This window comes from Macaca fascicularis, chromosome 12 (genome assembly GCF_037993035.2).
Source record: "Macaca fascicularis isolate 582-1 chromosome 12, T2T-MFA8v1.1".
In the NCBI taxonomy this organism is placed as follows: domain Eukaryota; kingdom Metazoa; phylum Chordata; class Mammalia; order Primates; family Cercopithecidae; genus Macaca; species Macaca fascicularis.
In genome coordinates, this window is record NC_088386.1 from 56,313,180 (window position 1) to 56,449,545 (window position 136,366).

General features: G+C 39.2%; 2 long non-coding RNA genes across 3 annotated transcripts; both read left to right on the forward strand.

The window, feature by feature from the left end:
- The first annotated feature begins 8,943 nt into the window (after window positions 1-8,943).
- On the forward strand, window positions 8,944-99,508 carry LOC123568069 (uncharacterized). Of its 2 annotated transcripts, none has more exons than XR_012421159.1 (3): window positions 8,944-9,208; window positions 97,986-98,090; window positions 98,631-99,508. It is a non-coding gene; the product is annotated as an uncharacterized lncRNA (long non-coding RNA). The 2 variants fall into 2 exon arrangements; XR_006691298.3 differs by lacking the exon at window positions 8,944-9,208 and adding an exon at window positions 32,224-32,327.
- Window positions 99,509-106,550: 7,042 nt separating this feature from the next.
- Window positions 106,551-118,685, forward strand: LOC141408178 (uncharacterized). Its single transcript, XR_012421160.1, has 2 exons — window positions 106,551-106,703; window positions 116,933-118,685. It is a non-coding gene; the product is annotated as an uncharacterized lncRNA (long non-coding RNA).
- The last annotated feature ends 17,681 nt before the right edge of the window (window positions 118,686-136,366 follow it).

A 136,366-nucleotide genomic window follows, 5' to 3' on the forward strand; every position in this document is an offset into this window, starting at 1 on the left:
GTAACCAGGGAAGTAGGAGGAAACCTGAAAGTGTGGTTCTGGGAAAACAGTGATTCAAGGAGGAGGAAGTAATTTTGTCAGAAGCTTCTAGTGGATGAGGTACTGAAAATTGGCCAGTGAATTTAGTAGCATGGAGGTTACTGATTAATTGAACAAGAGTCACTTGGGCAGGGTAGCAGGGCAAACCTCTGGCTGGAGTTATTTAAGAAAACAATGTAGTGGCTGAGTAAGGATGCTCATGTCTGTAATCCCAGCAGTTTGGGAATCCGAGGCCAGAGAATGAATAATACTAATTTTTAAAAAAATTTTAGCTGGGTCTGGTGGTGCACACCTGTTTTCCCAGCTCTTCAGCAGGCTGAGGAGGGAGGATTACTTAAGCCCAAGAGTTCAAGGTTGGAGTGAGCCATAATTGCACCACTACACTCCAGCTTGGGTGACAGAGTGAGACCCCATTTCTCAAAAAAAAAAAAAAAAAAATGATCTTCTGACTGAAAAATGTAAGCAAAAAAAGGTTTGAATGTAGGAGCACAATGTAGAAAGCTAAAATAGGTTCTGCTCAGTGAAGAACCAGTTCTGATAAATTTGCAATGAGAGGCAGATTTAGTAGAGAAATGTTGACTCTTAAAAATTGTTACAGCCTGGGTGACAGAGTGAGACCCTGTCTCTTTAAAAAAGAATGCAAGGAAAGAAATTGAGCTAAATGCTATTTCAAGATTTTTTTCTATAAAAAGGAACAAAAAATGGGATGGTGGCCTGTATGGGCAGTATAGTCAGGAGGAGGCTTTGTTTTTTGATGTAGTTCTGTTTTGTCTTTTTAAAGGGAAGAGCTTACACAATGTTAGCCTTCTGATGGGCATGATCTAATAGACAGCTAAATCATTGCTGATGTAGGAGAGAGGGGGAAGAAATGCACACCAATGTCCTCCCGTGAGGGAAATAGATATGGCACAAAACCACACACTAAGGAAGATACTAGTACAGAACTCACAGGCCTACTCTGAGGCCTAAAAGAAATAATGCAGGAAAAAGCATTTGTTTCTAGGCTGCAGAAAGTACTCAGCAAATGCTAGCCATTACAACAACTACTACTACTACTACTATTATTATTTTACCAACTTTTCTTGGCCCCCTTTTTTCTCATCTATAGTAATAAGCTGGCATACATTTCAAATGAGCTGGCATACAGCTCTAATAAGCTTTCAGATGAGATTACTCAAGAAGCTGCACGTGATATCTAAAGAGGACCTAATCTCCAAGTCCAGATCACATGAGGTCACCTTGTAATATTTAAGATGAAGCCAAAACACAATCTAAATACATACAATCATAAGTGAAATTTAATGGTGTGCATCAGGGGGAATTATAATGCCACTGGACCTATTACTACAGGAGGAAAATGGTTAACAGAGAATTCTCGTAACACCTGAGTTTCTAAGACTCTCTAAAAGCAATTGAGTCTGCTCACTCCAATTGTAGACTCGGTTGCTATGTAAACTGTGCTTCATAAGGCATTTAAAGACTTAGCGCAAGTGGCTTGAGGTTTAATCTTTTAATTCCATTGCGCCATACGTTCCTTGTAGGTTCAGTGAACAAGGAATTCAGATATAATATTAGAAACCCATTTTCAGGAAAGGGCTTAGGGATGGAAAAAATGTGCTGAATTTTTAGTGCACAAAAGAGACTCCAGACTAATCTCTAGATTTACTTGGTCTAAGGGTAATTCTCGTGCAGGGATCCTGCTGCAGAGATACATGCTTACCCAGTAAATTGTCTAGGGTGCACCTCCCTATCAGTCACTGTCCTCCCTGAACAGCACCACCAAAGGCTGTCTTTATTAAAGGGCTTGTGTTGATGGAATCTGTTTACAGACATGCCAATTTGGATCATTTCCTCCCTGATAAAAGGCTCAATTCACTGTGAAACAGTATGTGCCACTTATGCACTTTAGAACAGTAGAAATAGTCAGATGGCCACATTATAAAACACAGGGTACATGTTGGAACCACTTGTCACCTAGCCAAGTAGAATGAAGGCCACTGGCTCTCTGGAGTGGCCCTGCCACCTCAGACACACGTACAGGGCCCTGACTGTGATGCTGCTTCATGCCTGGTGAAAAGCACACACACACACACACACACACACACACACACACACAGTTTAAGTAAATCTTTGATGAGATCTTGAAGACGAATGGCATGAGGACTAATTAAAGTCATAGATCCCATGAGAGCAAATAGGCATGTTTGGATGGCATTTAGGAAACATCTCCCATATTGAATATATGTACATTAGTGGCCCTGTAAAAGATAGAGAAATTCAGTGTCGGGAAAAACGAATCACCGTTCATCCAGGCTGAATAAACAGAGCTCGTTTACATATATCAGATTTTATTTTATTTTTTACGAGTCACTTGAAGGCCAGGCACATTTTATATTCATGCTTTGAGGAAATGCTGAACATGCTCTTCTTCCTCTTTCCCTCCTCCCCTCAAGAACTTGATGAGTGGATAAACATTTGGGATACTCCTTGACACTTCTAAAATCGCTTATCAGAATTCTCTTCAGTTTTTAATTGTTGTTTCCTTTAACTGTCTCACGGCCCTTAGGCCAGGATTTCAGAAGCTGGGAGCCATGAGCAAAGTGGTTGGGACAGGGAGGCTGTATTGAGATTTTGGCCTACACACAGTGTTCCAAATTTCTAGTTTGGACAAAGAAGATAATTCTATGTACCTACATTTTTCTATCCGTAAAACCCAGACAATGATCATCCCCTCAAAGGAGTATTGCAAGGATTAATAAAACCTTCAAAATTCTCTTGGCATTTCTAGACAATAAATTTCACTATTATTTTACATTATCATAAATATTGTTTTATTTTGACAATGTCACTGTCAAGGACTTTTCTTCTTTACCATCTACTTCTAGGTATAATAGGGTTTTTGTTTTTTCTTTTTTTTAAAGGAAAACATCTGAAATTTCAGTCAGAGAAAAGCATAAGGAAAACATTTTTGGTGTAGTAAAGCAATTTTACTATGAATGTCATCAGGATATAAAGGAGAAAGACAAATTGTGGCATGTTTCATCACATTAAGATAATTAAGCCAATTTTCACTGATGCTTATGAAAGTGTGACACTGAAGCAAGAAAACTCTTTTAAAGTTTTCTATTGGAACCTTTATTATATGTATTCCATTATGACAAGAAGTTGGATTTTTCTTCTTTTTTCCACACTGATGTTCAGGCCTACAAAATTTTAGTGAGTGAGCATGCTAGGGTTGCCAGGGTTAGCAAATAAAAATACAGGATGCCCAATTAAATTTGAATTTCAGGTAAATAATAAACAATTTTAGTATAAATATGTCCCATGTAATATTTGGGACATAAACTGAAAAATCATTCTCATTTATGTGCATTTCAAACCTAACTAGGCATCTTGTATTTCATCTGCCAACCTAAGCATGCTGGTGTTTTCTAATAGATTCGTGGAAGAGATGGGTTAGATGGGTTTGTCAGACCTACAGGGACTGGGGCTGGATGCCCCCTGAGAAACACAATTCACAGCACCTAAGGGTTGTAGTTACCCCTGGTGAAGCCTGACCTCACATCAATACATAAAATATTAGAGTCAGTCGGGAAGGGGGTGGTGGTGGCTGGAAGGAAGCGCAGGCCCACTGGAGTTTCTGCCCTCGCTCTGCACTCACACTCAATGAGGAACCTCGTACAGCATTCCAGGGGCCTGTGTGGGGTTGATGCTGGGGTCCAGGGAGCAGCAGCCCAGGGACTCACCTGGAAATTCTGGCTCCGGCCAGCAAACCAAACCAGACCTCACCTGCCAGACGGATTCTCACAGACATGGAAAGCTTAGCTCTTGCAGCTAGATGGAGCTAGGGCAGGCCAAGCGGGATGATGTTCAAATGTTCTCATATTTTAACCTTCATTGAGGCATTATGATTATCCCGATATTATGTTTCATATTTCTGCAGTATAAAACCAAGATTAAAAGCACTGGCTTTCAAGTCAAATTGACCTCGGTTTGAATCCTGGTTTCCCCTTCTAGTTATAAAACTGAGCAAGTTGTATGAACTTCGAATACAAGTTTCTCATCTGTAAATAAAGGTAATACTACTATTTCACAGAGATGCTGAGAGGATTAAACAAAATCATTTCTAAAATTCTTCATACAGTTGTCTGCCATAAAATAAGGTCTCAGTAAATAGTGCCTACGTGCTATTCTAAGCTTCTATAAGGGTCAAATTCCTAATCTGAACTGAATATTACACAAGAAGCCCTGTTATTGTTGTGGACTTAATGGTATTCATTGACAACCTTTGATGAAAAGTCCATAGCAAGTGTTAGATTGGCCTTTAATCATTACTGTCCTATTAGGCCAAAGAAGCCATTAGAGTGTGATGATTAAACTTCCTGTTACATAAGCTATAACCTCATCATTATTGACAAGAGAAACTTTTCTCATTAACTGAATGCATAAGCTCTGAATGTAGAAAACCCTTCAGCTCAAAACAGGTATTTTCATTGATCAAACTGAGTTATTTCATTGATTCCTCAATAATATATTTCCATATGTGAATGCTTCCTGCCCATGTTATTACTGTCACTTTCTCCACATTTATTGGGTTTTGAGTGTCAGCACATGTAGAACAATGGTTCTCACCCAGCCTATATATGAACATCATGTGAGGGACTTTGTAAAAAAAATACTTACAAAGGGCTCCACCCCAGACCAATTGAATTAGAATCTTGAGGTAAGGCAAGAACATCAGTATAATTGTAACAAGAGGCCACTTTAAAAATGTTAAGTGGAGGAGAGAAAATGGGCTTTGAGCCACATCAAGGTGGGTTTCAACCCAGATCTCTGTATTCACTAGATGTGTTACATTATACAATTTACTAATTTATCACAGTATCGGTTCCCTTTATTAGAAAAATTGACATACCTATTCTCTTAAGGATCCATAGAAGTACTACATAAATGGAAGTTACTCTTCTACAGAATGTGTAAAAGAAGATGGTCTTAGACATTCCTAGCCAACCAGAGCATTTCTTTTTTTTCATGCAAAAAGATTACCAAATCATAGCATGATGGTTTCCATCTTTTTCAGTATTTGTATTGACTGTTCATTTATTTTATTTTATTTTTATTATTTACTCATTTATTTTTGAGGCAGGATCTTGCTCTGTTGCCCAGGCTGGAGTATAGTGGCATGATTATGGCTCACTGCAGCCTCGACCTCCTGGACTCAAGCAATCCTCCCGCCTTAGCCTCCTGAGTAGCTGGGACTACAGGGGCACATCACTACACCTCGTTAATTTTCAATTTTTTTGTAGAGACAAGGTTCTCTCTATGTTAACCAAACTGGTCTTGAACTCCTGGCCTGAAGTGATCCTCCTGCAATGGCCTCCCAAAGTACTGGGACTGTAAGCGTGAGCCACTATGCCTGACCATTTTGTTGCATGCTTGGAATGTGGTTCTTACTGTAAAAAATATATATATAATTATATTTATATATTTTTATATATTTCATATAAAAATATATAGTATGTATATATTATATATATTTATATATAACATTTATATATTATATATGTATTTATATATGTATTTTATATTATATATTATATGTATTTATATATAATATATATCAATTGTTGGTTTTTTAAGAAAAGTTTTTGACTTTGTCTCTATCTTAATCACTTTTGTTGCTCTTGTTGCTATGTTTGTTATCTTGGCACCTTCCAGAACCATTTCCGAAACTTGGACCTAAAGAGCTGGAAATTTCGGTAACAAAATTTTAATAAAAGAAACTTAAATTGGTTTTACCACATTACCGTTATTGTTTCCTTACGCTTACTGCCTTTGATTTTTATAAGCAGAAGAATTTCTCCTGCTATGCCATGCTTACTGAAGAGCTTTCACTTTCTTTTCTTAATCCCAAATTTCCAAAATGAGGAGATTGAGTCTCATATTTACGCTTTTATCTGGTGGTAATCTCCCACACCTGCATAACGGTCACTATTATTACCAGTTCAGCTTGTGCATTTTATACACACATAAATGGTCCTATGGCAATATGGAGTTTTGTTTTGTGGTGTATGCTTGATTTTTTTTTAACAGAAATGTTAGATTGTATGAGTTTTCTTCACTCAAAAACATGTTGTGATTTTCCCTGGTAATATCCCTTGCTTTGATGTCTACATTATCTGATATTAATACAGGTAAGCTAGCTCTTTCTTCTGATTAGGATTACAATGATATAAGTTGCTCCATCATTTTTATTTTAGTCTATGCCTTTGTTTTCAAAGTATATTTATTGTAGACAGCATAGAGTTGGATCTTCCTTTAATATATAATCTGACAATCTCTGCATTTAATTGGAATATTTAGACCATTTATAGTTAATGTCACTATGGATGTGACTGGATTTAAATCTATAAACTTGTCAGTTATTTGTCTTATCTGTTCTTTGTTCATTTTTCTCTTTTTCTGCCTTCTTTTGGATAAAGATTTTTATGATTCCATTTTATTTACATTACTGACTTACAAACTATACCTCTCTTAATTTTTCTGGTAGGTATTGTGCCATTTACAATATACATTTTTATTAATAATTTATCACAGTTTACCTTTAAATAATTTTAGACAATTTCTAGTATAGTATTAGAAACTTACAACAGTGTACATTCTTTTCCTCCTTTCCATCTTTCGTACTATTTTGGTTATATATTTTATACAGGTTATAACCACATAATACATTGTTACAAATTTTGCTTTAGAAAAGATGTTAGCAAATTATGTGAGCCAGTCACCTGTGTTCTATAAATACATTCTATTGGTTTACAGCTCATCCACTTGTTTACAAACTGTCTTTGTTTTCACACTACAGCAGCAAAGAAGAGTAGCTACAACAGAGACTACATAGCCCTCAAGTATAAAATATTTATTATTTTGTCCTTTAAGAAAAATGCTGTTATGCTTTAGACAGTTATCTTCTAAGTTGATAAAAATTAAGCAATGTCTTATTTTCACTGTTATTTTTACCCTGTCTTTTTTTTAACCCCATATTTCTTTATGTAGATCCAAATCCAAAACTTTTTTTGAGACTGGGTCTTGCTTTTTCGCCTAGCCTGGAGTGCAGTGGCGTAATCATAGCTCACTGCAGCCTTGATCTTCTAGACTCAAGTGATCCTCTCATCTGAGCCTCCTGAGTAGCTGGAACCTCAGGCATGTGCCACCACACCCAGCTCATTTTTAAACTTTTTTGTAGAAATGGGATCTCCCTATGTTGCTCAGGCTGGTCTTGAACTCCTGGGCTCAAGCGATCCTCCTACTTTGGCCTCCCAAAGTGCTGGGATTATAGGCATGAGCCACCATGCCCAGCTCCCCGAGTTTTTTTACTCTTCACTTCTTTATGCATATCCAGCTTTCCAACTAGTAAAATTTTCATTCTACCTAAATAAACTCCTATGATATTTCTTGCTTCTGGCAGTGGCTTTCCTTCACTTTTGTCTATCTGAAAAAAAAATTCTTATCTTACCTTCATTTTTGAAAGATATTTTTGCTAGCTATAGAACTTTGGGTTTGCAATTTTTCTTCAACACTTTATAGATGTTCCTCAGTGTCTTCTGGCTTGCAGTTACTGACAAAATGTCTGACGTAATTCTTTGTTCCTCTGTATGTAATTTCTCCTTTTCTCTCTGGTTGCCCTAAAGATCTTTTTATTTATCTTCGGTTTTCAGCAGTTTGACTATGATGTGTCTAGAGGGGTGTGGGTGGGTGTGTATCTGTGTGTGTGTGTGTGTGTGCGTGTGTGTGTTTAATTTATCCTGCCATGGGTTCCTGGATCTGTGATTTGTTGTCTTATTATTATTTCGGAAAGTTCTTAATTATTATCTCTTCAAATGCATCTGTTGGTCTATTCTATCTTTCTTCTTCTAGAATTCAAATTACATATATGTTAGACTATTTGGTATTATCCTTAAGCTCTGAAATGCTCTCATCTGTATTTTTTCGCTCTTTTATCTCTTCATATTTCATTTTTGATAATTTCTATTGACCTACCTTTAAGTTCAATAATACTTTCCTCAGCTGTGTTCAATCTATTTTTAAGCTAATTAAAGGAATTCTGCATCTCTGATATGCTTTTTATTTCTAGCATTTTCATTTAACATTTTATATAGTCTAATCTCTCTGCTGAAATTCTTCATCTGTATATGTATATTGTCTGCCTTTTTCAATAGATCTCTTAATGTTAATTATAGTTATTTTAAGGTTCCTGTCTAATAAATAGGACAACATCCGGGCTCTCTCTGAATATGGTTCTGTTATTCACTTTACCTGTTGACAATGAGTCTTTTTTTTGTTATTGTTGTTGTTGTTTTATGGGTCTTGTAATTGTTGATTGAATGCTGGATGTTGTTTGTAAAGGACAATAGAGATGAAACTAAATAGTATTTATTTCTAAAAGTGTCCACTTTTCATCCTGTCAGACTTTTAATGTGAGAATTGAATCAATCAAGTGACTACTTGAGTTCGTTTGGGTCTTACTGTGACAATTGTTATTCTCAGTTTACCATAGGCTTCAAATAACTTCTGCAATGGGCCACCCATATCTTGTGCTTAGTGTGGGGCCTTGGGTGCTAGAAGGTTTTTCTTAGTGTTTTTGCTCCACCCTTAGCTTTCAACAGTCTTTGCATGCCTGCACCACAGAATAGGATCCCTTTCCACGTTCTTGCCTCTCCCCCATAGACTGTTGCTGCTCATTACTCAGTAGGAGGCTTACCGCGTGGTCAATAGGGTAAATTTTAGCTTCTGTTCGTCAGTCTCTGAATTAAGGCCAGGCAGCCAGGGATTGAGGGGTTAAGCCTTCTCCATGTTTCTACCACTCCCCCACCACACCCTTTGGCTGCCAAATCCTGCCTTGTATCTGTAGTGTATCTTGGGAAGCTGAGAGTTTCCTGCCCCTTCCCAAGCAGTAGAAGATTTCTGCTTTGTTTTATTCAGAATTTTGGATTTTTAAAGGGGTTTGTTGGTTTGTTTCTTCACTCTGTCAGAAGCAAGAAACTCTTTCTTCTACCTTTTCTCCACAGCAATGGTTCTTTGCCTGGCTACTGAAGTCGAAAAGAAGAGTATCCTACCCTACCCCTAGAAGCAGATGGGTTTTATTTCTGTCTGTCCTGCAGAGGCCTTGGAGGTGAGAGATTTGGCTGCCTAGCCCCAGTGACTTAAGGCTTTTGCTTCACATGAAAGGATAAAGAGAAATGTGCAGTCCTTGATGAGTCTTTCCCAGTGGCAGTCACGCATATCCTGTAAACCTGTGTCCCTGAAGAGGCTGTCTCCAGGCTCCTTCCTTACTCCTAGGCTTTCTCACAAGCTCCTGGAGAAGACAAACTACGAGCTCTTCTTGTATCTGGGCTTTCAGGTACTTTAAATTGATATGCTGGCCCACATTCAGCTTTAGGAATTCCTAAAGTTTTTAGCCAATTTCTTACTCACCTCTGTGTCAGTTATCGCTTCCTCCTATGCTTTACCAAAGATGAAATGATGCTTGTGCCCTACCTCCAAGATCTCAGCCCTTTGACAGCTTTCAGAAAAGTTATGATTTTGTAAATTATTTTACTTTTTTAGGCTTTTTAAATATTTGGATGGAAGTAAAATTCTCTTGTGACTACTTTTTACATTGTAAGTAGAAACAACACCTTTGTGTTTGTGATTTTACTTTGATGGGATATTCATATATACCTTATTCTTTTCAACTGTGGCATTGAATTCCAGAGTGAAATGTATCATGGCCCAGAAGAATTTACCCCAGTGGTTTAAATAAAGGGACTAAGGAAAGGCTATTCACAGAGGTGTGGGCAGGCTTAAGAGAACTAGCAACTTCCTGGAAAATTCTCAGATTTATGTATACTCAATCTCTAGATGTAGACAAAAGTTGGGACATCATCAGCTTAAAGCAAGTGGGTCTGCCATTGATTATATTTCTTTATTTCAAGGCAGGTATATTAGGGTTCTCCAGAGAAACAGAACCAAGAGGACATGTGTGATGTGTGTTCTCTATAATCTCTTTTTTTTGTTTGTTTGAGTTTGTTTACTTAGGATAATGGCCTCCAGCTTCATCCATGTTGCTACAAGTGACATGATTTTGCAGTTTTTTTGTGGCTGCATAGTGGTCCATAGTGTACACATACCACATTTTCTTTTTTGTTCTCGTTGGAAATATTTTCTTTTTTTAAATTATTATACTTTAAGTTCTGGGATACATGTGCAGAACATGCAGGCTTGTTACATAGGTTTACACGTGCCGTGGTGGTTTACTGCACCCATCAACCTGCATCTACATTAGGTATTTCTCCTAATGTTATCCCTCCCCTACTCCCACCCCCTGACAGGCCCCGGTGTGTGATGTTCCCTCCCTGTGTCCATGTGTTCTCATTGTTCAACTCCCACCTATGAGTGAGAACATGTGGTGGTTGCTTTTCTGCTGTTGTGTTAGTTTCTATAATCTCTTTCTATATGTACATTGAAATAGAAAGGAATTGGCTTACGAAAGTATGGAGACTGGCAAGTCTCAAGGTCTGCAGGGTGAGCTGGCAAGGTAGAGACCCAGAAGAGCCGATGGTTTCGTTCCAGTCTAAAGGCCAGCAGGCTTGAGATCCAGGAAAAGCTGATGTTGCAGTTTAAGTCCAAAGGCAAGATAAAAGCCAGTGTCTCAGTTTGAAGGCAGTCAAGCAGGAAGAACTCTCTTCTACTTAAAGGAGGGTCAGCAGTTTTGTTCAGTTCAGAGATTCAACTAATTGGAGGAGGCCCGCCCACGTTAGAGAGGGCAATCTGCTTTACTCTGTCTACCAATTCAAATAAATGTTAATTTCACCCCCAAACACCCTCACAAACAGAACCAGAAGGGTGCTGATCAAGTACAGAGATAAAATTAACCATCATAGCAGGGAATAAGCAATATGTTTATTTCAATTATTGAGACACTTTATCTTTGAGGGTTGTTATTCTTTTAAATCTAAGAGCTATTGGTGATGTCCTACTTGGGTAATGTGTATGTGCACACATGTGTACGTGCATATATATATATTTTTGACAGGAAACACAAGATCTCTGGATCAGGGCAAAGACCATTTATTATTCACTGAGCATCTTAACCTTGAGCCTCAGTCCCCACAGGGCAACTCAATAAAGGCCTAATGTTTCCTTGCACATGCACCATATGCACACATATACCACAGGATAGGAACCCTCAAATTATGAAGCTTGGAGCTTCTATAGACTGCTGACATATCTGCTCATTCTCCCCTCCAGAGAGGGAGAAAAACCTTTACTCTGGAATGTAAACAAATCTTCTCTGGGGAGGAGAGAGAATCATTTCCACTTTTCCTTCACCATCCTAGAATATAATCAGATGGTGCCACAGGAGATAAATCCATAAATCTCTCCAGAGCGATATATTGTCTCTAACTTCTCTAACTTAATGTTTGCTTTTCAAACATTAAATGAATTTTTAAAATTATTTCCTCAGAGTGATTATTAATTACTAAAATTTCAGTTCATTATTAATTATTAAAATTCAAGTTTATTAACAACTGTAAGGTACCAGAAAATCTTTATAAAATCATAAATAAAGATGATTTTTGTCTTTAGTAGTTTTTCTAATTCCTAATTCCTCTCCCCACTCATGAACAATGAAAATAGATGGCTTTGTAGGTTCATCTTCTTTCTTTCAATAATTTAGCTGAAAGCTGGGTTAGCTGGACTGAGCCAGTCTGCAGAGGGATAACAAAGCTTTTAGTTGATGTCAACATTCTTGATCAGCAAGGCTGTTCCCAGGGTCTAGTATGCATACTCCCTAGGGCTTTTCAAATGCCTCGAGGTTTCTCGATATGTTTATTCCAACTTAGAAAAACTGTATGTTCCCAATCCCTTCTAAGCTGACCTATAAATAGGTACTATGGTATGGGGGCAGGGCTCACTTTTGTTCTTGGAGTGTTCTCTGACTGCTGGCCAATGCAAGGCTTTCTTTGCTGGAAACATCTCTGTGATGGATACTGAGTGTTTATGCTAGGAATGTGCTGTCAAATAATTGAAGGGTCGGCAAATTGCACGCACTTTGCTACTTCCCTATTCTTATGTCTTTCCCTTAATAATACAATTTTATAACTATATTGCATATTGCTAATAGTATACAGTCATGACCACTCTGCTTGACAGTAAACAGTGCATATTTGTATATTTTGAAAGCCAAAGATAATTTTTTTCTTTAATCATTTTTCCCAGTTCCTTTTCCCAAGAGACATGCAGTTTTCCTATGATCAGACAGCCCATATTCATTATCTTCAAGCTGAAACTGCCTCATTCCACTTATCCTAAATGGACATAATGAAATTACTGTTCTCAATATTCTCATTGAAATACTTTGTCATTTAGCTTTCATCAGTTTCTAGAAGGTTCTATGAGTGAGATTTCATCCTTCTGATTGTCTAACTTTATGAGATCTGACTTTTTAAGTATAGTTTTCTTCTTCATGATTACAATCATTGAAATAATTTATAATTATAAATATTTTAGAATACAATCAAATGCATTTTGATCTGATTCATAAGTAGAAACTATTAATTGGTTAGATACAGTAGCTTATGCCTGTAATCTCAACATTTTGAGAGGCTGAAGCAGGAGGATCACTTGAGCCCAGGAGTTCAAGACCAGCCTCGGCAACATAGCAAGACCCCATCTCTAACAACAACAACGATAAAATTAGCCAGGCTTGGTATGTGCCTGTAGTTCCAACTACTTGGGAGGCTGAGGGAGGAGGATTACTTGAGCCTGGGAGGTCAAGGTTGCAGTGAGTCATGATTGTGCCACTGCACTCCAGCATGGGTGACAGAGCAAGAGCCTGTCTGAAAAAAAATAATAAACTATTAGTAAGCAGAATGAATTGCCCTTATAATCAATATCACAGCTATTTTTAAGGAATAAATATTGTTCCCAATTTTAACTTCTTTTGGTCAGAAGGATGTCCATTATCAGAAAATCAGAATAGTGGTTTCTAACCTCAAGTTTCATATGACTGGCATCTCTTTCCCCACATATGGACTATACACCGGGGTGGGAGAGGGTGCAGGGTAGAGTAGGGGCGAGGGAATGCTGTATTCTGGCACTGTTTTAGACACAAACTGTGGCTTCTGCTCTTTAAGATTAAGAACTTTCTTACCCTGCCCTGCCATCTGCCTTCTTCATGCTTATTCTCTTTTGCGCCTCTCTCTATCTTCTTTTTTTTCTAATACTCCTTTCTCTCGACCCGACCAAAGTTGTGGTGATAAATAGGTATGTCTAGTATTGAAAGATGGGGCACATTTCAATACTTATTTTTTCCCCAACCTTCAGAACCACCAGAAACATTCACTTCTGTTTTCTCAGCTCACAGTAGTAGTAATCTGAAGATTTTGCTTGTTATCTTTTTTGCCAGTTCATAACTTACACAGTAGGTACATTGAGTCCTGTTGCATTAAGCTTACGTGGGAGCTCTTTTGGCTACCACATAATTGTCTTGGGAAATAATCTGTAGTTCTTAAAATGGGCTGTAAAAATCTAGTAAAGCTGGTTGTCCTTGAATTTGAGTTAAGGTTTCAGCATTATCAAAGAGTAATGTTTGGCCCTTGAAGATGCCACCAAGCATTTCATGGACTGATTCTCACTCGCCATTGTCAACTGCTTATTGAACACCCAGAGTTCATAATATTGTACAAGACAGCCTAGCACAGGGTCTTGAGCAAAAGATACAATAAATTCTGACAGCTTTTAAAGAGTGACTCACAAGCTGCAATCTATTAGGAAATGGCAGAAATCTAAAATATTTTTCTCTCCAAATAAGTCCACAGTGACTGTCCCAAGTGGTAATATAATTATACCATTAATTTGTGATGATGCCACTTTTAAGTCAAGTAGAATCTCATAAATTTCATCTTAATTTGTAGGTGTAGGGGCAGGGTAAGGGTGGTGATGTATGTGAGAAAAGCGTGAGAAAATCTTCTGAAAAAAGAAAAACTCAGCATAGTTGAGAATAGAATTAAGACTCACGTTTACTTTTTAAAAGGTTATTAAACCCTCTTTTGAGACTGGTTGGAAACCAGTTAATTCTTCTAGCAGTTAAAGGTTTAAAGCCCTAAAGCCATTTGTTTAATACATCTATTTAAAGTTGGGGGTGGAACTACGACCAGGTTTTATATACCTCCCAGTAGCTTGTGCTCTGTGTGCCTAGGGGATGTGGGAGGGAGATGGAGAGGTGAGGGTAGGTAGACACCCAGGATGTTTATTTTATAATTAACAAGGCTATAGGAAGTTTTTTGAATCACTAATTGGGGATCCAGGCATTAAACTTAGGCCTTTGCAGGGTAGGGCTTTGCAGGATAGGAGATTTAGTTCATTAATGGACCGGTAATCAGAGTGTGAGTGGTGGACATCATATTGGAGGGTCACATGGCCTAGATGGTGCTGAGCTGCTTCGAGCCCTGGATGATGTTGAAATCTGAAAATTCTGTATTCTTTATACTATACATTATATAGTTGTCCCTCGGTATCTGTGGGAGATTGGTTCCAGGACCCCCATGGCTACCCAAATCCACAGATGCTCAAGTCCCTTATATGAAATGGTGTGTGTGTGTATATGTATATTATTTGCACATAACCAACACACATCCTCCTCTATACTTTAAATCATCTCTAGATTACTTATAATACCGAATACAAGATAAATGCTATATAAATGGTTGTTATATATTTTTTAAATTCGTATTATTTTATTGTGTTATTTTTTCAAACATTTTTCATCTCAGGTTGGTCGAATCTGAGAATGCAGAACCTAGGGATAGAGTTCAGGCCTAGACACTAAAGTTGGTGATTCACAGGCCAATGTTCTTTCCAATAACCCACTAAATAGGTACAGAGGTACATGCAATTCTCGATTCCATGTTCACAGGACTCTCTCAATATCCAGTTTCAGCTTCATCCACTTCTTAGCACCTGTACTCTTTCCTAACTGTAAAATTTATACGCATACAAGAAAAATACCTATAACGGAAAAAAACAGAATTTCTCTTTAAAATCTGGCTTGAGGCATCTACCAGGGTAGACTTTTAATCTCATTATGAAGCTATAACTTGTTGTGATCGAAGTGTATCTTAATGTGGTTATAACAGAGTAATATTCCTGTGTGATGAGATAATCTTAATTCACTGTAAAACATCTGTCTGTGTGCAGTACATTGTCTGCTGCTCTTGAGTATGAATATTGCTTCTCTAGGTAGAAATTTCAGCATCTCAATTTTCTGTCTGGCTTTTAAATTGTGTCTAATTAAAGGATTTCACATTCCTTCATAATATTGCCTTCTCAAGCAGAAATAAAAAGACAGAACCACATTTTGTGTTTTTCTTATGAAAGACGTTTTGTTAATATTTGGGTGGGTTATTTTGTCTGAAATGTGTTAATTACTTTAATTAGCCTTTCTTCAAGAACAGCAGCTAGGAGGTAGTGGAATGAATCTGAGCTAGATTATTGTCATTCCAACCCCCCCCCCTTCCCTTTCGACTTTCCCCATCCTGCCCCATCTTTCCCATTACAAAAAGACCAAAGCTCAGGATCTTGGAAAGCCCTACTTACACAGAATTGCTATCACATGGGTTCTTTTTGAGATGGAAGCATAGATGCAACAAAAATAATATTCAGTCATTTTATCAATTTCATAAAGAATGATGAGGCTCACAGAACAAGAGCACCCAGGAAGCGTGAACACATAATACAGAATTCTAATCTTAATGAGCAAGGCCAAGTTGTTCTCTCATTTTTTTCCCCCATATATATTCTTTCAGTCACCTACTTGGAATAGAAGAGAAAAAATAACATTCTCTGTGGGGGTAGCACTGAGAAGCCAGGGGACAGTCAGCTTTTCAACTACCTTTATTGAAGCAGAAAATACCATGGGCTAAACTCCCTCCCCAGACATCAGTCACTATTTTATGGAAATTAAAAAGGACCAACAATTTGTTTTGCACCCTGGTGTTCATGGAAACCATTACATACTCCCCCCCAAAAATAAAGAGCTTCCTGATATGAATTCAGTCATCATTTCCACAGCAGCCTGTGCCCTATCGACTCTGGCCCTGCCTCCCATAAAAGCAGGCAAGGAAAAATGCCCACAATGCCAGGTCTCTATTCGAACTTTCCAGAGGCGGCAGGTCATTGCCCTCATTCCCAGCTTTCAATTAAATACAGAGTTTGTATCTTACCCTCTTACAGACGCAATAAGCTGTTCACTAGGACAGTGCTTTTCAGACTTGACTATAATGCAAATCATCTGGGGATCCTGTTTCAAAATGCAGATTCTAATTTAATACTTCAAGGGTAGGACTTGAAGTTGCAGCTTCTCAATGAGGCTGATGCTATTGGTTCATACGCTGTACTTTCAGTAGCAGGAGTCTAGGACAGTGACTTTCAAAATGTGTTGATCATGACCCACAGTAAGAAATGCATTTTATATTTTATAATATATTCATATACATGCATGTAATACATGTGTGAATATGAATGAAAATTAATGTAAAACTGTGCATTTTCATGAAACAATTCTTACCTTAACCTGTACTATTTTCTAGGGTAATTTTATTTCAATAGTCACCTTGATTGTGCTGGTAGTTATACGAACACATAGGATAAAATTGCACAGATCCATACATATACCCACTCATGAGTGAATGCATTGTGGGTGAAATCTGAATAAGCTCTCAGGAGTGTACCAAAGTCAAGTTTCTGGTTTTGATATTGTACTATAGTTATGTAAGATAGTGGCATTGGGGGAGGTGGGATAAAATGTATGTAAGGTCTGTGTATTTCTTTGCAACTTTCTGTGAATAATAATTTCAAAATAAAAGAATAATTCAAAATAAATTTCAATTTAATAATTTCAAAATAGAAAGTAAAAAAAAAGATTATAAATGCATTGGGACTTACAAAATTGGTTTCAAGACCACTCATGTACCGGGACTCAGTGTGAAAAACACTTATTCAGGACATCATGAAACTTGATGGATTGGTTTCACCAGAGCACCTGCTATAGGTGGTTCAGGCTGAGATGAGTTTTTAACTGGGATTAAAAGGCAGTGTGGTATGAGTGGAATGTGGAGACAAAGGGAGGAACACGGAAAGGGACTTTTCAAGGGCTCCTGGGTAGAGGGCAATGTTGCCCACAAATAGTACATCGTAGTGTTCACCTGTAGCCCACACCAGAGGGGGGAAGAAGAAACGTGCACGGGTGTCCACTGGCTGTCATCTGCCTCCTGACATTTCCACTTTTCAGAGAGGAGCCCATCCAAAGTTTCTGGGTTTTGTTGCATGTATTATTATTTTTTTAATTTTGTTTGTTTGTTTGTTTTGAGATGGAGTCTCGCTCTGTTGCCCTGGCTGGAGTGTAGTGGTGCAATCTTAGCTCACTGCAACTTCTGCATCCTGGGTTCAGGTGATTCTCCTGCCTCAGCCTCCCAAGTAGCTGGGATTACAGGCGTGCGCCACCATGTCCAGCTAATTTTTATACTCTCAGTAGAGACGGGGTTTCACCATGTTGGCCAGGCTGGTCTCAAACTCCTGACCTCAAGTGATCCGCCCACCTTGCCCTCCCAAAGTGCTGGGATTACAAGCGTTAGCCACTGCGCCCGGCCATGTGTATTTTTTAAAGTCTGTGGTAATGCAGTCTAACCACAAGTCTCTCCGGTACTTGAATGAGATGTCTGGGGAGCAGGGAATCCAGAGAAACCTTAAAGCATGAGGAGTGGGAAACATTTGGATAAAAGTGAGCCTAGAAAATGGTTCAGGGTGGGAAAGGGCCATGAGTTTTAGCCCTAAATTCAGACCAAGGAATCTGGGAGGCAATTATATGCATTTAACTCATCAGGCAACAGCACAATGCAAATAACACAACTGTACAGTCTTGTTTTCCTCAGAGTAATACAAATCACAAGAAAAATATGGAGGAAGGAAAAGCATATTCCTTGGCCAGAGGCTCATGAATGTAGGATGAATAAGAGGTATATCTTAGTTTAATAAACCACTAGTGTAATGTCATAATGCTGAAAATATGAATCATACAATTGTTCCAAATTAACACCTAATTGATTTGTCTATACATAAAAATGAACTCATACCATTTTCTTAAGGCGTCCTTTTTGTTATTCACTTCATTTTTGCTAAGATGCATATTCCTTTTCTAACTAGATAATTCCGAAGCATTATTTTTGCTCTTGTAATCCAATTGCAGGTAAATCAGAGATATCTGCAAAGTCTAATTTAGAAGAGAAGGCTTTCTCTGCACGGTACAATAATTCATTTCAATTAGCATGATGAAACAAACTGCAGAGCTATTTTTCACTGAAAATGTTGTGGTGGAGTTCAGGGAAATATTAAAGATGTTTCTAGAAGCACAAACAAGCTTACACATGCATTTAGTTGCCCTAAGGAAAAAGAGAAGATTACAAATTATCTCATCACACAGATAAGAATGCTCTGTCCTCTTCAGCACTTTAGGTGAAACGGGATCATATCTGGCTTATTTATAGTCACTCAATGTACAATCCCAGGACATGTCCCATAAAAATATCCCTTTTATTTGCATTATTCTTCTTTAATGCACTTATCTAAGAAAAAGATAAAATACAGACTATTGTGGGTTTTAATAAAAATATGATAGACAGAAAAATATCCATAGGAGCAAATACTGCTTCCAGGAACTGAAGGATGTTGAATAAAACTGATATAATTAAGGGTTACCAAGAAGTTATGATACAAGCTTAAGGGATTTCAAATTTTGTAAATAAGAATTGTAGGGGAGAAAAATCAATCTAAGATAGGGTTTGTTTTGTATGTGAATGTAGGCGTTTGTGGAGATTGAATGTGTACGGCCAACTGACTTGTGACAAACTAAAGAATGCAGTAGTGAGGGAGGAAAAAAGAGCTATAAAACTAACTGGGGTCCAACATGTTTTGGGCTGCATTTAATTTTCTTGAGGGGAAAAGAGGTCAAGAATGGAATGAAGTCAATGAGAACTGGAATAAGACTCATTGGAAAAAGTAAAAAAGCAAAATGGCCAACGTTGAAAGGTCAGTGAATATCCTAGAGACAGGAAATGAATTTCAAACAAAATAGAAGGCAGTATTTCTATCTGTGTTTGAGAGTTGCTAAAATTGCTATTTAAAAGGGCGACTTAAATCACCAGGTGTTGTTTGCATAGAATCTAATTTTGGTGTATTTAATTCATTAGAAATATTAAGAACATAGATGTTTTGCACTGGGCAATAAAATAAATATTTAAACCCACAGCAAAACTGTTATTATTTACCAAGACTTAGTTCCTGTTTTATTATCTTTTCTTGGGAGGAAAAAAAAAAAAAATCTCCTCTCCCAAGAAGTCTTCATCATGAGAGTGCTGTTAATATAAAACTTTACCCAAAAGTGTGAAATCAAATAAATTTCTTCTTTTGTTAAAAAGGTGCTGCTGTCAGTCAATTTCATTGGGACTGATCATTTACATGTGGCATTTTAAACAAGCAAAATTTGATTGCAAGGTCTGTAGATGCCCTTATGTATCCACTGTCTCAAGCTGTAGCTCTGACTGAATACAGCAAATTCTGGATTAGCATCCAAATGCTTTCCAAAGTAAAACCAAAGCAAATAATTGCTACTTGGAACTGCCACACCTAAGCACATCGTTTGAGTCTACAAAGCTTGATTTGTAGAAATAAATGTTCATGGTTTTACTGAAGGTTAATAATAATTAGAATGAACAACAATTGTTAAGGAGGTTTCTCTTCTCAAGGAGGCATTCGTAACTGTGATGTATTGATGTCTTTGTCTCCTGGCTTCCTGTCTGATGCTGTGAGATTCTGGGAAAGACCATATGATGTGGCAGGATGATGCTGGGGCAACAGACAGAGTAGGCAGGCTTGTAAAACTCAAACAGGTCGCCAACAAACCCGCTGTTGTGCCTAGAGCTTCCAGTAACACGCACATTCTCTTTTTTCTCCAAGCATTCTGTTAAGCCTTTCCTCATATATCACCATTGCATGTAAATATTTAGACTGGCCCTTTTTGGCACTATACACCTATGTTATGCTTTTAAAACTGTGACTTGTCCTCTTCCACCCACTTGTGGGAAAGACTGTTTTGCCTACATTTTCCCCCAGTCACAAGTATTCTGAATGTTTTTGGCATTTCTGCTTGGTTCCGCAATGGAGTATTACCAAGTCTTTCTTCCCCCTCCCTTTAAGTAAAGGAATGAATTGGAGTATGTGTTATACTTTGCTGTCTTGGCAAGAAAGGAGGAGGATCAGAAAGGAGCCCAATATGTTCTTTGTCCATGCATGTGGTGCTCCTAGCCCTGATTCCAGAGGCTATATAGAAAGCTAGGATAGGCTATGGCTTCAATCAAATACTGGCCCTGGTGGTATTCACTATAAAGGCATATACACAAAACCCTTCCAGGGATCTTAAAGGCAGCAATCTGATTCTCCATGGGACTAAGGGGCTTGCCTTGAAGCTATATTTGTCCCACAAATGTGTTTCACTTTGCTTGTATGTTTATTTGGGAAAAATGATAGGGTTTAGAATTACAGACCCACAGATTTCCCCTCCCCACCATCACCACTACAAAATAGATTCCTTCCCTCCAAAATTTGGTCATCAGAGAAACCTACTGACATGTATTTCTCCATAAGGTAATTGAACTATGAAACTGCAATATACATTTACAAATTATATATGTGTGTGTGTGTGTGTGTGTGTGTGTGTGTGTGTGTGTGTGTGTGTTGTCCCTCTGGTCTTTTGTTAAGCACATGAATAGCAAACAGAAAAAAAAAACTTATCTTAAAAATCAGCAGGGTAGCACTAGCTGGAATGTAATTTTACAAAACCTGGCCATCTTTCAAAAAGAGTGGGTGGGCCGGGCGCGGTGGCTCAAGCCTGTAATCCCAGCACTTTGGGAGGCCGAGACAGGTGGATCACGAGGTCAGGAGATCGAGACCATCCTGGCTAACACGGTGAAACCCCGTCTCTACTAAAAAAAATACAAAAAACTAGCCGGGCGAGGTGGTGGGCGCCTGTAGTCCCAGCTACTCGGGAGGCTGAGGCAGGAGAATGGCGTGAACCCAGGAGGCGGAGCTTGCAGTGAGCTGAGATCTGGCCACTGCACTCCAGCCTGGGCGACAGAGCGAGACTCCGTCTCAAAAAAAAAAAAAAAAAAACAAACAAAAAAAAAACAAATCAAAAAGAGTGGGTGGATTTTTAGCACTACAAATGTTTGTGTATTATAAAGTATTTGCCATGGTGACAAAGCTGGGAGAAACATCCCATTAGCCACAGACGGGCTACAGACTGTTCTGATTATCCATGTCCAAAACTCAGTCTGGCTACAGCTTTGTGTTATTTTCAGCATTTATAAGTGCTCCATTTTTTCAACATACTAACCTACAACTTAGTATATATGGATGTATGTAAGCATTTAATATAAAGTTACCTTTATTTTTTTTAATTTATTTATTATTATTATACTTTAAGTTGTAGGGTACATGTGCATAACGTGCAGGTTTGTTACATATGTATACTTGTGCCTTGTTGGTGTGCTGCACCCATCAACTCGTCATTTACATCAGGTATAACTCCCAATGCAATCCCTCCCCCCTCCCCCCTCCCCCCTCCCCATGATAGGCCCCGGTGTGTGATGTTCCCCTTCCTGAGTCCAAGTGATCTCATTGTTCAGTTCCCACCTATGAGTGAGAACATGCGGTGTTTGGTTTTCTGTTCTTGTGATAGTTTGCTAAGAATGATGGTTTCCAGCTGCATCCATGTCCCTACAAAGGACACAAACTCATCCTTTTTGATGGCTGCATAGTATTCCATGGTGTATATGTGCCACATTTTCTTAATCCAGTCTGTCACTGATGGACATTTGGGTTGATTCCAAGACTTTGCTATTGTGAATAGTGCCGCAATAAACATACGTGTGCATGTGTCTTTATAGCAGCATAATTTATAATCCTTTGGGTATATACCCAGTAATGGGATGGCTGGGTCATATGGTACATCTAGTTCTAGATCCTTGAGGAATTGCCATACTGTTTTCCATAATGGTTGAACTAGTTTACAATCCCACCAACAGTGTAAAAGTGTTCCTATTTCTCCACATCCTCTCCAGCACCTGTTGTTTCCTGACTTTTTAATGATTGCCATTCTAACTGGTGTGAGATGGTATCTCATTGTGGTTTTGATTTGCATTTCTCTGATGGCCAGTGATGATGAGCATTTTTTCATGTGTCTGTTGGCTGTATGAATGTCTTCTTTTGAGAAATGTCTGTTCATATCCTTTGCCCACTTTTTGATGGGGTTGTTTGTTTTTTTCTTGTAAATTTGTTTGAGTTCTTTGTAGGTTCTGGATATTAGCCCTTTGTCAGATGAGTAGATTGCAAAAATTTTCTCCCATTCTGTAGGTTGCCTGTTCACTCTGATGGTAGTTTCTTTTGCTGTACAGAAGCTCTTTAGTTTAATGAGATCCCATTTGTCAATTTTGGCTTTTGCTGCTGTTGCTTTTGGTGTTTTAGGTTTCTTCACAGAATTGGAAAAAACTGCTTTAAAGTTCATATGGAACCAAAAAAGAGCCCGCATCTCCAAGACAATCCTAAGTCAAAAGAACAAAGCTGGAGGCATCACGCTACCTGACTTCAAACTATACTACAAGGCTACAGTAACCAAAACAGCATGGTACTGGTACCAAAACAGAGATATAGACCAATGGAACAGAACAGAGTCCTCAGAAATAATACCACACATCTACAGCCATCTGATCTTTGACAATGTAACCTATGTAAAGATTATGTGCTTATTATCATTACATGTAAAATGGATGTGTTTATACTATTCAAAGTAATATGCTTTAGAAGAATGAAAGACTTGTGAAAAGTATCCTGGAGCACTTATTAAAAATAAAATGGTCATGCAGAGAAAACATGAAGGAGAGGCAATGAAGTGTCTGCCCTAATTTATTTGCAGACATTTCTGACTATTGATTTCAGTTTTAAAAGTTATAGCCTCTGTTTTAAAAAGTGACTTTCACCTCATGTGCATGAGCAGAAATGTGAACGCATGGGGAGAAATGTGAATTATAAATAGCCAGGAGAAACTATGCCACTGCATGTAAAGAATCCACATTCTTCCTTTTCCCAACATTTCTCTGCTGAAGAAAACATAGGGAAAATGTTAATGACTCATTTTTGCCCCTTTTTTGGGGGGAGAATGTTTATAAGCAAATGATGTTTTATGTAGTGGAATGAATAGTCCCACAATAACACCTAGTATTCACACAGAAAATTGCTTTGAAGATACCCATGACTGCACAAGTAGAAGTCAGGCAGAATAAAGAAAAAAAGACCAAAAAAAAAAAAAAAAAAAAAAAAAAAAAGCTTTAAGGTCATATAAAGGTTAAAGAAAATAGGCCACAGAAAATTAATTCTTATCATCTGAATAGCATTGCTCCAAATTGAACCACACTGGCAGCTAGCACTATCTGAAAATTTAGTGAAAAGACACTACACAATTTATTCTGCAATTGCAACTCTTCAAACTTTTCCTTACTTTTCTGGGTGATTTTTAGTGGGGATGGCACTTCTTTCTCGTATAAACAAGGAAGAAATTCTCATTTATCTGTTTATCGTTTGGTCTTTCAAGGCAGGTAATATAGCAGATCGCTTCACTAAACAGGACTGAAGAGAGAAACATTTTAATGAGGAGGTAAAATGCCTGCTACAGGTATTTTGAGCAAATAAAGTTTTGCTGACTCCTTACAAAAATTGTGCTTTCTTGATGCATTTTGAAAAGTACTAAGTACTAATTCAGGTGCACATTTGTGTAAATGGAACAGTTGTTTCAATAAAATATAATGAGCTTTTCATATTCCCCAAATATGGTCATGTTCAAAAGAGGATTTATCAATACATTACACAATTTTGGAACCGGCAAATTAAAGAACCTTAGTTTGAAAGGACAAAGGATTCTAAGGTCTTGTTTCTAGGGTTCTGACTAGGATTGTATTAAACATTGCTAATAATCGTAATTCCAAGGTTAGTCTGTGTTTTGAGGACCGATTCTAATACTAGTTAAATTTGTTCTTGCCAATCAGCTAAGTAGTGAAGATCGTGAATATACCTTGAAGATTTCAGCACTTAAAGCAGCCCAAGTTTCTAACACTGTTAAGCAATTTTCATGACCAAAGAGTCTGTCTACAGTCAGGATCGGGGTGGGCATCTGGGGCAGTACTTTACTGAATATTTCACAATTGTCATTTGTTTCTACCCTGCATTTGCTTTAGAGTTCACGTTTGGCATTTTCCCAAAGCTAATCTGGACCACTGTCTTTCAGACTTGAGCTGAGATGTTCGTCGGATCTTTCTCTATTATATTTTGCTCATGACTAAATAAAACAAGACAGACATAAAAGCCTAAATTCCTGACACATCTTTAATAATGGCAAATTTTCATATTTAAAGAATGCCTTGTACATATTTGTGTTTCAATGGAGCCCTACGCATCTGTTACTTATTTTGGAGCAGCAGCTATCACATATGCAAAAGTCTTTTGCAGATAAATTACTGTATTTCAATCTAAAATTACACATAAAGGATTTAATTCTTTAGAAGAAAATTCCTTACACAGTCATCACAGAAAGATCACAAAGGAACTAGCGTCACACTGTGTGTACAAAAATATGTGATCAGTTACTGCAGTCATTGGTACAGTAATAGTATGCATGCTTGCTTTATTTGAGTGCACAGATGCAGAGCAATATCCATTAAGGGTATAGACAAACAAATGCTTCCTATTTGCTGTGCAACTGAAGGCCTAGGATTTATATAGGTTCCAATTTGGAAAGTGCATATAGTATGCACTTCATCCCACAACTTCTCTCCCAAGGCTCTGTGGGCATCAACAGAAAGACATTTGCAGGAGGAACTCTTCCTCTGTATTTGCATTTGCTGCCCACCTGCTTCTTTGCCCTTCTCTCCCATCCAATAAGTACAGCACTATATGCATACCACCCAAAGGCCAACTTTCCAACCCAAAGAAAAAATGTTAATCCCTGGAAGGAATAGCACTGGAAGACCACTTCCATCCCTCTCACTACTCCCATGGGAAGAGGAGGAAGAGTCTCATCAGCCTCTGATTGATGGAACTGGGAGACAGGGCAATACTCCTCACTAGAGATCCATCCTCTTTGATGCTGTCTGGACCTGGCTGCCCACAAACAACCCACATTTTCCTTTTTACTTCCTGCTGCCTTGTCTGAACCAGAGCAGCTGCTCTGCCCACTACCAGACAATGTCAATTCAAGGTGGGTGGAGAGGATGTAAAGCCTATTGGCCTTAGATCCAAGATATGTTCTCCAACCCATTACTAGCAAGAAAGGCCACTTTTTATTCCTGTCTGACCTCTATTATCTACTTTTCAAAGTAGTTCAGAACTCAGAGAAGAGTTAAGTTTTCTGGATCTTGAAAACACCAACTTTCCTTTAGCAATTATCTTACTGTGGTTTAATATTTGATTGACCATACACCTTTGTAGCAGACTATAAGCAATTTGAGAGTAAAATCTAGTTCTTTTTATCTTTTTAAGCCCTCTCCTAACACAGAGTAGCATTAATGTTGTTTCCATCCATCAATCATTACACTAATATCTAATAAAATTGTAATAAAGTGATAACCTGGTTTTAAAACACTTCACTCAAGCAATTACATAAGCTGCAGGGGTAGGTATAAAATTATTAACTGGGATAAAGTGCCCTATTGTTGACTGACTTGATCTAATGAGTATTACAAGTAGACTGAAGTGTGAGTACTTAGTTCGGGCTGCTATTACCAAACACCATAAACTGGGTGGCTTGTATGCAACACATTTATTTCTCACAGTTTTAGAGGCTGAAAGTCTGAGATCAGGGGATACCAGTCTGAGATCAAGGTCTAGTGAGGGCCCTCTTTCTGGTTGCAGACTGCCAACTTTTCATTATAACTTCACATGGCAGCAAGATGACTCTCTGTGGCCTACTTTATAAGGGCACTAATCCCATTCATGAGGGCTCTATCTTCATGACCTAATTACCACCCAAAGTCCCTACCTCCTAATACTATCACCCTGGGGTTAGAAAGCAGGAGGACCCAAACATTCAGTCCACAACAATCTCCCTCCTGCTGTTCTCCCTAATCCACATTAGAATACACAATTCTAATGTATTATGTGTGTATGAGGGAGGGCATTGGATATTAGGGATGCCTTATTTTTCTTTTTTTAAATTTTTTTAAATTTTACTTTAAGTTCCGGGATACATGTGCAGAATGTGCAGGTTTGTTACATAGGTATACATGTGCCATGGAGGTTTGCTGTACCTATCAACCCATCATCTAGGTTGCTCCGCATGCATTAGGTGTTTATACTAATGCTCTTTCCCCGCTTAGCCCCCACCCACTGACAGGCCTCAGTGTGTGTTGTTCCCCTGCCTGTGTCCATGTGTTCTCATTGTTCAACTCCCACTTACGAGTGAGAAAATGAGGTGTTTGGTTTTCTGTTCCTGTGTTAGTTTGCCGAGAATGATGGCTTCCAGCCTCATCCATGTCCATACAAAGGACATGATCTCATTCTTTTTTATGGCTGCATAGTATTCCATGGTGTTTATGTGCCACATTTCTTTATCCAGTCTATCACTGATGGGCATTTGGGTTCGTTCCAAGTCTTTGCTATCGTAAATAGTGCTGCAATAAACATATGTGTGCATGTGTCTTTATACTAGAATGATTTATAATCCTTTGGGTATATACCCAGTAATGGGATTGCTGGGTCAAATGGTATCTCTGGTTCTAGATCCTTGAGGAATCGCCACACTGTCTTCCACAATGGTTGAACTAATTTACACTCCCACCAAGAATATAAAAGCGTTCCTAATTCTCCACAGCCTTGTCAGCATCTGTTGTTTCCTGACTTCTTAATAATTGCCATTCTGATTGTCAGGAGATGGTATCTCATTGTGGTTTTGATTTGCATTTCTCTAATGATCAGTGATGATGAGCTTTTTTTCATATGTTTGTTGGCTGCATATATGTCTTCTTTTGAGAAGTGTCTGTTCATATACTTTGCCTACTTTTGGATGGGGTTGTTTGTCTTTTTCTTGTAAATTTGTTTAAGTTCCTTGTAGATTTTGGATATTAGGCCTTTGTCAGATGGGTAGATTGCAAAAATTTTCTTCCATTCTGTAGGTTGCCTGTTCACTCTGATGCTTGTTTCTTCTGCTATGCTGAAGCTCTTTAGTTTAATTAGATCCCATTTGTCAATTTTGGCTTTTGTGGAAATTGCTTTTGGTGTTTTAGTCATAAAGTCTTTGCACATGCCTATGTCCTAAGTGGTATTTCCTAGGTTTTCTTCTAGAGTTTTTATGGTTTGGGGTTTTACATTTAAGTCTTTAATCCATCTTGAGTTAATTTTTGCCTAAGGTGTAAGGAAGGGGTCCAGTTTCAGTTTTCTGCATATGGCTAGCCAGTTTTTCCCAGCACCATTTATTAAATAGGGAGTCCTTTCCCCATTGCTTCTTTTTGTCAGGTTTGTCGAAGGTTTGCACAAAATCAATGTGCAAAAATCATAAGTGTTCCTAGATAGCAACAATAGACAAGTAAAGAGCCAAATCATTAATGAACTCCCATTCACAGTTGCTACAAGGAGAATAAGATACTTTGGAATACAACTTACAAAGGATGTGAAGAACCTCTTCAAGGAGAACTACAAACCACTGCTCATGGAAATAAGAGAGGAAACAAACAAATGGAAAAACATTCCATGCTCATGGATAAGAAGAATCAATATCGTGAAAATGGCCATACTGCCCAAAGTAATTTATTGATTCAATGCTATTCCCATCAAGCTACCATTGACTTTCTTCCCAGAATCAGGAAAAAAAAAAAAAAAACTACTTTAAATTTCATATGGAACCAAAAAAGAGCCTGTATAACCAAGACAATCCTAAGCACAAAGAACAAAGCTGGAGGCATCACACTACCCAACTTCAAACTATATCACAAGGCTACAATAGCCTCACTTTTCAACTAGTCATTGTGAAGATTGAGTAAGGTATCAAGTATGTAAATATCTCTTATATCAGGAATCTCCAATCTTTTCTTGAAGAATAATACTTGGTTATTTCCATAAAACGGTTGTGATGATTCAGAACCCAAACACGGAGCTGGATGCTGCTTTCCTGTTTCTGTCTTCACAAGAAGGGAAGCCCCAGGAGCAAGACGACACGTATCTCTGAAAGTCTTCATAATCCTGGTGGAATTTCCTGAAGTTATATACACAGCTTGAAAATTTTCTTGACACAAAATTTGAATCATGCTAAATACTTTGTCTGTAAGTATATGTGGCATTATGTATGGACCGATTCAAGCAAGTAGTTCTTCGTAATAAGCATTAAGTAGTCATAACCTAATGAGAAAACTTGATTTTAGAGTCACTATAAGACAAACAGGAGAGTGGTCCACATGAAAGAAATGAAACCAACATAGATTATAAGATCCAGAGATTGTTGAGCAACCATAAATAAACAGTTCCCTTTTTCCTTCAGCTAGCCGTGGATGAATCTCCATCTTCTGTTTTGTTGTCATTGTTTTCAATGTTTACATGTTTCTAATAACAGGTGTTCATTGTCATGTGCTTTTATCATTATGCATTCATTCCTGTGATGCTCATATTTTCTTGCAGATAATTATAGCAATTAGCAATTAATTTTTTTCTTTCCAAGAGAGACTATGAAATAAACCTTAAAACCTATTAACACCAATACTTTATTTCTATCCTATGGATTGTGACCCATTAACTTGCATAATCCACCAAACTAATCCACTAATCCACTAAACTAAGTCAAATCTCTTCAAATAACTTGTCTCTAGTCATCTTATTAGAAGCAAGAATAAATTTAGTTAGACAGCTTCCGGGTGGAAGAAAGGATGGGGAAAGTACAGGTGTTTACCTAAAGTGAAACAGGATAAAGAAGGTTTAGGAGGAGGTGGGAGAAAGAGAATGAGAATCAAAGAAGAGGTAATAGTATATCAGTCCTTGGAGACAAGAAGATGAAAGAGGGAGGCAGAGGGCTGGGAGGCAGACCAGGGACAAGGACAGGGAACACTGGGAACATGACCCTACTGTGATTGGGTAGGGTTTTAGGGTTGGCTGACACTGGTGTTCCAAATAGAATGAGCCATTGGTCATTTCAAAGCTGCATCAGCAAATGTCCCTCTTCACCCACCTCCATGTTGATGCAAGATACAACTCCAGCTGAGGGAGAATATATAAACCAACTTCTTTGGATTTCAAACAAGATGTCCCTTTTGCTGTCTGATATTGAAAGTATATACATCTCGTTTCAATATAAAACATATCTGCACCCTACACACTTGTCAGAGAGCTTAACCTGGCCCACTGTGTACAGTTTTATTGTATTTCATTCCAAGGTAATTTCAGGAATAAGTAGGATATAAATTACCATAAATAACACAAACTTAAAACACAGACCCTCCCTCCTGCTCTAGGATTGGTGCACTATTAGATAACCCTGGATCAAAAAGAAAATATTCCTTGTACTTTCTTTGCTCTGTTTAATAAAGCAAGAAACTGTTGCATATTTTAGATTTTCATCCACACTCTTCACTTAAAGTATAAAAGTATTGGCATGAAAAAGTGTCAGCTCTGGAAAACATGTCTATGTGGGACACCTCATTCCCCAGCAATGTCAGCTAAATGATGTGCTGCTATAAGAAGCAACGATGCATGACATCAAAGAGAGTTGGACCCACCACATTTCATCACAGTTTCTCTGGCATTCCAGAAGACCTCCTTGTTCTGCTTTTTTTTAACACTGCTGCAAGAACTGAATCAAATATCCGGACCTTCCCCTGACAATTGAATTGATAATATTTTGATTTTTGAATTTCCATTAGAAATAATGCATGGCTACATGGCAAGGGAAAAGAAAGTAATAATGTGAAAAGCTTAGATACACCATGACATTATCATTTTATATAAATGTACTTACATTTTAAAATAGATAGTAATGAGTCATTAGAGGAAAGATATTGTATCTTTGTATTACAGTGCTACTGAGCTTAATGCTGAATGTCTTTTCAGCAACCACAGATAGAAAGGGAGAGGGTAGGGTTGCTCTTCATTGACCTCTCAGCCATTATTCAGAACTATAGCCACATCATGCAAATATTTAATCAGTCCCTGAAAATTGTCAGCAAGAGGCAGTTAGAGGCAGCATTCTTCATTTATTACTGGCATTGCTATAACAGTACTCAAGAAAGATAGAAGGGCACGCTAATCCCCTGTCCTTCAGCTAGATAACTGAGAATTCTTACTCCATCAGCAAAATGTGTCTATCAAAATCAAGACATAAGGTCTCGAAGACCATTTCACTGAGAAAACATGAAATGGGGCTAAATGGTGGGCACACAGTCTTGAAATAAAAAGATACTTTTGATCCAGGGAGGGAGAAGAGATTGACCCCAAATGATCCTATGTCCAGGGAAGCCAATTTTTAACCCTCCAGTATTTAAATCATAACTTCCAGAAAAATTTTAATCTGAATTTCAGCAAAATTAACACTGATGGAATACTGAATTTGTATGGGAATGAAACTAATCTCGAAGATAATTATGTTTAAAAACCATTTTGAGAGAGAAATTATCACATGTTTGGCTGTACAGGGAAAGTATTTGCATTGACAAGTCAAATAAAAAGGAGGATGGGAACTAGTTGTCCAGGGAGAAGCAGGGCCAGGGCCTCTGAGCCCACTGGCCAGCAGAGCAGGCAGTGCCCTGGCAGGCCTGACTTCCTAAGAGTAGATCATCAGAAGTTAAGGGCCTCACATAACTAATTGGGAAGCCAGCCAGCCAGGATTAGTCCACATCTAAACATAGGCATCCTATCCAAGGTAGACTTCTGGAAGAGGCTCCAGAAAGGGCCAAACATGGCTTACAAAGAGCTTTTGTTGCCCACCTGGTTGTAAATGTCTTTTTTTCTGGTGTTGATGTAGCAGGGCTCCCAAACAGCACCCTCACAATGGTTTTTTCATACTGTCCAGGACACCTCCTTCAGGCAAACATGGAAAACATGAGGGTACTCCAAATAATTACAGAGGCTCTGTCCCCAGGGCCCCTCCTCATCATGGGCACCTTGCAGGGGTGGGCAACAGCACTGGATAACCCCTGTCAGGGAATGGAGGAGGAAGGCAGGGCTGTGCAAAAATGGAGTTTTGCAACCCAGAGATCCCTGTTGATCATAGATCCATAAATTCAGACAAGTCACTTAAGAATAAAGTCAGAGCCAGTTGATGACTGTTGCCCCACAATAATTGTAAATAGTGCTTCCTTACTCTAAAATATCCCCGTCTGGGTTCTGTATTAATACATGGGCACTCTATGACAAACACCATTTACAAAAAAAAAAACTTCTGATTTTTTTTTTAATGTTTGTTTGTAGAAACACAATATAGCCATAATATAGGCTCTGTTCAGTAAAGAATCAGTTCTGATAAATTGGCAATGAGAGGTAGAGTATTATAGAAATGTTGACTCTTTAAAAATTGCTATCTTAACTTCTTCATTTTTGTGTAGACAGTGGTGGTGGCAGCAGGATGGGTGGTATGTGTGCGTGTGGAGGAAATTATTAATACCTCTTAAAAGGCCTTTAGAAGGTCTTTTAAGTAAAGATGCCATACAACATAGTATTATTATAACTTGTTGGAATTGATTTAAAAGGCTTAACAAGCAATAATACAGACTCATTTGAAAAGTCTGTGAGCAGAAGAATGACCAGGGACATGGGTGGAGTGGGTAAACTTCTGAATGGCAGTCAGATCACCTCTTCTGTCTAGGAAGAACATAGAACTGATCTGCATGGGACAAAAAGCACTTGCATAATGAAACCAAAACCCAGTGGGAAAATCAGGACACCACAAGGAGCTCAAAGTTTTGTTTTGCTTTTGTTCTTTAAACAAGGGAGTGGCAGCTAGCCTGATGGAACATTTTTGTGTTAGAACATTGTGACAAGGGGGAGAAACCTTAATTTCTTTAATTCTTTACCGAGAACTCCTTGCTTTGTCTTTGACAGTGGGTTAAACTCATTGTCCTGCCAGGGATTACTGGAGAGAGTCAATGGTGGGAGCGTTAAGAGCCTGGAAGCAAAGTGTGAGTACTGTCCCTGGAAGCAGGGAGGTGGGATAAACCCTGGCTGCTTCAGGGTCTTGCTGTGATCTCTTTAACATCCACTGGTCATTCTGAAAATCACAGTCAGCATGGAAACCACTTCACAACACTCGTTTTATTTCCCCTTTTTTTGGTCCATTGCTGAAAAATGCATGAAAATCTTGTAAACTATAACGTAAGAGGGCCCCAAATCATGGTGATTTTGTACCTCTTCATTCAAGAGGTAAGAGTGAGCCCAAAAAGGGCAGCTCGAGAGTGGAAGGTGGGAGGCCCCATTTATTTTCTTGTAATAGCTCCAGCCTAAGTTGCCTTTTATCCACTTAGGCCCACATGATAAGTTCACTCTGGAAATCTCTTCAGCGTGGCTGCGTGCAGATGTAATCGGACCTGGTCTGGGTCGTCCTAATTGCAAACAGATTTCTCCCCCTCTGCGGCCATTCCTAAGCAGGCAGTGGTCAGAGCCTTGCCAGGCTTTTCTGGCATCTTCTTCCTGCTTTGTTTCCAAATCTGCATTTTTCTTTGAGAAAAGACGTATGAGAGATTGTAAACAGGATAATTATATGGCAATGTGATTTTCAATGCAGGCTTTCCTTGCAGATTATTTTGAATGTGTAGGGGTTTGTTTTGGTGTGTTTTTTTCCCTCTCTGCCTGTGAGTCAGGGAGATAAAATGTTGTTTTGAAAGTGCAGTATATGGATCCACTAGAAACCTCCTACGATGTTGTTTAGACAAATGGTGAAAGATTATTGGGGGAAGCAGCAAACAAAAAGGAAAAAAGGGAGGAAAGAGTAGGCGCACAGGTTTCTGGCATTCGGCTCCCATCACTGAGGGTGTGGGGTCTGTCCCTGCTCTCCATTCTAGAACAGCACGGAGAAGGAAGGAAAACTGTGCATAAATACAGCTACAAGTTCAGACTATTACTACAAAGCTATCGTTTCTGAAAGGACAGTGCTCTGGTTGAGGAGGTTGAATGTGATTATTTGAAAGAACACATCCTTCTGTGCTACCCCTATGCTTCATTAAATTTTCCACTGCAGTCTGTAAAATCAGATGGCCCTGAATCTAAAGATGGGACAGGGTAATGTTAAACATATGCTCATCCTTCAAGTCACATGCATAGACACAGCACATTTATTTATTTTTGGTGCATAAAATCATATAATTTGTGGCTATTTGAGGTAAGGGGTACATCAGGGCCCACACTCACGGCCACACAGGTTGCTTGGCACAGCTCCAAGCATGCGGAATATGGTGTGTAATTGCTGCCCCTGGAGCTCCACAGCAAGAGAGCCCCGGGACAGTACTGTTTCTCACTGACATTTTGTCTCCTGTGCCAGCATGCTTCCTCCAGTGGCACATACCAGGTAGTCAATCAGTTTTGTTGGATAAATTGCCAGTGTGCTTCCAGAAGATTGAACTTGTTAATAATCAAAGTATAGCCAGGTGTGGTTACATGTGCCTGTAGTCTCGGCTACTAGGGATGCTAAGGTGGGAGGATCCCTTGAGCCCAATAGTTCAAGGCTGCAGTGAGCTTTGATTGTGCCACTGTACTCCACCCTGAGTGACAGAACAAGACAAAAGAAAGAAATAAAGATCAAAGTGCGGCTGTAAAACAAACTATTGATTCCTTCTCCCAATAGCTAGAGATGCAGGGATAAAGAAAGCTCCATCCTGCTCTCAGGAAGCTACAGTTTCGGGGGAGGAACATGTTTATAGGAAGTATATGAACAGCACAGAGGGGTCACAGAAGGAAAGTCAGGAAAGCAAACTCTGCATTCTACAGTCCCAAATATCAAAGAAAACAATGCCCATGTCTGATCTGTGTCATTTCCCTCATTTTCACTGGGAGAGGGGAATGAAATATTGGAGCATAAGGATTACTCCAGATATATTAGAATCTATTCTAGTTTTGAATAATAGAAACTACCATAACCTCTTATGTCTCTCCTTCAAACATAACATATTCCCTTTCTCAAGAATTCTTCCTTCAGATATTGTGGAATGACCTCATGTTATAGTTAGGCAATCCTATGCTGATGCGTATTAGCTGTGTGACCTTGAAAACATTACTTATTATGGTGATTTGTTCCCTATAAAAAGGGAATAATATATATTAAATAACCATAAATGTCATTCCTTCTCCTCCATCTCCCACCTGGAGGTACACTTTGCAAGTTCAAGTTTTTGTAAATAGCCCACTTAACATGGAGAATGGTTAGTAAACATCAAGTGAGAACAAATGCCGCAAGGATTCTTAGATGGCTACTAGTTTACCTCTTAATCATCTTAAGCCTAAACAATAGCACTACTATTTCTCTTCTAAGACTTTCCTCAGGGAAAGAGATAGAAGGTATGGAGTGAGATTCAAAAACTTGAAATATCAATGGTATAACAGTATCTTTTCCAAATGAGAAGTGTCTCCAAATGAGAAGAATACTGTCTCCAGCAGTATTTTTTTTTTTTTTTTTTTTTTTTTTTTTTTTTGAGACGGAGTCTCGCTCTGTCGCCCAGGCTGGAGTGCTGTGGCCGGATCTCAGCTCACTGCAAGCTCCGCCTCCCGGGTTCCCGCCATTCTCCTGCCTCAGCCTCCTGAGTAGCTGGGACTACAGGCGCCCGCCACCTCGCGCGGCTAGTTTTTTGTATTTTTTTAGTAGAGACGGGGTTTCACCGTATTAGCCAGGATGGTCTCGATCTCCTGACCTCGTGATCCGCCCGTCTCGGCCTCCCAAAGTGCTGGGATTACAGGCTTGAGCCACTGCGCCCAGCCTCCAACAGTATTCTTTATGCACTCCATTCATAACATTAGTAAGGCAAATCTTTCACAGGTTATTTTAAAAATTCAATATATTAAATGTTTATTTTCTTCAGGACTCCTCTCACTATATCTTTATTTTAAAAGTTCTTGACTACTGTGTCTAATTTCACTTTAGAGGCAATTAAAGGCTTACTGAAAAAAAAACATTTCAGGAAAGTATATTTGAAAGAAACACATGAAAGATGGTCAGCAATCTCTCTATTAGTCCCACAGCTAGAACCGGTAAGAAAAATCAATGACATTTTAGTTGATTTCCAAGACTCATTTACAATTCAGTTGAACTTACAACTTTCTTCCTAGAACATTTTACTGATGGCTGCTAAATAAGAAATTTCATTTCTTGGTCTTCTGGTTATGCTATTAATTATCATCAATATGCACCTCCCCCCCCATAAAACAGAGTAGGAAGAAAAATTAGAGCTTTATGTAATTAGATACTGGTTAACATACTGGCTCAGTAGCTTAGCTGTGGCTAATTCTACAGTTAACTCTAGATTATCCATCCATAGTTAATGCATAAGGCAGTAATCATATAGCATCCATGGGGTGCCATCTGCTTCAGTAGGTACTGACAAACAAAGATAAATAAGATCATAACCTCATAACCCACCTGGACATTTTTCTCACTACTGTATCCCCAGCACTGAGAAGAGCATTTAGTGTATTATAGATTTTCAATAAATGTTTGTTGAGTGAATAAATGACCACATAGATCTCTCTTTCCAGAAAACCACTGTCTAGGTGGGGAAACTGGTGTGTATACCATTAATTCAATGTTGCACTGCCTGAGGTGGCCTCCCTCAGCCCCTCATCATAGTCTCCAGACTTCCTTTCAACCACCTTATGAAGCTCTTTTTTGATTACAGAGTAAAGTGGAAAGAGATTCAAAGTAACAGAAATCCGGTTTTAATTTTTGGTTCCATTACTAGCTGTATGACTTTAGAAAAATTATTTGCCATATTTTATCTTTAGTGTTTGATGTATCAAATGAAGATACTAATACTTGCCATGTAGGGCAGCTTGATAAGAAAAAAACACCTAGAGGAGGAGAATTAAATGTCATTGTATAAAACCTCCAGTCCAGAGCTGGGCACAGTGGCGCCCACCTATAGTCCCAGCTACTTGGGAGGCTGAGGCAGGAGGATCTCTTGAGCCCAGGAGTTCAAGGCCAACCTAAGCAACATAGTGAAACCCTGTCTTTAAAAACAATAACAACTCAGCTCAGGGCTTGTTACATAGTAATCACTTAAGTAACTGTGAATTTCTTTTTGATCCCTCCTCTTCTTCCTTCCCGGCATCCTCCATCACACTGCATCAGCCTTGCCTCTGCATTACTGCCCTGCTAATCACTCTAAACCAGTGGTTGTCTAGCCTGGCTAATTTCAGAATCACCAGGGCCCAGCCCAGACCTACAGAATTAGCATCTCCTGAGGATGAATAGAAACCTATAGAAGGCTCACTCTCACTCCAGGTGATTCTGATAATAAATTGTGCCTGAGAACCTCTGCTCTCCATCAATGGGATGTTCCTTAGGGCAGTGGTTCTTATATTTTAGTGAGCATCAGAATCAGCTAGAGGGTTTGTTAAAACATAGATTGCTAGCCACACCCCCAGAGTTTCTGATTCACTAGATGTATTAGCCCATTCTCATGCTGCTAATAAAGACATACTGAAACCAGGTAATTTACAAAGGAAATTTATTACATGGTAGCATGCAAGAGGGCATGTGCAGGGGAACTCCCCTTTATAAAACTGTCAGATCTCATGAGACCTATTCACTATCACGAGAACAACATGGGAAAAACCACCCCCATGATTCAATTACCTCCCACAGGTCCCTCCCATGGCACATGGGAATTATGGGAGCTATAATTCAAGATGAGATTTGAGTGGGGACACAGAAAAACCATATCAGTAGGTGTGCAGTAGAGCCTAAGCATCTGCATTTCTAACAAGTTTCCAGGAGATGCTGATGCTGCTGGTCCAGGCACCACAGTTTTTGAGGTCTTGTTTAAGGTCTTGCTACTAAAGTGTGACGCACTGACCAGCAACATCACTGGGGAGCACCTTAAAAATGCAGGACCACGTGCCCCATCCCAGATTTACATTAAAGTTTGAGAACACAGATGTAAGGAAGAGCTTCACAAAGGAAGCTTTTAAAATGCAGATTCCTGGGCTTCATACACTAAAGATTGTGTATGAATAGAGTTTAGGAATCTGCATCTTAATAATCTCCCCCATGACATTCAGATGCACGAAATTCCTGAGCCAAGAAAAGCCACACCAAGAAAAGCACTGCTCAAGAGATTTGCAACAGCAGTTTGTTAGCTACAGAATCAATAAAGGTGCTTGCTACTGAGTATGCGACTTAGAGCCTAGCCAGACGTGCTAGCTGTCTTGCTATAGCAAGGGTCCTACCAACCAGGTAGACACACTGGACTTACTATATTTCTAGGTATCCATCAGAGATTGTGTGTGCTTCCCAGTAATCTAATCATGACCTATTAGAATAAGATAAGGATTGAAATGGATTCTTTTTGAAGACAGATGCCAAGTAGAAGAATGTCTAATATCATTACTTATACCCATTAGTCAAGGCTGTTTTGATAATTATAGAAACCCCCCTATCTAGCACACATACACAAAATGAAAAGTGGGTTTTATAGAAATATATAAGGTATCTAATGAAATATAAGGTAAGTACAATTGGACAATGTCCTTTGATGATCCAGAATTGAGGTTCTTTTCTGTGGTTGATTGTATTTTCCCAAATTGGCTGCAACAATATTTTACATCCTACATACTCTTCCTGAACCTTGACATTCCCACACCGAGAGCTAGAATCTATGTCCCCTTCTCTTGAAACTATGTGGGCCTTTGTAAATGCCTCAAGAGGTAACAGGGTCATGATGGAGAGTGGTAGGACACTTCCAAAGCTATATTGTAAAAGGTGATATGGCTTCCATCTGGCTCACTGTCTTAAAATTTGACCTTTTGGAACCTTGAGCATCCATATAAGAAGTCCGGCTGTCCTGAAGCTGTCCTGCTGCAGAGACTACTTGGACTGGCCATATGAAAACAGAGAGAGACACCCAAGGAATCTTAGTTGTTCCAGCCCCAGAACCTGACAAGGAAGGTACCCAGAACCTGGTAAGGAAGCCATTGAGATGACTCCAATGCTACCGTCCAATAGCAGCTACATGAGAGATTCCCAAGGAGAACCACCTGGCTGACTCCAGAACTATGAGAGATAATTATAACTGATTGATGCTGCTTTACACTACTATGCAGCAATAGCAACTGGAATACTTTTGTCTAGAGCTCTGTAATTTCTCCTCTCTGTTTCTCTCTGCTTGTCTACTTCATTTTCCTCTTTCTGTCCACAGACAAAGTTCATGCATTTGTCTGTGTATTGAGATCAGATAGCTGTTTGTCCACACCACGTGCCCTCCAGAAGATTTAATGTGCACAGGAATCATCTGGAAATTTTGCTAAAATTTAAAGTCTGATTCATTACTTTTGTGATGGGACCTGAGGGTCTGCATTTTAAACAAGTTCCTAGGTGATGTTGCTACTGGTCTGTGGACCACTAGATTGACCTTTTGCTATTTGCTTTCTCTCCCCACCCCAATATTAAATTAAGGGAGGAGACCACCCCTCATATCACCTTACGCCCAATTTCTGCCTCCAAAGAAAGAAGAAGTAAAAACTAAAAGGCAGAAATGAAATCCACAGACAGACAGCCCGGCACCGCACCCTGGGCCTGGTAGTTAAAGATCGACCCCTGACCTAATTGGTTATGTTATCTATAGATTACAGACATTGTATAGAAATGCACTGTGAAAATCCCTATCCTGTTTTGTTCTGATCTAATTACCGGTGCATGCAGCCCTCAGTCACGTACCCCCTGCTTGCTCAATCAATCACGACCCTCTCACATGCACCCCCTTAGAGTTGTGAGCCCTTAAAAGGGACAGGAATTGTTCACTTGGGGAGCTCAGCTCTTGAGACAGGAGTCTTGCCGATGCCCCCGGCCAAATAAACCCCTTCCTTCTTTAACTCAGTGTCTGAGGAGTTTTGTCTGCAGCTCGTCCTGCTACAAAATCATTTGAAAACAAGTTGCAGACCTTGTGATAGTTTACCACGAGATTCTCCAGTTTAACTCTCCCAAGATTTTCTATATAATCAGTATATTGTTATATATGCCACAAACTTATTTTTAAAAGCTTTATCTAAAATATAGTCCATATTTAAATTTCTTCATTTATCTCAACAATATCTTTCGAAGCAGTTTTTCCTTCCTTTGATCCAAGATGCAATCAAGATTAAGCACCTTTGATATCCTATAATCAGAATAGTTGCTCTATCTTTTCTTTATATGTCTTTTAAGAGACTAATATTCTTGGAGAGTCCAGACCAGTTTTCTAATAAAGTGTCACACAACCTGGATTTGACTGCTTCCTCATGAACAAACTCTAGTTACACATTTTGTCAAGAATTGGTGGCTTGTTATAATCACCAATTACGTAGTTTACATGGCAACACATCAGGAGACTCTGAATGTCAATTTGCCCCTTTTTTGGTGATGCTATGTTGGATCACTTAGTTGATAGTTGATGTCTTTCATGTTTCTTTTCCTTTTTTTGTTGTTGTTTTTTTTTAGACAGGGTTTTACTTGGTACCCCAGGCTAGAGTGCAGTGAGATGATCACAGCTCACCATAGCCTCCACCTCCTGGGCTCAAGCAATCCTCCCACTTCAGCCTCATGAGTAGCTGGGACTACAGGTGCATGCTACCATGCCTGGCTAATTTTTGTATTTTTTTGTAGAGACGAGGTTTCGCCATGTTGCCTAGTATAGTCTGGAACTCCTGAGCTCAAGTGATCCTCCCTCAGCCTCCTAAAGTGCTGGGATCTTTTTACAGTGCAAAGAAGTTTTTTAAAGAGAGGCCCCAGCTGTCTTCCCCTCTCATCTCATTGGCCAGATTGGATCACATGATCACCACTAACCCATTCACTGATAAAGGAGATCAGTGTCCTTTGACTAGCTTGGACCAATCATGATTCCATCCCTGGGGTGAGAATTTGTCAAGCTGTAGGAGAGCTGACTAATGAGGGGAGCTATTAGCCTAGAAGAATGGCTTTTGGGTAGACAACCAAGAGTGCCTGCCACATTTACCCAATATTACAGAGTGAGTTAGAGGACCAACTGCTCTCTGATTCCTATTCCAACATAGCATGCTGCCTCCTTAAGAGATTAAGGATTTATTGCTTATAAAATACTTTATAAGCCTCTTGTGAGAAATCCAATATTTATTTGCCCTATAAGATAAAAACAGGAATTTTTTTTCTTGTTTTCTTTTCAGCTTTTCTCAGTCTATGATTCTTCACAGTGTTATAATGATACAGCTATTTATAGCCACTACCAAAAAAAAAAACAAAAAACAAAAAAAAACAAAAAAAAAAAAGTTTTTCTTTCCAAAATGGGCCAATAAGTTTTATACAGAATAAGTTTATGGGATGTAAATTGTATAAGTTTAAAGCATTTCTCACTCTATTATTCTTTCAAAACATTCCAGAGATGGAAAATCAAAAGGAGTTATAATTCCATCAGGACAAGAAGTCAAAATTGTGGATACTTTCATGAAGTTTATCAGGACAGTTAATAACTGTCATCCAAACCTTTCTCTTCTGCAGAATTGGTTGGATATTTGTAAAATGTAGTTGTCTTATGAGAATTCTGGCACTTTGAAATATCATTCCAGCTGGAAACTAGACATGAAAAATATCAAGGTGATTCCGAATCTCTGAAAATGTTTGGTTTAATTCTGAAAATTAAATGTAGTGCCCTAGGGCGGGGTACAAGGGCCATTGATTGTCCCAACTAAGTGATTCTTTTCTCCTAGTTGTAGTAATCTATTGTTCTGTGCTGTCAGGCAATACTCTATATCTTTAAAGGGTTCAGAGACAGCTCTTTTACTACTAGCTTGCATAGGTCTAAAATTTTAGCATTTGAGTTTCTAAGTCCTCCTTCCCTATTCCCAGCAAGAAACTCCACCTACATCCAACCCCACCCTAACTGGGCCAAAGCTATTTCCCCTCCTGTTTATCTATGTAAGGGGGCCCACAGGCATCTCTGCATAGACCTAAGCCACCGGCACCCTCCACACATCTCTCAAGCATCAGCCAGTACTTTAGCAATGGAACTTTAGTTTCCATTGAGACTTAAGTGCACAGAGACCCAGATAGCCATGTGAAGAATGGGCTTTGGGTAGAGAGGAGAAGTGGAGGTGTGTAGGGAGAGGAAAAGGGAGGGAATGTCGCAGGCAATCTTTACCTGCTTCACAATTTTGCCAAAACCAAGCTCCCATTTTTATAGCTCACCACCACTGTTTTCCACAACCACTGACCCTGACATTCACCAACCCTTTCTTTCTTTACTGTAACCTTGACTCCAGTAGAATGGTGCTTGTGGTTTATCTAACCTTGTGTCACCCTGAAACAAAAAAAACAGGAGATGGCCAAATACCACAGAGAACTGTGGGGTTATTTTTGTGTGAGGCCCAAACAGGATTTCTACATAGATTTGTCATCTCTCCCATACAATGAATGGGTTTTAAAAACGTGGAGAAATTTCTCAAAACTATTCCAACTATTTTGTTCTTTGGCATTTACCCACATACCCCAAGAGAGGTAGATATGAAAAAACAATATTTGACCATGTAGCTATAGTTACAGGCCACAGACAGCAAAGGGAACAGATTTTTTGCCCTGATTCTGTCTCCCTGGATAAACTCTGCTCACCACTTAAATCTAAGTGTTCCCTAGACTCGATAAGTGACAGGCAGTGGGAGAAGGTAAAGTCAAGTCTAAATTGAACATTGAATACAAAAGCACCTCCTTTCCAAGAAAAATTCCATTTTATGGTAAAATGATAAAAATGCCCCATTCTTTTGTTTAGATAAATTCCAGCCCTGTTTATGCTGATTTCTCCAGAGGGAGAAAGAGAGACTGTTTCTTTGAAAAGCGATTGACACAAAAAGACTCGGGTTCAATTTGGTTTTATCCTGAAGGTTTGAAGTAAAACAATTCTTTGTAAGAATTTATAAATAAGACATTCATTAATTAAGCTTCACAATATTGCTTTGAAGTGAATACTACTGAATTCATTTAACCAGTGATAAGATTCTGGCAGGGAAATTGAGCAATTAGACTTGTTCACTAACGCATTTAAAAGCCTAGAAAAAAAAATCCAGGAGTTCCCAATGCCTCATTCTCCATGTTGAATTACTCTTAGGTGTGGAATCAGATATTCACTGTTTAATTGCAGTAGGAAGGGAATTCTTCTGTGACCCAGACAGAATTGTCAGAATAACATAGACAAACTACTTGGAGTATCAGAATTTCCCATCTGAAATGGATATCCAATGCCTGTCACATCTAGAGGAGGCCTCTGAAGTCCATGAGTGCCGTCACCTCTTTCACAGAACTGAGCATCCGCCCTGACCCCTCTCCAGTTCTGAGGCAATCTCCATCCCCAAAGTCAATGCTGCTACTGAACATTTCTGATACTAACAATCCAAGAGCATCTGGAGTCTCAGAGCCTTTCCCTCACGGTCAGTGTAGTTATCCCTGATGTACCTCTGCCTGCGTTTGATTCCTCTTTCCACATCCCATCAACACCCACACACATTGACTCACTGTTGGTCCCCAAGTTCAGCCATTTTGTTGTTGTTGTTGCCACATCAAGTTATTTGGGTCTTGATTACAGTACTGTGTAATCATTATCTTCAACATTCCATTACTTCCAGTTTATCTTCTGTCCATTTCAAAGATGTCTGCCATTTTGTGTCATAAGAAATACATTTAATATCTGCCCATCACCCTCCAGTCCAACTCACTTCTCCTCATGAACTTCCTGGTCTTCTCCCCGGATGTCTAATTTTCCTAGTTCTCATCTTTTACTCAGGCAAGCAAGCCGTCTTTGATGGTTAATACTGCGTGTCAACTTGATTGGATTGAAGGATGCAAAGTATTGATCCTGGGTGTGTCTGTGAGGGTGTTGCCAAAGGAGATTAATTAACATTTGAGTCAGTGGGCTGGGAAAGGCAGACCCACCCTTAATCTGGGTGGGCACCATCTAATCAGTTGCCAGTGTGGCAGGAATATAAAGCAGGCAGAAAAACGTGAAAAGACTAGACTGGCTTAGCCTCTCAGTCTGCATATTTCTCTCGTGCTAGATGCTTCTTGCCCTTGAATATCAGGCTCCAAGTTCTTCAGCTTTGGGACTTGGACTGGCTTCCTTGCTCCTCAGCTTGCAGACAGCCTATTGTGGGACCTTATGATGGTGTAAGTTAATACTACTTAAGAAACTCTCATTCGTATATATCTTATTAGTTCTATCCCTCTAGAAAACCCTAATACACCCTCCCTGGGGGTCGAGTGATATAAGCACTTTCTTTTACCTCTATGTCTTTGCTACAGTGATGTATCCCTCTGATTTATATTCATGCTTCAGGATCACCTCATTCACTAGCCTTTCATTGATACAGATGCCCCATTTCTTATCCATGCTTTATTTATGCAATTACACATATTAATTTAGCAAATATTTATTGATATGTCCTAAATATGAAGCACCATATGTATTAATAAGAAGGACACAAAGATAATTAAATATGCATCTTGAACTCAAGTATCTTACTGTCTTGTTTGAGAGGCTAAGACACAGAGGGGTAGCATAAATAATCCTAATACACAGATGGTATTAAATACTACTAAAATGATATAGATAAGGTACCATGAGAATTCAAACCCAGAAAAAAATTACTTCCAAAAAAAGATGAGCAAGAGCACAATTGGGAAATAGTTCATGGAAGAAGTAGCTTCATACCATAGCCGTGTACACAAATAGACCAGAGAAAGACAGGTATTTCAGATGTTATGACAGTACCAGCAAAGACATGGCGGTGGGAAGAAACTAGAAGACAGACAGGATGGAGTTCGGGGGGGGGGCTCAAATGAAGAGGATATAAAAGGATGTTTGGGGAAATAAATGCGTAGCAAGGTTCTTGGCATTGAATGATATGCTAAGGTGTCTTAATTGTTGCTTTGTAGCCCTTAAAAGCTTGTGATGAGTAAGATGATTGGAGCTGAACTCCAGCAAGACCCCTCTGGCATGGGTGTAGACAAAAAGGAGAAGTTACTTTACAAAACGTTTACAACTGACTCCAAGGAAACAGCATTGAGACCCTGAATTAGGGTAGTGACAGTAAGAATGAGAAGGAATAAACATATCTAACAGAGATTCCAAAAGTAGAATAAACAGAAATTGGCAACTGGCTAGAATAGAGGATAAGAAAGACTGAGAAGCAGGAAGTGACTCCACGATATTTTATTTTATTTATTTATCTTTGAGACAGGGTCTCCCTCTGTTGCCCAGGCTGGAGTGCAGCAGCACAAGCACAACTTACTGTAGGCTCAACCTCACTTGGGATGGCTCAGTTGACCCTCCCACCTCAGCCTCCTGAGTAGCTGGGACCACAGGTGTACACTACTATGCCTGGCTAATTTTTTTTTTTTTTTTTGAGATGGAGTCTTACTCTGTCACCCAGGCTGGAGTGCAGTGGCGTGATCTTGGCTCACTGCAAGCTCCGCCTCCCGGGTTCGTACCATTCTCCTGTCTCGGCCTCCTGAGTAGCTGGGACTACAGGCGCCCACCACCACGCCCGGCTAATTTTTTGTATTTTTAGTAGAGACAGGGTCTCACTGTGGTCTCGATCTCCTGACCTCGTGATCTGCCTGCCTCAGCCTCCCAAAGTGCTGGGATTACAGGCATGAGCCACCGCGCCCGGCAGCTAATTTTTTTAAATGTTTGGTAGAGTCAGTGTCTCCCTGTGTTGCCCAGGCTGATCTGGAACTCCTGGGCTCAAGTGATCTGCCTGCCTCAGTCTCCCAAACTTCTGGGATTACAAGTATGAACCACTGTGCCTAGCCCCACGATTTTATAATGTAGTGGTATATGGAGGCACTAGACATATAGATGCTCTTTTATTCAGTTAACAAATACTTATTGAGCTTCTGCTGTGCACCCAGAATTAGGCTACAAATTGGAGATACGGTAGCAAATGGAAAAAACAAAATAGAACCCTGCATTTAGGGAGCTGCAAATCTGAAGGAAGAGCTACAGATACAGACGAAAGTATTAGGGATTCTATGGTAGAGGCTGCCTCCTAACAGAGGGAGCCAAAGGAGTGAGTGGTTAAGCCACTGTTGGATGGAAAGATCCTCAGAGACCAGGTTGTGGAAGAGGCAGATGCATAAGGTCATGTGCACCACTGCCAAGAAGCTCGCCTGTGAGAGCCTTTCTCTCCTACTCCTCAGAGGGGTCTTAGCCTCAAATGAAACAAATACATGGATTCTTTCAGTGTTTATGTTAACAAAAAAATATAATTTCAGTTGTACTTGTATCATGTAATGGTATCAGTTTATATAACTTGTGGTGGGGAAGGAAGGGGATTGACAGCTTGATGAAGTGAAAAGAGTTCTAAATGAAGGCATTAAACCAGGCTTGCTCTCTGCTTCTCCCACTGGCCAGCTGGGTGACCTTTTATTTAACTTCTCTTGGTCTCAGTTTTCTTATTCATAAAATGTCGATTTTTTTAAAAAAGCTACTTAAACCTGTTTATGTTGTAAAAAATCAAAAAATAAATATAGAAGAAATGTACAAGCCATGAAATATTACATAGTTACAAAATATTACTAACCATATCTGTTTCAGTCAAAATTTCTATAGAAAGCAAATGGCAGACTCATATTAGATTGGAAGAGAGTTTATTTACAGAGAGACTGTTTATAAAGTGCAGGCAGGGTTAGGAGAATAGGGCAATGCTCCAGGGAGAGTAACATCAGAGGAGATGTTATCACATCTGGGCCCAAAGGGACAAGAGGCCTGAGTCACTGTGGGAATTGGAAAAGAGAAAATCCTATGAGATGTAGAAGGCATCTGCAAGCAAAACAGTAAAGAGGAAGCCCAGGAAACAAATACCTCGCTTACCCTCCTCCTTTCCTGCAATTCGCCACTGAGAAGTCCACTGGCCACAGAGCCAACCAGAAGCCAGAGAGCGGGAGATACTAGTGGATGCCTCCTTATAGGTCAGCCTCTGGGGTCAATGAGTTGGGAAGAAAAGATACTATCGGACCCAATAGCAGTGGTTATCTATTCATCAACTTCAGTGAATTCAAAATCAACCAGGAGAACTTGTGAGAAATGAACATTCTGGGCCCTTCCCCAGAAAACTGATTTTGTAGACCTGGAGAAATGGAAAGCAACAATGCACTGGGCATCCCAAGAGTCTCCTACACATGGTCACTGGGCTGCATTTTGAGAAACCAGAAGTATATATTTAATTTCTAGATAGGTTAATAAGTTATCTGAAGGAGTCTGGTTTCATATATTATGCTCAGCTTAACCAAGTTATCATGGGATGGATGTTAAGAGTAAGTTCAGACTAACCCTTGAGGAAAGAAGGCATTTGATCATCTTCTCAAGTGGCTTGTGTTTCCTGGAGGCTGCGGGAGCCACAGAGTTTATACTTTTGCTAGGACTCATCATCTGACATAGTTCAATAGGAGCTCTAAGACCTTCCTTTGCTTCTGGATGTTAATAACCAAATCAGTAGAGAAACGAGATATTGGCTACAATGTTACCTTTCCTTATGCATTTGTTTACCCAAATAATGTAGAACATCACCTTATAAGGAAGAGTTTTTTGTTTTTTACAATATCCTGTTACACTGGAAATCACTGCACTTTTCTCCATCTTTGTATCCCCAGCTCCAACACACTGAGTACATGATAAATGCTCCATAAATGTCAATGGCCACCATCTTATTACTGGACATAAAGGAAAAATGAGTGCAGTTTAAATGTTTGTTGTAAAATGTAGTTTGCATTCCTAAAAAACAACAAACAAAAAACTTTCTTTTAAAGTGGGGAATTCTACTTTCCACTTAAAACCAAACCCAACAAAAGTTCAAACAAGTTTTTAAAATTGTATGCAGTTGCAACATTCCTCAAACGTACTGAGTGGGTCCAGGAAAGAGAACCCCGCAAATTGCCGTCTGTCATTCCTCACAGGCTCCCACCTACTGTTTTGCACTTCTGTGTAGTTGTTATTCAAAGTAAGTGAAATTTTCTAGAAACGATTAACTTGTGAAGATGATGCAACAGTGAACTGTAGGCTTCACTTTTTAAGAGTATTTCAGTGTTTCCATCATACACGCCATTTCATATGTGTGCACTCACAACACCATATCTTAGCAACTAGATTACATAGTTGCAACTAGATTACATAGTTTCAACTAGATTACATAGTTTCAGCCTGAGAGTGAATTTATTTCATTCCAGCATACACTGCCCATGCAGCACCTGTTCAGTTCAGAAGACATTAAGCATTTTGCACACACCTACACATCTTCTTGGGGCAGGAATCACAGCTGCTTGTAATTTTACTCTAACTGTAACCCCGAGTGTGGAATAGAACTAAAATAGCCAGTTATGAGCCATTAAAATGAGAAATCATGCAGATGATCCTTTCTTGGTAAGGCCTCAAAATTGTAAAATAAAGAACAAGATAATTATTGAATAATTTCCAAATGCATTAAGCACAGCTTCATTATTTTCTGAATATGAATACTGTTTTCAAGATTTCCTTCCATAGAATGAAACAGTCTATCACCATAGGAAAATATATTTTTACTGCACTTCTTTTTCTACTTTTATGTCCTATAAATATAGAGATGATAATTAATTTCTGGACTCTTAAATGCACCCACTTAGTCTGACCTTCTAGCCAGTGTTAGTTCTTCATTATCTGAAAGAAAATGAACCAAAGACCATCATGTCCTTATTTTAAACTCTCTGTGGTTGGCTAATTGTGATTCTATTATGTATGATACTCATTGTTTTCTGATGGTTTCTGTGTTAGTGTGGTTGCTTTCAGCTTCAAGTAACAGAAGACCCAACTTATAAAGGCTTAAAGAATGAAGGGATTTGTTCTCTCATCACAAGAAGCCCCAAATACGGGAGTCTAGAGTTGATTAACTCAGCAACTCAATCACGTTGTCAAACACCCACGTTCTTCCCATGTTTATACTCTTTCATCTCAATTTCTAGAGACTCAAAAAAGACAGTGTAACAGTTAGGGTTCTCTGAGAAACAGAACTAGAGGGACATATGTATCATTTCAAGTAATTGGCTTAGGTGATTTGGGGAGCTGGCAAGTCCAAAATCCCGTGTGAGTTGGCAGGCTGGAAACTCTCAGGCAGGAGCTGATGCTGCAGTCTTGAGGCAGTTTCTCATTCCTCAGGGAGGCCTCATTTTTGCTCTTAAAGCCATTCAGACCGATTGGATGAAGCCCACCCAGATTATCAAAGATAACCTTCTCTACTTAAAGTCAAGTGCTTGTAGATGGTAAGCACATCTATAAAATACCTTCACAGTCAGACCTAGATTAGTGTTTAACTGAACCACCGGATACTGTAGACTAGCCAACTTGACACATAAAACTAACCATCGCAGACGGTTCCTTCCTTATACAAATCTTTTTAAGAGCAAAGTACCTTTCCCAGAAGCCCCCCACCAGACTTCCTCTCAGTTTTCATTGGCCAGTGCTGAGATTTGTACGTCTCATGAAATCAACCCCTTGCAAAGAGAATAAGATCAAGATTGGTTTAAATCAATTGGATTTTAGCCGAGCCATGTGTGGCAAGAGTTGATGTTACAGCTAAATTTGGGCTGTGCCACATGGAAGAAGGGGAAAGTTGTTGTGTAGGCAAAAAGAGTATCTGGAATAGGGTAGGAGCTCGATAAATATTTGAATGAATAAGTCAGTCAATAAATGAATGGTGAGGCATGCTGAAGATAATGAGTACTAGGGATTTTCTCCAAATATATCCCCCTGTCAAGACATGATTTCAGCAGGCAGTGTATATGCTGTATGCATGAAATGTGACTCTTGTTTGCATAATATCACATTCAAATCTTTGCCACATACTGGTGAGGATTATCACTCATAAATACTAAGTGAATGCTAACTGTGCTCTAGAGTTTGAACTGAAAAAGAAAGGCAAGGAAATACCATTCTAAATTTATAAGCTATTTAATTTAGTACATTAAGGGCAAAGCTTAATGCTGATGTACTTAAACTCCTAATTCTAGAACACGCACTAGGATATTGGTTTTTGATACATAAGACTACAGTTTAGAAAAATCTCCTAGGAAAGCAAAGAACCTCACTAAGGACTATGAATTGCTCCAGGGAGTAGCAAGGTGTGCTCAGGAAAAAAATGGTGCTTTTCTCGTTGCACCTGTTACAGAGTGCTTCCTTTATGTTTAGTTGCCTTGTCAGGGCTTGTTTTGACCAAGAGTCTGAGTTCATATGACATGTGATACAGGAACAAGAAGGATGGAGATATGCTCAGAATAAATACTGACTTATCTCACGCTCATGTACACACACACCACCAACACCACACCTAGTATTTACTACACTTTTTCACTACCTTGATAATTAGGGACTGTGTTAGGCTCCTTTTGTAATAATTTTCAGGAAGAAACCTTTTTATCTAATCAAGAAGATATTATTATGTTCCAGCTGTTTGACTAAAACGCAACTTTATGTATTAAAAATATTAGTGAAAACCTATAAGGACTCCTATGGTTAAGAGGAAGTCTGTGACTAATTCCTCTGTCTCAAGTGCTTTGAAAACCATGTCCCTTTCATCTCCAGTTTTTCTGTGTGAATCCTGATCAACTTGCTGCCATGTCTTGTAACCCTAGCACAGTCCCTTATTCTTGCTAAGATACAGTGGTTTCTTTCCATGAAAAATAGGAAGAACAATAGTTTTCTGAAATGTCTTAGAAGACTCTAGATCTCTGTTTCCAATGTCAGTTTTTTGGCTAAAATGTGATATCTTTCATGGCTGGAACTACACCATTTTAATCTTCATCCCTAGATACTCACTTAATGTTGGCTGGTTAAGGTAATGAAATATTCCTGCTACATCAATTAAGTTTGTATCCCAAGTATTTTTTTAAAACATATCTCTCTACCAAACTATTTTCTGATTGTTCGCTTGAGCTCTTGCTCTGGAACCACTTAGAATTCCCTTCCAAGCTTGTTCATCCCAGTGGGGTTGTGTTGAGTGGGAAACTCTTAAGAAGACTTTGGTTTTGGACCTTGCTTGTCCATGTCTTTCTTTTAAATAAGATTGGTTCAGGAATGGATAAGACTACTAGATGAAGCATATACAAGGTATGAGGTACTCATAATTACACATTAAGAATTATGTTTGATACATACTGATAATGAATCATTACGTGTTGCCTATAATGATATGGTGATCATTTAGACGTTTGAATACGAAGTTGAATTTAACCGAGAAGATTAAGATTCCATTGGGAAAACTGGGAAAAGATGTTGGTTTCAGAAAGACCAAGCAGTGGAATTTAAAGAAACGTTTATTAGTGAAAAAATGAAAATTATGCCCCTGCAAAAATATTTCCATTACACTAAAACAAAGTAGAACAGTGATAGATCTGTATTTTTTAAAGGATGTGGTTTGAACAAAATAACCCTCTCCTCCTTTATTAGTTAAAAGGTTTTCTGGAAGAGGTTATTAAGTGCCATTTGGACAAGATTTGAGAAAGAGCCTGATGACCTAGGAGCAGAACTGAGACTGAGAAAGGCAAGACCAGAGCGAGTATGTGAGTGGTTCAGACAACAGTGGGATCACAGATGAAGAGAGGAGTGAGAAAAACTCAAGAAGCAACTGTGTATGGGAGTGTGTGAGGCTGTTTTTGCATTGCTATAAAGAAATATTTGTAGCTGGGCATGATGGCTCATGCCTGGAATCCCAGCACTTTGGAGGCCGAGGTAGGCAGATCACTTGAGGTCAGGAGTTTGGGACCAGCCTGGCCAACATGGCAAAACCCCATCTCTACTAAAAATACAAAAATTAGCCGGGTGTGGTGGTGTGCACCTGTAATCCCCCACTACTCAGGAGGCTGAGGCAGGAGAATCTCTTGAACCTCAGAGGCAGAGGTTGCAGTGAGCCTAGATCACTGCACTCCAGCTTGGGAGACAGAGCAAGACTCAGTCTCAACAACAACAAAAACCAGAAAAGAAATATCTGAGACCAGGTAATTTAAAAAGAAAGAGGTTTGATTGGCTCACAGTCCTGTAGGTTTTACAGAAAGCATGGCATGGGCATCTGCTTGACTTCTGGGGAGGCCTCAGGGAGCTTTGACTCATGATGGAAGGCAAAGGCGAAGCAGGCATCTCACATAGCAAAAACAGGAGCAAAAGAGAGTAGGGGGATGGGGGTGGGTGGTGAAGATGCCACACACTTGTAAATGACCAGATCTCATGTGAACTCAGAGCAACAACTCACTCATCACCAAGGGGATAGCCCAAGCCATTCATGAGGGATCTGCCCCCCACAATCCAAACACCTCCCATTAGGCTGTGCCTCCAACACTGGGGACTACATTTCAACATGAAATTTAGTGGGGACAGATATCCAAACTACATCTGGAAGAGACTTAGTCCAAGTTCAACATCTGGATACCTAGGGAAAAAGAGCAGGATCATATATGCTTCCATCCTGAAGTTACTCCTCAGAATTCTTAGCATGTGGAGGGGCTTAATGTTCTTCATTTAATCTTCTTTTAGAAAGCAAAATGAATGAAGTGTTAAAATGCAATCATTACATTCTTATTGCTGGGCATGCCTCTAAAAGTGCAGAGAACAAGTAGAAGATTCTTAAGAGAGGCTGATGCTACAGGAAGTACTTTTGGAGACTTTTTAAAGACTGTTGACATTTCCTTGTTATTTTCCAAATTTGAAGTGAGAAGCCTTCCAAAAATGCAATGCTAAAGGGACAGGGAATATATTTTAATTTACTAAATTGTAAGGGGACAGTAGACATTTTTCTAGTAGTATATTATCAATAGAGAGAAGTTTGGGGTTTGCAGTTGTGATAGGCCAGGGTCCCTCAAGTTGGGATAACAGGAAATGAGGTGTGGCACATCATTACCCTACCCTTCCAGGAGATGAGTGGGGAAGGCAGAGCTTCACCTGCTTTCCCTGCTTTCAGTTTGACTTATAGCATGCAATGGTAATGCAGGTAACCCTTGGCAAATTGTTGGGTAAATTAGACATGTACCTACATAGTGCCAAAATACACCTTGACATCTGTAAAGTCAATTTTTTTCTAGATTCCACAGGATTTAAAGTCTTGTCTCTACCTTCATATTTTCATCTGTAGTATGAAATTATGACTCTCCAAACATATTACTAAGACCAGTTTTCCCCTTAAAGCAAAGCCCAAATGTGTCACTGTAGATGATATGTATTGTTCTATTGAGGAAACTTGAGATAAAATACATGTGCCTGCTTTGTAAACTGTAAAGTGCTATCTACATGTAAGTTTGTTGCTATTGCATGGTTAAGATATACTTTGTAATGGGGAATTGTGATTGAACTGCAATTTGCAGTTTCTGGAGCCCACTTCCATTTAAGTTTGCAGTTTTATCCATTGTTATTCAATTGTTTTAAGTAATTTAAGTGCCAGGCAATGTTTTTGTATTCTTTCATTAGAACAAATATTTGAGTAGGTTTAACATAAAAACTGATATAAACAGAGGCTATATTTTTGGTTCAGGGCCATTAAAGGGCAGATATTTGGGGAAGTGCTTTTGAAAGAGTTTGGAACCTGCCTAAGTCTGTGGCTCTCACCAGCTGCCCTACTAGTTTCTCTCCCTCAGCTTCCTCCCACATCTGTAAGGAGCACGTATACAGGCACTCCTCACTGAGTCACCCCCTCCAGCAAGCTCCATGTGTAGTCAGGGCCTCCAGAAGTCTAAAGAGGCCCATGGTCACTTTTTTTTAAAGACTCTTCTTAACTTAAAAAAAATAAAGAAATACCACAAAAAGGCTAACAAAATATGATGTATTTTAAATGTTTGCTCTTAATGAATTAATGCCCTTAATACATGTGGATAGACACAGTGACTTAATGAATAGCTTTTTTATCATAGAAAATGTCAAAATTCTAAACTAAAGCTGCTTCCCTTATGGGAGGCTAGGCCAAGTGGCCTTTCTGAACCCCTCCAGATCTCTGAGTGCCCTGGGACTATCTTCTCATCCAAACCCTGCCCAGGGACTCGCTTTCTGGCCATTGAGGCCCAGGTGTACAGCCCTGATTACATATGACCACACCCCTGTTCACTGTTGTTTTCATTTCACAACGGGGAAAGCTCCGTTGTGTCCTGGCCCATTACTAACTGCTAGAGCCTTTTTCAAATTGGTTCTCTTACTTTGAAAACTCTCTTCATATTTCAAAACACCAGAGCAGAGAAACTCATGCTAAATTAAGTAATTTGTAGAGCAATTCCTTGAACTTGAAAAGAAGTTGGTATGGCTGTTTTGTTGCAGTCTGCACAGATAACAGTCAACATCCTAATGGAATGAAAATACATCACTCTGCCTAGGGGAGAGAGAATGAGAGAGAAAGGGGATGAAAGAAGAGAGAGAAAAAGAAGGAGAGAGAGAGGGAGGGAGAAGGGGAAGGAGGAAAGAGAAAGAGAGAGGCCACAATAACAAGCAGTCAGTTTTCCCTCCTGAAAATCTTCATGTTTAGAAGACATATACTCTACACAAATCCTAGTTCCTGCTTGCACATTGTGACACCCCAATATACCTGAGGATTCTATGACATAATGAGGTTCCTCCCCAACCCGTGATTCACTCCACATACTCTATGTATCTCTTGTCTCACTATCAACTCAGAGCAATCGAGATTAAATTCTGAAAAACAAGCCTCATCATAATAGAAAATCCAATTAACTTTAGATACAGTAGCTGCACCAGCAGCAGCACTGTAATTTTGCCTTCTACGAAAATGGTTTAGCTGTTCATTAGGTAGCATGTCAAAAATTAAACAATGCCAATTATTTTTCTTGTCCCTATAGCTAGCATTATCTGGGGAATTGTATTAGGAGACTGATTACTGATATACATTTTAACTAGATGTAATTCTTGGAATCTTTGTTTTTTCCTGCTATATCCTTTCTTGTATGTCCTGGTATAAGGTAAAATAATTATCTCTGGGGAACTCAGATTGAACTTCTGTTCAGTGGTTTGCAGATTGTAAAATGATGATGTTGATAATATTGATGTCATTTTTAGCTGTCATAAGTGAAACGTGATGTCAAATAGTGATATTATCATGCTTACTCTCTCAGCTACTTTGTAAGAAAAGTAAGAAAGTGATTGTTATCCTGGCTTACAGGGAGGGAAACTGAGAAGCCATATGATTGGCTCAAATTTTCATACGGGATGATTGGTAGAGCTAGAAGCAAAAGCCAAGTCTTGACCCCAAGCTAAGTGTTCAGCCTTCAGACTACGCCTTCTCACACTGGCAAAGCTAACACGCCCTGGCTTTCTATTGCATGCTCTGTTTTTATTACTTTTTATTTTACATTTCTGGCTTAGTTGCATTCAATAAGAATATCTACTCTTTACCACAAAATTGTGAAGGAAAGATGATTTAAAAAAAAAAAAAAAAAAAAAAAGATGAGTTAAACATAATCCCTGTTCTCCAAAGGGTTAAACCAGCACCACAAATACAAAGCAGAGAAATAATTAGCATATTAGACAAACAAGAAAATTCTATTAAGGCATTTTGCAAGTAGACATAATGTAAATTATAGGTGAGTGTATGTGCATACTTATAAGAGTTGTATGAAACTTAAAGGAGATTTTATTTGGTTGGGAGTAGGGAGAAATCAGGGAAAGCAGGGAGAAAGCTGGGCTACACTTCCCTCCCCTGTGGTTTCTTTTGGTTTAGCCAGTATGCCCATCCCTTGGGGGAGTTTCTCCAATTTAACAATGCCAATTATTTTTAAGTCTTAGGGAATGTCTTAAAAATGCAGATTCATAGGCCCTGTCCCAGACACTCTGCTGCAGTGAGATCCTGAAATCTGCATTTTTAGCAAGGCTTCCTATGGCTTAGAGTCAAGCCTTTGGACTGCCTACTCCTTGGGAAAGAGTGCTTTAAGACCACGCCATGCACCGGTTTCAAGGAAAAGAGAACACTGACTTGGAAGATAGGGATGGTACAGGTGGTCTTTGTAAATAGTGGTCTTTGTAAAGTCTGACATTGTGGTAGAGTAGGACCAAATGAGGAAAGGAAGAAAGAGCTAAGTGATTAACTAAAACAGCCTTCTTACAGCTCACATGCACTTGGGCACGGCCCCAACTGAGAGCATCAGAGAAATCTGATTCCGAACAGTGCTTCAGCTTTCCCTGTCCATCTCCTACATTTCCTCTGACCCTCGTATTATGCTCCATCTGGGGCACGGCTGCTCTCATTTTGCATTTATGAATAATTTGAGGCTATATTTAGGCATCTGCAGTCATTAGGTACCTACATTTCTGTATACAGCCTATAAGGTTTTATTTATTTATTTATTTTAGAATTCTAGAAATTCATGAGAAAGAAAGCTCTTAATATTAGGTCACTTAGTCAATTACCTCCTTTCCTGCCTAATGCAAGATTATTCCCAGTAGCTCTGTTTCTAGCGCTCTGTTGCCTATTTTTAAATGTACTAACTGATGGTGATTCTGCCACTCCCCTCAGGAGACCATTATCCTGGCTCACCACTCTCAGTGTCAGGGAGCATTCCCTGGTAATTAGCTCCAACTTGCTACTTCTTGCTTTTCCCATTATCCTTGGTTATCAATTCCCTTGTAACAACATTATTTGTCTCACATTAGTTATATATTTTTAGATAGTTTCCACGGTTTCGCAAGCTACTCTTAAAAGGAGTTGAGCTGTTCAGTACCAGACCATATCTTAATTAGTCACACTGTGGGAGGATGAAGATGGAGTTAATGGAATCGGTCACTGGGTTCTCCTTTTTCTAGCAATGTATTGCATTATGCTGTGCCTGCATTTCCATACTTGTCCACATTGATTTTATCAGTGGATTTCTCTACAAAGCAATGTCCTCTTTAAGTGTAATGCATCTATGGCCTATGAAGGTGTACAAGAAAGGGCCTTTCTTATCTGAAAAAATGGGGGGTGAGAATACCCACTATTTAGATCTCTACAAATGTTCAATGATATCAGACATGCAAATAATTTAACAAAAATTCTAGTATGCAGTATACAAAAGAAATCCTGAGGCATATCTGTATACTAAAATGAATACAGATTTGGAAGTCAAATAGACCTCATTCTATTTTTAGCTTTGTCACTTGATGGTCATATGACCTTATAAACACTTACATGCAATTATTTATTATATAATATTTCATAATTTGCTGGACTGAAAATTTCTCAAAGGGAGGTATTATGTCTTACATATATTTATGCCCAGTGCTTCGACTTAAGTTGTTTAACCTTCCTGAGCCTTAGTGTTCCCATCTGGGAACTGAAGTGGGTGTTATATACCTCTGTGTCACAGACATTTTTTGCCCTGGCTCACATCTTCTTAGCCCACCTTTTTTCTCTAGCAATTGCTATAACTACCAGATGTGCATAGGAATAGCCTGATGATAGCTCACCTCGGCTGCACCCTGAGAATTCTGCCGTCACCCAGCAGACATCTTCAGGAGCCTGGCTGCAGGAAGAGAGCCCTCTTCTAACGTTTAATCAGTGGTCTACACTGGGGAGATACAGTTATCACCACTGAGAGAGGGAGGTGCTACTGGAACCTAATAGGTAGACGTCATTGTAGGATGCTGTTAACATCCTGTAATATACAGCATAGCCCCTCACAACAAAGAATTATCTAGTCCAAATGTCAATGATCCCATTGTTGAGAAATCTTGACCTAGAAACTGCAAAAACCTCATCGGAGGCAGATGCTTCATAAGATACTCTCCTCTCCATCATATTCTGCTCCCGTCTCCCCTTGCTGTCTCCAGACTGGACCCAACAGACAGTTATTTCTCTAATCTGTAAGTTTACATACTAAACAATTAGCAGACTCCCTCCATTGGTTCCTATCCTGTGGAGTAAGAGCTATAATGATAGGAATGTTTAGGCCATAGCACCATTGTGAAGTGTATATGATCCCAGCTTTGGAAGAAAGTAGTACAACCAGAGAATTTTTTTTTTTTTTTTTTTTTGAGATGGAGTCTCGCTCTGTTGCCCAGGCTGGAGTGCAGTGGCCGGATCTCAGCTCACTGCAAGCACCGCCTCCCAGGTTCACGCCATTCTCCTGCCTCAGCCTCCCGAGTAGCTGGGATTACAGGCGCCCGCCACCTCGCCCGGCTAATTTTTTTTGTATTTTTAGTAGAGACGGGGTTTCACCGTGTTAGCCAGGATGGTCTCGATCTCCTGACCTCGTGATTCGCCCGTCTCGGCCTCCCAAAGTGGTGGGATTACAGGCTTGAGCCACCGCGCCCAGCAACCAGAGAATTTTAGGACCTGGTTAATGTGCCCAGGAGAAGCCAGGGGAACAAGTGTAGGAGTAGATCTTAGAATGCCCATACACAAGGTTAGCACATAAGGCTGGAGAAGGGAGAATGTATTGATGTTAGAACCCTCTCCCGTGACATGGGGTTCAATGTCTTAGCAAAGACACATAGAACTGGTCCTAATACACTGCTAAAATTGTTCCTCACAGCTGGGTCCTTATCAAAGTAATTAGGTAAGTGCGGCCTTGGCAGGGTTTTGGGGAAGGGGTTGAAGGGCTCAGGGAGGTGGAAATGTTGGAATGGATTTACTATGTTACATCAAAGAACCCACCACCTGACTATGTTGCCTGAGGGGTCCAAAGAACACTCTTACAATCAGTCAATGAAGAATGCAGAGTGAGGAGAGCACCACCATTGTGGAGAAGTTTGGTTGTGTTGTTGACAGTGGGAGGTGCTACGTTGGAACCAGTCTCCCTGGTATCAATGGAATTGACAGGATTCTGAAATAGGATAGGCTAATTTGTCTTACAGAAATAGGGTGGTCATAATTTCTGAAATAAACAGTGAGGCCAGAGTGACGACCTGGGTGTTTTGACCCATAGGAATCGGTAGCAATTGTTAATAAATCATGGGAGCAAGATGAATGGGCAGCCAACTAGAGTTTCACTTCATCTACAGAGCCAGCAGGAGAGATCTGGAAAGCAAAAAACTGGTGTCAGTTGCCCCAATGGGAAAAAACACTCACTCACCCATTTACTAGATCTAAGTCAGTTCCCATACACAGAGCTCAGTCTCTGATCCAGAGCTCACTGACTGTCAAAGAGACTAGGTCCTATTTGGCAATATTCTGCAACACCACTGCAAAAATTTAAAATAAATATCTCCTGATCCTTCGCCAAAGGGACTTGAAGCTATTTACCAGAATATCAGATAGACACTGGGGAAACGAAAATACCCAGACCATGCAAGGACCTTTAGACTCAGAGTCTGAGTTGGCTCTGAAAACAAGGAATTCAAAATGCTATTGTGACCCTTCATTAGAGAGAGGTGTGTAAAAGCTAGGTGATGAATAGAATCCTGGCCCATGTCTATCTCATAGTGGTCCAAAGGGTCCACAGGCCATCTCTGTGGTTATTTCCCCAGTCCCTTGCTACAATCAAGATTAGTTCCTTGGCCACTGAAATAAGAGCCACTGTGTGTTTGGAAGGGATGTGGGAAGTTCCCCAAACTGCAATCCTACATCTCAAGAGAAACTGCAGAAATTAGCACCACCACCAAAGACTTGAAGGATGAAGGGATAGCCTCATTCAGTTCACCTATCTGGCCCTTGCAAACACTAGAAGGATCATCATGAATGATAGTGGACCAAAGTTAACATAACCAAATGGCATCCACAATCACATATGCCATGTCAGATATGGTAATGTTTTTTTCCATTGAGGCATTTTATTTGTAAGTATGTATTCCATCTCTAGAAAAAGAATCCCCAGATTTTTCCTCCTGTGTGTTTTTTGTCTTGCTTCTTCATGGCCATGCCAGCTGAGATTGTCAATACAATAAAACCAGGATCAAAAGCAGTTTGCTGTCATGTAGAAAAGACAGTAGTACACATTTACTGTTTTGCCCAGGACCAGGTTAACTATTCTGCTCTCTGTCACAACATAGTCCACAGAGACCTTCATTTTCTTGGTATTACACAGAACCAGCATGATGTTGCTTAACAGCAATGAGGACATCATGGTCCTTGGACCAGGTGAGGACAGACGCAAGTACTCAGGGTGTCCTGGTAAGATATATACATGCTAGGAGGAGGATAATAAAACCCTCAGAATTTCAAAGACCTACCATATGTATGATGTCTTTAAAGATCCTATGAACTGGGCCAGGCACAGTGGCTCATACCTGTAATTCTAGCACTTTGGGAGGTCATGGCGGGCAGATTGCCTGAGCTCAGGAGTTTGAGACCACTCTGGGCAGCATGGTGAAACCCCACCTCTACTAAAAATACAAAAATTAGCTGGGTGTGGTAGCAGGTGCCTGTAGTCCTAGCTACTTGAGAGGCTGAGGCAGGAGAATCGCTTGAACTCGTGAGGCAGAGGTTGCAGTGAGCCGAAATCAGATTCCATCTCAAAAAAAAAAAAAAAAAAAAAAAAAAAAAAAAAATTTCCAATGAACTGGAACATGTGGGAAAATTAATTCCCCTTTAATATAAATGACAAACTTATTGCACCCACACCTCCTACCACTAAGAAAGAGGCACTGTACTTGGTAGTCTTATTTGGATACTGGATCATTTATTGAATGACCTGGGAAGTTGACATTTTCAAGTGTGGTATGTGTTGCCCAGAAAAGAGAGGATCCTGTAACAAGTCCAGACTGCAGTGCAAGCTGCCCTGATGCTCAGGCAGTTGACTTAGAAGATGGATGGGGCTAGAGGAAGCCTTAGTGGATTAAGGTTCTGTACAGAGTCTCTGTTAAACTCCAATGTAAGAGTTGCAGCACAGACCCCTGCATTCTGGAGCAAGGTTAAACCTTCAAAGACAGGGAACTACTCACCACTTCAAAAGCAACCCTGGTGTGCTTTTGATCCCTAGTAGAGAACATTAAGTGTGATTATACAACGGGAGCTGCCAATGATTAATTAGGATTATTATTATTATTTTTATTTTTTACTTTTTTGTTTGTTTGTTTTGTTTTTGACACGGAGTCTCACTCTGTCATCCAGGCTGGAGTCAGTGGTGTGACCTCGGCTCACTGCAACCTCCGCCTCCCGGGTTCAAGCAATTCTCCTGTCTCAGCCTCCCAAGTAGCTGGGACTACAGTCACATGCCACCATGCCCGGCTAATTTTTGTATTTTTAGCAGAGATAAGGTTCCACCATATTGGTCAGGCTGGTCTCGAACTCCTGGCCTCAGGTGATCCACCCACCTCGGCCTCCCAAAGTGTTGGGATTACAGGTGTGAGCCACTGCGCCCAGCCGATGAGTTGGGATTATGAGATATGCAAAGTCATAAGGTCATGCAGGAATAGCAGGAATCCATTGCACGATATAAATGGTACATTTAGTATTGCACAAAAGTAAGTTGCATAAGTAGGTGGCCCCAGTTTCCATGTGATTTCCTCTGTTACACTGATGCCTCTCCTTCAGCTTACACCCATGTTCCCATGAGGGTTTCCATACAGCCAACTCACAGAGGAGGAAATATGTGAGCCTGGTTCACAAATAGGTTAGCTCAACCTATTTATGGTAACTGAAAATGGAGTGCCACCACAATATAGCCCCGCTCAAAGGTGGCCCTGAAAGATGGTATAAAATTGTAATGATCCCAGCATGTATAACTCCAAGCAACTTTGGTCATACACCAGAGAGAAAATGCCTAAAGCACAGATGCGCACAAACTTTTGGGCTGACAAATGGCTTTGCTGATTAGTCAGGATGCTGAAAGTAGCAAGAATAAGAGTTTAAAGACAAGGATGTTTGAGAAAGAGGTTTGTGGATGACTCTCTGGCAGAGGGCCCAAAGCATGTATGAGTATTTTTATCTTGTATTAATGTCCACTGGAAAATATTCTAGAGCACTCAAAAAGGTACTGGACAACTAGGTAGATAGGATGGCTTGTCCAAGGGATGGCAGTGAGCTTCTGACCTCAGTCACCCAGTGCTTGCACAGAAGTCTCACGCATGAAGCAGACTTGGTGGCAGGGATGAAGGCCATGCACAAGCCCAACAGCATGGACTCTCTCACTAAGACTTGTCTAGCTACTGCCACTGCTGAATTTCTAAACTGCCAGCAGCAGAGACTCAATATAGTGCTTCAATATGGAAACATTCCCCAGAAAGCTGGTCAGTTACTTGGTAGCAAGTTGATTATACTGGACACCTTCCATCCTAGAAAGACAGCAATATATCCTCACCAAAATTCATGCCTATTTTGATTATGAGTTTGCCTTTGCTACCCAAAGTGCCTTCACCAGCACCATCTGAGGGTTTAAATAGTATGTGATTTACCAACATGGAATTCCCAAAACATTGCTTTAGACCAGGGGATGTATTTTGCAGTGCAGAAGTGCCACAATGAGTGCATGAGTAGAGAATCCACAGGTCCCATCATACACCACATCACTCTGAAGAAGCCAGCCTGGTAAAATGATGGAATTACTTGTTCAAAGGCCAGCTAAGGAGCCCGTGTGGGGAACCACACCCAACAAGGCTGCTGCCCTCCAGGCTTCTGTAGGTGCACAGAACTGATAGCCAATATATGGTGAAGTAACTAGAATACATAAGCCTGAAATTCGCAGGTAGGATTGGCCCTTCTCATCACCACTCCCAATGACACACTTGCAGGAAGTGTGCTTCCCATCCCTACATCCTTAGGCTCTTCTGGATTAAAAGTTCTGAATCCTGATGTGGGGGTGAGGATGGACAGTGCAGAGAGGCTTCCACCAGATAACACAAAAAAGTAGAAAGAGTTCCACCAAATTAAAAGCTATGACTACTATTTTGTCATTTTGGGGCTTCTCAAACTGATGGAGCAGATGGGCTATACTGACGAATAATGATACCATGTAACAAATCTGCACATGTACCTTCTGTATCTAAAATAAAAGTTGAAATTTAAAAATAAATAAAATTTATCCAGAAAAGATATGTAAGACAATAAAAATTAAAAATTAAAAAATAAGAAAAATAAATTTGTATTTCATCTAGCTTAAAAAAGATATATCTGCCCACTTTTTCACATTTTCAATATGCTTTTTTGTAGAGAAACCTTCTGTTTTTCACAAAGAAAAAGTTTTTAACTTCTTACTTTCTATTTGCTTTCAGTTTTTTTATTGTTTTTGTTGTTATTGTTTTGAGACACGGTCTCACTCTGTCACCCAGGCTGCAGTAAAGGGATACGATCATAGCTCATTATAATAACCTTGAACTCTTGGGCTCAAGAAATCCTCCTGCCTCAGCTTCCCAAGCTGCCAGGACTGTAGGCATGCACCACCATGCCTGGCTAATTATTTTTTATTTTTTACCTTTTGTAGAGAGGGGGGTCTCCCTATCTTGCCCAAGCTGCTCTCAAACTCCTGGCCTCAAGCGATCCTCCCTCCTTGGCCTTCCAAAGTGCTGGGTTTACACGTTAGCCACCTCGCCTGCCTTACTTCCTTCTTTAAGTAGGAAGGCATTGGAACAAATCCCTGCTACCACCACTAGCTTGGTGAAATTGACCCAAGGCCTAGATGTCCTTGAGTCTCAGTTTTGGTGACTAAAATCCTCACCCTTCCCACAGGAACATCCTGGGGATGGGAGTGGGAAGAGAATATACTGTGAAAGATGTAACTACTACTGTTATTATGGTTTTGCTTAAAGTAGACTATAAAAGGGCATCTACCTAAAAGAAGTGTCTGGTACATCATCAATCCACAGTTAGTCTGTTTACATAAGCTACTGTTGTCAGTTTTGCTGAAAAACCCGGACAGGACTGGTTTTTCTGTGGCCAACCTATCTTCAGTCTCCATGATCTGCCATGTCCTATTTCACTGTCTTTATCATTAAAAACTGTGCACATTGATACACTATTTGACTCTTTCCTGCCTTTTAAAAATTCAGCACATGAATGAATCACCAAGTTAGAGAAACTGCTTAAAGGAAAAGCTGAAATATACAAATGTACCCGTTGCAAGGTCCTGGCGGTAAATTTTCAAAATAACTCTGTGCAACAGACAGAATTAACTTTCCCTTTATTCTTCTGGCAGTATGTCTCTGTAGAGTCTGGCAGAGACATTTAACAGAACAAAATGAAACTTTATTTTCTCCTTGTATTGGTCTGATGCTGTCAGCCCAAGAGTCTTTTGGAATGCCCCGGTGCACTCCAAATGGGCTCTGTGAGCTCACAGGAGGCAGGAACAATGGCCTGCAGACTGCTGAAGTGGGCAGTGCTGCAACCTGGAACCACACCAGCCCTGCTGGGAAGGAAGCCTGTCCGTTTATCAAACTGACAGCAAGGCAGCAAAGGGAGCAGCTGAAGCATCCTCTGCCAAGGACGAGCATAATGCAGAAAAATACGTCATTGCTGCTGCTGAATGAATATATTTCTGGTTCAATTGTTGGACCATATCACCAGTCAACTAAAATAATGGACAGTAGAGAATGACCAAGAGTTATGTCCTCCAAGTAAAGCTGAAAATAGGTTTACCTAAAGTGAGTTATTGAGTTGGAGTCAGACTTGCTGGCCTCATATAAGGAATAGAACACTAGTATCTTACTTGTATCTCAGAACCTATTAAAGTCTTTGCCCTAAGCACACCCAAGGCCTTTTCCAGATCATGAGTCAAGTTTCCCCAGCTTTTGATTATGGTTTAAACTATACTGGCAAGAGGCTGTTACTGTTTAGATAAATTTCAAATAAGCAAAGTCTTAATATAGGAGATGCTACGACTGCCTCTCCAAAGGGTGGTTTAGTATGTGTTTTAAACAGAATGCGAAATATTTGCATTATTTCTAGTTCATATTTCACCATCACTACAAAATGCCATTTGCCTGGGAAAGCCAATATTACTACTGAAACACTGAAGGCAGAGTAACACACTGTCATTCCTTCTTTGCATAATATGCTTTCTTATTATCAAATACCTCTCATTTACAGCACTATCACTATTGTAATTTTACATTAATTTACTTATGTGATTATTTGAGCAATGTTATCTCTACAAGCAAACTATAAACTCCAGGAAGCCAGACTGTGTCTCTTTTTGCTCACCTATTACCATCCCTCGTACGAAACCAAAACATCTGTAGAATGACTATTATTTAGCAGGGCCATTATCAATGAGTTTGTATTAGTTACCCACGATGTGCTAAGAATTGGGTAATATGAAAAAGAACAAAGAGCTTAGGCTCTAGTCTTGAGAAGTTTACATTCCGAAATTGTTCTAGCTTACAGTGAACTCCTAAGCACCCACACACCCTACCCCACCCCACCATTCTCTGTCCACTTCTTTCCTGCTGCATTTGTCACTTCTAGCATACTATACAATTTGGATTTTGTTTTTTTATTAACTTCTGCTGCCCCTCATTAGAATGTCAACTCCAGGAGGCATACGTTTTTTTTTAATCTGTTTTATTCATTGATGTTGTGCAAGTTCCTAATAATTGTACTAACTGATCATTTCTTCCTCTTGGAAATACTTCTATATTTCTGATCTGGTCACCTTTTCTTTCCTACCTTATCTCCTATTACTCTCTCCATCACTCACTCCATTCCAGCCAAGCGTGCCAGGCAGCTCCAGCCTCAGGGGCTTTGCACTTGCTATTCCTTCTCAGTAGGAAGCTCTTCCACAAGTTCCTCTGTGCCTCTTTCCCTTATCTCCTTCAGACCTTTCCTCAAGTCACCCTGTCAGTGGCTTCTTCCTTGAGAACCCTATTTAAATGTGAGCCCCACCCCTTCCCCACAACACACAAACACTCCTGGACCTTGCCATCTTCCTGCCCTGCTTGCTCTACAGAACTCTTAAGAGTCCGATATACAATATTAGTTATCTGTTGTCTCTTTCGCTCCCTGACCACAGACACACTGAAATTCTAAGCTCCATGAAGACAGACATTATCCCCTTCTTTACTCCTTTTCCATGTCTAGAAAACTGGGTTACACTCGGCACAAAATAGTATTTGTTGAATAAATGAATGATCAGAAAGGCAATTTTTATACATGAAACACCAGATTTTAGAATATTCCACTTTAGAAAGCATACACATGATTATAATAAGATGTTTGAATTTCAAATAGGAAGTTGAATATGAAATAAAAAGTATAATAAGAAGCAGGTGGCTTGGAAAGGTTAAGTAATACAAGGCATACATCTTTGCTTTTTGATGAATGCAGTGCTAGAATTTAGGTCGTTGATAAATTTTGGATGGAAAATCTTAGCAGTTGTTTGCTATCACATTCTATTCTTACAGGCAGCAATCAAAACACACACAGAGAGACACACACAGACACACACACACACACACACATACATCAGCCTTCAAGTATAAGATGCCTCTGGTGCCCAGGGAAAATGAGAGGAAATGACTTTTAAATGGCTAAGGAAAGTATTCATGATTTATTAGTTCAGTGAAACGGAAGAGCAGGCGCCCACTTGACAAAGCAGGCAGAACCACCCTTCACCAGGTAGACTGACGTGGAGGCTCATTGACCAAATGCCTACAGTTATAGCTGTGTGATTATGAATGGCCCTGAGAATCGAAAACCTCAGAGGAATGCTACCAGGTCTTCCTCTTCCCTTCCCGTAAGCTTGGGGACAGGAAATTTGCAGGGAATAATTTTCTCCATGTGAAAACCAGTTTAGAGTATACATTCTCCCTTCCACCCTAGGACTCCTGAGTATGATTTGGAATTGTGGAAGTGGTTGTTTGCTCTCTTTGTGATAATCATAGCATCACATTACTTTAGAGCACCAAGAGACTTACAGAATCATGCTTCTGATCAGAGCATTTTATGAAAGAGAAAACTGAACTAAGCCAAAAGCTCCCCAGCGAATTTGGAGGGGACACCCCAACCTCAAGATCACTGAAGCCCTATATAAGGGTTTTCTCCCACACTGGAGTGTCACTGTTGGTGTCCTAGGTAGCTCTCCAGAGAAAGAACTCATTTCAACCTTCATCAAAGCATTCAGTTACTCAATTCTATGTGTGCCTGCATAGGAGGTGAGATAGAGAGGCATAGCTATAGGTAGAAAATGAATATCATAAACTTCATGATCTTGTTTGCTTTTAATGAAGAGAAGAATGAAGGAGAAAATAAAAAGTGATCCCATAATCTCAGAGCCCTGATAACTCCTGTTGATAGTTACATCTTTATATTTTTAATACCTTTATCTCTTCTGTTTTAGTAATATAAATGTAGTCACCATTTCTTAACCAGTTACTATGCACCAGGTCTTGTCCTGGGTGATTTATGTATTTAAACTTCAGAATAATCTCATGACATAGGTATGATGAATCTCATTTTACAGAGGAAGGGCTGGAAGATTCAGGAAGTTTGCTCAAAAGGGAGACTAGGCCAAAGCCTGGGTATGGCCCGGTCAGTCCTCAAACCCAAGCCAGTGAGGCTGGAGCTGTTTCTCCCATCCCACGCTACATCTCCATCTTTCCTCTGGGAAATAAAACCCCAGTTTCCTTCCTCATCCAAGACAGATACTTAAACCCTATATTTATGAGGACAGCTAATAATATCCCAATTACAATCGCTGTATTTAAAGATGAAATAGCATCATTAATATTTAAATAACAAACTTGATTACAGTTTTAAATCATTTAAGATGTTATTTTTCAATAAGGCATTTGAATGATCACCCTGAGCAAGGCCTGGGGCAGGGAACTGTGCTTCTCCTGTTGTCAGTTGAAGATCTTAACCTCATGTGGAAAAGCAAGCACCTCAGTGGTTTTTCTTGTCCATTGTCTGCCCAGAATGCCTTATCCAAAGCAGAACAGATTTGTAGATTTGTAGGGGAAGGTTGGTTGCACCAGGTGCCGCATCGTGGCTCCTTTTGGAAGGAACAGGCAGAGCTGCGAGGAGACTCTGCTGTGTTCTTCCACAGAGGTAGTGCAGCTGAATCACTGGGGCTTGGCCCAGAAATGTGACTGGAATTCCAAGCACAGCCTCTTTCAGGAAAGGGACAGAGAGGCAAGCAGAAATGTTCGTGCTCCTTCAGATAATTCATTCCTGGCTCCATTCACCCTGCCCCTGCTCCACCCCCTGGCTCCCAAGTCAAGGCAAGATTTCTTGTCAGGATCTTTTGCAGCCAAATCATACGACTTAAAGAGGTTTGTTGGCCCTGGCAGTTCCTGGAATCTTTCCAGAAATATAGCCAGAGGGCCAGAGTGGTACTGCCAGTCATCCTCTTGGGATCCAAGCTCTGAGAGAGCCAGGAGATGGCTTTCCAGAGCTCCACCCTGCCAGCTCTGATTCACATCTGCATTCTCCTCTCTGGGGAAACTTGCAGGGTGGAGTCCAGAGGAGGGAAGGAAATCTTTGGGTCTGTTCTTTATCCATTGTCCCATCATTCTGGTGACTGTCAGTCTTTATTTTTTAAAACATTAAACATATAAACAGCATTGCTTCATTTTTCTTTATAGGTGATAATGCTCCATTATGAAGAAAAAAACTTGTTTTTTGCTTCCAAAGGAAACGAGATGTTTACTTTTCACTTCAAACTGAGAGATTTCAAAATATGCTAAGTGAGTTCTGCCTTTCTAAGTTATCCTGTTTTTCATTTTCCTATTTTCCCACTGACAGAGAATGCAATTATTACTACCTTTTTTGACTAGCTAACTGACTCTTCTAAAAATGTGAATTATAACTAGAGAAGGCTACTTGGTGAGCTCTTGCCTGCGATAGGTAACTAGAATGCTCCTGGTAATATTTCCTTGTAATTTTTCTGTTGTCGTGTTCTCAGAAGCCACAATCCATCTATCTATTCAATTGCCTCCACTGGACAACACAGCAAAATTCATCCCAGGAGACCTCCTTTTTAATAGTTTTCACTTTGACCCATCTTATCTCTGTGAGTTATGCTGAAATGTACACATATATACAACTCCCTGTTGATTCCCAGCAGCCAGAATGTCTTAGAGGTGCCGCCACCATATACATTTATGCATGTAAATGTATACATACCTATAGACCTGGTAAGGTTCATGCACTCAATTATCCAGTATCATTGATGCCAGGAACTCAGAATTGCTTTGAGGAATTCAGAATTCTAATTTTAGACTTTTTCATAAATGGAAACATAAGTGACAGTCATGCTATAGAATACAAGATGTTATCCTTATATTAACTAGAAGAACAACATGGATGCTAATATATATAGTTCACTATAGTTCAGCATTATATTCTTTTCCTTCTCTGTATTCAGCTTCTTCACCAAATTAAAATGCTTTGCAAAATGTGGCTTGTTTATCCCTTTCTTTCTCAATCATTTAGAATGTGGATGTGCATGTTCCTGTTTCCTATTTACTAAATTCAAACATAGAAATTTAAACATGCATAGAGGCTAAAACAGAGGATAATACCTCTTGGTGTTCCTACACATTATCTCTCTCAAACCCATTTTATTACCAAATAATACTCAGAGCTTTGTGGAACAGAAAGTATGCTTCTTTATAGAGACAATGAGTCCTAGAACTCAGTTGTTCCATGGTCATTGATAAGATAATAAGTATAACTCAAAAGTCTCATTACTGTCATATGCTTATTTTCCATATGCAAACAGATAGAAAACTGTAGCAAACTTGACTGAAAATGTAAACTCTTGGGAGAATAATTTTTAATGTAAAAGCCTACAGCTAATACCTGTTCAACACTGTGCTTAATGCTAAGAACGAACAAGATGTTCCTCTATATATCTTCATTCTAAATAATTCATAGCTCTTGAGACACACATGGACCAAGATCTAACTTTTCTTATGAAGTACATAGTGTTCTCAAAGCAGGTTGTTGGCGTTTGAGGCCATGAAAGTTTCAGGAAGATTTTATCTGTGACACCTGCATGCTATACTTAGCCATATGGCAGTGTACCATTGCCAGTGAAGACGTTTGGGAAAGTAATCGCACCACAGGCGACCCAAGCTCTGTCCTATATAACTCGCTTCTGCTGGATCACTAGTGTGAAGTGAATGGATGATGCCAGAATTCTGAAAAAAGTACAGAATCTCTAGGTTAGAAGAGACCTTAAATTTCATCCAATCCCCACCACACTGATGCAAGCATCCTTGAAAAGCATTTTAAAGTAAGATAATATCACAAACTCAGGAAGCATAAGAGCAGACAAACCACCACCATCTATAAATAAAATGTTTTAGGTACACCAAAGAGAATGTGCTTGAAACTCAGAAAAGGCACACTAAAAAGGTTTTGCTCCTCTCTGAAATTTGAGAGGTAATAGTTCCTCCAATGCTTTCCAATACTTCTGCAATTCAAGGGCAAGCATTACAGATTTCAGACTGCTTCTTTCCCAATCCCTTAATCAGCAATATTTATATATAATGCCTACCATGTGAAAACTAATCTCTCAAAATTAGGATTAACACTTATGGCCACCACAAAAGTGATTTTTGTTCCCATAAGAACCTCCATTCAAACTTTTAAAAAATCATGTCCCGGCCGGGCACGGTGGCTCAAGCCTGTAATCCCAGCACTTTGGGAGGCCGAGACGGGCGGATCACGAGGTCAGGAGATCGAGACCAGCCTGGCTAACACGGTGAAACCCCGTCTCTACTAAAAATACAAAAAACTAGCCGGGCGAGGTGGCGGGCGCCTGTAGTCCCAGCTATTTGGGAGGCTGAGGCAGGAAAATGGCATAAACCTGGGAGGCAGAGCTTGTAGTGAGCTGAGATCCGGCCACTGCACTCCAGCCTGGGTGACAGAGCGAGACTCTGTCTCAAAAAAAAAAAATCATGTCCCTCATAGGTGGCCATAGATCATAGGCACTCCCACTTTTAAGAAAAGAAAAAATATTCCATAATAACAAATGCTAAAGGAGAATCTCATGAAGAATGACAGAAAATTTTAGACATTTTTAATAACTCACTCACTAGTTACTGTTACTAGAATAGGCACTAAAATGTGATAAATATCAGAGCCCTAAAATAAAATACCAGGGTATTATTCAGTATGAGTAAAGAGAGATGAGAATAAAGAGAATGGGGTAATGAAATCATGTGAACATGTCAAAGCAGGTGCTGAAGAAAGTTTAAATTATCAACCTATAGGAAGATTATGAAAGTTCAAAGGGCAGAGAGAGGGAATTCTGTGAAAAGATTTTCTGGAGCAAGCTGAAAATTCCTATTACCCTCCCCGTCTCCAGTAGAAGGAGTTGCTGCCGCTTCTCTCAGAAGTATGTGTCCGCTGAATTTGGAAGGTTTGATCATCAGGAACTAGACTCAACTGATAAACTGCAAGCAGTCCATGGGAGCACAGAGAGGGCTGCAGCTGGGATGTAAATACAATTCACTCCCACATCGGGTCAAAAAGGCATGTCTCGGGGACCAGAGGTAGAGTCCGTGGTAGAAATGCTAAGCAGGGAGCATTCAAAATAGGAATCTAAGAGAGCAGCCTGCCAAGGTGAAAGGACCACAGGAATAAGGGATTGAGACTAGAACATCAGGGGCCATCACGAGTGCTCTCAGCAAGTATATGTGCCCTGAGTCTCAGACCCTTATCAATAATATCCATAACTCTAACTTCCAGGCATTAGATCAAAGTCCATTGTGTCAGGTGGGCATAGTTGTTGGTCTTTACACTCTGGAGTGCCTTGCCTCCAGAGGCTATGGAATGTAGCAGTAATGAGATAACTAAGAATGCCAAGTCCGGCCGGGCATGGTGGCTCATGCCTATAACCCCAGCACTTTGGGAGGCCAAGGCAGGCGGATCACCTGAGGTTGGGAGTTTGAGACCAGTCTGACCAATATGGAGAAACCCTGTCTCTAGTAAAAATACAAAATCAGCTGGGTGTGGTGGCGCATACCTGTAATCCTAGCTATTTGGGAGGCTGAGGCAGGAGAATCGATTGAACCCAGGAGGCGAAGGTTATGGTGAGCCGAGATCACGCCATTACACTCCAGCCTGGGCAACAAAAATGTGAAACTATGTCAAAAAAAAAAAAAAAAGGAAAAAAAAGAATGCCAAGTCAATATGGCGGACTGAATTGACAGCAAATCACTCTTCTTCTTGGAAAAATTAAGCCCCTAACAATAACATTTGGCTACATGGCCAAATCCAGAGTGTGAAATGCTTGAGTGTAAAAAGACAACAAAAATCAGAGAAGTGAATAGTATCTTCGGCCAAAGCAGCTTGTGGTTTGTACCCTTAATGGATATGAAACCTAGCAGGGCAGTGGCTTTGGAGCCATCACAAGCAAAGGAGTTCAAAATGTCCTTCCACGTGTATAGAAGGACAGCACAGACTGACAGAAGATGCCCTATTGGCAGCAACAGATGCTAGTATGCAATGGAGTAGTATTTTCAAAGAGGTAAAAGGAAGTAACTACCCACCAGTTAAACTATGTCAAGTGAAAGTAAAAAGATATAAAGAATGAAAGAATTTACTGGTCATAGAAGCTTAAATGAAAAAAAAAATCCCTAAATAACATTATTCAGCAAGAATAGAGGTAATCTTAGAAGAAAATAGTAGACACAAGAAATGATAATAAGAAAAAGAAGCTAGTAAGCATGTTGGTAAATCTAAATAAAATTTGGATGGAATAATCATTCTAAGTCCTGATATTTGCCAGGAAGAAGATAGAGAACTTGGTTAACTTTACATTTTGTTAAGTCAGATATGCATGTTAGAAACTTAAAGGCTAGAGCAGGTGCAGTGACTCAGGCCTGTAATCCCAGCACTTTGGGAGGTCAGGAGGGGAGGACCACTTGAGGCCAGGAGTTTGAGGTTACAGTGAGCCATGATCATGCCACTGCACTCCAGCCTGGGTGACAGAGTGAGGCCCTGTCTCAAAAAAATTAAAAAAAGAAACTTAAAAGCTAACCACTATAAGGAGCAAAAACCAAATGTATAATTACAAATTATTTGAGAGGAAGTAGAGAAAATAAAATCGGGTCAATTCAATAAAAATCAAGGAAAGAGAAAGAAACATGAAATGGATAGGACAAATAAGCATTAATATGTTAGTCATCATAAATACAAAAGGCTGAATTTGCCTCAAATTGGATTTTTAAAAAAGAGAATAGCATCCAGCTATTTTTTTATTTTAAGAGATACTAAAAGGCTGGGTATAATGGCTCATGCCTATACTCCCAGCACTTTGGGATGATGAAGCAGGAGGATTGTTTGAGGCCAGGAGTTCAAGGCCAGCCTGGACAACATATGAGACCTATGCTTTATTAAAAAAAAATTTTTTTAAATTAGCATGGTGGCTTACAGCTGTATTACCAGCTACTCAGGAGGCTGAAGCAGGAGAATCACTTGAGCCCAGAAGTTTCCATTCAAGGTTGCAGTGAGCTATGATGATTGCACCACTGTAGTCTAGCTTGGGTGACAGAGTGAGACCCTGTCTCTAAACAAAACAAAACAAAACAAAACAAAAACAGAGAGAAACACCCAAAACATAATGATCAAGAAGGGATGGACAAATATCGACCAGGTAAATACTGATCAAGACAGCTGGTGTTGCAATATTTAAATCAAACATAGAGTTTTAAGCCAAGAGACATTAATAGAAACATAGATATATAAGATAAAAAGAACAATTCAATCAGAAAATTAAATAGTCATGAACTTTTATGTACTTAACAATATAGTCTCAAAATATATAAAGTAAAAATGACAAAATTACAAAAAGGAATTGACAAATCTACAATCATAGTGGGAGATTTTCATACACCTTTCTCAGAATCTATCCGGCAGAGAAAAGAAACATACTAAGGATTTATAAAATATTTCAGCAACACAATTAAAGAGCTAATCTAAAAGATATACTATACATGTAAGCCTGTATATGATGAATAGAAAATATACTCTTTTTTCAAGCCTAAGGGGAACTGTCTGGAAAAATGACTACATATGAGGCCACAAATCTATTTATATTACATATCTGTATCATAAAAGTAACCTGCTAATCAAAGAGGAAATCATAATGAGGAAATTGTTTTAAAAAAACAAACTTAGCCAGATGTGGTGGCAAGTGCTTGTAGTCCCAGCTACTCAGGAGGCTGAAGTGGGAGGATCACTTGAGTCCAGCCTGGGCAACATAGCAAAAGCCCCTCTCAAAAACAAAACAAAAAACAAAACCCTGAAACTATACAATAATAGTGCTCTATATGCTAAAAATATGGGCATATTTCTAAAGCAATACTTTAGCCTTAGGTGAATTTACTTAACAAGAAAGATAAAAAAATAAATGAGCTAAAAATTCCACTGAAGACTGGGAGATGAAAAGAATAAATGCAAAGTAGAAGAAAGGATGTAATAAAGATAATAGCAGAAATTAATACAATTTTTAAAACTCCAATAGAGATGATGAGGCCACCAAAATATTCCATCTGACTCCTTAAAAGGAGTCCTTCACTGTCCATGATGCAGGACAAAGCTATCTTCATTCCTCATCTGCTGCTGGTATGGAATACCTACCGGTACTGCCCAACAGAAATACAATGTGAGCCACATATACAATTTAAATTTTGTAGTAGTCCCATTTAAAAAACTACAAGAAACAGGTAAAATACATTTACTAATGTATTTTATTTAAAACAATATATCAAAAATATTTCAACACATACTCAATATTTTTAAATTATCAAGATATTTTACATTCTTTTTCCATGCTAAGTCTTTAAATCTGGTATATATTTTACACTTGCAGCTCATTTCAGTTTGGACTAGCTGCATTTCAATTGCCCAATAGCCAACATGCTACTACTGGCTAGTGTCTATCAAATTGGACAGAACAAACCTGTCTTCAAATGGCATCCCATAAAATTTCAGAACTCTTTAGCCTTTGAAGTAATCATTGTATCTTATTTGTTTCTTAATGTGACTTTTGGAACAGGATAAAGACTTGCATAGCCATTTTTTCATCTGTACTGTATGTTCTGCAAGGTGATGGCAGCCCTCCAATAAGCCACCTTGCTGCCAATGTCTAAGTCTTTTCCAGTCAGTTGTAGTGGCATTAGTTCTGATGGTGGCCAAAGTTCTAGTGGCCATACAGTTGACAGCATTTCAAAGAGTCACCTACTTACTTTCCATATTAGTGTTTACACAACAGAGATTCTCTATAGGCATCTCTATTCCCCAAGAATTTCATGTTGAAATAACAAAATGGCCTAGATTCACCCGAAGATAAATTGCTTTAATTATTAAGCGGACTGTGAAGCTCACAGTTTCAAATATCAAGTCAGTGCAGTGCCCAGTAGCTTTGCTGTGCTATTTCTCCAGGTGCTACTACTGAGCCTTAATATTACTGGAACACTTCCATTCAGGACTAGCTTCATCTGTGCGATTTGCCCTCTTCTTCAACAGAAGAAAATTGATCTCAGTAATTGTGAGAGGAAACTATTATTCCCCAGTGTTGTAAACTCTACTGTTTGACATTTTAGTCCAGTTGTTGGCATTATTACTAATATCTATGGAAATCTCACATCATAATTATTTCTTAGGTCTTAGAATTGATGATGAAGCTGTACAGATACCTATCAACTCTCATTTTTACACTTTATGTGAGCTCATGAAGAGAATAGAGTGCTTAAGACTAACAGCACATGGACTTCAATTGGACAACCTGGATCTGAATCCCAGCTTCACTTATTTATCAGCCATGTGTCTGAAACTCAGCTTCCTCAGCTTTAAAGTGGAAAATATTAATTAAGATTACAGAAGGATTGCACAAAATAATATATAAGGTGCAGAACACAGGGCTCAGCACTCAGAAGTGTTTCATAAACATTAGCTAGGTCAATCTGTGAGTTCCTAATTTCTTTAAGCAAATTTGGGAGCATTGAAAAAAATGACCATCTAATAGCATTTCTAAAGCTCTGAAGCTTTAGAATTTTGGAATTCTTTTGGAAGCTTTTGGAATTTCTTTCCAAAAGAAATTCCAGTTGACCTGTTTCTCTCTAAAGCTTACATCAGCAAGCTTTCCTTAACTGTGATGATCTCAACTTCCTTTCTGGATATTTATTATGCAACAATACTAACATTTTGGTTTAGAAGCTCCCCCACTCAGGTCCCATTATCAATAATCAAGACTGGTTAAAGCTCTCTAAACATACTTGGTATCAGCAGGTGGAATAACCCAGTTTCGATGACACTTTCCCTAATCTTATTCTGAATCAGGAGTAGGCATTGTAAGGCCAATATTTTTTAAATAGCTGGATTGGGAAAAAACACATTAATTATTATTCAAGTGGAAATGCCCCCATAGACATACCATTTAATTAACAGAGAGGCCAGTATTGGAAATGAATAATTTGAGGCAAGACAGAGAAAGATGTGTGAGATAAACCCTTAGGTGATTTAAGGACATTATCTGTGGATAAACACTTTAAAATACATGAAATATATCTCTATCTTGTAAACTCCTTGTAAACATAAAAGGATTCCTTAGAAGAAAGGCCCCTGTGAGCCTCTTCCTTGCCTGTATTAAAAGTCATCATCTGTGAGTAGGAAGCTTGTTGTGTTCCGCAGGAACATCAACTCCTTTAGAGGCTGGAAAATCCCACTCCCTTGAATTCAAACTCTGAAAGGATCAGAGCTAAAATCACTTCATGTAGCAAGTTCTTCTGTCTTCAAAAACCCTTGAAATTTGTAGCTCTGCCAAGATTATAAATAGAAGTGATATGGCGGCAGCGAATTGATCATTCTGCTAAATGTACTCACCCTATTTGGGATAGTTTTATGAAGCATGGTGGCAGCTGGGACAGAGGTGGCTGCTCAGCTGCCGTCATCACTGTTGCCACTGCTGCAAAATGCCTTTCCTTTTTTCAAAATCTCTTTACCAAGGAAAGCCAAAAGACATTTCCCTAAAGCATTAATATAAAAAATAGAATGACAGCCCAAAGGCTGTTTTTCGAAGCAATCTGAGCAACCATTAGAGAGTCTGAAATGAATCATATATACCCACTGACTCCCTGAAAAGAATCCAAACATCAGAATTCCGGGACCCAGTTTGGCATTATAGGTGGATTGCACTTCATTGTTAAGACACTGTCAGATTTTGTGTTATGATTCTTGAAAATATCACCCTTAATAAGAAAGACCAAATGTTCCATCTAGCTTGAGTGGGAGGGGAATGGTGAAGTTGTGCAGCAGGGGAGGAGTTGGGTGTAGATTTTCATGTCTGACCTTGGTATTTCCTTGCAACCCTCTGTAAAAATGAAAAGTTCATCTTCAATGATCCTTCCTTTTTTGTATTCTTCCCTCTAATTTCAACATCTCTTTAACAGTACCAGGATTCTTAATTTAATTCAAGAAGTATATATATAGAAAAGAAATATATATATAAATATATGTATAGATATATAGCATCTTTATAATAAACTCTCTTTAGCACTGGAATAAGAAATCAGGTCAGGAAGAGGAGCTGGGGAAGGAGCTGCGTGACCTGAATGAATTTTTCCCCCTCTTGCCAATGTTGCCTTCATCCTGGAGGCTTTTCCATCTAGTTTCCTTCATCACCCCCAGGGTCACCTCTGGGAGTAAACTCAGTGTAGGCAAAAACTTGTCCCATAGCTTAGTTAAGATACTTTCAACGAAGCTTCTCAAAATCCCAAGAATTAATAAATAAAAATAAATATTGAGAGTTGCTGGGTATGGCAGCTCACGCCTGTAATCCCAGCATTTTGGGAGGCCAAGGCAGGAGGATCGCTTGAGTACAGGAGTTTGAGATCAGCCTGAGCAACATAGTGAAACCTTGTCTCTACAAAAAATAAACAAAATTAGCCATAAGTGGTGACTCTCACCTGAGGTCCCAGCTACTTGGGAGGAGACGGAGATGGGAGGATCACTTGAGCCCAAGAGGTCAAGGCAGCACTGAGCCAAAATTGAGCCACTGCACTCCAGCCTGGGCAACAGAGCAAGACCCAGTCTTAAATAAATACATAAATAATATTGAGAATGCAGAAATCAATTCAGATTACAAAGAAGACCATTTGTCCCCCTAGTCGTTTTTTCAGCAGGAAAAAACCTTTATTTCAAGCAGAATCTTACACAAACCTTAACAAACCACACAGAAATCCTTGGAGCTGCTCTAGTAAGTGGATAAACTCCATCAGGTTCTACTTTTCTACTGACCTTCACCTTAACGAGATCCCTGAGAGTCCTCTCTGGAACCTTCTGGAATCCCTAAAGAATCTCTGAACATCATTTAAAAATAACCTTAAGTACTCCATGTGACAGATACTGGCTTTAACACACCTCAAGACCACAATCTCCCCACCTCCCTTTCACTTCTACACACCATAGATATCTCAACCCTTCCTCAAAGTCAAGCCCAGGACAGCACTCCCTTCCTCTCTCCTGCACCATCTGTGCTGGTCTAATACATATGTTCCTTCCCCTAGTGACAGACACTAGGCTTAACCTTACTTTTCAGCTGCGGCTGCATCCCTGGTGTGGGTATGACCTAGTCCCAAATACAGATCCACAATACAACACGATCTTAAAATAACCTCAGCATTCACATTATCATGAAGTGATAGAGAGGAAGTCGTTTCCTCCTTAACTGAAGGGATTACCATCCCTGTAAGATTACAATGTTTAGAGGAGACAAAACATGTTTATACATGAAATAACCTCACTTGAAATAGAAAATAAAATAAGGCAGTATAAAAGAAGTTTCTAAACTGAAAGCAAACATGTAAGTTATATGAATGGTAAGAAAAGGCAGAGAGCAATACTGGCTGGAGTGATCAGCAGATATCTAAAAGGGTAGTTTAAAATTAAGATGAATGCTAAAGGAGGGATTTAGAGAGGACAGATAGAAAGAGAGAGAAGGGTATTCCCAGCAAGCATCTGGCAAAGTAAGGTATATTCTCTAGGAAGAAATTTGCATTCTAAATAATAAATACCCAAATAGATCTAAGCTTTACTTAAAAGAGCAAACTTGTAAGAAAAAAACAAGTTACAGTAGATCCTTGACAGAGAAGAGATTTTATCCACTGAGAAGATGTAAGTGGAGCTTCTCAAATCACTTTCAAGAACTCAGAGCTACCTCTAATTTCTGTGTGCTGAGATCTCTGCCCAAGGCATTTTGAGGAGGAATATGAAAAACCTAGTAGTTTGGATTCCAGTGTGTTGCAATAATTTTGAAACATTAAGCAGTAGATTCTCCTTCCTACTTTTATCTCTCTTCACCTTCCATTCCACCTATTCTAAGCTCATTGTCTGATAGAGGATAAGACCACAGAAAGTAGAAAAGAAAGGAATCTTTTCCTGGCTTTGGACTTTCAAAAAATGAGATGATTCCTTGGTAGTTGTCCTCATTTATACCTCCATCTCCAATCCCCTCATCCCCTCAAAGCCAGAAAAGAATTCCCCAGGCCTGGGGGAGGGTTGGGAAAACAGGTGGTGGCAAGTGATGTGAGAGAAAGGTCCTCCTGGAAGATGAAGATGCCCTTCACCTCAAGGACAAGAGTAGAAGCAAGTTTAAAACCAGCTCAGCCTTCACCCAAACAAGATGTACATTAGGGGCTGTGCTACCTGTCCATCCTTCCCACCGGCAACTAGTGAGGACTTCCCTTCCACAGCAGCACTTTGGCACTGGAGCGCCATCTTTTTCTGCCAAGTTATCATACATAACTGCCCAGGCCAGTCCAGTGGTTTTCAAACATTAATGTGCATCAGAATCACTTTGGGGGCTTGTTAAGACACAGATGGTCAGGCTCCACCACTAGAGTTTCAGATTCAGCAGGTCCAGGGCACACATGGAGAATATGCCTTTCTAACCAGTTCCTCAGTGATGTTGACGGTGCAGGTCTAGGGACCACGCTTTGAGGAGTGCCCTAGGCAATGCCATAGGACATTTTACTCAACAACTTTACATACAAGTTGTGGGACCTTAACCACATTTCCTATCCCCTCTGTCCCTCAGTTTACATATTTAAAAAAAAAAAAAAAAAAAAAGGTATATTACCTACCTCATACAGTTGTGGGTAAAGATTAAATGAGATGTTGCTAAAATATTTATCAAGGGAATTGGCTTATGGCCCATTACATTGCTGGTTATTATTTATAACAACACTTAATATAAGGCCTCTCCCCTAATTGTTTTTAATAAATGTTTTCTGGCTAGCTGAATTGTCACCAAACTTTCACAATCCCAAAAGCAAGTTGGGTGAATCTACACACTACTGTCCCCACCTCTGTTCCCATGTCCATATCCTAACAATGACAGGACCAAGAAATTGCCCTCTGGTCTATCCTGCCTGAAGCCTGAGCATGTGTCCCTCTAAACCCCTCCAGGCCCCGCTATGAAATATAACGAATGTCAGCAGGCAGCAGGCCTCCGTTGTTAAGAAGAGGAAACCAGGAGAGGCCAGCTCCCAAAGATGTGGTCCCAGTAGGAATTCAGAATCGCCAGTATTCTTAGCTCCTGCTTATCTTGGATTGAGCCTTTGTTAGATTTTTTGTTTGTTTGTTTTTAAAGCTAAGCAGTCTTGTGAAAACCAGCTTCTCAGTAAGCTATATAGGCACTTCCTGGTTACCCATGATATGAGAATAACCTTTAAACTATTTCCATTTCTGATACGGACTGGAAACAGGAAACGCATTGGGTACAGCTTTAAACAACAACAAAAAGGACCAAAAGATAAACCAAATTGTCCCAGGGTTCAGAAGAGGTTTATGCTAAGTGTTAGAAGGTTCAGATTTAGTGAATCCTCCCCCACTTTCTGCCATTCCAGAAATTCCTTTTAGAGGAGGGGTTAAAAAAAAAAAAAAAAAAAAAAAAGTGAAGAGTTGTACTGAATTGCACAGCACTGCCATCTTCAGGGCCAATGAGGAAAATTTCCCAGGGTCAGCCAGATAAATCATCTTCCTAAACACTTCATTGAAATATAATCAGATGGTTAAAAATTTGACAGCAGACAGACTGGAACAGATTTTTCTACTGTTTCCAATGTTTGAAAAGTCAGTAGACACAGCTTTTTGTGGTGTATGCACATTTAAAAAAATATTTGCTGATTGAAAAGCCATTTACAATAAATAGGAAAGTTTAAATAGCTCAAACTGCATTGACAAATGATGGGAGTAACACAGGCACAAACATATTGTTCAGAAAAAAAAAATCCTTAAAAAGAAAAGTATGAATCGAATGATTTAGAAGTGCTGTTTGAACAGATGGTGTGATTAACAACTAGTGTGTTAGCCATCTCAGGAGCCTACAGAGAAGTAAACAAATGCAAGGGGGAAAATCACTTTATTCCCCCAAAGAGTGTTTAGTTCATTTCATTATGAAAATTTAGAAGTCTGCATTTTGAAAGTTGGATATCCCTAGGGGATATTGGAAATAAGAAGTGACAGGAGTCTTTTTGGAGAAAGACCACATTAAGACAAATGCGGATGCTCCCCATACAGGCTGAGATGTACAGTCATCCAAAATGCTGGAGGCAGGTGGTGCTGTGCTGAACACACTGGCCATGGAGAAAGAGGCTGGGTTCTCACCCTGGTTGTAGCCCTTGTTGCCACTGGCCTGGAAGGCTAGCCTTGTTCTCTCTGGAGCTCAGTATCTTTCTTCGGAAAGTAAGAGTGAGAACCAGATGAGCTGTACAGCTGTGCTTCAAAAACTTTAATGTGCACCTGGGGATCTCATTAAAATGCAAATTCGAACTCATAGGCCTGGGGTAGGGTCAGAGAGTTTGACTTTCTACTGGCCCCCAGGCAATGCTGATGCTGCTGATCCACAGGCTACATGTTTAGGACCAGGGTTCTAAGTCCTTCCAGTGATGATACTCTATCATCTTCTGATATTCCAGGTGTTGCTCAGGCAGGAATAGAAGACCAACTGTCTACCTCCAAAAGGTATATGACTCAGAAATGGGTAAACATATACATGCATAAACATGTAATAAACACGCCTAATGCTGAATTTTTAAAGTAAATCAAGTATTTATTTGCATTATGTAATTAACAATGGAATTGACTTTTGTGAGCAGGAGAGGTGAAGGGGCAGTCCTGGGAATTGGGTGTGGAGACCACATACTATATAGGGATGAGATGAGGGGGAGATTGAGATTGGGAGCTTGAATCATCCACCAGCATCCACACAGCATATTCAAGACAGATCCTGAGACTTCACCAGAATTTGATACTTTTACTATATGAAAGGCACTGTTAAGAAAATAGAAAGGCTGGGCATGGTGGCTCATGCCTGTAATGCCAGCACTTTGGGAGGCTGAGGCAGGTGGATCTCCTGAGGTCAGGAGTTCGAGACCAGCCTGTCCAACATGGCAAAACCCCATCTCTACTAAAAGTACAAAAATTAGCCAGGCGTGCTGCCGGACACCTGTAATCCCAGCTACTCAGGAGGCTGAGGCAGGAGAATCACTTGAACCCAGGAGGCAGAGGTTGCAGTGAGCTGAGATCATGCCACTGCATTCTAGCCTGGGCAACAAGAGCGAAACTCCGTCTAAAAATAATAATAGAAGAACTGAGAGAAAATATTTGCAAACTGCATATCCTACAAAGGACTTATATCCAGAATGTATAAAGAATTCTCAAAACTCAACAGTAAGGAAATAACCCAATTTAACAACAGGCAAAAGACGTGAACAGAGACTTATCCAGAGGAGAGATATGGGTGGCAAATTAAAGATGCTCAACATCACTAGCTACTAGGGGAACTCACATTAAAACCATGATGACATAGCACTATATACCTACCCCAATGGCTAACATAAAAAATACTGACAATACCAAGTGCTGGTGAGGATATGGAAAACTGGATCACTCACATATTGCTGATGGGAATGTAAAATTATATGACACTCTTGAAAAGACAAAACTAAAGTGACAGAAAACAGACCAGTGGTTGCCAAGAGGACAGGTGTGGGTACAAAAGGGTAGCACAAAGAAGTTTTGGGGGGAGATGTAAGTGTTCCACATCCTAATTGTGGTGGTGATTAAATCTACACTTGTTAAAATTCATAGAATTAACGCCATGAAAAAGTCTATTTTACTGTATGTCAATTTTTTAGAAAACAGTGATCTGGAAAACATTGAACAGTTGGCTTTTAAAAACTTTGAGTAGAAGTGAAATGTTTTTGAAAGTAAGTATTTGAAGTAAGTGTTTTCTACCACCACTGTAATGCTTTAGCAGTAACATTTTAGTCTTAGCTGCCATTTTCTCTCTTCACACAGTCTCAGGACATGTTCCTGTATTCTGCTCCCAACAGTGTATTAGTAAGCCCATGGCACCCTTTCCTTTTCAGATCATATTTTAAGATGTCAAATCAGTCTTTCCCTACAAGTTAAGGCCCTATCATTAACACAAATCAGCAGTGAGTCCAGGAGACCAACAAATTGCTGGCAAGGCCTTGCCTCCCAGAAGCTTAACATTCTTATAAAAATAAATCAGTGGATTCTCCCATTGTTTGCACAACATAAGACTCCCCCAGAAATTTCACAGAAAGAATATGTATTAACGATTCCTAAGAAAAAGATAAACAAATAGCTGTAAGAAAATAATCAACCCCATTAGTAATTGAAGGGCTGTAAATTAGGATGAGATGCATTTTTTAACCCATCAATTTCATAAAGATCAAACAGAATGGTGATATATACAGTGTTGAGAAGAGTGTGGGGAAATGGCGTATGGTGCTGAACTGGCTTACCTTTCAAGAGGCCAGTTTGGCAGTGTGTAGGAAAAGCCTTAAAAATGTTCATCCCCTTTGGCCTTGGAATTCAACTTCTAGAAATTTATCCTAAGAAATAAGTAAGCAAGGATGTTTGGCTTTGCATCATTTTCAATAGTGAAATATTGCATGCCAGGGCTCTAAAATCCCTTTCAGAGAATAAAGATACTATCATTGTCTGATAGGCTGGATGCTGCACAGAGCATAATATTATACTCTGAGGGTATAATGTGATTCAGAAATATGTATAGATTATTACCCATAAAGATATACTGAAGGGCGGCGCCCAAGATGGCCGAATAGGAACAGCTCCAGCCTCCAGCTCCCAGCATGAATGACACAGAAGATGGGTGATTTCTGCATTTTCAACTGAGCTTTGAGGAGAGCAGTGGTTCTCCCAGCACAGAGGTTGAGATCTGAGAATGGACAGACTACCTGCTCAAGTGGGTCGCTGACCCCTGAGTAACCTAACTGAGAGACATACCCCACTAGGTGCAGACTGACACCTCACAACTCACACAGCTGGGTACACCTCTGAGACAAAGCTTCCAGAGCAAGAATAAGATAGCAACACTTGCTGTTCAGCAATATTCTCTCTTCTGCAGCCTCTGCTGCTGATACCCAGGCAAACAGGGTCTGGAGTGGACGTCAAGCAAACTCCAACAGACCTGCAGCTGAGGGTCCTGACTGTTAGAAGGAAAACTAACAAAGAGAAAGGACACCCAAACCAAAACCCCATCAGTCTGTCACCATCATCAAAGACCAAAGGCAGATAAAACCACAAAGATGGGGAAAAAGCCAGGCAGAAAAGCTGGAAATTCAAAAAATCAGAGGACATCTCCCCCTGCAAAGGAATGCAGCTCCTCGACAGCAACGGAACAAAGCTGGATGGAGAATGACTTTGATGAGTTGAGAGAAGAAGGCTTCAGTCAATCAAACTTCTCAGAGCTAAAGGAGGAACTACGTACACAGCGTAAAGAAACTAAAAACCTTGAAAAAGAATGGAAGAATGGATAACTAGAATAATCAATGCAGAAAAGACCATAAACGAACTGACAGAGATGAAAACTATGACATGAGAACTATGTGACAAATGCACAAGCTTCAGTAACCAACTCAATCAACTGGAAGAAAGAGTATCAGTGATTGAAGATAACATGAATGAAATAAAGCGAGAAGAGAAGTGTACAGAAAAAAAGAGTAAAAAGAAATGAACAAAGCCTCCAAGAAATATGGGATTATGTAAAAAGACCAAATCTACGTCTGATTGGTGTGCCTGAAAGTGAGGGGGAAAATGGAATCAAGTTGGAAAACACTCTGCAGGATATCATCCAGGAGAACTTCCCAAATCTAGTAAGGCAGGCCAACATTCAAATTCAGGAAATACAGAGAACGCCACAAAGATACTCCTCGAGAAGAGCAACTCCAAGACACATAATTGTCAGATTCACCAAAGTTGAAATGAAGGAAAAAATGTTAAAGGTAGCCAGAGAGAAAGGTCGGGTTACCCACAAAGGGAAGCCCATCAGACTAACAGCAGATCTCTCGGCAGAAACTCTCCAAGCCAGAAGAGAGTGGGGGCCAATATTCAACATTCTTAAAGAAAAGAATTTTCAACCCAGAATTTCATATCCAGCCAAACTAAGTTTCATAAGTGAAAGAGAAATAAAATCCTTTACAGAGAAGCAAATGCTGAGAGATTTTGTCACCACCAGACCTGCCCTACAAGAGATTCTGAAGGAAGCACTGAACATGGAAAGGAACAACTGGTACCAGCCACTGCAAAAACATGCCAAAATGTAAAGACCATCAATGCTAGGAAGAAACTGCATCAACTAATGAGCAAAATAACCAGCTAATATCATAATGACAGGATCAAGTTTGCACATAACAATATTAAACTTAAATGTAAATGGACTAAATGCTCCAATTAAAACACACAGACTGGAAAACTGGATAAGGAGTCAAGACCCATCAGTTTGCTGTATTCAGGAGACCCATCTCACATGCAGAGACACACATAGGCTCAAAATAAAGGGATGGAGGAAGAGCTACCAAGCAAATGGAAAACAATAAAAAGCAGGGGTTGCAATCCTAGTCTCTGATAAAACAGACTTTAAACCATCAAAGATCAAAAGAGACAAAGAAGGCCATTACATAATGGTAAAAGGATCAATTCAACAGGAAGAGCTAACTATCCTAAATATATATGCACCCAGTACAGGAGCACCCAGATTCATAAAGCAAGTCCTTAGAGACTTACGAAGAGACTTAGACTCCCATACAATAATAATGGGAGACTTCAACACTCCACTGTCAACATTAGACAGATCAACGAGACAGAAAGTTAACAAGGATATCCAGGAATTGAACTCAACTCTGCACCAAGCGGACCTAATAGACATCTAGAGAACTCTCCACCCCAAATCAACAGAATATACAATCTTCTCAGCACCACATTGCACTTATTCCAAAATTGACCATATAGTTGGAAGTAAAGCACTCCTCAGCAAATGTAAAAGAACAGAAATTATAACAAACTGTCTCTCAGACCACAGTGCAATCAAACTAGAACTCAGGACTAAGAAACTCAATCAAAACCACTCAACTACATGGAAACTGAACAACCTGCTCCTGAATGACTACTGGGTACATAACGAAATGAAGGCAGAAATAAAGATGTTCTTTGAAACCAATGAGAACAAAGACACAACATACCAGATTCTCTGGGACACATTTAAAGCAGTGTGTAGTGGGAAATTTATAGCACTAAATGCCCACAAGAGAAAGCAGGAAAGATCTAAAATTGACACCCTAACATCACAATGAAAAGAACTAGAGAAGCAAGAGCAAACACATTCAAAAGCTAGCAGAAGGCAAGAAATAACTAAGATCAGAGCAGAACTGAAGAAGATTGAAACACAAAAAACGTTCCAAAAAGTCAATGAATCCAGGAGCTGGTTTTTTGAAAAGATCAACAAAATTGATAGACCGCTAGCAAGACTAATAAAGAAGAAAAGAGAGAAGAATCAAATAGATGCAATAAAAAATGATAAAGGGGATATCACCACTGACCCCACAGAAATACAAACTACCATCTGAGAATACTATAAACGCCTCTATGCAAATAAACTAGAAAACCTAAATGGATAATTTCCTGGACACTTACACTCTCCCAAGACTAAACCAGGAAGAAATTGAATCCCTGAATAGACCAATAGCTGGCTCTGAAATTGAGGCAATAATTAATAGCCTACCAACCAAAAAAATTCCAGGACCAGACAGATTCACAGCCAAATTCCACCAGAGGTACAAGGAGGAGCTGGTACCATTCCTTCTGAAACTATTCCAATCTATAGAAAAAGAGGGAATCCTCCCGAACTCATTTTATGAGGCCAACATCATCCTGATACCAAAGCCTGGCAGAGACACAACGAAAAAAGGAATTTTAGACCAATATCCCTAATGAACATCAATGCAAAAATCCTCAATAAAATACTGGCAAACCAAATCCAGCAGCACATCAAAAAGCTTATCGACCATGATCAAGTGGGCTTCATTTCTGGATGCAAGGCTGATTCAACATACGCAAATCAATAAACGTAATCCAGCATATAAACAGAACCAAAGACAAAAACCACATGATTATCTCAATAGATGCAGAAAAGGCTTTTGACAAAATTCAACAGCCCTTCATGCTAAAAACTCTCAATAAATTTGGTATTGATGGAATGTATCTCAAAATAATAAGAGCTATTTATGACAAACCCTCTGAATGGGCAAAAACTGGAAAAATTCCCTTTGAAAACTGGCACAAGACAGGGATGCCCTCTCTCACCACTCCTATTCAACATAGTATTGGAAGTTCTGCCCAGGGCAATCAGGCTGGCAAAAGAAATCAAGGGTATTCAGTTAGGAAAAGAAGAAGTCAAATTGTCCCTGTTTGCAGATGACATGATTGTATATTTATGAAACCCCATCGTCTCAACCCAAAATCTCCTTAAGCTGATAAGCAACTTCAGCAAAGTCTCAGGATACAAAATCTATGTGCAAAAATCACAAGCATTCTTATACACCAATAACAGACAAACAAAGAGCCAAATCATGAATGAACTCCCATTCACAATTGCTTCAAAGAGAATAAAATACCTAGGAATCCAACTTACAAGGGATGTAAAGGACCTCTTCAAGGAGAACTACAAACCACTGCTCAGTGAAATAAAAGAGGACACAAACAAATGGGAGAACATACCATGCTCATGGATAGGAAGAATCAATATTGTGAAAATGGCCATACTGCCCAAGGTAATTTATAGATTCAACGCCATCCCCATTAAGTTACCAATGATTTTCTTCACAGAACTGGAAAAAACTGCTTTAAAGTTCATATGGAACCAAAAAAGACCCCGCATTGCCAAGACAATCCTAAGCCAAAAGAACAAAGCTGGAGGCATCATGCTACATGACTTCAAACTATACTACAAGGCTACAGTAACCAAAACAGCATGGTACTGGTACCAAAACAGAGATACAGACCAATGGAACAGAACAGAGCCCTCAGAAATAATACCACACATATACAGCCATCTGATCTTTGACAAACCTGAGAGAAACAAGAAATGGGGAAAGGATTCCCTATTTAATAAATGGTGCTGGGAAAATTGGCTAGCCATAAGTAGAAAGCTGAAACTGGATCCTTTCCTTACTACTTATATGAAAATTAATTCAGGAAGGATTAAAGACTTAAATGTTAGACCTAAAACCATAAAAACCCTAGAAGAAAACCTAGGTAAAACCATTCAGGACATAGGTATGGGCAAGAAATTCATGTTTAAAACACCAAAAGCAACAGCAACAAAAGCCAAAATTGACAAATGGGATCTAATTAAACTGAAGAGCTTCTGCACAGCAAAAGAAACTACCATCAGAGTGAACAGGCAACCTACACAATGGGAGAACATTTTTGCAATCTACTCATCTGACAAAGGGCTAATATCCAGAACCTACAAAGAACTCAAACAAATTTACAAGAAAAAAACCAACAATCCCATCAAAAAGTGGGCAAAGGATATGAACAGACATTTCTCAAAAGAAGACATTCATGCAGCCAATAGACACATGAAAAAATGCTCATCATCACTGGCCATCAGAGAAATGCAAATCAAAACCACAATGAGATACCATCTCACACCAGTTAGAATGGCAATCATTAAAAAGTCAGGAAACAACAGGTACTGGAGAGGATGTGGAGAAATAGGAACACTTTTACACTGTTGGTGGGACTGTAAACTAGTTCAACCATTGTGAAAAACAGTGTGGCGATTCCTCAAGGATCTAGAACTGGAAATACCATTTGATCCAGCCATCCCATTACTGGGGATATACCCAAAGGATTATAAATCATGCTGCTATAAAGACACATGCACACATATGTTTATTGCGGTACTATTCACAATAGCAAAGACTTGGAATCAACCCAAATGTCCATCAGTGACAGATTGGATTAAGAAAATGTGGCACATATACCCCCATGGAATACTATGCAGCCATGAAAAAGGGATGAGTTCATGTCCTTTGTACGGACATGGATGCAGCTGGAAACCATCATTCTCAGCAAACTATTGCAAGAACAGAAAACCAAACACTACATGTTCTCACTCACAGGTGGGAATTGAACAATGACATCACTTGGTCACAGGAAGTGGAACATCACACATCGGGGCCTATTTTGGGGAGGGCAGGGGAGGGATAGCATTAGGAGATATACCTAATGTAAATGATGAGTTAATGGGTGCAGCACACCAATATGGCACATGTATACATATGTAACAAACCTGCACGTTGTGCACATGTACCCTAGAACTTAAAGTATAATTTTAAAAAAAGAATATACTGAATGCCAAATATCTGGTTTTAAAAGTAAATAATTTATTTAAATTATGCAACTTGAAATAATTTACATATTTAAAAGATAGAAGATTAGTTACATAAACTACGTAATATCCAAGCAATACCACTATTAGAAAAAAATCTATGTATTTTTTGATATGGAAAGATTTGCGTTTTGTATGTTTTTATGTGAAAGATATACACTACAAAATAGTACTGTCTTATTTTTATACAAAATTTACAAAAGACAGAAAACGTGTATGGAGAAAAACTGTAAGCATATACTTCAAGACATTTTTTGGGTATTGCTGAGTAATGGGATGGTGATAACTGATTTTTATTGTCTTCTTTATACTTTTCTGTATTTCCTTTGCTTCCCAATGAGGATATATTGCTTTCACGATTGAAAAAAAAAATTTAATATAACTGTTTCTAGAAATAACTAGCAGGTTAATCAGACACAGTTTTCTCTGTACTAGCATTGTTGCCAGAAACCCCCAAAATATTTCACCTGTTGGTTATTTGGAATCTCATCTTTTATCACAGACTTTATAGGCTTACCAGCGGGTTCTAACCACTACCCCCAGAGCGTTTGGAGTCACACGGCAGCCACTGCCACAGTGGCCCAATGCACAGCTGTTATGTCTTGAACAATAGCCCTGTTTGGAGTCCATTAGAAGATCTTGGATGGGTATCAGCCACTTCCAGTGATCTTGCTGTGCCCTCACTTTTTCCTTCATAACTCACAACTATCTGCTTCCAATATTAATTTGGAAATGGAGTTCAGCCTTAACATCTTTCTCTAACATCTTTCTTTGAAATAAAAAAATTAAAAAGCTATGGAACTTTTTTCAAGCAATTTTCCTTAAAACTGGGTTTCATTACAAATTTGAAATGTTTTCAAATTTTTCAGGTAATAAAAAGTCAGAAAAAGGGAGAAAAATCTGTCTTTTCTGAATTCTTTTTTATATGCTGATGACTTTTCTTATCAGGAAAAAGAGAATAAGTGAATTCATTGGATCTATATTATTTCTTTTTTATCCACAATATAACTTTTCTGTATCTACATAGCTTGTGATTTGATATATTTAAAAATAATCTCATTATTACTGATTTCAGAAAACTTTGCAATGTGCTTCTAAAATTATTTATTTAGTTACTTAATCTTTAGTTCACTCCTAATACCTAGACATTTTGATTTATTTTTGGCAAACAATTTTCATGTATTTGCATTAATGTTTTTAGTTAGCCTCTAGGCTTTTTTAGAAGTTATTTTAAAATCCATTACAGCCAACATTTCTGATATGTGCTTGAGTTGTATTTAAATAGGTGTCTTTGGCTTTACTTCACCTTGCTAAAATGTTGGACTTAATTGTGCTATGATTACCTAAAGGATCACGCATGCATACCTGACTAAACCAGTTCTTGTTCATGACGTAAACACTTTATGCCATGCGGGGTTATTCCCCTTTGTTAGAATTACTCATTTGTCTCATCCTAAAACCTCACTGATGCATTTCCTCCTGAATTAGACAGCTTAACTGGCAAGTAGATAATGGAAGTTTTCAATTTCTTACCTGGCCTAACATTTCAGCTTCCCCAGTTTCCTTGGTAAACTGATTGTCAATATTCTTTTTTTTTTTTTTTCTTTATGCTTTATTCAGAAAGAATACTTGCTTACAAAAATATTTAATGTCATTTTGAATGGTAATTTCCCTCACAAAGAATGATACAAATCCCTGAAATCCAGCCTAGATATACCATTTCTTACCCACCTATCTCCAATTATGTAAGGACAACTTATTTCACAACTCCCCACATACCACCAAGCACCCCATCTCATCCAGTTAATAATTTCCATAGTTTTATATTTTGACCTGACCTTTCTCACATTTCCCACAAATGTCAAATTGTTTTCTCCTGACAAATCGGACACTATTTTCCCCAAATAAACAATTGACTTCCCTCCAGTGACTCTAGCAACTTACCATATGCTTTTCTTCTTATTATTATACTTTAAGTTCTGGGATACATGTGCAGAATGTACAGGTTTGTTACATAGGTATACACATCCCATGGCAGTTTGCTGCACCCATTAACCTGTCATCTGCATTAGGTATTACTTGTAATGCTATCCCTCACCTAGCCCCCAACTCCCCGACAGACCCCAGTGTGTGATGTTCCCCTCCCTGTGTCCATGTGTTCTCATTGTTCAACTCCCACTTACGAATGAGAACATGCAGTGTTTAGTTTTCTGTTCCTGTGTTAATTTGCTGAGAATGATGATTTCCAGCTTCATCTATGTCTCTGCAAAGGACATAAACTCATCTTTCTTTATGGCTGCATAGTATTCCATGGTGTATATGTGCCACATTTTCTTTATCCAGTCTATCATTGATGGGCATTTGGGTTTGTTCCAAGTCTTTGCAATTGTGAATAGTGCTGCAATAAACATACATGTGCATGTGTCTTTATAGTAGAATGATTTATAATCCTTTGGGTATATACCCAGTAATGGGATTGCTGTATCAAATGGTATTTCTGGTTCTAGATCATTGAGGAATTGCCACACTGCCTTCCACAATGGCTGAATTAATTTACACTCCCACCAGTAGTGTAAAGGCATTCTTATTTTTCCACATACTCTCCAGTATCTGTTGTTTTTTGACTTTTTAATGATCACCATTCTAACTGGCATAAGATGGTATCTCATTGTGGTTTTGATTTGCATTTCTCTAATGACCAGTGATGATGAGCTTTTTTTCATATGTTTGTTGGCCACATAAATATCTTCTTTTGAGAAGTGTCTGTTCATATCCTTCACTCACTTTTTGATGGGGTTGTTTTTGTCTTGTAATTTTGTTTAAGTTCTTTGTAGATTCTGGATATTAGCCCTTTGTCAGATTGATAGATTGCAAAAATTTTCTCCCATTCTGTAGGTTGCCTGTTCATTCTGATGATAGTTTCTTTCGCTGTGCAGAAGCTCTTTAGTTTAATTAGATCCCAATTGTCAATTTTGGCTTTTGCTGCCATTGCTTTTGATGCCATTGCTTTTGGTGTTTTAGTCATGAAGTCTTTGCCCATGCCTATGTCCTGAATGGTATTGCCTAGGTTTTCTTCTAGGGTTTTTATGGTCTTTAATCCATCTTGAGTTAAGAGTTTCTCTGTAATCCAGAAATTGCTCAATTGACCCAAAAAACAAAAATTTCAACCCGCTTCCTATTCTTTCCTGATCTAGTCACATGCCTCAAAAAGTTTCCTTGTTAACAATAATCACTACTATTTATCAACTATCATGTACCAGTCACTTTTGAAACATTGCATTATGTTTGTAAGAGCATGTGGAGGGGAATTATTTCAGATTTATAGATGAGGAAACTGACACTCAGGAAGTTGAAGTTACTTGCTCAGCCAAGCTCAGTTAGTATGTAACAGACCAGGGATTCAGAATCATGCCTCTCTGATGGCAAAGCTACTTCTTTCTTTATGCCATTAGCTTTCATGAACTCACCATTCTCACCCAAGTGACCATGTCTGACCATCTTATCTGGTTCTTGGACCACTACTCCAGTATATCTATGGATTCGTAGCATCTTGCCTGCAATACCAACCTGTGCAAAATGAGACTGGCCTGGGACTAATTGTATGTAAGTGTCTCTCCAATTCTTATTATTTGGCCTTCTTCTTGGGTCATTAAAGGTCCTCCCAAATGCATTATTGTTATTTTTCTTTATTTCAAGACTTAATCCCTGTTCTAAAGTCTTATGTGGTTCCTCAAGTGAGCACTACTTTTCCCTCTTTATAAACAAAGCTGGCTATTGATTTATTAGTTTTTCAGTGTGGCAGCAAATCAATACACTAGAAAGCAGTTTGTCAGATGACCCAAAGAATGCAGAACAATTATTTTTTTGGGAAAATGAACACCAGGGCTTCCTATGTGAGATTTGTGAATGATACCATCTTCCCAGACCTTCTTTTGTTCTGGAGGAGAAAAAGCTGGTTTGGTGATTACTCACATCACATTTCCAGCTTTGCCATTCCCTTGGGCACTAACTTATTTTCTGGCATTTGAAAAGATAACTCCCCCAGGTTTTAATCGCAATTAGAACAGGTTGGAGAGAACATCGAATTGCATTCTAGGGGAAAAAAATATTAACGTGGAGGGAGCTAGGTGGTAAGAAGAAAAGAAGTTATTAACTTCCAAAATACAAAATACATTGTAATTTTCATTGTAATATATTAATTTTCCAAAATATATTGTAGAGAAACACAAAGCTAGTTATTTATACTTGGAGTTCCTTCTATTTTTGTTATTTGGCTATTGACAGGCAATTTTATTTGCCAATTTTAAATTAATCATGAAATCAAACTGCTGCTTGGCATGTCACTTCCTCCCAGATCATCTCCGCAGCCTTCAGCTGGCAGTTCTGATATGCGCACAGATAGCCCTTGACTGTGAAATGCTGACCTATGTTAATTCCAGATATTGGCATCTCCTCTTCCAACCCCTTAAAGGTAATGTTACCACCTCAATGGAAAAAATCACTACTGCCTCAGCCACCTAACCTTTCTGCAGGTCAGCCTTTTGGTTTCTCTGTGTTTAAAAAAAACAAAAACAAAAACTACCTTTTAAAAATCACTATTCTTTTAAGGTTTTTTTAAACTAAGGAATTATTATTTTTGTGCTAAAATATAAAGAAACTCTTTTTAACATACAAAAATTGAGGTTAAATTCATTAACCAAACACCTTAAAATTATATTCAATCCCAGAATGAGTCTTTGCGTTCTCTTCAGGGGTCTAAATTATCCACTTTTATGTGCCGAAGTCCTGGCTCCTTGGTGTGATGCTCCCTTCCCTCCTGTGTGTCTCATATTTTATACTTTTTTTCTAATTTTATTCTGCTGTATTGTTTTTTATATCTGTAGGCCACTTTAGATTCTCTTTGGAACATAGGAAGACATATACAAATTAGTTAAATGAAAAGGCTCTAGACAAGGAATTAAGATTTGCCATTAATTATCTGTGGGATCTGGAGCAGGTCACTTAAATATTCTAGGTCTCAGTTTCCTCATAGTCTACAAAATTAAAGGGTTGGCATGGAATGATCTGTAAGGTTCTTGCCTTTCTAATTCTGACCTTGGTGTTATAAAACTGCTAATCAAAAGAACAAATGAAAACATAAGACATGTCTCAACTACAGCAGGCCTGAATAGGGTCAATTGATCCTTACTATCCATCCCCACTTCTTCTCATGTGTGTTTCTATTTCCAGGGGCTGCAGAGCTAACAATCACATTCCTTAGTCTCTTCCATGTCACGTTCTGGATTGAAACTAAGTTCCATAATTAAAGTACTTGCATGTTATTTTAAAGATGGAAATAAAGCAATAATGATCTTTGTGCCTTTTGTTTTTTCAGTTGCTATTGGGAAACAAGGTCATGGAAATGACAAAACCTTTTTCTTTGTCTTGTCACTTCTTCACAGATTTCTTTCTCTTTTTTAAAATGGTATATAAGCTGTCAGGCCTAACTGCTTCTTGGGATTTTCACTTTCTTTTCTGTAAGACTTCTGTGTACACACAAAAATAAAACATTAACATTAAATAAAACTTGTATGTCTTTTTTCTATTAATCTGTCTTTTGCCAGTTTAATTTGCAGTGCCATAGTCATTAAGCTTAAGAAAGTAAAGAATAATTGCTTTTCTCCTTTACAATCCCTAGAGGGCTATTTGATCCCTCTCCTGTAGCCTATATTTATTTTAGAGTTCTAGCATCTTCTTTCTTAGTTCTTGCTAAGTTTGTGTGTATGTGTGTGTCCAGGTATATTTTATTTACATGATGTAAAATTTGCTTTAAAGGTGAAAATATAATCAACTCAGTCTTGCAAGAGCGTCATTTAAAACCCATTCCAACTCAATCTTTTTAAACAACACTTTCCAGTCAAGCCAAACGTTCTTCCAGGTTTGTTCAGTACTCAGTGTGATTATCTCCTGACTACTCTTTTGGCATGCATGACTCCAGGATTTTCTTTGGAAACTATTATACTACTCCCATATTCTTTTGTCACTGGTTTCATCTGCTATTTTGAGGTTAGGCTTCTCCCCCTTCAAATAGCTGAATATATGTGTGTATATATATATGTGTGTGTGTGTGTGTATATACACACACACATTATATATATGTGTGTATATATATACACACATTATACACACACACACACACACACAGTGGTCTAGCTTAGCTCTGATATCATGCTACACAGACAGCCAATCTGTCTGCAAAGATTGGGAAAGTATTTTTTTTTCTTTTGTTGACTCCAGGCATTTAGGGAAACTCTGTCAAAACACTAGATGGCCACTAAGTTAATAGAATACAGATTTCAGTAGCTAAACATGACAAAGAATACAGAATTTATAAAAATAGTGATATACTTTGGTTCTGTGTCCCCACCAAATCTTATGTTGAACTGTAATCCCCAATGTTAAAGGTAGGGCCTGGTGGGAGGTGACTGGATCATGGGGGTGGTCCTTCATGAATGGCTTAGCAACATCCCCTTGGTGCTGTTTTTTGATAGTGAGTGAATGAGTTATCATGAGATCTGGTTGTTTAAAAGTGTGTAGTGTGCACCTCCCCCCTCTCTCTCTCTCTCTCGCTCCTTCTCTGGCCATGTAAGACATACCCGCTTCCCCTTTGCCTTCTGCCATGATTGTAAGTTTCCTGGGGCCTTGCAGAAGCCACTATGCTTCCTGTACAGCTTGTGCAACTGTGAGCCAATTAAACCTCTTTACTTTATAAATTACACATATAAATGTATGAGGTAAAACTAGGTATTTCTTCTTAGCAGTGCAAGAACAGACTAGTACAGATAATTTAGAAAAGTCACTGAACAAGCAAACAACAACAACCCCAAACAGCCAGCAACACCAAAACCCAGGGAATAGGGATAATCTGATTTTCTGAGCTGCCACACTGTAATATTCAAAATGTTGAATTTTCAAAAAAAAGAAATACTAGACATACAAAGAGACAAAAGAGGATGGTTTATTCACAGGAAAAAAGACATTAATAGAAACTTTTTGAGGAAGAAGACATAGGAATTGGACTTACTAAACAAAGACTATAAACCAACTGTCTTAAATATGTTTATAAAAGATAACACCAAAAAGATAACAAAGAACTAAAGAAAACCAGGAAAACAATGTCTTCCCAAAGTAATCTATAGATTCAATGCAATCCCTATCAAAGTCCTGGCAGTCTTTTTTTTTTTTTTTTTTTTTTTTTTTTTGCAGATATGGAAAAGGTCCTAAAATTCCAATGAAATTGCAATAGCCAAAACAATCTTCAAAAAGAAAACCAAAGTTGGAGGACTCACACTTCCCAATTTCAAAACTACTACAAAACTTCAGTAATCAAAACAGCATATCAATCAATGGAATAGAATTGAGAATGAAGAATAAACTCACACATGTATGGTCAATTGATTTTGATGACAAGACATTCAATGGAGAAATAATAATCTCTTGAATATATAAGACTAGAGAACTAGATATTCACATGCAAAACAATGAAGTTGGACTCTTGCCTCACACCATATATAAAAATTAACTGAAAATGGGTTAAAGACCTAAATGTATGAGGTAAAACTATAAAATTTTTAGAAGAAAATATAGGGGTAAACCTAAATAAACTTGGATTTGGCAATGGATCCTAGATACGACACCAAAAGCACAAGCAACAACAAAAGTAGATAAACTGGACTTTATGAACACTAACAACATTTGTGCATCAAAGAACACTATCAAAAGAGTGAAAAGATAACCCACAGAATGGGAGGAAATATTTACAAATCACACATGTGATGAGAGGCTAACAAAGGACTTCTACAACTCAATAACAAATAGAAAATTCAATTTAATTTGAATAGATATTTCTTCAAAGAAGACATAAAAATGGCCAAGAAGTATGTAAAAAGTTATTCAACATCACTAATCATTAGGGATATGTAAAACCAAAACCACAATAAGATAGCACTTCACACCCATATAATTTCTTAAAATGAAAAATGACACACATTGACAGGGCTAGGGATAATGCTTGTACATTGCTGATGGGAATTTACAATCATCCTTGCCATTGTGGAAAACAGTTTAGCAGTTCCTCAAAAAGTTAAGCATTGAATTACCACATGACCCAACTGTACTCCTAATTATATACCCAAATAATTGAAAGCAGGTATTCAAACAAGATTTTGTATACAAATGTTCATAGCAGCACTATTCATAGTAGCGAAAAGGTAGAAACAACCTAAATGTCCATGACCTCTTGAATGGATAAACAAAATGTGGTACATACAATAGCATATTACTCAGCCATAAAAGGAATGAAGTATTGATATATGGTACAACATGGATGAGCCTCAAAAACATTATACTAAGTGAAAAAAGCAGATATATAAGTTCACAGATTGTATGATTATGTCTATATGAAATATCCAGATTGGAAATCCTTGGAAACAGAAAGCAGATTAGCAGTTGCCAGGGGCTGAGGAAAAATGAGAATGGGAGTGACTTTTTGATGGGTTTCCTTTCAGTTGATTAAATGTTTTGGAACTAGACAGAAATGGTAGTTGCACAACATGGAATGTACAAAAAGCCACTGAATTGTATGTATACTTTTAAATGATTCATTTTATGGTATATGAATTTTACCCATATTAAAAAAAAAAAACACTGGAGTTGCTCTCCCTTGTCTGCTGAATAAAGTACCAACTCCTGACTTAATCTGGCATTTTACCACTTTTAATCTGACTCTGTCTCTTTCCAGCCTCATCTCCTTCCATATCCCAAGCCCACCAGGAATGCATTGGTGATAGGTTTGGCTGTGTGCCCATCCAAATTTCATCTTGAATTGTAGCTCCCATTATTCCCATGTGTTGTGGTAGGGAGGTAGGGACCTGATGGGAGAAAACTGAATCATGGGAACAGTTTCCCCCATACTGTTCTTGTGGTAGTGAATAAGTCTCATGAGATCTGATGGTTGGATAAGGGGAAACCCCCTTTCACTTGGTTCTCATTTTCTCTTGTCTGCCTCCAGGGAAGAGGTGACTTTCACCTTCCACCATGATTGTGAAGCCTTCCCAGCCACAAGGAACTGTGAGTCCATTAAACCTCCTTTTCTTCACAGATTACCCAGTCTCAGGTATGTCTTCATCAGCAGTGTGAAAACAGACTAATACGACTGGTACCTGCTTGAATCTTCTGTGCTCTCACTTGCTCCCACACCTTTGTATATGAATTGTCCATTCTTTTCCTTTCCTCCTTTGCTAGGCTAACTTCTACTTCTTTAAGATTCTTCTCAGATTGACTCTTTGGAAAGCATTTCCTAGTTCCCTCCCCCAGTCTTATTCCCTAGCTCCAGCTGGAGTATAGATTTCTAACTGTGGGCTCCCACAACACCCTTTGCATACTGCATTTGTCACGCTGTCTTCTAATTATCTACCCCTCCAAACTGTGAGTTTCTCCAGAGCAGAAATTGTGCCTTTCATCTCTATTAATAGCTCCTGGCAGTGGTCCTGGCACACAGCACATGCTTGTGAAGTGTTGAATTGTTAAACTGGATCACAACTTTCTCTAGCATGATTTTTGCTCGTGCGCTTACTCCCCTGTTTGAGCATCAGCCTTTCTCTGTTTCTTTACCTTAGACCACAATCTAACATATTCAGTCCCCTCACCATTATAGGCAAATGGTCACCAGGAGAGCTGGGAGAGTGTATGACTAGACCCTAGCAAACACGTGACCTCTGCAGGAACAGCTCAGCATTCATGCCCATTTCCTGGTGGATCGGGAATGTCACCTTCAATCAAAGGTATAGAAAAGAAGAACTTGAGGCCTTGGGATCAACAAAGGAAAGTTCAGTTTCCTGTTTCCTCATTCACTTATACAGCCTTTGCCCAATCACCTATGCCCTGTGGAATTCATTTTCCTCATCTATAAAATGAGAATAAAAATAATTACTCTTCTTATTCATGGAATCACTTGAGGATTACAATGAAATAAAACAATGTATTAACATCTATTGTGTTTTTAAATGTTTAAATATTATAGGCCTCAAATCTTCTCAGACTGATTCATAATAGAAACTTCATAATATAGGCAACCCAGATTGACCACCTTCTCAGTCATGGTAATTTTCTATATAACACAAACAAGTAAATAAAAATTCTAACATGGCATGTAAATGTGAATGATTATTATGTATTCATCTTCATCATCTCCTTAAAGCAGCATTATTGAGACTTCATCTGAGAAATAGTAGCATTCTTGGGAGTTTCTGTCCTATATATTAATATACGAGTAACTGAGGCAAGTGGGAGAGTCTGGTTAATCCTGTTATCCTGGTACCTGATCAATGACTTTATTGTTGGGAAATGGTGTGGTGTGGAAAAGCTAAGCTATGCTCACTCTCATCATATGATAAAAGCTGCTTAAACTCTTGCCTAGATGAAATGATCTTTTACCAAAAAATCCCCAATAAATGTCTCCCTAGCTTGAAAGTCTTTAGAAAATAGAGTTGCTTGGTTTTATTATGTTAAATAAATATTGTTTTACACTTTTCCAATAAGTTTTAACTTTATTTTTGCACTGAAATATTTTATAATTTCCATTTTGTGACTCCCACTAGTGATGACTTAAGGGACACTTTAACCTGTCCATTCATCATAAAAACCTAGAGTCAACCAAGTTTGACTACCTTTCCCAGCTATGGTCGGTAAATATTTTCCCCTGTCAATGGCTAGCTTATTACTATTGTAAAATGAATAAATAAGGAAAATAATTAGGTGGTTCATTTAGGCTCTTTTTGTATTTGCTTATTGTAAATAAAAATTGAATCCAGTTTAAATTAAGTGATTCTTGTCATAACCTATTGTAGGAACATGAAATAATCTAAGAAAAAGTTCCAGCCATGCACATCAGGAGAGCTTGTCAAAGTAAAGGGGAAACTACTTCTACAAAGAAGGAGAAATATTGCCTCCTCCTTTCAGGTACCAATCTGAAAGCTGTTCTCTTTTCCATCAAAATTAATGGTTGCTTTTATAACTTCCCTCTTCCCTAAAGAGAGAAGAAAGTCAAAGAGACCTAGAAGCAAACCTTGCCTGGTTTTCCAATATCAGCTTACAAAGAATGTTCTAAAGGAAAGCAAACTTTACATTCCAGCTTTGCCTGAATCTGTGCAATAGTAAACTGGTGACAGTAATAGCTTAAGCAATGGAAAAATAATGCATGAGCCTTATCTAAATCTAAGTTTAGACTCAAGTCTAAACATTGAGTAGTTAGTAACTCTCTGTAAAATTAATAGTAGGCTGGGGGCGGTGGCTCATGCCTGTAATCCCAGTACTTTGGGAGGCCAAAGAGGGCAGATCACAAGGTCAGGAGATCAAGACCATCCTGACTAACACAGTGAAAGCCCATCTATCAGGGGAACCCACCCCCAGTATTTCAACATAGGTTCTTCCTGTTTTCCATCAGTGTTGGCCAGCTGAGAAATAAAGAGAAAGAGTACAAAGAGAGGAATTTTACAGCTGGGCCGCTGGGGGTGACATCACATATCAGCAGGACCATGATGCCCACTAGAGCCTCAAAACCAGCATGTTTTTTTTAAGGATTTCAAAAGGGGAGGGGGTGTATGAACAGGGAGTAGGTCACAAAGATCATATGCTTCAAAGGGCAAAAAGCAGAACAAAGATCACATGCTTCTGAGGAAACAGGACAAAGGCCAAAATGCAGAACTCCTAATAAGTGTCTATGTTCAGTGGTGCATGTCTTGTCTTGATAAACATCTTAAACAACAGAAAACAGGGTTCAAGAGCAAAGAACTGGTCTGACCAAAAATTTACCAGAATGGAGTTTCCCCATCCTAGTAAGCCTGAGGGTACTGCAGGAGACCAGGACATATCTCACTCCTTATCTCAACCGCATAGGACAGATATTCCCAGAGCAGCCATTGATAGACCTCCCCCAAGGAATGCATTCCTTTTGTAGGGTATTAATATTCCTTGCTAGGAAAAGAATTTAGCAATATCTCTCCTACTTGCATGTCCGTTTATAGGCTTTCTGTAAGAAGACAAATATAGCTCATTTTGCCCGACCCCACAGGCAGTCAGACCTTATGGTTGTCTTCCCTTGTTCCCTGAAAATTGCTGTTATTCTGTTCTTTTTCAAGGTGCACTGATTTCATATTGTTCAAACACACGTTTTACAATCAATTTGTACAGATAACACAATTATCATAGTGGTCCTGAGATGACATACATCCTCAGCTTAAAAAGATGACAGGATTAAGAGATTAAAGAGAGGCATAAGAAATTATAAAAGTATTATTTGGGAACTGATAAATGTCCATGAAATCTTCACAATTCACGTTTCTCTGCCATGGCTCCAGTTGGTCCCTCTGTTGGGGGTCCCTGACTTCCTGCAATACCCATCTCTACTAAAAACACAAAAAATTAGCCGGGCATGGTGGTACATGCCTGTAGTCCCAGCTATTCAGAAGGCTGAGGCAGGAGAATGGCATGAACCCAGGAGGTGGAGCTTGCAGTGAGCCAAGATCACACCACTGCACTCCAGCCTGGGCGACAGAGTGAGACTCCATCTCAAAAACAAAAATTAGTTGGGCGTGGTGGCACGTGCCTGTAGTCCCAGCTAGTCATGAGGCTGAAGCAGGAGAACTGCTTGAACCTGGGAGGTGGAGGTTGCAGTGGGTGGAGATTGCGTCACTGCACTCCAGCCTTGGCAACAGAGCAAGACTCCATCTCAAAAAAAAAAAAAATTAATGCTAAATTATTTTTATGGAAACTTTCAAGGAGCAGGGAAGAAGATGAATTGTAATGACCAAAGAAGATGAAGGTGATTATTTCCTGAATGAGGAGAGATTAAAAGTTAACATAAAAAATGTGCCATGTGGGGGGAAAAAGTACCATGTATTATGTTTAAATTAAATGTTCAAGAAACTCCAAAATATGGGAGATAATGAAGGCTTTTCCAACTGGTCCTAATTGTTTTGTCTCTGACCTTCTTTCCTAGCACCTACTTCAAACAATCACACCCACGCTGCCCCAAAAGATGCTTCTATCCAGGCCTTACTGTTAACAGATCCCTACTCTTTCTTCATGATCCAATTCACTTGTCATCTCTTCTGTGAATCCTTTCATTCCCCAGACTCTCTGCTTCATGGCATCACAGAGCTATATTCGCTTCTCTATTAAAGCACATATCATGTTAAGTTGCAATTCCTTGGAGTATTGGTCTGCTTCACAAGTTTTTTCTATTTTTGTGTTTCTTGGACTTAGCAAATTGCCCAGCATTAAGTACAGGTTCACAAATGTTTGTCGAAGAGATGAGTGAATCTCATTTCTCTCCTAGCCAGCCAGCTTTCTACCTCCACAACAGCCTTGAAATCCCAGTTCCTATATCCTACACAAAGTCCAACATTGTAATCCTCTTTGAGAAACTAACATAGGGGATGAGTGAGTAATTTAAGTTGCAAGATCTTACCAGCATCATTAACTTTGGTTACAGAGAACATGCTAATTGCCTAGCAAAAGCCCAAATTGTACAACCTTGCAGTCTTTGCTACTGGTGAATTTATATTAAAGAAGACCTAAAAGTAGACAGAGAAGTCTGAAAATATATTCATATATGTTGTGCCCTACTCATGGGTGGGAGAAGAGAAGTAAAGCAACTAGAATAAATAAAATACTACCCCACATGATTTAACATTCTTCAGCAGAATTTTTATTGAAGGAGTACTATGATGGTTTATAGAGAAGGGAGGGAATACATATCTGATTTGTTATAAATCGCTTTTTTAAAAATAGCACATAGACACTATGCTGCACTCTCTGGTCTGTCCTGGAAGCTTGATTGCATTTGTTTGTTTTTGCTTGCCACCCCTCATCCATTTTCTGCTCTACTCTCTGCTTTGCTCTCTGCCCCAGGAGGCTGATTTGAACTTAGTACATCACAGGGCTACTTTGCCCTCTCTGGCTTCCAGGTGGGTTTGTCCCACAGGAGTCATTGGCCAAGATCAGAGAGCAAGGGGAGAAACTGATCTATTTCCCCTGCGCCCTCCCCACTTGGAGTTCAGACAATACCAGCATTCCATAGGTGCCCTTTTCCAGGGCTCCAGCTCTCCCCAGACTTGGGGAATCCTGTTCCCAGCTGATTGTGCCTGTTTCCTAGAAGAAGCCTGACTGATAGAATGGTCACCGGCCCACAACTGGAAAAGTATGTGAATAAATGAATGCGGCCGGGTGCTTTTATTTCTTACGCTATTGTCTTCCACTGAGCAGTCTGTCCACTAAACTGTAATACAGAGGGGAGATTGTAAGGGTTGAAAAGAGCAATAGCTAGAAATTTCATTTATAAGCGCACTGATTTTTGCCCATTTCAGGATCACAGCTTTGATGGGACAATAGGCAGTTCTTCCCGGTGATAGTTTTGAACACTGGCAATTAGACCTCACCAAGGGCACCTAGCTGGAGCCTCACCTCTCCTTACTTCTACAACTGACCTCAGAAAAGAGCTGTGCAACTGTGGCATCCTTCCATTCCATTCAATTAGCCTGCTTCAAGCATCTTCAATGGTTCATTAGTGTCAAAAAAAAAACACCGGTGAATATCCAGGGAGACTTGTATGTGTTATCTTTGCAAGATTTTACTTGTGTTCTTTTGTTTAAAAACACTTTGGATTCCCTTGAGATTATTATGATGCAGAGCCATATTTTCAAAAAGATTCCTCAATTCTTGCCAGTAAAAGCTCATCTGATCTCTGCTCATTTTTCAAAAATGGCTTGAGTTTCCTCATTACTGGCACCATCTCATCCCTCCCCTTGTTGTTGCTGAATGCTCATAGCAGATTCCACAGGCGTGGGGATAATGTTGTCTGTCACTTAGAGAAAGGCAGATTCTTCTGGGAGTTAAAGGCAATGAATTCCAGAAAATGTTTTTCAGATGTTTGGGGTTTAATGAAACACAGGATGTGCACTGCCAGGTAGCACCAATGTTCATTTTTAAGCTTTCCTTATGTTACCATATATTTGCCTAAAACACTGCCTTATGTTACTTTGCCTCTCTGTTTGCCTACATTTCTATGCAACATTCCTAAGACTCCAGGCTTTTTAAAGCCCATTTAAAAAATAGCCACCAAGAAAAGAAATATTTTTTTTTAAAAAAGGCCTTAGGCAACTGCATTCAGGTAGGAGCAAATAATTTGAAGCTCAGAAGTAATAAGGCTGATGGGAATTCCAAACATGGCCCAGTACTACATGCTTGACAATTCTTTATAAAATGGCCTTCTTGTATTAAAATAACAGTTTAGATATAAATGATATCTACAATATCCATTGTTTTCAGAGCCACATACTCTGGTTTATTGAGGTAAATAGCTGTTCATAACTCTGGGCCCCTGAAAACCTCATTTTTCTGGAGGCTGATGGTTTTGAGTCAGCAGGCACTGTCTGGGTTTCTGTAGCAGCCCTGGAGGCCATTGTCCCACACCTGCTTCAGAGGGTAAGAAGACACTATTTCCTTAGCCCTTGATCTATCTGGAGTTCACCATTCACAATGTCATTTGTGTAACAAGAGGGAAAGAAGCAGCACCACCCTGACCTTGGGAACATTTAAGAAGTAAGGAGGACTCCAGAGAAAGTGAGCCCACAAAAGCCATGTCCATGTAAGAAGAATGTTTCCCAACACTATGTAGAATGGTCAAATGAGAATGAAGCTTCAAGAAGTTTATTTCATCCTCCACATTGTGTGTCTGGGAGAGGAAACCTCTGATAAAGGATGTGATCAAAGTGAGTTCAAGTTGTTCACTTTACCAAAAAGCCCTTCTATATTGCCAAGGCTAGAAGCATGCTGATTTACAACCACAGGGTTCATATTATTGCCTTTCTCCATCTTGTATTTTAATTAAACAGTTATTGAGTCTATAAAACAACATCTACTAAACCCTATACCAAGAATAGAAATAAATAACCAAATACAGTTCTTGCCCTCAAGTTTGCCATCTGACTGAGAAAAGCAATCATAACCAGCTGATAGGGGTTGGGGGAATAAATGAGTACATGCCCCCAAATATGAAATAACACAGCACATGTTGACTCCTTTGGAGTGAAGGTAGACAACTACCTCTGTAATATAGTTGAGATTGAGATCAAAATGCCTCCTGTCATCTAATCTTTTGGTAGTATAACTTATGTCTCTCAGGAAAAACTTATCATTGAGAAAATTATTCCCCAGTCCTACCAGGCCTTTCCAGAGAGCTACAGTTTTACTCCTCTTCTTCATGCTTGTTTTTGTTTAGATGAATAGTATACTGAGCTTTAAGAGGGACATGACTTCTATTTTTCTTTTGTAATTCTACGTCACTAAGAACCCAATGGCCACAAGATCTGATTTAAGTTTTTCCAAAGCTAAGGTAACAGTTTTCAAAGTGTGCTTCAAGGGCCTCCTACATAAAAATTAATAGGACACATGCTAAAATTTGATTTTCTGGGTTATACCACTCTGAAGACCTACTAACCTAAAATATCTGGTGAAACAGCCCAAGGATCTTAATTTTAATGAGTATCTCAGGTTATTATTGAATTTCCACCACCAGTAGTTTAAGAACCACTGGTTTAGGGGCTGTGCTAACTTTTGGGGCATCTTCCTAACCCTATTCTTGACAATAAAATCTGTAAAGAATCGTCCCTTCGGCTGGGTGCAGTGGCTCACGCCTGTAATCCCACCACTTTGGGAGGTCAAGGTGGGCAGATTACTTGATGCCAGGAGTTCAAGACCAGCCTTACCAACATGGTGAAATCCTATCTGTACTATTAATAAAAGTACAAAAATTAGCCAGACGTGGTGGTGTGCACCTGTAGTCCCAGGTACTCTGGAGGCTGAGGTGGGAGGATCACTTGAGCCCAGAAGGCAGAGGTTGCAGTGAGCCAAGATCATGCCACCACACTCCCGCCTGCATGACAGAGTAAGACCCTGTCTCAAAAAAAAAAAAAAAAAAAAAAAAAAAATTCCTTTTAGTTACATTCTTCTATTATAGAAATTCTTAGCTCCAGACCAAAATCAAGGCTGTTGATTTTGTTAGGTGAGATCACTTGAGGAATATAAAATGGGTTTCTACAGAATCCCTGGATGGGCTTCAAGACGTGCTTAAAGACTCCTGCATGTGTACGCAAAATGGTGAACAGGTGTATGTTTCTCTGGGGTAAGAATCCATAGATATCTTCAGATTATCCAAGAGGTTCCAGGACATAGAACAGTTGACCCACTGCTTTGTGGGACTAATGCTATTAAACTAGGCTCCCATTGCTGAAATTAGGTTTCATGGATACTAAGCAACCTCAGCAACAGAATTCTCAAGCTAGGTAATTAAACAAATAGACATTTATGGAGCATCCTGGGTGTTTATGAGGCACTGAAAACATTCATTCCTCACAACTCTTTTTAGTCCTTTACAGTGGAAAGCAGCATTATCTCCATTCAGGTTTCTAATAACAATAATAGTTAACATTTAACATTTACTGAGCACTTACCACAGGCAGGTACTAGTCTAAGTACTTCCTATATAACAGCTCAAGTAATTCTTATTAACATCTCTATAATTCTTTTTTTTTTTTTTTTTTTTTGAGATGGAGTTTCACTCTTGTCACCCAGGCTGGAGTGCAATGGCATGATCTCAGCACACTGCAACATCTACCCCTCGGCCCAAGCGATTCTCCTGCTTCAGCCTCCCGAGTAGCTTGGACTACAGGTGCGTACCACCACACCCAGCAAATTTTTGTATTTTTAATAGAGATGGGGTTTCTCCATAGGCTTGTCTCGAACTCCTGACCTCAGGTGATCCACCTTCCTTGGCCTCCCAAAGTGCTGGGATTACAGGCATGAGCCACCGTGCCCGGCCAACATCTCTATAATTCTTATGATGCCTCTATAATTCCTCCCATATTTCTATAATCTATAAAGTGGATTCTACTATTACTCCCATTTCACAGATGAGGAAACTAAGATTTTCATTAAGTCTCCTTCTCTCATCTCTGTATCATTAATAATAATAGCTAACCTTCATTGAATTCATTATGTGCCAGGCAGTATTTCAAGCACTCATTTTGTAGAGGAGAAACCTAAAGCACAGAGATGTTAAGTAACTGACCCAATGTCATCCAGGTAGCAGGAGACAGAGCTAGGATTCAAACCCTAGTCTGGTTAAAGAGCCCACACCCAGCCATGCCTACTACTGCCACAAGTTCTAGCCTCTGCCTTACTGGATTGCTAATTCTATAGGCCTAAGTTTCTGTGGATTCCTACCTCTAGTCTAATAGATTTCTTTCTTCATTTTAAAGCTCCATTTGCATCAAGGGCTTTTGGGCATGGCTCCTAAGTTTCTACATGCACACCCCATGCACATGTGCCCTGGGTGACAATGAGTCAGGCCACCCTTAGCTCTGTTCCAATTCCCAGACTACACAAGGTCACACCAGTCACTCAGGGATGTTAGGGCTCTCAGAGGCCTTTTATGATCATAGATACGATAGCACCCGACAGCTCTGCTGCTCAAAGGAGAACTGGGCAGGATCACATTTCAAATATTGCCTCTGTGTAATGTTCTGAGACCATTCAGAGTCTGGTTAAAAAAACACAGCGACGACTCTCCTCAGAGCTGGGGCTGTTGATTTTGTTAGGTGAGATCACTTGAGGAATATAAAATGCAAGAGAAAGAGTAGCAAAGAGGAAAAACAATAGATGAAAATATAGGGTCAAGCAAAAGTCACCAAGTAGGGGAGGAACTGCCCGGCCACAGCGTTCTGCTCAGCTTAAACCTAGGGTTTAAGAGCTAAAGGAATTAATCAATTTCTTCTTGTTTCAATTCCTTCCCAATTGTAAAATGTTTGCCTGCACAGTGGCTTTTAATTCAGAGAGAGAGCGAGAGAGAGAGTGAGCAAAAGAGAAACTGTGTGTGTGTGTGTGTGTGTGTGTGTGTGTGTGTGTGTGTATAACAAAAGTTAAACTATGACTCTCTTTTAAAAGACACTAGCTCATATTTTCCTGCTCAGCACACACACATAAAGGTTTTGTGATCGAAGCACACAACATTTGTATGCCTAACTATTGATTTATGCTGGGCTTTTAATGTTATGCAAGATTTTTTCCTTCCGTTACCCACCACCGAGTGACTGTGCTGATTCAACACTTTATAAATGCATCAATTTTCCTTTAGAAGCTGTGCCGAGAACGTGTGACTCCCTGGGCCAGTTTCTTATTGAAATCAGATGATGCAGGAAGTATCATCCACATTTCAGTGATAGGCTGCCCCCTAGTGACAATTTTCAGCTACACAGTCAACCTACAAATTTACTGTTAACAAATACTGCAGAGGTTTCTTGACACAAAGGAGAAACATCCTCCGTTGCAGAGGATATAAAAGAATAGTAATTTAATCCTCAGCCTATTTTCTATACATTTCAGTGTTATTAAAGTTTTCTGCGCTAATTCAAGATATCTCTGTTTTCAAAATATAGTCATATGCTGCATAGTGATGTTTCAGTCAACGATGGATCACATACATTTAATACAAAGATGGTCTCATACAATTATAATGGAGCTGAAAAATTCCTATCACCTAGTGGCACTGTAGTCATCATAACTTCATAGCACAATGCATTATTCACGTATTTGTAGTGGTGCTGGTGTAAACAAACCTTCACCGCCAGTCATATAAAAGTGTGCATATAATTATACAAACATACATAATACTTGATACAACTATATCATTGGTTTATGTATTTGCTATACTATTTATCATTTTTTTAGCTTTTTAAAATTTTTATTATTTTTATTAGAGACAGGGTCTTGCTTTGTCACCCAGACTGGAGTACAGAGTCATAATCATAGCTCACTGCAACCTCGAAATCCTAGGCTCAAGCTATACACCTGCCTCAGCCTCCCAAGTAGCTAGGACTACTGGCACACCACCATGACTGGCTTTTTTTTTTTTTTTATGTAGAGACAAGTCTTGCTATGTTGCCCAGGCTTGTCTTGAACTTCTGGGCTCAAGTGATCCTCTCTCCTCTGTTTCCCAAAGTGCTGGGATTACAGGTGTGAGTCAGCATTTATTAATATCATAGAGTGTTCTCCTTCTACACATAAAACAAGTTAACTGTAAAACAGTCTTCTAGTCCTTTCAGGAGGGATTCCAGAAAAAGGCATTTCATAGGAGATAGCTCCATGCTTGTTATTGCCCCTGAAGACCTTCCAATGGGCCAAGATATGGAGGTGGAAGATAGTGATATTGATGATCCTGACCTTGTACAGCCTTAGACAAATGTGTGTTTATGTCTTAGGTTTTAACACAAAAGTTTAAAAAGTAAAAAAAAAAAAAAAAAAATTCTTAAAATAGTAAAAAAGCGTATAAAGATATAAATAAAGGAATTTTTGCCTGTAACCCAGCATTTTGGGAGACCACGGCAGGCAGATCACAAGGTCAGGAGATTGAGACCATCCTGGCTAACACAGTAAAACCCTGTCTCTACTAAAAATACAAAAAAAAAATTAGCTGGGCGTTGTGGCGGGCGCCTGTAGTCCCAGTTACTTAGGAAGCTGAGACAGCAGAATGGCATGAACCTGGGAGGCAAAGCTTGCAGTGATCCGAGATCGCGCCACTGCACTCCAGCCTGGGAGACAGAGCGAGACTCCGTTTTAAGAAAAAAAAAAAGAGAGAGAGAGAGAAAGGAATTTTTATATAGCTGTAGAATGTGCTTGTGTTTCAAGCTAAGCATTATTACAAAAATGTCAAAAAGTTTAAAATATTAAAAAGTTTATAAAAGAGAAGAGTTATAGTAAGCTAAGGTTAATTTATTATTGAAAAATGAAAAATATTTTGTTATAAATCTAGTATAGCCTACATATACTATTCAGCACGTATAAGGTCTACAGTAGTAGACAGTAACGTCCTAGGCCTTCACATTCACTCACCACTCACTCACTACTCACTTACCCAGAGCAATTTCCAGTCCTGTAAGCTTCATTTATGGTACATGCCTCATATAGGTATACCATTTTTTATCTTTTATACCATATTTTTACTGAATGATCTAGGTTTAGGTATGTTTACATACACAAATACTTAATACACAAATTGTGTAACAGTTGCCTACAGTATTCAGTGCAGTAACATGCTAGACTGGTTTGTGGCCTAGGAGCAATAGGTTGTGCCATATAGCCTAGGTGTGTAACAGGCTACACCATCTATGCTTGTGTAAGTACATTCTGTGATGTTCACACAATGATGAAATTGCCTAACAACACATCTGTTAGAACCCATCCCTGTCATTAAGCCATGAGTGACAGTCGATAAAAATATCTCCATGGAACTAAGTGAAAAATGCTGATAACCAGTGCTCTCTGTAGTGAGCTGTGTGTGTCTTTCCATTTGTATTTATTTTATTTGGCTATTTTGTGGTATTTTTTCCTATCTAGGATAACTGCACAAATTAAACCATATTGCCTTATCAGCATTCTAAATCCTTTGGTTTTCAATGTCTTTATTTTTAATAGAAGTTCAATATTTGTCCTCATGCAGGTCTATTAGGTCTATTAGATAATTCATATGAAGCATTTTGCATAGGGCCTTGCATGGGAAGGCTTAGAAATAGTCATTGATACTATTGTTATGGGATTTTCCATTTTAGAGAAAACTTATTTTAAATGTTAAAGAATACAATTAGTGTTTTGTTTACAGATTACTTCTACATTGTACAGAGGTGACACAGTTTTTACAACAGAGTTAAACAGTCTCTCCATAAAAAGTTAATATTTAGAAACTTGATAACAGCCAGGGGCGGTGGCTCATGCTTATAACTCTAGCACTTTGGGAGGCTGAGACAGGCAGATGACTTGAAGCCAGGGGTTCGAGACCAGCCTGGCTTCACTAGTAGAAACCCTGTCTCTACTAAAAACACAAAAATTAGCCAGGCATGGTGGCATGCGTCTGTAATGCCAGCTACTTGGGTGACTGAGGCATAGAATCTTTTGAACCTGGGAGGTGGAGGTTGCAGTGAGCCAAGATCGTGCCACTGCACTCCAGCCTGGGTGACAGGGCAAGACTCCGTGTCAGAAAAAAAAAAAAAAAAAAAGAAAAAAAACAAACTTGAAAAGAGTGGCAAATGTGTCCATCTCTGTTTTTTTATTTCTCCATCCTGCACCACTCTCATCTATCTAATATCAGTGGAAGGAATAGCATATTGCCTGAATTAGCCTTTTCAAAACTTGTAGGATGTCAAGGTGTAAAATCAATGACTGTGAACAATTCTTATAAACATCTGAGTGTTTGGAAACTCACTCCTCTCTGCTTCTCTTCTATTTAATTTTGTACAGATGCCATCCAAGATTAAAACCAAAAGGTGCTCTTCACTTTATTTTGGTCGTTCTTCCATGGACTGAAAACTCTCCAGAACCAGAGTTCTCTTAGTTTCTCCTACTCATGTACACTGATGAATACCTTCCATTTTGTAGGTAGCTAATTTTGAGGGCTAATTTGTGTAAAACACACAGTGCTGTGAGATAGACATGAGTATACTCTCTTTAGTGATAAGGTGACTTGGCTCAGAGAAGTCAGGTCACTTTCCCAAGGGCAGACAGCTCATTAATAGCCATCAGAATTCAAACTGTGGCCAACTGAGACCAAGTCCCATGCTCTTTCCCATCAAGATTGCCCCATGTCCTGCCTGTGGCGTGTTGTTCATTAGGTCTTAGAGACACAGGCTGTGTCATCCCCGTTTTAAGGGATAAACTTACATCAAGACAGAAAAAGCCAGAAAGTACATATAAAGGTCAGCATCTCCCTGTTCTAAATTAAGGAAAGCTATTCTCATTGATCCTTGGAAACATGAATGAGAGCTGTCCCTGAGTCACTGAGGACTGGCAATGCCTCTCTCTAGTGATTCTCCCTAGGATTGTACTTTTCTTCCCAGCCATGAATAAGTTATGAAGGAAAATTTCTTTACTTACCCAGAGATGTTGTAATAAAGGAAAAAGAAAGGGAATTCAGAGAGACCCTATATTATCAGAAACAACAAACTGCCCCCTTGTGGGATTACTGTATCGTGGGAGCTCAAGAAAGCCACTCAAATGACAATATCCATAAACTGTGATTCAGAATTGGGTTTGAAATATTATGGCTAAGGGAATATTAGCAATATTTTTTCCTTTATATTTTAAGCTGAGTGAGGTTGGTTTGTTTTGTTTTGTTTTGTTTTGTTGCCTTGTTTGTTTTTTGGTCCATTACTTGCACTCTTAGGATGAATGACAATAAAAAGTTCTTTCTTTTGGAAGTTTTGAGATCTTAATAGAATGTGTAATCTGCCTTTAAAAAATCATGCCAAGGTGATCTGTAGTTATTTTTCCATTAAAAAAATCTAAATTTACTTATAAAAGGCAGCAGCTTGTGGTCAATTAAGTAATTATTCAGCTAATATTCACTTGCTCTTTTTGGAGGAATATTCTTCCCTTCCCCATTGTTGACTTTAACCACGTGGTTTGCTATGGCCGGTGTAAGGTGGATGGAAGCAAGTGTCCGAGTCCCAAGCCTAGGCCTTAAGCACTCTCATATATCTCTGCTCACCTCTCTTTTACCCCATCTTTGCCTCAAATAGCTACTGACCCAGGAACTGCTATGGTAGTCCTGCATCCAACCCACTCAAAACCCAGTTCTGAGTGAAGCCCAACTAAACACACTTAGACTAGCAAAGTTCCAGCTGACAAGCAGAGGAATAAATGCTTGCACCACTTAGTTTTGGGGTGGTTTGGAATGCAGCATTACTGTGTCAATAGTTGACTAATACAAAAACTAATAACACAAGAGTGAAATTTACATCCTAGTGGATTCTACATTGTGTAAACAACACATTTACCTCTCAGGAAATCATAGATATGTGGTCAGCTTGTTCATGAAGACCACAGTGAAGAATGAGAAGTAAGCAAGACTGGTCCCTGACTTGCCAAAAGAGATATCCCATGGTCTGCACACGAACACCTGAACACTTTATTCATAGCACACTCTTTCGCAGAGTCTATTTACCATTCTAACAAGCTTTGTTATTTAATTTTGCAGCCACTTTATAGTAGGCAGGGAGAAATTGCTAGAAGCAAACTTACTGATAACAAGGGAAAAGTAACTACCTGTGAGAGAGGAGACCAAAAAAACACAAAAAGACAACACAAGAATTTGAAATCATAAGAATGTAAAATCAATTTCCCTGAATGTGTCAGTTTCCCAGCTAGTAGCAAATAAGATAGGAAAGTTAATAATGAATTGGAAAAAATTACTTCAAGAATTGATTAAAACAGTAGTTCTTAGTGTTTATAGATTATAGTTCATTTTGAAAAACTTCTAAAAATAATAGATTCTCTCTTCAGGAACATGCATGTGAGAAAAACCCCACAAAATCTTCCATATAATTGTAGGCAGTTCAGAAACTCCCTAGAACTGATTCATAACCCCCGGGTTATAAACTACTAATTTAAAATAAAAATAGTCTTAGTTTCAGGAGGTATATAATTTAATTATCTGAAATTTTTTTATTTTTATGAAATAGCTTATTCCTGTGAAACAAGATTCCAGATAGGTGTCTCAGATTAATAAAGCTGTAAGAGGCCTTCCCTAATCACCACCCTATTATTGGCTAGCCTGGCCCTGGAGAGATTAATAATCTTTACATCTCCAAATACTCCATGATATCCTTTAGTGGTACATTTCCACATCTCTCAACTTCATTCTTATGAACTTCCAAGTTTATGAGAGCTTCATAATTAGATCATTCTTCTATACTCTTGAAATCTTAGCTTCTATGTCACTGGTTCATTGCTTGTTAGAAAAATGAAAGCCACTGGAGCCATTTTCTTCTTTTTGCTGATACAATAAGAGATTTATTTATTTATTGTCATACTTTTCTTTAATTCCCTCTGTGAAATATGAGGCATCCATCTTGATTTTGCTTATGGAGACGCCTAATGTATGAATAGTTTTAAGTTTTTCAACTCAGATTCCTGAACATTTCTTCACCTTATTATTTCATCCAAAAAGAAGAAAAAAAGCACCAAACTGACAGTCAACTGGTAGACCCTAGGATCAAATTTATAGATTTGGAAGACCAACATGCGATAAGGGCAACGATTCTTAATAAAATTACTGATATTATGGTACCATTACCACTAGTAATAATACCTTATTATTAGATTTTCAAAATATATTTGTATTTTAAGATAAATTATGAGTAGGACATTTTTCAAAAAGCAAAGAGAAATAACATTTGTTGTATGTCTACTATGCACTCAGCATTAAATTTAATCCCTTAAAACAGTGGTCCCCAATCTTTTCAGCACCAGGGACTGGTTTCGTGGAAGACAATTTTTCCACGGACTTGGGGGGAAGGGAGGGGAGATGGTTTCGGGATGAAACTGTTCCACCTCAGATCACCAGGCATTAGATTCTCATAAGGAGCATGCAACCTAGATCCCTTACATGCCAGTCCACAATAGGGTTTACACTCCTATGAGAATCGAATGCCTCCACTGATTTGACTAGAGGCAGAGCTCAGGTGGTAATGCGGCTCACCTCCTGCTATGCTGCCCAGTTCCTAACAGGCCACAAACTGATACCAGTCTGCAGCCCTGGGGTTGGGGACCCCTCCTTAAAACACTGAAATCACCATAGCACCTTAGGAGTTAAGAATTATTATCTCTGCTTTAGAGATAATGAACCAGAAACAAAAGAAATGAAGTGACTTGCCCAAGGTCACACTTCAAGGGACTGTGGAAAACTTAAACCCATGTCCATCTCATTCCCATTATATCATTTATTTTTTGAGAATAGAAGTGACAGGGAGGTTTTGATAGCCTTTTTGAAAAAATCAAAAGGATGATTTTTGTAAAGGATTTGAATTGCTTTTTTAAGTCCAAAAGATGGGATTTATGTCAATGCATGAATAGGCAGATTTGGGTTCAATATTAGAATGTTGAGGAGTGTGCCTGAGAGGGTAAATGCCCACCAAGCTCCGATATTAATGAAAACAAACCCACTCATACACAAAGCTGGGGACCTGAGAGCTGACAGGACTTCCTTATGATGAGAACCTTCTCAGGATGCCTGTACTACAGTATAACAGAAGGAATAACAGTACTGCACCTGATGCTGGGCCCAAGGGACCTGAGGAGCCTTGCAAATTCCTCATGCCCCCTTAAAAACATGGGGAACAAACCAATGTCCTTCCCCAAGGCCAAGTGTTTGAACATGGCTATGAGAGGGCTGGAAAGACTGGAAGCCTCCCAGTTAGAATGAGGAGGGCTCTGTGTGTCCAAGCTAGCAGTAATGAGTGTGGTTCACAGACTGTCAAGGGTCACTGAGATCCTCTCGGGACATCCATGGGGTTGAAACTATTCTCATATTAATACTAAGATGCTGCTTGCCTTTTTCATGGTGCTGATATTTGCACTGATGATGCAAAAGGAACAGTGAGTTAAACTGCTGGTACTTTAGCCTGAATCAAGGCAGTGGCACCAAACTGTACTAGTTGTCATTGTATCCTTTATCACCACACACTCACATTTAATTAAACAAAAAATAAGCCAGTTTCACTTAAGAATGTCTTTGATAATACAGTACAAATTAAAATTTTATTAAATGTCTTGAGTATGAGTATTTTTAATATCCCATGGGAGGAAATGGACAGTGATATGGTTTGGCTGTGTCCCCACCCAAATCTCAACTTGAATTGTATCTCCCAGACTTACCACATATTGTGGGAGGGACCCAGGGGGAGGTAACTGAATCATGGGGGCCGGTCTTTCCTGTGCTAATCTGGTAATGTGAATTAAGTCTCATGAGATCTGATGGGTTTATCAGGGGTTTCCGCTTTTACTTCTTCCTCATTATTCTCTTGCCGCTGCCATGTAAGAAGTGCCTTTCACCTCCCACCATGATTCTGACGCCTCCCTAGCCATTTGGAACTGTAAGTCCAATTAAACCTCTTTTTCTTCCCAGGCTCTATGTCTTTATCAGCAGTGTGAAAACAGACTAAAACAGATAGTATGTATAAAGCACTTTTGCTGCATTTCAAAATGCAATGGTTGTGTAGGGAAAATGCAGAGGATTGGGCAGTGAGCAGTGGCTCACAGCTGTAATCCCAACACTTTGGGAGGCCAAGGTGGGAAGGTCACTTGAGGCCAGGAGTTTGAGACCAGCCTGGGCAATGTACCAAGATCCTATTTCTAAAAACAAACAAACAAAATAGCCGGGCATGGTAGTGCATGCCTATAGTTCTAGCTAATTGGGAAGGTAAGGCAGGAGGAATGCTTGAGCCCAGGAGCTTGAGGCTGCAGTGAACTATATTTACACCACTGCACTCCAGTCCAAGTGACAGAGCAAGACTCTGTCTCAAAAAGAAAAAAAAAAAAAAAGGTAAAGCAGGAGTGCAACTGAGTTGCAGTCTGAACTAAGTGCTTTTTTTCACAGAACAGCATTTTTATTCCCCTAAAAGACTGAAAGATTATGACTATTCAGATTTCAGTATTGGCAGACTTGAGTATTTTTGAGTATTTTCTTGAAAATGAATCAACTGAGTCTGGCATGTCAAAGAAAACAATTAACAGAATTTGTTGCCCATAACTCAGTTTTTGCTTTCAAGTAAAAAATTTTTGAAAACTTGTATCCACCCCTGTGAGCTTGATAGCATCCTGGTACTTAATGACCTTTCTCATGAAATAGATGACATTAATGGATTGATGACGTTAATGACTGTGAGTTTGGATGTTATATAATGAAATGTGTTAGCACTTAGAAGATTTGCATAACTGAGTAAACCAATTTTCCAAAAGACCAGGACATGATGTTACGAAATTATGTATGAGTAAAAGATGTATCCTAAGTACAAGATAAACCAATGGATTTTAATGTGACAGAATAGAAAATATTTATTGCTATGGTTTCAGCTTCCACATTGCAACTAACCTTTAGAAACTACCGGGGATTGCTGGCAAGATGGCTGAATAGGAACATCTCCGGTCTGCAGCTCCCAGCAAGATCAACACAGAAGGCAGGTGATTTCTGCATTTCCAATTGAGGTACCTGGTTCATCTCACTGGGACTAGTTGGACAGTGGGTGCAGCCCAAGGAGGGCAAGCCAAAGCAGGGTGGGGCACTGCCTCATCCTGGAAGCGCAAGGGGTCTGGGAACTCCCTCTCCTAGCCAAGGAACGACATTAGGGACTGTACCATGCACTCAGGCCCAGATACTGCGCTTTTGCCATGGTATTTGCAACCCACAGATCAGGAGATTCCCTCCGGTGCCTACGCCACCAGGGCCCTGGGTTTCCAGCACCAAACTGGGTGGCTATTTGGACAGACACCGAGCTAGACACAGAAGTTTTTTGTTTTTTTTTTAATAGACTAGTGGCACCTGGAACACCACCAAGACAGAACTGTTCACTCCCCTGGAAAAGGGGCTGAAGCCAGGGAGCCAAGTGGTCTCCCTCACGGGTCCCACCCTAACAGAGCCTAGCAAGCTAAGATCCATTGGCTTGAAATTCTGGCTGCTAGCACAGCAGTCTGAGCTCAACCTGGGACACTCGAGCTTGGTGTGGGGAGGGGTGTCCATCATTGCTGAGGCTTGAAGGCAGTTTTACCCTGATAGTGTAAACAAAGCCACCAGGACGTTCCAACTATGCGGAGCCCACCACAGCTCTGTAAGGCCTCTGTGGCCAGACTACCTTTCCAGATCCCCTCCTCCTGGGGCAGGGCATCTCCGACAAAAGGCAGCATCCCCAGTCAGGGACTTATAGATAAAACCCCCACCTCCCAGGGACAGAGCACCTGGGGGAAGGGGCTGTTGTGGACGCAGCTTCAGCAGACTTAAAACGTCCCTGCCTGGCAGCTCTGAAGAGAACAGTGGATCTCCCAGAACAGTGTTTGAGCTCTGACAAGGGACAGACTGCCTCTCAAGTGAAGTGGGTCCTTGACCCCCATGCCTCCTGATGGGGAGACATCTCCCAGTAGGGGTTGACAGACACCTCATACAGGAGAGCTCTGGCTGGCATCTGGCAGGTGCCCCTCTGGGACGAAGCTTCCAGAGGAAGGAACAGGCAGCAATCTTTGCTGTTCTGCAGCCTCCGCTGGTGATACCCAGGCAAACAGGGTCTGGAGTGGACCTCCAGCAAACTCCAGCAGACCTACAGCAGAGGGGCCTGACAAACTAACAAACAGAAAGCAATAGTATCAGCATCAACAAAAATGACGTTAATTCAGAGACCCCCTCCGAAGGTCACCAACTTCAAAGACCAAAGATAGATAAATCCATGAAGATGGGGAGAAAACAGTGCAAAAAGGCTGAAAATTCCAAATACCAGAACACCTCTTCTCCTCCAAAGGAACACAACTCCTCACCAGCAAGGGAACAAAACTGGATGGAGGAAGAGTTTGACGAATTGACAGAAGTAGGCTTCAGAAGGTGGGTAATAACAAACTCCTCTGAGCTAAAGGAGCATGTTCTAACCCAATGCAAGGAAGCTAAGAACGTGGAGAAAAGGTTAGATGAATTGCTAACTAGAATAACTAGTTTAGAGAAGAACATAAATGACCTGATGGAGCTGAAAAACACAGCACAAGAACATCATGAAGCATAAACAAGTATCAATAGCTGAATTGATCAAGCACAAGAAGGGATATCAGAAATTGAATATCAACTCAATGAAATAAAGTGAGAAGAGAAGATTAGAGAAAAAAGAGTGAAAAGAAATGAAGAAAGCCTCCAAGAAATATGGGACTATGTAAAAAGACCAAATCTACGTTTGATTGGTGTACCTGAAAGTGATGGGGAGAATGGAACCAAGATGGAAAACACTCTTCAGGATATTATCCAGGAGAACTTTCCTAACCTAGCAAGGCAGACCAAAATTCAAATTCAGGAAATACAGAGACCACCACAAAGTTATTCCTAGAGAAGAACAACCCCAAGACATATAATCACCAGATTCACCAAGGTTGAAATGAAGGAAAAAATGTTAAGCACACCCAGAGAGAAAAGTTGGGTTATCCACAAAGGGAAGACCATCAAACTAACAGCAGATCTCTCAGCAGAAACCCTACAAGCCAGAAAAGAGTGGGGGCCAATATTCAACATTCTTAAAAGAATTTTCAAACCAAAATTTCATATCCAGCCAAACTAAGCTTCGTTAATGAAGGAGAAATAAAATCCTTTACAGACAAGCAAATGCTGAGACATTTTGTCACCACCAGGCCTGTCTTACAAGAGCTCCTGAGGGAAGCACTAAACATGGAAAGGAACAACTGGTACCAGCCACTGCAAAAACATACCGAATTGTAGAGACCATCAATGCTATGAAGAAACTGCATCAATTAATAGGCAAAATAACCAGCTAGCATAATAATGGCAGGATCAAATTCACATATAACATATTAACCTTAAATGTAAATGGGCTAAATGCCCCAAATAAAAGACAAAGACTGGCAAATTGGATGAACAGTCAGGACCCACTGGTGTGCTATATTTAGGAGACCCATCTCATGTGCAAAGACACACATAGGCTCAAAATAAAGGGATGGAGGAATAGTTACCAAGCAAATGGAAAGCAAAAAAAAAGCAGGGGTTGCAATCCTAGTCTCTGATAAAACAGACTTTAAACCAACAAAGATCAAAAGAGACAAAGAAGGGTACTACATAATGGTAAGGGGATCAATGCAACAAGATGAGCTAACTATCCTAAATATATATGCACCCAATACGGGAGCACCCAGATTCATAAAGCAAGTTCTTAAGAGAACTACAAAGAAACTGAGACTCCCACACAATAATAGTGGGAGACTTGAACACCCCATTGTCAATATTAGATCAACGAGACAGAAGGTTAACAAGGATATCCAGGACTTGAACCCAACTCTGGACCAAGCGGACCTAATAGACATCTAAAGAACTCTCCACCCCAAATCAACAGAATATACATTTTTCTCAGCACCACATCACACTTATTCTAAAATTGACCACATAATTGGAAGTAAAACACTTCCTCAGCAAATGCAAAAGAATGGAAATCATAACAGTCTCTCAGATCACAGTGCAATCAAATTAGAACTCAGGATTAAGAAACTCACTCAAAACCACACAACTATGTGGAAACTGAACAACCTGTTCCTGAATGACTACTGGGTACGTAATGAAATGAGGGCAGAAATAAAGATGCTCTTTGAAACCAGTAAGAACAAAGACACAACATACCAGAATCTCTGGGACACATTTAAAGCAGTGTGTAGAGGGAAATTTATAGCACTAAATGCCCACAAGAGAAAGCAAGAAAGATCTAAAATTGACACCCTAACATCACAATTAAAAGAAACAGGGAAGCAAGAGCAAACAAATTCAAAAGCTAGCAGAAGACAAGAAATAATTAAGATCAGAGCAGAACTGAAGGAGATAGAGACACAAAAAACCCTTCAAAAAATCAACGAATCCAGAAGCTGGTTTTTTGAAAAGATCAACAAAATTGATAGACCACTAGCAAGACTAATAAAGAAGAAAAGAGAGAAGAATCAAATAGATGCAATAAAAAAAGATAAAGGGGACGTCACCACCAATCCCACAGAAATACAAATTATCATCAAAGAATACTATAAACACCTCTACACAAATAAACTAGAAAATCTAGAAGAAATGGATAAATTCCTGGATACACACACCCTCCCAAGACTAAATCAGGAAGAAGTTGAATCCCTGAATAGACCAATAACAAGTTCTGAAATTGAGGAAGCAATTAATAGCCTACCAACCAAAAAAAGTACTGGACCAGATGGATTCACAGCCAAATTCTACCAGAGGTACAAAGAGGAGCTGATACCATTCCTTCTGAAACTATTCCAAACAATAGAAAGAGAGGGAATCTCCCTAACTCATTTCATGAGGCCAGCATCATCGTGATACCAAAGCCTGGCAGAGACACAACAAAAACAAATTTCAGGTCAATATCCCTGATGAACATTGATGCAAAAATCCTCAATAAAATACTGGCAAACCAAGTCCAGCAGCACATCAAAAAACTTATCCACCACAATCAAGTTGGTTTCATCCCTGGGATGCAAGGCTGGTTCAACATACACAAATCAATAAACATAATTCATCGCATAAACAGAACCAATGACAAAAACCACGTGATTATCTCAACAGATGCAGAAAAAGGCATTCGACAAAATTCAACAGCCCTTCATGCTAAAAACTCTCAATAAACTAGGTGTTGATGGTATGTATCTCAAAATAATAAGAGCTATTTATGACAGACCCACAGCCAATATCAGACTGAATGGGCAAAAGCTGGAAGCATTCCCTTTGAAAACTCGCACAAGACAAGGATGCCTTCTCTCACCACTCCTATTCAACATAGTATTGGAAGTTCTGGCCAGGGCAATCAGGCAAGAGGAAGAAACAAAGGGTATTCAATTAGCAAAAGAGGAAGTCAAATTATCTCTGTTTGCAGATGACATGATGCTATATTGAGAAAACCCCATTGTATCAGCCCAAAATCTCCTTCAGCTGATAAGCAACTTCAGCAAATTCTCAGGATACAAAATAAATGTGCAGAAATCACAAGCATCCCTATACACCAATAACAGACAAACAGAGAGCCAAATCATGAGTGAACTCCCATTCACAACTGCTACAAAGAGAATAAAATACCTAGGAATCCAACTTACAAGGGATGTGAAGGACCTCTTCAAGGAGAACTAAAAACCACTGCTCAAGGAAATAAGAGAGGACATAAACAAATGCAAAAACATTCCATGCTCACAGATATGAAGAATCAATATTGTGAAAATGGTGATACTGCCCAAAGTAATTTATAGGTTCAATGCTATCCCCATCAACCTACCATCGACTTTCTTCACAGAATTGGAAAAAACTACTTTAAATTTCATATGGAACCAAAATAGAGCTCGCATAGCCAAGACATTTCTAAGCAGAAGGAACAAAGCTGGAGGCATCACACTACCTGACATCAAACTACACTACAAAGCTACAGTAACTAAAACAGCATGGTACTGGTAGCAAAACCGATATATAGACCAATGGAACAAAACAGAGGCCTCAGAAATAATGCCACACATCTACAACCATCTGATCTTTGACAAACCTGACAAAAACAAGGAACAGGGAAAGGATTCCCTATTTAATAAATGGTGCTGGGAAAACTCACTAGCCATATGCAGAAAGCTGAAACTGGATCCCTTCCTTACACCTTATACACAAATTAACTCAAGATGGATTAAAGACTTAAACATAACACCTAAAACCATAAAAACCATAAAAGAAAACCTAGGCAATACCATTCAGGACATAGGCATGGGCAAAGATTTCATGACTAAAACACCAAAAGCAATGCTAACAAAAACCAAAATTGACAAACAAGATCTAATTAAATTAAAGAGCTGCACAGCAAAAGAAACTATCATCAGAGTGAACAGGCAACCTACAGAATGGGAGAAAATTTTTGCAATCTATCCATCTGACAAAGGGCTAATATCCAGAATCTATAAGAACTTAAAACAAATTTATAAGAAAAAAAAAAAACCCATCAAAAACTGTTCGAAGGATATGAACAGACACTTTTCAAAAGAAGACATTTATGCAGCCAACAAGCATGAAAAAAAGTTCATCATCACTGGTTATTAGAGAAATGCAAATCAAAACCACAATGAGATACCATCTTATGCCAGTTAGAATGGTGATCATTGAAAAGTCAGGAAACAACAGACGATGGAGAAGATGTGGAGAAATAGAAACACTTTTACTCTTTTGGTGGAAGTGTAAATTAGTTCGACCATTGTGGAAGACAGTGTTTATTGTTTATTGCAGCACTGTTCACAATAGCAAAGACTTGGAACCAACCCAAATACTATCAATGATAGACTAGATAAAGAAAATGTGGCACATATATAATATGGAATACTATGCATCCATAAAAAGGATGAGTTCATGTCCTTTGCAGGGACGTGGATGATGCTGGAAACCATCATTCTCAGCAACCTAACACAAGAACAGAAAACCAAACACCTCATGTTCTCACTCGTAAGTGGGAGTTGAACAATGAGAACACATGCACACAGGGAGGGGGAATATCATATACAAGGGCCTCTTGTGGGGTGGGGTCTAGGGGAAGGATAGCATTAGGAGAAATACCTAATGTAGATGATGGGTTGATGGGTGCAGCAAACCACCATGGCATGTGTATACCTATGTAACAGACCTGCACGTTCTGCACATGTACCCCAGAACTTAAAGCGTAATAATTAAAAAAAAAAAAAAAAAAAACTACCACTTGTTGAGTGTGGGGATAGAATTGAGGAGAATAGGGACAGTGTCTGAAAATGCTATTAAGTATTTTTCTATTTTCCAACCGCACATCTATATGAGGCCAGACTACCTTTATATGCTTCAGTCAAAACAGCATATCACAACAGTTTGAATGCAGAAACAGATATGATAATCTATTTTCTATTAAGCCAAATATTGGCTTAATAGAAAGACATTGGGAGAAATGTTTAAATCTACTCAACATTAATTTTTATTTTGCAAAATATATTTTCATGAACAATATGTGATTTATGTTAGCACATAATAGTTTTTGTATTTAAAGCAATAAATATTTCAAAATTCTCTGTTTTAACTTCCAATGTGATAAATATTGATAGATATAACACATAAAAACAAATTATTGGGGTTTCAATAATTTTTAAGAGTGTAAACACGTCTTGAGACCAAAAAGTTTAAGAATTGCTGGTCTAGGCTGATGATCTGAGATAAATGGAACTTGAGCATTCTAGTGGGTACCAATGTGAAAAGGTGCTGTGCCCAGGAATCAAGCAGGACTGTGTCTCACAGTGGTGCCAATGTAGTGCATTTCTTCAGGACCAGACTCCTTCCAGAAGCCCAATACTTTATAAGCATGCAAGGCACTAAATTCTGCCACCAGAGAGATGAGTTTGGCTGAAATAGCTGAGCTTAAAATGACTAAGAAACCTGGGCTCATTTTTCTGTCACTAGGTAGAATAAGGACATAGGAGAGACCCTCCTGTCTAATTACTGAGAAACAAAGAAAGGGATGTTGTTAGCAGATCTCACTTTATAGCTTTGAACCATCTTGCCCACTAGAATCACTGGCAGCTCTCAAGCAGAAGTCAAATGACTACTGGGGAGAGATGACACTGGAGCTCCCTGCTTGAAGGAATTTAAGACTACAAGTATTCAAAGTCCTTTCCAAAATTTTCAGAATTCTATATATGCTGTTATTTGATTTTACCAAAAATCCTGTCAAATGGATAAGACAGATAGGATTATTCCCATAGAAAGAGAGAGAGGCAAGGCCCAAGAGGCACAAGTGTACCAGAGGTAGCCAAGGCAGCAGATCCACTAAAGGCCCCATTAATTAAACAGAAAATGTGTGATCAGCTGGGAACTGCAAAGCCTGTGAAATAATTAAATTTCCTCTCACTTCAGCTGAACAAATGTTCACTCTATACCTATCAAGAACAGAGAGAATATTAAGATAAACCAGGATAGTTTCCACTCTCTAGAGATGCTCAGTTCAGGTTGAATGGAGAGTATGCTCCACTAGAGGTGAAATAATGTGCTGTAGGAACATGGAGCAAAGAGAAATTAATTTTGGTATTAAGAGGAGTCCCACATAAGCTCTCCCCAGCCAAGTCTCCCAACATGCAGTTCTGAATCAAACAGAAACATGTGATCACTGCTCAGTACATCTCCTTCCAATGGTAAGGCTGGCCAGTGAGTTGGTTTTAAGACTCACACAAGTCCTCATGAAATTTAGCAGAACACAGATCTTTGTATTCTGTGTCCCTGAGGGGCCCTCCACAGAACTTCACTGCAACCTATCACTCACAGCCCACAATAACACTGGTTCCCAAAGCAATTGGTACAAGTGGTTATTTTTCTTTACATGCTCATGAGACTTGGCAGGAGGACAATGCATTTTGCATGGGGAAATAACAGTTTGTTAGACCAAATTGCCCCAGCAGTAAGTCTGTTTTCTAGGACGACTCCAGGCTCTATGACCTTGACTGCTGAGCAGAGTGCATTCTTTTTCTGGAATGAGTTACTGTTTCCCAAGTCAATCTCCTTACACTTACCAAGGGTAACCAGCTGCTTTGTGTTCTGAAAATATGCCTTCCAGCTGCTTGTCCCACACAAAGATTGCTATTATGCTGCTTTTCCAAATGCAATTAATATTAAAGCTGCGAGTGTCGTAGATGCTGACTGTATTAAGCTTTATGTTTGGGTCCTGGACACAGTAAATAAATCACAAATTTTTTTTGTTCACTAAAGCATAATTTGTGTTAGGAACTTCAGTCAGTCATCTGAAATATATATATATATAAAAAAGACATATTTTATATTATCGACATATAAAAATAACAGAATATGAAATATATGTATATATAGTTATATTTTATATGTTGATTCACCCCACCTGCCCACTCCCACTGCTACCCCCACCTTCCCACCCCCTGTGGAAAAAGGAAAAAACCACACTGTGTGTTGGTAACAAAGTGAAATAGAAAACATATGTTCATGGTTAATAGTATACCGAAAAAGCATTATATACAACTGAAAAGAAAAGATAATACATGCCTTAGTATTTGTCTTTAAATGAATATTTGATTCCCCCAGGGTGTCCTTATCATTCAGTCAGTGAAAAGAAAGCACTTCTGAGCATGATCTCTTCTTTCTTCAGATGTGTGAGAATCTGAATGGTTTATTTCTACAGAATACTATGTATTGATTACACTACATTGAATATTATGTGACGCAGTAAAGCTGTTAAATGCCTTCTGATTTCTTTGCGTTCTGTGTGATGCTTAAATAAATAATAATTTTTCAGATTGTGATGAAGCAATGCCATCAAACTGAATCATATAGCTGGTCTATAATTGAATATTAGGTTCCAATCCAGAAAGAAGCAGTCCAAAAGGACTGTGGTAAATACCAATTCTGTGACTGACCACATTCTCATCCTACGGATGGAATACTTTTTTTAAAATAGGGGCATTCTTCCTCTAGATTGAAATCCCACCACACTAACACCTTCTCAATGAACACAATTTTAGAGATATAGGACTCCCTCAGGAGGATCTGGAAGTACTGATTCAGTTAGGGAGAATGGGAGTTCCATAAGAGTGAAGACCATATTCGTATTGCTCATCATTTTATCTCCACGGCCTAACATAATTGTATATGAGAGTTGCTCAATAATTATCATTGAGTAAATGAGTGAAAGAAACAATTCAAATGTCAGAAGAACAAATCAGAGCCGATTGTTGACTCTGATGGTCCTGGAAGAGCAGGAGGTAAGGCAGCCAAGGTGCTGCTGAGCTGGGCCCCACAGAGCCAACCAGTGGTAAGCTGGAGTTGGCTCTTGTTGACTCTCAAGAGGCAAAAATGTACATCTTTTCCCAGCTGTGCATTCAGTCACTTTAAGCTGGTAGCTTGAAATTGGCCAGCATGGGACTATTTACACCATAGAAATCAGCAAACACCATAAATCAGACTGTTTTTTTAGAGATTCAGTTTATTTGTTTTTTTAAGCGAGCCACACCACTAGCATAGCTACCAAACTTGTTTTAGCTCAGAATTTAACACTAGGAAGTCCTCAAAATCCTAACCAAAACAGAGAGGAGAAAGAGAGAGCTGGGCCAGAGAGGATGATGATGGGGTATTCCATCCTCCTTGCAAGACAGTGAAAGAGTTTCTGATTTATGATTGGAAAAGTTAGGCTAATCTGAGATGGTATATCAATACCTCCAAGAATTCTGTTTTTGTTGTTTTTTTTTCTTTCCAGCTCATGGGAACTCATAATTTCAAATGTTGAATTAGGACCCTAGATCCCCTTCTGATCTAAATTCAATGACATTCATTAATTGAACAAATACTTACTGAGTGCACACCATGCACTAGGGATAAAAAACTATGATAGATCAGCTGTAAATTCCCCCCACCCTTCCCTGTATCTACCTCTTTTGTAAAGTAACATTTTGGCTCCCCATTAAGGAATAAAGTTTATTTTCTCACCCCTTGAATCTAAACTGGTCTTGCAATTTGCTTTGACCAACTAAATGGAGACAAATAAGGATGCCAATTCTGAACTTACATCTCAAGAGACCTTGCTATCATAACCTCTGCCTCTGCCTTGAAAATAGCCAGGGTACCCTAATGGAGAATGAGAGAGTGTGGAATAGAGCCAAGTCATCCAAGTCAAAGTCATCCTAGATCTTCCAACCCCCAATCAATGCCACAGCTAACTGCAAATGCATGAATGAGCCCACTTGAGATCATTAAACCTCATCCAGATCAACAGAACTGAGCCTAGCCAACTGTGCAGATTCTCGTAAAATAATAAATGGCTAAGATTTATTTAAGAAACTTACTGAAGCCAGGCACAGTGCCTCACGCCTATAATCCCATCACTTTGAAAGGCCGAGTCAGGTAGATCACTTGAGCCCAGGAGTTAGAGACCAGCCTGGGCAACATGGTGAAACCCAGTCTCTACAACAAAATACAAAAATTAGCCAGGTGTGGTGGCACACACCAGTATTTCCAGCTACTCTGGAGGCTACGGTGGTAGGATCACTTGAGCTGGGGAGTCAGAGATTCCAGTGAACCAAGATCATGCCACTGCACTTCATTCTGGGCAACAGAGTGAGACCCTGTCTCAAAAAAGAAAAAAAAGGAAATTTATTTATGTAAAATTAACCATTTTAAAGTGAACATTTCAATGGCATTTAGTACATTCACAATGTTGTGTAAGCATCATCTCTATTGAGCTCCAAAACATTTTATGCCAAAAAGAAACACTCCACTAAGCAAATTTCTCCCCATTTCCCAATTCCTTTAGCCTCCGGCTATCACCAATCTGTGTTCTGTCTCTATAAATTTATCTATTTTAGATATTTCATGCAAATAGAATAATAAAATAGATGACCTTTTGTATCTGGCTTCTTTCATTAGCATAACTTCTCTGAGGTTCATCCATATTATAGCATATATGAGTCCTTCATTCCTCTTTGTGGCTTAACAATGTATATATATACAGGCATACTTCATTCCTCTTTGTGGCTTAATAATGTGTATCTATACAGGCATACTTCATTCCTCTTTGTGGTTTAATAATGTGTGTGTGTGTGTGTGTGTGTGTGTGTGTGTATATATGCATACTTCATTCCTCTTTGTGGTTTAATAATGTGTATGTGTGTGTGTGTATATATATATATGCATACTTCATTTCTCTTTGTGGTTTAATAATGTGTATATATACAGGCACACTTCATTTTCTTCTGCTTCACATTATTACACTTTACAGATACTGCATTTTTTTCACATTGAAGGTTTGTGGCAACCCTGCATCAAGCAAGTCTATTGGCACTGTTTTATCCAACAGTGTGTGCCCACTTTGTGTCTCTGTGTCACATTTTGGTAATTCACAATATTTCAAACTTTTTTCTTTCTTTTTTTCTTTTTGGAGACAGAATCTCACCCTGTCACTCAGGCTGGAGTGCAGTGGCACGATCACAATTCATTGCATCTTCAACCCCCTGTGCTCAAGCAATCCTCCCATCTCAGTCTCCCAAGTAGCTACGACCACAGGTGCACACCACCATGTCAAGATAATTTTTTTTATTTTTGGTAGAAACGAGGTCTCGCTATATTGCCCTGACTAGTCTTGAACTCCTGGCCTCAAGCAATCAGTCTTTCAAAGTGTTGGAATTATAGGCATGAGCCACAGTGCCCAGCCCAAACTTTTAAATTATTTTCATACCTGTTTTGGTGATCTGTGATCAGGAATCTTTGACGTTAACATTTTGGGTGCCACAAACCATGCCCATAAAGGATGGCAGACTTAATCAATAAACATTGTGTGTGTTCTGGCTGCACCACTGACCAGCCATGCCCTTATTTCTCTCCCTCTCCTCAGGCCTCCCTATTCCCTGAAACACAACAATACTGAAACAAGGCCAATTAATATCTCTACGGTGGTCTCTAAGTGCTCAGGTGAAAGGAGGAGTTGCACATTTCTTACTTTAAACCTAAAGCTAGAGATGATCAAGCTTAGTTAGGAAGAAGGCATGTTAAAAGGCAAGACAGGCCTAAGCTTAGGCACAGTGTACCAAATAGTTAGTTAGCCACGTTGTGAATGCAAAGGAAAAGTTCTTGAAGGAAACAAAAAGTGCTACTCCAGTGAACACATGAATGACATGAAAGCAAAACAACCTTATTGATGATAGGGAGAAAGTTTGAGTGGTCTGGATAGAAGATCAAACCAGACATATTCCTTATATCAAAGCCTAATTCAGAGGAAGGCTCTAAACCTCTTTGATTCTATTAAGGCTGTATTAGTCTATTCTCACAGTGCTATAAAGAACTGTCCAAGGCTGGGTATTTTATAAAGGAAAGAGGTTTAATTGACTCACAGTTCTGCATGGCTAGAGAGGCCTCAGGAAACTTACAATCGTGGCAGAAGGGGAAGCAGGCACCTTCTGCACAAGGTGGCAGAAGAAAGAGAAGTGAGCAAAGGGGGAAGCTCCTTATAAGACCATCAGATCTCATCAGAGCGCACTCACTATTATGAGAACAGCATGGGGGAAACCACCCCATGATCCAATCACCTCCTTCCCTCGATATGTAGGGATTATCGTTCCTTCCCACGACACATGGAGATTACAATTCAAGGTGAGATTTGGGTGAGGACACAAAGCCAAACCATATCAAAGACTGTCTGAGAGAGGTAAGGAAGCTGCAGAAGAAAAGCTTGAAGCTAGCAGAGGTTGGTTAATGGGGTTTAAGAAAAGAAACCATCTCCATAACATAAAAATGCAAGCTGAAGCAGCAATTGCTGATGAAGAGGCTGCAGCAAGTTATCCAGAAGATCCAGCTGAGAACACTAATGAAGGTGGCTACACTAAGCAACAGATTTTCAACATAGATAAAATAGCCTTATATTCAAAGAAGATGTCATCTAGGACTTTCAGAGCTAGAGAAGTCAATGCTTCAAGGGACAGGCTGACTCTCTTACTAGGCACTAATGCAGCTGATGACTTAAATTTGAAGTCTATGTGCATTTACCATTCTGAAAATCCCAGGGCCCTTAAGAATTATGCTAAGTCTAATCTGTCTGTGCTTTATAAATGGAACAACAAAACCTGGATGACAGCACATCTGTTTACAGCAGGGTTTACTGAATGTTTTAAGCCTAGTGTTTAGACCTATTGCTCAGAAAACAAGATTCCTTTAAAAGATTACTGCTCATTGACAGTGCACCTGGTCACCTAAAAGCTCCAATGAGGAGCTTTTACATTACATTAACATTCCTTTGAGACCTGCTAACATAACATCTTTTCTGGAGCCCATGGATCAAGAAGTAATTTTAACTTTCAAGATTTATTAAGAAATACATTGTGTTGGCCAGGCAAGTGGCTCACATCTGTAATCTCAAGACTTTGGGAGGCCAAGGTGGGAGGATTACTTGAGGCCAGGAGTCTAGGACCAATCTGGGCAACCCAAGGAGACCCAATCTCAATTTTTTGAAAAATAGAAAAAAATACCTGGGTATGGTGGTACATGCCTGCAGTCCAGCTACTCTGGTGGCTAAGAGGAGGCAGGAGGATAACTTGAGCCCAGGAGTTCAAAGCCACAGTGAGCTATGATCATGCCTTTGCACTCCAACCTGAGCTACAGAGTGAGACCCTGTTTCAAAAAAAAAAGAAATGTATTGCATAAGGCTATAGCTACCGTAAATGGTGATTCTTCTGATGAATCTGGTAAGTTGAAAACCTCTGGGAAGGATTCACCATTCTGGATGTCAATAAGAACACTTGTGATTCATAAGAGGAGGTCAGGATGTCAACATTAACAGGAGCTGGAAGTTGATTCCAACCCTCATGGATACATTTGAGAGGTTCAAGACTTCAGTGAAGGAAGTCCCTGTGGATGTGTAGAAATAGCAAAGAGAACTAGAATTGGAAGAGTAGCCTGAAGATGTAACTGAATTGCTGCACTCTCATGATAAAACTTGGGCAGTGAGGAGTTGCTTCCTAAGGACGAGCAAATAAAGTGGTGTTTTGAAATGGAATCTACTCCAGATGAAGACGCTGTGAACATTGTTAAAATAACAACAAAGGATTTAGAATAGTATATAAACTTAGTTGATAAAGCAGTGGCAGAGTTTTAGAGGACTGACTACAATTTTGAAAGAAGTTCTGCTGTGGGCAAAATGCTATCAAACAACATCACATGCAACAGAAAAATCTTTTGTGAATAAAGAGAGTCTATTAATGCAGCAAACTTCATTGTTGTCTTACATTTCAAGAAATTGCCACAGCTCCCCCACTCTTCAGCAACCACCACCCTGATCAACCAGCAGCCACCATCATAGAGGTAAGACCCTCTACCAGCAAAAAGATTATGAGTTACTGAAGGCTCAGATAACTGCTAGTATTTTTTAGCAATGAAGTACTTTTTAATTAAGGTATGTACATTTTTCAGGCATAACTCTCTTCTACACTTAACAGACTACAGTATAATTTAAATATAACTTTTAAACCTTCCAAGATCGAGCCAGTAAGAAATTGAAGCCCTGGACAGACCAATGACAAGTTCCACAATTGAATCAGTAATAAAAAGTCTGCTAACCAGAAAAAGCCCAGGACTAGTTGGATTCACAGCCACATTTTACCAGCTGTGTAAAGAAGAATTGATACCATTCCTACTGAAACCATCAAAAAAAGAGGAGGGGTGACTCCTCCCTAACTCATTCTATGAGGCCAGCATCATTCTGATACCAAAACCTGGCAGAGGCACAACAAAAAAAGAAAACTTCAGGCCAATATGCTTGATAAACATAGATGCAAAAATCCTCAACAAAATACTAGCAAACTGAATCCAGCAGGACATCAAAAAGCTAACCCACCACAATCAAGCAGATTTTATCTCTGGGATGTAAGGTTGGTTCTACATACACAAATCAATAAATATGATTCGTCACATAAACAGAGCTAAAGACAAAAACCACATGATCATCTCCATAGATGCAGAAAAGGCTTTCAATGAAATTTAACACCCCTTCGTGTTAAAAACCCTCAATAAAGTAGGCACTGAGGAAACACACCTCAAAATAAAAAGAGCCATCTATGACAAACCCACAGCCAGCATCATACTAACTGGGCAAAGCTGGAAGCACTCCTCTTAAGAACCAGAACAAGACATGGATGCCCACTCTCACCACTCCTATTCAACATAGTACTCGAAGTCCTGGCCAGAGCAACCAAGCAAGAGAAATAAATAAAATGCATTCAAATAGGAAGAGAGGGAGTCAAACTACCTGTGTTTGCAAACGAAAATGCCATAGTCTCTGCCCAAAAGCTCCTTGATCAGGTAACAACTTCACCAAAGTTTCAAAATACAAAATCAATATACAAAAATCTGTAGCATTTCTATACACCAACGTCCAAGCTGAGAGTCAAATCAAGAAAGGAATCCCATTCACAATAGCCATAAAAAGAACAAAATAACTAGGAATAGAGCTAACCAGGGAAGTGAACAATCTCTACAATTAGAATCACAAAACACTGCTGAAAGAAATCAGAGATGACACAAACAAATGGAAAAGGATTTCATGCACATGGATAGAAAGAATCAATGTTGTCAAAACAGCCACACTGCCCAAAGCAATTTGTAGATCCAATGTTATTCCTATTAAACTACCAATGACACCCTTCACAGAATTTTTTAAAAAAAAACTATTTTAAAATTCATATGGAACCAAAATGAACCTAAATGGCCAAAGCAATTCTAAGCAAAAAGTACAAAACTGGAGGTATCACCACAACTTCAGACAATACAATGCTACAGTACCAAAACAGCATAGTACTGGTACAAAAGAAAACACATAGACCAAGGGAACAGAATGAAGAGCCCACAAATAAAGCTACACACCTACAACCATCTGATCTTTCATGAAATCCAGCAAAAACAAGCAATGGGGAAAGGATTCTCTGTTCAATAAATGGTGCTGGGATAACTGGCTAGCCATATGCAGAAGATTGAAACTGGACCCCTTCCATACGCTATATACAAAAATAAAGTCTAGATGGATTAAAGACTTAAATGTAAAACCTAAAACTATAAAAAAACTCTAGAAGATTGCCTAGGAAATACCATTCTGGACATAGGCTTTGGCAAAGATTTCATGGCAAAGACACCAAAAGCAATTATAACAAAAATCAAATTTGACAAATGGGAACTAATTAAACTAAAGAGCTTCTGCACAGAAAAAGAAACTATCAACAGAGTAAACAGACAACCTACAGAATGGGAGAAAATATTTGCAAACTATGTATCTGACAAAGGTCTAATAGCCAGCATCTAAAGGGAACTTAATTCAACAAGTAAAAAAAAAAAAAAAAGTAGGCAAAGGACAACAGACACTTTTCAAAAGAAGACACACACACAGCCAACAAGCACATGAAAAAATGCTCAACATCACTAATTATTACAGAAACACAAATCAAAATGACAATGGGATATTATCTCATACAAGTTGGAATGGCTATTCTTAAAAAGTAAAAAAACAAAAGATGCTGGCAAAGGTTGTGGAGAAAAGGGAATGCTTATATACTACATGTGGGAATGTAAATTAGTTCAGCCATTGTGGAAAGCAGTTTGGAGATTTCTCAAAGAGCTTAAAATAGAGCTACGATTCAACCCTACAATCCCATTATTGGGTATATACTCAAAGGAATATAAATAATTCTACCGTAAAGACACATGCACACATATGTTTATCACTGCACTATTCACAATAGCAAAGACACAAAATCAACCTAAAAGCCCCCCCGCCTTTTTTTTTTTTTTTTTTTTTTTAGATGGAGTTTTGCTCTTTCGCCCAGGCTGGAGTGCAGTGGCGCACTCTTAGCTCACTGCAACCTCTACCTCCAGTTTCAAACGATTCTCCTGCCTCAGCCACACCCAGCTGATTTTTGTATTTTTAGTAGAGATGGGGTTTCACCATGTTGGCCAGGCTGGTCTCAAACTCCTCATCTTGTGATCCGCCTGCCTCAGCATCCTAAAGTGCTGGGATTCCAGGCATGAACCACAATGCCCAGCCTAAATGCCCATTAACAGTAGACTGGATAAAGAAAATGTAGTACATATACACTATGGAATACTATGCAGCCATTAAAAAAACAATGAGATCATGTTCTTTGCAGGAACATGGATGGAGTTGGAGATTATTATCCTAAGCAAACTAATGCAGGAACAGAAAACCAAATACCACATGTTCTTCCTTATAAGTGGGAGCTAGACAATGATTATATATGGACACAAAGAAGGGAACAACAGAAACCAGGGCCTATTAGAAGGTAGAGAGGAGGAGGAGGGTGAAGACTGGAAAACAACCTATTAGATACTATGCTTGTTGCCTGGGTGATGAAATAATCTATATACCAAATTCCCATGACACACAATTTACCTGTCTAACAAATCTACACATGTACCCCTGAACTTAAAAGTTAAATAAACATAATTTTTATATCCGCGGGGAAACAAAAAATTGTGTGATGTACTTTATTGTTGTGGTCTGGAACTGAAGCCACAATATATCTAAGGTATGCCTGTCTACCATAATTTGTTTATCCAATTCATCCATTGAAGGACATTTGGGCTGTTTCTATCATTTGATTTTTGTGAATAATGTGGTTATAATATATACATGTACTTGTTTGAATACCTGTTTTCAGTTCCTTTGGGTATAAACCTAGAAGTGAAATTATGGTGTCATATGATAATTTTATGTTTAACTTTTTAAAGAAATGTCAAACTCTTTCCACAGCAGCTGGACCATGTCACATTCCCATGAGCAATGTATGAGGGTTCCAATTTCTCCACATCTTCACCAACACTTGTTATTTTCTGTGTTTGTTTTTTAAATTATAGCCATATTATTGGGTATGAGGTGGTACTTCATTGTGGTTTTCATTTGCATGTTCCTAACAACTAATGACATTGAGCAAATCTTATCATGCAATGGTTAATGTTTCAAGTCATTAAATTTTTGAGTCATTTATTATGTAGCATTATCTAACTGACAAGAAAAGTTAGCAAAATTAAATGGCCCTGTCCGTATCAGGCTAACAGTGTAGTCTAAATGAAAGACTATCATCTAATAATAGACAAATAAAAGTTAAGTTAGAACTGTGGTTAGTGCTATGAAGCAGAGATCTTCAGTGCTATGGGAGTACACAAGAGACCTAATTTGGGATGTTAGGTAATTCCCTGAAGGAATTACTACTGATCTACGATCTAAGGATGAGTAGAATTTAACCAGATCAAGAGGAGGGTAAAGTGAATATGTAAAAATGCCTATGCTGGAAGGAAAGATGAAAAACAGGAAAAGTTGAATGAGGTCACAGTGACCCAACAAAGAGAAACCAAAATATACAGACACAAGATGAGACAGGAAATACATGTAGAGGCCAGGCCATGGAAGGCCTTGAAGGCCAAGTTAAGGTATCATACCTCTACCCAAGAGGAATTGGATACAGTGGGGATATCATTAAAGGTTTTTAGGCAGTGTGGTAACACAAAACAAATTTATGTTTTGAAAAGATGACTCCAATACAGGATTGGAGAAGGAAAGGAGTATAAGTTGGGAAATCATTCAGGAGGTTATTTTAGTAGGAGAAAACACTTTGATGTAGCAATAGTAGTAAATATAAAGAGATGAGAAAATTCAAAAGATATCTCCATAAAATCAATTGTTCTTGAAAACAGATCGAATAAAAGGCAGAACAAGATATCGAAGATGACGTCTCGGTCTCTGGTTTGAGTAAATGGATGCGAGATGATGTCCCTCATTGAAACTGAGAATGCACACTGAGGACTAATTTTGGGACAAGCCTGGAATTTGGCTTTAGACCTGTTGAGTTTGACATGTCATCTAATTAAAGATAGTGAGTAACAATTTTACCTACAAGTCCGATGTTTAGATAAAATGTTGGGTTAGAATAAAAATTTGTGAGTGACATACATGGTGGAGATAATTGAAGTCAAGGGTGTGGATGAGGCCCTATAGGAAGAGAATGTAGAATAACAACAGAAGAAAGCCAGGACTCAGCCTTGTAGAACCAAATATGTCTATGGATTTGTGATAATCAGTTATTGATGACTTCTGCAAAAGTTGTTTCTAGGGAAGAAGCAGGAGCCAGACTGGAGGGGGTTGAGAAGTGAGTGGAAGGTGAGTAACTAACTCTCTAGGACAGTAGTCCTCCTTATCTACAGTTGCCCTTTTTCATGATTTC